The sequence below is a fragment of the Girardinichthys multiradiatus genome, chromosome 2 (assembly GCF_021462225.1).
Source record: "Girardinichthys multiradiatus isolate DD_20200921_A chromosome 2, DD_fGirMul_XY1, whole genome shotgun sequence".
Classification (NCBI taxonomy): domain Eukaryota; kingdom Metazoa; phylum Chordata; class Actinopteri; order Cyprinodontiformes; family Goodeidae; genus Girardinichthys; species Girardinichthys multiradiatus.
In genome coordinates, this window is record NC_061795.1 from 41,274,962 (window position 1) to 41,382,037 (window position 107,076).

The 107,076-nt window shown below is 39.4% G+C and overlaps 2 protein-coding genes across 2 annotated transcripts; both read right to left on the reverse strand.

Moving 5' to 3' along the window:
• Positions 1–16,683: 16,683 nt before the first annotated feature.
• Positions 16,684–22,441, reverse strand: rassf10a (Ras association domain family member 10a). The gene has a single exon (XM_047347388.1). The coding sequence runs from the start codon at positions 21,800–21,802 to the stop codon at positions 20,357–20,359; it is 1,446 nt and encodes a 481-aa protein (XP_047203344.1). The 5' UTR covers positions 21,803–22,441; the 3' UTR covers positions 16,684–20,356.
• Positions 22,442–28,141: 5,700 nt separating this feature from the next.
• tead1a (TEA domain family member 1a) lies at positions 28,142–95,434 on the reverse strand. Its single transcript, XM_047390389.1, has 12 exons — positions 93,875–95,434; positions 68,230–68,639; positions 57,209–57,273; positions 55,043–55,105; positions 52,806–52,937; positions 52,565–52,614; positions 50,535–50,596; positions 48,609–48,736; positions 45,628–45,801; positions 36,254–36,394; positions 34,183–34,335; positions 28,142–33,388 (listed from the first exon to the last, which is right to left on the reverse strand). Exons 2-12 carry the CDS (start codon positions 68,432–68,434, stop codon positions 33,275–33,277), a joined length of 1,287 nt encoding a protein of 428 aa, XP_047246345.1. The 5' UTR covers positions 68,435–68,639; positions 93,875–95,434; the 3' UTR covers positions 28,142–33,274.
• Between the last annotated feature and the right edge of the window lie 11,642 nt (positions 95,435–107,076).

Below are 107,076 nucleotides of genomic sequence, written 5' to 3' on the forward strand. Positions count from 1 at the left end.
CTTAAAGCCAGAAGCTGAAGAAGGTACTAAGCCAGTAATACAAGATATGTTGAAGTCAGGAATATTAAGAGAAGCACCTGACGCTACATGCAAGACATATCACACTGACATCACTATTATTATCACAGCCAAACATAACTCTAAAAAGATGTGCCCTTTAAATCCAAGTACTCTAATACCTACTGCAGAAGATGGAAAACCACATTCTTATAAAGCAAAAGTTGAAGAAGACACCAAACCCAGACAAGACATTTCTCAAACCCTTATACCAGATTCATGTGTTGTGTTTGTAGATGGCTCATCATCTAAAGATGAATATGGAAAGAATAGAGTTGGTTATGCAGTAACAACCATCGATAGGATAATATAAGCTAAATCTCTACCCAATACATGCTCAGCCCAAACAGCAGAATTATATGCTGTAGTAAGAGCATGTGAATTACATGAGGGACAAATACTATATACACAGACAGCCAATACGTTTTCGGATCAGTACATCACCATGCTAAGATTTGGCAAAATAGAGGTTTTAAAACATCATCAGGGACAGAACTAACTCATTTCAACCTATTAAAGAGAAAATGTCAGATCTGCTATTTATAGACACAGACGTGCTGAAAGACGCCCAACAGTCAGCAACCAAGACAGAAATAAAGGCCTGGCTAAAGAGAGGAGCACAGAAAAAAGATGACATCTATCAGATAGAAGATAAACCAATCCTCCCAAAAAAGTTATACAACACAGCGGCTACAGTGACACATTGGGAAGATCCACGTGTCAAGGGGGGAATATGTCACATCTGGTAAAGCATTAATGCTACACTATAAATATTTCTGACTATGCAAATCATTTTTGCAGATCATGCATAATTTGTTGCAAACACGGGGGAAGAAATATTGCCTAGTTGTAATAGATGAACCTAGTTACACATTTCTTCCCCACATATGGTATCCCACAGATTATAAGGTCAGATAACGGAACTCATTTTGTAAATAAATTAATAGAACTAAGTTCTAATGCATTAGGGTTTCAGTTAAAGATTAAGGAAAACAATGGAAGAAACAGGGAGGCCATGGCCCGAATGCCTATCCCTGGTTAATTATGGATGAGAATAACTCCAAATCAAACTGGTCTTACTCCATTTGCCACCTACTGTACATCATTGTATGGCTCCACCCACTATATTCTGAGCCTGAGATCACGTGACACCAAGTTGCTGATGTGAATTTGTATTCTCAAAGAAATAGTACATGGCAGACCGTTTTCTCTGCCCTCTGACATGAATGAAATAGAGAAAGCACAACAGGAACCTTCATTAGCTGAGTGGATGAATAAAATGTTGCAGACAAAAGAAGAACAAATGTCCAGTGGTCTGCCGATAATCTCTGCTCCTATCCCACAGAATGAGGCCTGGAGACCTGGTCCTGATTAAGACACTCCACCGGAAGGATTGGAGCACTCCTTGGTGGAAAGGGCCGTTTCAAATACTCCTGACAACGCCCACAGCTCTGAAAATAGCAGAGAGGCCTTCCTGGATCCATAAAAGCCACTGTAAGCCAGTTTTGCCATTACAGGAGCCAGATCAACCGACGGGGTAGCAGAGGAAGTCCGGGTTCAAAGATGGCCCAGCGTCTCAAACCGGTGAAGAAAACAGCTGATCTGCGCCCAATTATAAAATGGCTCTCTGTAACATGTGGACAGGACTGATAAGCCTGAGCTTAATTCTGGTAGCAGGACTCTTTCTCTATCTAAAGCAGGATCCACAGGAGGTGATACCGAACCAGAAGAGATGGACATCAGACGGGACCCATCTCAGAACACTGACGGAAGAACATGACGCACATCCATTCCTACAGAATTTCTGGTATTGTTCATGGTGGCATATGCAACACTGAACTAGGTAGAAATGCACGAAAATGAAGGGGACGATTATGATGACATGTTGTAAATAAATCACATCAAAAGCCTGAGTGTACTCATACATTGTATTTCATAAAATGACCTTACAGCAGAAAATCGGAAGAAGTTGTTGCTTAAGTGAAATGAGAAAAAGTACAATGATGACATAAACAGGGCAGATTTTTTAATTCTTTTATTTTTATGATTTCAAGTATTATTCTTTTATTTTTATGATTTCAAGTTTTATTCTTTTATTTTTATGATTTCAAGTATTATTCTTTTATTTTTATGATTTCAAGTATTATTCTTTTATTTTTATGATTTCAAGTATCATTCTTTTATTTTTATGATTTCAAGTATCATTATTTTATTTTTATGATTTCAAGTATCATTTTATTTTTATGATTTCAAGTATTAATCAACATTTAACTTTTAATGGTCGCCGAGGGCGGCGGGGCCGTATGAGTATTTCCCACAAAATATAATCTGTTTACCGTCCGTGGGTTTTCGCTCATACAAAGTATTTTTCTTACTCGTTTTTATATTAAATGTTTTTACTTGTGATAAAAGGAGGGACTGTTGGATGGGTGCAAAAACTTGTTATCACTCATGTAAAAACCTTGGGTTGCAAGGCACCTGCACTATGCCTTCCTCCCTGTGTGTGTGAGATCATTGTTATCTCTGTGTGAACCAGCCTCCTTTCTGTCTCACACACATACACCCTGTCTGAACTGTCTGTTGAACTGTGCATATAAATAAAGAGATAGGGTGTCGAAAACTTTGTAGTTTCACTGCAAAGTGGGCTACCCTTGTCACAAGTAACTCTGACTGTATCGTTCTTACCTCTGAGTTGACTAAATAATACCTAACATTATCTAAAATCTGAGAAAACATGAAACAGTAGTGAACCTTCCAGGGAGTGGCCGGCCTACCAAAAAAACACCACATTCTATAGAAGAACATAGTGGTGGTAGTGTGATGGTATGGGGTTGCTTTGTTGCTTGGTCTGGATAACAATACACTGAATAAAATCATATATTCTGCTCTTAACCAAAAAATCTTAAAGGAGAAAGTCCAGCCATTAGTTTGTGACATCAAGCTGAAGTGCACTTGGGTAATGCGGCAGGACAAAGTTTCAAAGCACTAAACAGACTTTTCATGTTTGAAAACTCACCAATGTACCTGAATTAAAACAATTCTGCAAAGAAAAATGGGCTAATATTCGTCCACAGCAATGTAAAAGTCTCATTGCCAGATATCACAAACACTTCATTGTGGTTGTTGCTTTCAAGAGTGCCACAACAACTTATAAGGTTTAAGAGGTCATTAATTGTTTAGTTTTTTTGCTGGATGGATGCAAAATAACAAAAAGAAAAACAAAAAAATATATATGTTATTTTGTGCATTGCTAAACAACATACAGTATATTGATGAATCATCAAACAAAGTGAGCTGGCTTCTTTGTTTATGACTGGAAGAGCTGGTTTCTTAAAAAGGTGGTGCTCTTTTCAGAAGCACTAATGAAACATGAAACTGAATAAAATGCAAAGTGTTTAGGACTGTCCTAAACAGGCATTTGTCCCATCATCAGAAAATTAAAATACGTCGACAGCATGGACTAAATTTAGCAAGTCTGTACCAGTTCTTATTTAACAAGTGTAGAACTAACTAGAAAAACGAATGAGCAAATAAAGTAGACGCAGCTAGATTGAGCTGAACTTCATGGACAATAACATCCAGCACATTGTGGGAAGCTTAGTAAATTTGAAGGAAAATTCAGTAATCCTAATATATTTTGCTACACTTACCCCTGTAGCAAAGGTTTTGAAGATTTCTGAGCAGCAGTCCAGCAACTGCACAAGATTTAACATCTTATAATCAAAAATGAGGTTGTTCACGAAAAACATACACCTGAACATCTGAAAGCTACTTAAATTAAATTAGTAAAGAATAATCTTTTGATTTTATCCTGAGTCTACCTATAAAACCTGCCAGTTCCACTAATACAAGTTGACTTGCTCATTACCACTGCATAGTGTTCTTCACAACAAATTAATGTTTGCCTCATCAGTTTGTGCATTAATGGAATCTGACATCAGCTGAACAGCCCAGAGTCTACAAGCTGTTGGTCTCTCATTATTTATGATCACAGTCGCTCACTCACTTGTCAGAGGTTGGTTTTATTGTAGATGTGGATTTAGATGCATTGAGTTCTGGTGTTAGAAGATGTCTAAATAAATAATATTGCTGACAAGCGCTATAAATCACAAGCTTAGTGGTTTTGTTACTCAGGGGTCAGTGCTCTGTGTAAGCTTCCAGGAAAGGTTAATTAGGGGGTGGGGGGGCAGTCTATTGTGCCTGAGTCGCTGCTCTGTTCTCAGCCAGGAAGCACTGAACTCTACAAAAGCTAAATCATTTTTTTTCTGCTTTTTTTGTACAATTTGAAAAAGTTACCATTGTCCAGTAATGGTTTGGTTTATATCCCAAACTAAACATTAAATGTTTGAGAAACAAAATTTGATTTCTTTAAATTCCTTATTCCTCTAATAAGAAAGAAATAAATAGTATAAAACCTTTTTAAGCAAGTTCAGTATAGTTATTAGTTTTCTCCCAGATGTCTAGAAATTGCCTCATAGTGCAGATGTTCAGGCTGAGAACACATTTAATCAACATTTGATGTTGAAAGTGAACCAGTTCATACCACAAGAAATGGAATGGTACATGAGAGCCATTCTTCTCATCACTGTGCACATTTCATGCTTCCAAGCCATGCTTTCAAAATATTCCAGTGGTTTTAGAATGTCTCATGCACACAGAGAAAAAGTTTTTCTCCTAAGTGAGCAAAGATCACAAGAGTCCCAGGACTCCATCCTCGAGCCACTTTTATCCAGTATATATATTCTCCCTCTGGGTCAAATTATGGAGTACTACAACAAATTTTACCATACCTATGCTGATGGTGCACGACTTTATGCAGTTAAGTCCAAGTCTATTCATACCCCTGACAGATTTAGATATACATATATTATCATTCAACCAAAATGGTTATTTCTGATGGAATAAAAGACGGGCATCTCTCAAAGGAAACGATAATGAATTTATGTAAAAGGAATATGAATTTGAAAAAAATCAGATTTATTGATGTTTTAATAGAAAATGGCATGCCAAACTATCTATACCACTGTAATTAAAGGGAAAATCTTTATTGACATTATAGTTGCTGATTAGTGTTTAGCATGTTTACCCTGGTGCTTTAACAATTTATCTTTTTCGATGACCTCAAAGTCTCTAAGATTGAACATTATCCTTCCCGTAACCCTAATCTTCATTAATACTAGTGTAAAATAAATATATTGGCGGTCTTCCAGTGGTATTAATAGTTTTAGGTTTAACTCTTAAGAATTAATGATATCATAAGTATATTTCTAATTCAATTAAATTTTTATCAAATTGGAAATACTTTAAATACCTGTACGTATAACTAAGTGTTTTAATAATTAAAAAATACATAAAAGTGGAATGAATTCATAAACATTGTGTTCATTATAGAAGCAAAAATAATCAAATTTATTTTATTTAAGAATTTTTGTGGTAATGTGTCAGAATATGTCGTGAATTTATTTAATTAATTATTTATTTCTGCAGTAGGCAGAGCTCATATGGCTCTTGACAAAGTGACTGGTTTGCTAATCAGTTGCCAAGCAGATTAACCAATCAGATGTAAGGGTGTATTTAAGGAGCCATAGCATCTGAATAATTTAAGGATTGGATCTAGAATATTGACATTTTAATTAACAGTTGCATAATTTACACATTATTATATTTATTTATTATATTTATTAGTATTTTTTATTTAGTTATTGTATTTATTGGCTGCCTTGTGGGGCATTGGTTAGCACTTTGGCCTTGCTGCAACTCTTTCTGCAGGAGTTTGCATGTTCTCCCTGTGTGCAATTTTCTTTCTGTTAATCAGTTTATCATTTGTGTATTAATTAGAAAAAGTGTTTTATGTCTGTGTAGTTATTTTATAGGTTGATGGTCCTCACTGAAACCTAACAAATGTCCAAGTTGATGACTGAGCGGAGAAGTGAACAATGGACATATCACTCATCACAGAAACTGATTGCTACCAGCATAACTGCAGCAACACTAAATATTGGAAAGGTCAAACACATAATTTCAGAATATCAAACTTTACCATCTGCCTGATGCAGCCAACATAAATTATGTTAAAGAGCTTTATTCAGGATTTAATTTGAACAGGGATAAGCTGCTGACAAGGTGTTTTAAATAACCAGCAACAAAATTTAAGCTGCGTCTGTCAGCAGCTGTGTGACCGATGGTGTCCCTGACACACACACAAACACATCCTGACAGGCTAAATGAACACAAGTCTCATTGGTTTGTAAATTTCCCCAATTTCGTTTTCTAGATTTATGCTCCTGCGTCCAAACTGCAGGTTGAAATATCAGACAGCATTTAGATTAAATTTCCCTCTTTCCCAAACCTCCCATAGGATTTGTTGTAACATGACATTACTTTGATTTAGAAGATAGACAGACCTCAGTGTTGCCCTATGCTAGATCACAAACACTAAACACACACACTCTCCTGTCTGTCTGCAAGCTGTCATTGGGGATTAACTAAATCTCACGTGCACATACACACACACACCGTTCAGAACACTATCCTCTTTTGTCCAGGCTGGACAGCTGTTTGCGTATTCATGTCATCAGCCCAGGGGAAACTCATTTATTTAGTTTGCTCTGCAGTTGTAAACCTGTGTTTGTTGTGTTGTGCTTCTCTATGTTGCAGTTTTTCATGAGATTTTTGTTTCACTTGACATAACAATGTTGCATCACAGCTCCCTAGCTTTCATAATCATTTGCACATACCATGCTGACCAACAAAACAGGTCTGACTACAACTACATGGAATTAATATAGGCATGAAATATTGAAGGAAATGCAGAATTTGCACAGTGAAGTAAATCCAAAATCACAAAGACAAGAGTTCACATTCAGCTGTTTCATCTGATTGTAAACATCCCCATTTTTGTAAAAGCAGCTAAATTGGTACTTGCCAAACAGTAAGAGTAACAGGTTGGAGTTTAAAACCACGTAGCAATGTAGACAGAGTTGTGTTAGTGATGCACTCCCTCTATAGATCGTTCTTGTGGTTCTAGTTATTGAATACAGGGCGATTTGATTTGAAGCAACATTCAGCGTTTTAAATGGGAACTGCAGTGAATATTGTGTGCTTCAAGCGAGGGTATAAAAGTCAAAGGAATATACAATTCATCCCAAATATTTTTTATCGGGTTGAGGTAAGGACTCAGTCAAGGGCCAGTCAAGTTCTTCCACACCAAACTTACTAATCCATGTCTTTATGGACCTTGCTTTGTGCTATGTTGTACAGTCATGTTGGAACAGGAAGGGCCCATTCCCAAGCTGTTTCCAAAACTTCTGAAGCATACAATTGTCCAAAATATCTCGGGATGCTCAAGGATTAAGAGTGTCTTTCACTGGAATTTAAGGGCAGAGTCCAAATCCTGAAAAACAGCCCTACACTGAAATACAGGTCCTTCTCAACCGACCTGACAGCAGTCTGGGGAATGCGGCACCTGTAGCCCATTTCCTGCACACGCCTGTGCACGGTGGCTCTGGATGTTTCTACTCCAGACTCAGTCCACTGCTTCCGCAGGTCCCCCAAGGTCTGGAATTGGCCCTTCTCCACAATCTTCCTCAGGGTCCGGTCACCTCTTCTCGTTGTGCAGCGTTTTCTGCCACACATTTTCCTTCCCACAGACTTCCCACTGAGGTGCCTTGATACAGCACTCTGGGAACAGCCTATTTGTTCAGAAATTTATTTCTGTGTCTTACCCTCTTGCTTGAGGGTGTCAATAGTGGCCTTCTGGACAGCAGTCAGGTCGGCAGTCTTACCCATGATTGGGGTTTTGAGTGATGAACCAGGCTGGGAGTTTTAAAGGCCTCAGGAATCTTTTGCAGGTGTTTAGAGTTAACTCGTTGATTCAGATGATTAGGTTCATAGCTCGTTTAGAGACCCTTTTAATGATATGCTAATTCTGTGAGATAGGAAGTTTGGGTTTTCATGAGCTGTATGCCACAATCATCCGTATTAAGACAAGAAAAGACCTGAAATATTTCAGTTAGTGTGCAATGAATCTAAAATATATGAATGTTAAATTTTCATCATGACATTATGGAAAATATTGAACTTTATCACAATATGCTAATATTTTGAGAAGGACTTGTACTCTCTGCATCATTCTTTGTACTTGACACAATGCAGTCATACAAGCACCATTTCTCCATGCAACTGCCAAACCCAGACCCGTCAATCAGATTCCCAGGTAGAGAGGGAGGCGTGACTTGTGATTCTAGAGAATACATCTTCACTCCTCAAGAGTCCAGCTGCGCCATGCTTTATACCATAGCATCTAATGCTTTGCATTGCACATGGGGAGGGAAGGCTTGGATGCAGCTGCTCAGCCATGGAAACCCTTTCTATGAATCAGTTCTTGGGCTTATCTGGAGATCATAAGAAGTGTGGAGGTCTGTAACCTTTAAATCAGCAGAAAGTTGATTACCTCTGAGCTTTCCCTGCTCTTTGATTTTACCACTTCATGGCTGAGTTATTGTCACTCTTAATAGTTTCCATTGTGTTATAATGGTATGACTGATTGTGAAATAGAAGTGAGGGAATTTAATGACTGTATTTATTGCACTGGTGCCATCTTATGATGGTACCACGCTGGAATTCACTGAGCTCCCAAGAGCAACCCATGCGTTCAGAAATGTTTGCAGAAGCAGTCTGCATGTCCAGCTGCCTGTGGCCATGGAATTGATTAGAACACCTAAATCCAATGATTTGGTTTAGGGAATATGTTTTACAATATAATGTGTGCATAATGTCCATGTGATCATAGACTGTAGGGTGAGACTGAACCAATGTACGCACAATGATCCTGACTTCCAAGCAGCTTGTGTTTACGAGTCTGATTATATAAACCGTGGTGTTATATGCTGTGAGCAGCTGCCGCTAACTGGCCTCACACCACCCAGCACTGTTTCTGCCAAACAAAACACCAGGGGGTCCAACACTCAACTTTTACATACACACACACACACTCACACACGCAAACATAATCATCAAACAAGGTTGCATAATCTGTCGGTATCGCTCTTTCTTCATCTTTGCCTCTTTTAATTTTGTTCACACACACGGAAAGGATTGCTTCCAGTCTAAATGTCAACTTACATCATTTCCAGTGTTTTGACTGAAATGAATGGTCTCACAGTGTGTGTGGCAAGCATGGCACCAAGAGGTTAGAAACACAATAGCGTGTTTAGAGTCTGGGTAGGGAAAAGGAGTCTGTGCAGACAGGAACACAGTTTGTGTTTAGCCATGGTGTAAAATAACATTGAACTATGGGAGGTGACTTATTCTGTAGTAGAACAGAAACACAGTTCTTCCCATTAATAATTTATACATGTTAAGCTATTTTACATTTAGCCACATTAAAACCACACATTTCAGTGTATTGTAGCCGCAGACAGGTCAGGGATGAAGTTCTGGAGAAGTTTAAAGTGGAGTGAGGTTATTCCAGGTTTTTAACATCTCACACTGTTCATCTGAATCATCTGAAAATGGATAAAGTGTACAGGATAACTAAAACCTTGCAAGACATGACCACCTAAACTGACAGTCGGGAAAAGGAGTGTTAAACAGAAAAGCAACCAAGAGGTCTATGTTAACTGGAGGAGCTACAGCGATCCATGGCTAAGGTGGAGGAATCTGTCTGCAGGGTGGACCATGTGGTGCTTTCCACAAATCTGGCCTGTATAAAAGATTGGCAAGAAGTAGCCATGGTTGAAAGGATAGTCATAAAAAATCCTATTTGCAGTTTACCACAAACTACATGAGCTGTGTTTTGGCCACAGCAAGTATGTGGAAGAAGATACGCTGCTCAGATGAGACCAACACTGAGCATTTTGGCTTGTATGCAAAGTCCCATCTGAGGCTCTCTGCACATCACCATGAGTACAACATGCTGTGAGGATGCTTTTTGTTAACAAGGATAACGAAGCTAGCTTTAGTTTATGGGAAGATGGCTGGAGCCACGTTTGAGGAAATAATGGAGGAAAACCTGTTAGAAGATGCAAGTGACCTAAGACTGGAGTGGTGGGTCACCTTCCAACTGGACATCAACCCTAAACATAAAGCCAGAGCTACAGCGAAACAAGTTAGACCAAAAAATGTCCATGTGTCAGAATGGCCCAGTCAAAGTCCAAACCTAAATCCAAGTGAGAGTCTGTGGCAAGAGTCCAATCTAGCTCGTGCTATTTTGCAAAGACAAATGGGCAACAGTTTTAGTGTCTATTTGTGCAAAGCTTAAAGAGACAAGCCCCAAACAACCTGGAGCTGTGATTGCAACAAAAGTAGCTTCTTCAAAGTATTGATCTTTATTTAGGAACATGGAAAACACGGTTCATTTTACTTCCATTTCTGAAATATGCTCTACTTTATGTTGATTTTTCACCTAAAATCCCAATACATTGCTATGAAGTTGTGGTTATGTGATAAAATGTGGAAAGGGTCAATGGGCATAAATACTTTTGCAAGTCACTTTGAGTGGAGAGGAGCTCTGCAGAGAGATCATGAAGTGAAGAAGAATGATCTCATATCAAATGAACCTGATGATGTAACTGAACCAGGATCTGTCACAGAAGAAACAGGAGAAAGTAACTGTCAGCTCCCTGCTTGGATCGCTGAACGTTTTTCAGTCTCAGAGAGATTAACACATCAGTAGAAATGATTAATATGAGAGAGTGTGAACCTGGAAAGATTTGATAAATGCAGTTGGAAAAAAATCAAAAAATATCAGATGACAGCACGTGTACAGAGTGACACATTTACACGAGACGGATCGGCGGGATGTCAGTTGACTGAGCTCTGAGATTGTCGCTTTAGGGGAAGGTGTTGCCAGCATTTTTTCTTTTTTTTTTTTTTTGCTCTGACATCTTTATCATAAGACTCAAATATTCAGTATGCTGTTTCAGGAGGTTTATAAAATCTTCCCCTTTTGAGTTGAGAAGACCTAATGTGTTCAGTCTGTACATTTTTTGTTTTGTTAAATGTTGAATTGTTCCCCCTTCAAATATACAGTTTCAGGAATATCTCCACTAATCATGGTAATTCCCAGGTTCTGTTAGGTAAACAAATATACCTGCTTTATCTCTTTTAGTCGACAATTGACATTTGACCTTCTTCCATCAGTCAGTTCTCTGGGTTTCCTTTTATCAAAAGTTGACATTTCAGTCACACTTTTGCTAAAAGACATTTCAGCCCCTTTGAAGATTACTGCAGTGTTTGCAGTTCATCCACTGTGAATGCTTTAAAATCTGAGCTCCTTTCAGTGCTTAAACTGTAAATAAGTGTCTAGTTACACTGACTTCAACATAGCTCAGAGTTTATGCTGGAAGCCAAATCATCCTGCAGAGCTTTAATTTAGCTGTCATTTCAACATCTTTCAGCTGCCCTTCAGCACTTAAAGGGATATCTCAGAGTTTTTAATATATGCTTCTGGGAAGCAGCCAGTAGATGTTGGCCACCCAGAAACAGCTAGTCAAACTGGGGTCAACACTAAAGCAGATCTTTACCACCTTAAAAAAACTCCAGTCTCAAATTGGAGTTATGAGAACTGTTGTACAGGCTGGCTACTTAGTTTAGTAGTTCTGGAATTAAATTTTATTTCCAGGTCTGGATATGATAGGAGTTTGAAAAAAAAAAGGTCAAAGAAAGTTCAAATCTACATTTTATTGATTTTTCAATGCTCTGCGTTTATCTTTTGGTTACTGTGTCAGTGATTTATAAACTAAATTACGGAAACCCAAGATTAAAGTTAGACGATGTATGAAATCTGACTCAGTCAAAAATTCCACAGTATTTTTAGAAATTCTGAGCTATAGGTTGAATTCCTGCTTAGCATAAACCATTTTCTCAATATCTCTGAAGCCAGTTTGTGTTGCAGGTACATATCGGCCTTTTTTCTTTAGAAACAAGCTCTGTAAATAATTCGATACATGTCTGACGATGTTCAGAACAGAAGGGAGTGGTGTAATTATCAACACATTTCTGGGCTGACTTGTCGGTGTGGCTTTCATCATGAACAAATGTTATTTGAGTATATAAATACTTTGAAATTGATCTTATAACTGAACATAAATATTAGAATTTAGGTATAGTTATAAAAACAGTATTCAAGTTTTTTTTAATTCTCAGATTTTAGCAAATGACCTCAATCAGCAGTTATCCCAGTTGTGTTTTAAATGTTCAGGCTTGTATTTTGAAAAGCAAATATCATAGATGTGATTGGAGCACTGCTTTAATGTTTCAGAGCAGCGGCTATCAGACTTTTTATACCAAGTAGTACAATAGCAAATCGACGTACCACCACACCAAAAGTTATTTTACAAACAGTATTATGCAATATAATATACAAGGGAAAACAGTTTGTTTTTGTACTGAATGATTAGTTGAAGGAGCAATTTATTCATGTGTTCCATTTTTATACAGGAAATTATATTTTCAAGTTTTAATTGGGAAACATTTACAGAAATGTTCCTTGAAGTCAGAATTTCTTAGTAAGAAAGTTGGAGGCGTCTTGCCAACCTGTGCCTCAAAGTCCAATGTGGCTGCCTTCAATATAAAACTTCCCATGCTATAAACAGTTTTCGTCACTTCTGATGGTAACTATCATTCAGTGCTATACAACCTTCGTCACTGAACATGTTCATACACTGTTTGAAATTGCAGAATGTTGAGTAATACATTATTAGCTTGTATTTCCAATATTAGCCTAGACACTGAAGAACTCCCTTACCAGATCCAAGCTCTGACTTCAAAGACAACCAACCAAACAGCCATCGCATAAAACCTGGTTCACTTTTATCCGCTTAATTTTTTACACACTGTTCTCATAATTTTCTTCACTTCAATTTTCTTTTGAAAAATATCAGGTGAAGCAAGTATCAGTGTGCTTGAGCAATTCCTCTTTTTGGCTGTTGCTGCTCTGTAGCACTACATCACATTTAGTTAATTCCCCCTTACCTTGCAATAATTGTGCCAATATTTCTTGTCAATAGTACTGCAGGCAGCCCACCTGATCAGCCTGTACCCCATTTTGAGAACCTCTGTTTTTTAGAGTAGAGCTTCACAATATATTGAATTGCAATCCCTATCGCACTATCGATGGTGATTGCAGATGTTTCATGGCCATGCATGAAACATCTGCAAACAAGCAAACAGAGCCCTTAATGTCCATATTTAATGTATATTTTTAGTGACTCAGATGCTTATATTGGGACCTAGTCATGAAAAAAAGAAAAGAGTTAGGAAAATGCTATTGCACTATTCATCAGTAATATCATAATAACATGTTTTTCTTGTATTGTGCAGTCCTGTTTTAGAGTATCAACAATGAAAGTTGGTTTTGAAACATGATGTATTTTAAAAGGCTCTGAGTTAGTTCACCCCTTTGCCGTTTTGTACTGACACATTGCATTTTGATCTATACCTAATTTCATTAATCTCACGTGGCTACCATTTTGCCATTTACTATATTGCACACATACCTATTCTAGCATATATTTCTCTGTCTTTCGGTCAGTCATTTTGAGTGATAAAGATACATATTCTTAAAGTAAAATTATATAATTCTCTAACTTGCAAGATATTGGTCATTTCACCCCTTTACCATGTCTTACTTTTGCAGTTTTGGTCTTTTCACACCTAACGTTTACAAATACAAAAAGGAGCCGCCTGCCACAGGACATTTTTTTTACTTGCTTACTTTTTGCCTTTGGAGAGGTTTTATACATGCTTTGACAACTAATGATGCACAGTAGTTTTTATTTAAGCTATTTCCAGTCTACTGTAAGGAAATATGATTATGTAACTCCAATCAATGTTGTCTATCAGCAGGAGGCTGGTCAGAGTTACTTTGGCTTGATTAGAAGTAATATTACATTGTATACTGTAAGTTTACTGGCCCAAATGGAGATCATCGCCACAATCAGTGGGTAATAGGATGTTAAATAACCACTTTACAAAATAACACATCAAATTAAAATATATATTAGATTTAATCATTTTTATCTCCATAATTCATCATAAGCTTTAACTACTACGAGAATAAACGGAAGCGGAATATATAAAGGTCACAAAGGGATAAACTGACCCAGAGCCCATGCTTGATAACATAAAGAGCAAACCAGCTAAGTGTATTGCAGCCACTAACTGTATTTAGGCATGGTAAAGACAACTTGCCAAAGCTCAAACTTAGAATCAGAATGAGGAAGAAAGAGGCTTTAAGTGACTTTGAACATGGTATAGTTGTCCTAATTCGTCTCTGAAATATCCATGAGAAGGTTGCGAACTAACCAATGTTCGCTGTGAAACATCCTTTGGCAAGTGCATTGATATTACCGGATTTGACGTCACATGATTACAACATGACAAACATGCGCCATTGCATGAATGCAACAGAAGCAGTGTCAGAAGTACACAAAACTGGTTCTTTTTAAATGCCAAAAAAGTTCTATGAGTATAATATCATTGCTTGACAGCTTGTTTGATATTTCTACAGCACTAGTGGCCTTTATTTATTTATTTTTTTACAGTGGGCAAACAGGAAAGGGGGTAGAGAGAGGGGGAGACATTCAGCAAATGTCACCGGATCCAGGACTCGAACCCGCGACAGCCGCTTCAAGGACTGTAGCCTCCTGGACATTTTAGCATTAGGCAAAAATAGGCTGTACTAGCAGTTTCACTCTTTGCCACTGGTGTTTATGTCTTACCTGCTCTCTCACAAATATAACTGTACTTTGCTGCATCGGTGGCCAGTGCTTTCTCCTTTTTATCCTCTCCCTGTCTGCTCCTCTTTCCTCTTTGGCTGTCTCTCCATCATTTTACAAGCTATGGGGTCGGGCACGTAACCTGGTGTGTGTGTGTCTCTGCACTGCTGTGACAGCCTCAGAAAAAGAAAGGAGGGGACGTCTGGGAGCTTCAGTGAGCTTCAGTGAGTCAGAACCACACAATTTGAATGGTATGTTTGTTTAATAAATCAAGCACTATACGAACTGAGCCTTTGGTCTTCGTTGAACCAGGAAATGTGATACAATAATCACAACTTTGCTGCTTGAGCTGTTGAAAGCATGGCAATCTTAGCACAGAAGTTATAACTATAATGCACAGTTTCCACACTGTTTACCGATTTTATGTTTAGGGAGAGTACGTATTTCTATGTATCATAACATCAGCAATTTTCTCAGCTTTAATTTTAGCCGTATTTTATAAAAGTGGGATAAGAAATAAGGGTGCTATGACATGTTTGAGACTGATGCATGATCATCCCACATCAGAATAGCATGGTTTTGTTGACATGACGCGATGCATAGCAATGGCGCCTGCGTTCGCATGTCACTATGTATAGCGGCCAACAGGCAATGTCTATTCCAGTAATATATGTCAATGGGCAAGTACTTTATTCACTTTTCTCAGGTAAAAAAAACAAATATAACTGCAAAAGTATGAAATGGGGAATGGATGTAATGACCAGCACATTTTGTACAACTGCATCAACTAGCAAAAACTTGCTCTTTTCAACTCTGTTGAGCCACTGGATGGATGAAGAAAACCTAACACCAAAGCCTCAAGTTGGACAACTGGAGTTAAGTAACATACTTCTTCTAAAGTGTAAGAACTGACCCCTGAGGAACAGATGAAGGGGATGAGTTACTAAACTGTAACTTGAGCTGTACAGTTCAGTTCTGTACTTTCACGTCTCTATTTCAACCTCTCATAATTAATGCAGGAAGCAGCAATTAAACACAAGCATCCATGACAAGCAAGACGGCATAGTAGGAAAGGGACTGCACCATTGTACAAACATGCCAGAGAAACGCACATTTAAACGTCACGCCCTGCATCATTTGCATGAGGTACGCAAATAATCTTTCCATTAAAAAATACATACAAGCAAACCCTTCAAACAATGAGGTGAAACACTGAGCTGCTCGTTCACACAAACTTTCACAGACATGTTAGTCACAGGGTTTCTACTTAGCCGGCAAAAAAATGGAATTTGATTTCACTGTTTTTCAGGTCTGGATAAAGATGGAGAAAGCTAATAAGAGGATGGAAAAATATTTGTATTCTGAGACTCTATTCTCTGTCCCATTATCTAAGTTATTTCCTCACATATTTGTGTCCTTGATTATTTCCTAGTGTCCTTCCTTGCCTCTTATCATCTTCATATATTTTTCTCCTTCTATCATTTCTTACCTCGTTTTGTCTCCTTTCTTGTTTCATCTTCTTGTTTCCTTCCTCCGTTTGATTGTGTTCTTTGTTTCATCCTTCCTTATATCCTTCCTTCATTGTGTCATCCTTCCTTACTTTGTTGTGTCCATCTTTTCCTGACCTCTGTCCTTCCAATTCTTATCTTGCTCCTTCCCTTGTGCCCTTGCTTTATTTCTTCACTTGTGTCCTTCCTCCCTTACTCCTTCAGTGTGTCCTCCTTCCTTTTTGCATCCTTGTAGCCTTCCTTCCTTTATATTTGCCATAAATGTACAGTGAACTTCAGTATATTATATTTGAAGTTGAATGCAAAAGGCTGGAAAGTTTATTCTAGAAAAGGGAAGAATTTTTACATGAAAAATGTGTAGGATACTTGCAGTTAGATTATATAAAACAAGACACAAATCCAGATGTTGCTGTTTATTTCAACTCTATAACGGCTGAGTGGTGATATGCTTCTTCCACAGTGGACGTGTTTGCTTTTTTTTTGCTTCAGAGTTGCTAATCTAGGTGCCACACATCTGGAAAAAGTAGTCTGAGTGCCAGAATGTGAGAGGCCTAAAGGGTCCCTGATCAAGTCCCATAAATCAGCTACACATGGGTCATTTTGGTAACTCCACAGGAACAGTATCGTTTTTTATACAGGTGCCACAAAGATAATATTGTTCACATTTACAATTTGACAGCCAGACATGTAAGCTTGATAGTACAACATCCCAACAACATAGTTGTTAGAGAGTATTTCTTTTTTCTTGAAAGAAGACCTTAAAGTGATGAATCACTTCTGCTGCGATGCTTGTTGTCTGCGCAGGTCTCAGAGGAGCCAGCTTGGCCAGAAAGCGCTCTGCGGCAACTATTTTCAGGGTAAAAAAAAAAAAAAGTGAACCGAAGCTGAAAATAGTTCTCCTTAATGTCACAGCGTTCAGACACGCAGCAACTGCAGGATTACTAAATGGGTCTGTTCCAAAAGCATCTAGAAGTCCAGTTTTCTTACAGGTGTTTGTACCCGCAGAAGGACTTGCATGTGTAGCAGAGTTTAATCACATGAGTCTGCACTAAATTAATGCAAAATGTTAGTATAAATATGTTTACGACACAGTGGATAACGAGTGTGGAGACCTGCTGTCTCACTATGCACTACACAACATTTCTATGACAAAGAAGACATAATTCTTTGATCTGAACCTTAATATAAAAACAAGGTTTTTCCTTCTTGGCCCACATTGATTATAGTTGAGTAAGAAGCTTCACATGGAAACAAAGCCCTTTAGAGCAGCCAAATTGATGTTATAACAATAATCCAAACACAGATTTATAGGAGCACTGCACTAGTTTTATTCAGTGTTCAGCTTCCCTGTCAGGAGAACTAATGCCAGTCTGGAACAAAAAATTCACGTATGATGTTTCCTGACTCCATTAGATCAGCCTGATGATGTCATCGGACTGGGTCTAATGTTCATCCTACAGGGCGTGACGGGGGGGATTTAAAAGCTTAGGCAGAGGAGCTTCTGATCGAAGATCATATCTAACAGAATCATGGAAAATGTGGGATCCACATTTTATGGATCTTAATGGGGCCTAAATGTGAGATTTGTGCTTCAATTGCTCCCAATTCGTTTCTTTTTAAACCTTTTCCATTGCAAGTCATTGGGAGTTAGTGGTAGTCTACAACAAAACAGCTTCACTAAACTTATAAGGTTGACTGTATTATCTTTCACAATTAAATTAAAAAATGACCAACTACATTATTGATTTATTGCAGGGAATCAACCAAGAGATGAAATAATTGTTCACTATAATGATGGGAGAAATACCACAAAAAAAGAGACTGTGATAAAATTATTCTGTAATAATATTAATAAAATGCAATGGAAGCGATTTATTAAGATTGTTATTTTTTGTTGCTTTTGCTTTTTTCCTCTATTGATCATCAGTAAATGCTCAAGTTATGTTTCAGAATATGATCAAACCCATGTTATTTTCCTTTTATTTTACATTCAGGTTTTCTTTTAATCTCTGACCTGTTGGTTCTGACCAATTTAGATTTTTTTATAAGGAGAAACAAAAACATGCTTTAGGTTCTTTGATTGAAGGTAGTAGTTTTTAATTCAAAGGAAAATACTCAAAAGAAGTGTATCAAAGTACATGTTGTTAGTTGATGCTTTAATTGGCCGATTAGTTTTGGATGCATATAATGAATAGGCAAAAGAATCTGATTTGTTAGTATAATTGACCTGCCAATCACCGATCAGAGCTGGCTAAGGAAAAGGTTTCCAATTCCAAACTCTGGACGATTGATTGGTGCTTCCTTACTTTTTAATAATGAGTCATTTTTATTTCTAGAGCAATATTTATATTTGTGAGGTGACAGTATTTAATATATAGATTTAGAACTAAACATATAGTGTTGAATTTTTCAAACTTTTTACCATCCTTTATAACATCATTAAAATACATAAATAAAATATTGTGATAAAATTTTAAATACATATCACCCCATGTCTAGTTTATGTTTTCATTTATTTTACCATTTGGGGAATTACATTTAGTTTAATGTTTCCTGTAGAACCGTATTAAAAATAAAGAAAAGCAAAGAGAGATGTGGCTTTATTAGCCTGAAATTATTAAGTTAAAGAAATTTATAGAACACGCTGTAATTTTGCTTTGCTTTTTTAAGGGTCAAAGGTTCATTCAGATACTATGTTGAAAAAATATTTAATTTGTAGACAGTTAACCAGTAATAAGGGCACCATTTAAAACAAATATATATATAATTTGTTATTAGACATTGGCTGGTAGGAAAGTGGTAAGAAGGCTGGTTTTGAAACCATAGGTTTTAAAAAGCTATGGTTTCAAAACCTCTAAACTAGTTTAAAGTCCTTTTAATTAGAGGCCAGAGAAAGTGCCAGAGTGACTTCTCTGGCTGGCTGCATGAAGCATAAAGTAGTGCCGTTCTTCCCCTCCCACCACCAATGGTTGCACAATACCAGTCATCTGGCTGAAAAAAGACTCTTGGCTTTTTCGATGCTAACAGGAAAATCAAAATTTGTTTTTTGTTTTTTTGGGGGTTTTTTGCTAGTATTTCTGGTCATAAAAAAAACTAAGTGTCATGGTGGGTAAACTAATGCCTTAATGTGTTTTGAAAGAGTCTGTTGGCTATGGGTTCGCTAGCCACGCATCATTTTTTCATATTCCCAGTGTTACTCTATGAGAGCAGGGTATAATCTGTGCACTAAAACTACTTAGCAGGTGTTTATTTGGTTGTTTTTTTGTTTAGTTTTACACTAATCTCTACGCGATACAGTCAAAATAGTAGAACTGTGGTAATCAAAATACTTTATTTTGAAAGCAGTAGGAATAACTTTGCCTGTCTGTTTTAAATAAAAGAATTTAGATAATCTGAAAATCTTATACTTGCCCATGCCTGTCTGCAACTAAGAGGAAATAGAAAGAAAACAGAAAGACTTTTGCCAATTCAACACTTCTACTTAGAAGGAAATGTAAACATCAGTGTTTTTATTCTAATTTGTAAAGGTTACACGTCTTACATGTCTATTTTTCCGAACTGTTGACCACTCTATGATTACTATTTCAAAATTGCAGGGAATGATTCCACTTTTTGCATTCGTTTTTGTCACGTTCATAGCTGACATGCCTATACATCCATTTAAACAACTGTCAGCCCGGTGTTTTTGCCGCTTAAACAAGTTGACCAAGATGAGCTGTGAAACTGTGATCAGGTTGGTCTCAGCACTTGTTCCAGGACAATGGATCATAAGTTGCTTGTTATAACACTCCTGCAGGCTACTACTTCTAATTAATGATGCTCTTTTGACTCCCCTGGTGGAGGTCAGAAATCAGCTCATGGAGCAGCATATCTTACCAAGGCTCTACTGCACATGCTGTCCTGTCTAAGCTTATTGTGCCATGACTATATATAGATTATTGCTGTAGAATTGCAGTGTCACACAGAGGTGCATTTCATATTTCAGGAAGCCAACACCGATTTATCTCTCTGCCCCTGAGTTTGTGACATGAAGTTGCATAAAAGCCAAAGATGCTCTGACACAAACCCAGTCTACACCAGTGATTCACACACAGGAGGGTTGTCAGAGTCCTGGCTGTGCATGGAGCTCAGACCTGTGTCTGAGTCCTCATCGTTGATGCTGCTGGCTTTTGACAGACCTCTAGCCTGCTCTACCCAGCCACTGCTCTGTTCCTCTGACCCCGGGTCAGCCTCCACACTGCTTGCAGCCAGCTCTTTCTTTCCATCATCAGTCAGTTCTTTGTTCGCCTGCTTCAGCTCCATGGTTTCAACTTTGGCAAGCAGGTCCAACAGTTCACTCTCTTTGGTTTCCCAGAGTGCCAGACTCAGGTCCAAGTCCCCTCTGATGGAGTCTAGGTCCGTCTTGAGTCTCAAGCCTATGTACAGACTAGTGTCCAGCTGGGTTTTTATCCTCTCCTCCTCCAGCAGAAGCTCGTTTTCTGACAGGCTCTCCACATCTGGCTCCACAGCTGGAGCCGCGGCCTCACAGAGGCTCGTCTCCTCCGCGGTGCTGTCGGTGTCCTGCGCCGCCTCGGCTGCTCCCTCCTCCCGCCGCCGCCTCATCCAGCGCCGGTTGAGCTCCTCCTGGATCTCCCCGGTGATGCTCTCCACCAGCGCCTCGCGCTCCGTCACCTCCTCCTGCAGGCGCACCACCTCCTCGCAGCGGCGCGCGTACTCCTCGAACTGCGCCAGCGCCTCAGCCGCACAGCGGACGTCCTGGAACTCCGCTTTGCGCTTCCCGTCCACAGAAGAAACCGGGGTCTCCCCAGAGGAATCCACCATGTATGTATCCTGCACATAGTTCACCCCGTGTCTCTTAATGCGGTCAAAGTGCACTTTGGCTTCGTATCGCTCGATCTCCCGATCCAGTTCCTTGATTCTCTGGATTTGCTGCCGGATGGTGTGATCCTGCGATATCACCAGGTGGACCAGCGTCTCCATCTTCTCCACTGAACATTTACCCTTAGGCAATGTCTGTTCTTTCTTTCTGTTCATTTTATCCAGCTTCCTGAAGGCCTTCCGGACGATCCGCCTTTGCTTCTCCTGGGACATGTTGGCTGCAGCGGCCGCGGCGACCCAGCAGCTCTTGGCGGTGCCCTTAAGCAGCCCGCCCGGGACGCCGCTCTCCCGGCTCTGGACGACCCGCGCCTCGGCACTGCGGGGCCCGTTGTTGGGCAGCGAAGCTTCGCTCTTCACCAGGACGAACCGGACGTTCTCCTGCTCGTCTCCCCATGCGCTCCAGAGCCGCAGGATCTTGGTCTTGTTGGGCAAAGTTCTCTCGAAGCCTCTCCACTTCTCCACCACGCAGTAGGACTGCGGGGAGCCGGACAGCATCGCGGCTGCAGCGCCCTGCTGCAGGTTCTGGTCCTCTAGCAGAACCCTCACAACGTCGGCACAGGTGGTTCGCTTCGTCAGTCCGGAGATCAGCTTCTCCTCTCGGCAGACCCATACCGAGATTTTCCCCTCCTCCGGCTCCATCTCCAAAAAAAAAAAGTTTCTAGTGAATTCCTGCTGCCACTTAAAAGTAAAACAGAAGTTGTTGTTTATATAGGTCCGATCATTCAGGAAACCCCGATGCTTCTCAAAAAATTATTAAAACCTCTCAGTAATATAACATCCTGGGCCGGTCCTTCATCGGTCTGGCCGCAGGCGGCATGCCAGATCCTCATTCCTCTCCCCCGGGCAGATTGTTGTTGCTCCGGAGAGGAGAGGAGGAGAACAGGGTCCTTGCGTCGGGACAAGAAACTCTGATGTGCGGGACAGAAACAGAAACAGGAGGCTGCTGGAGCTACTGGGACACGCCTCCCCTCCCCTCCTCCCTCCCTGCCCACTGATCATCCCACACTGAGAAACCTGCACTCAGATTATCACAGGTGGCGTTTGTTCCAGTTTGCTTCAGGCTCATCATATAGTTTCCTGAAATTTAAAATGTGTGTTTGTTTTTTGCCCTTTTAATGCGCGTTAATGCATTGAACACATAAAAATAAGTTACTCAACTGTATGACAACTGGTCGGAATAAATTTAACTAAAGAGATTAGAAATGTATCAAAAATATTACTTCCTTCAATTACTCAATTAAAACGTGAATGTTGTACATAGAAATGTTCCGCACAAAATCTTTTTATTTCAAGCGTTTTGTTAACTCCGATGATTATTGCTTACAGCTCATGGTAAAATTTCCGTTTCTAAATTTAATATAACATAAGACTATAAATTCATTTTTAAAACAGACGTGTTATGGCAACATAACTATTGGAATAACTACTAACTTGATGGTTGCCCAGCAGACAGTCAACAAGAAGCCTCCACAAGTAAGGTAAGCCATGAAACATCACTGCAAAAAACCCTGGCTGCCCACAGACTGCTAAATGCAGGCATTTCAATAGAAAGTTTAGTGGAAAGAAAAACTTTGTTGGAAAAATGTGCACAAGCAATATGGATAACCACAGCCTTGAAGGGATTGTGATGCAAAGTCATATTGAAAATTTTGGGGAGACTCACAAGGCTTGGACTACTGCTGGAGTCATAGCCTCAAGAGTCAGCACACAGATGTATCCAGGACATGGGCTGCAACGGTCACATTCCTTGTGTTAAGCCATTCATGGATTAAATACAATGCCAGAATCATCTTATCTGGGCTAAGGAGGAAAAGGAAGGGGCTGTTTTTCAGTCCTCTTTAAGTAAATTTCACATATCCTGAATCAAGGTCACATAATCTGGAGAGGGAGTGAAAAGATACAGAATCCAGAATCTTTGCATTGAGGTCTAGTGTGAAGTTTCCACTGTTAGTGATGATTTGTGGAGCCATGTCATCTGCTGATGATGGTCTACTTTGTTCTCCCAAATCCAAAGTCAGTGCCACCGTCTCCCAGGATGTTCTAGAGCTCTTCATGCTTCTCTCTGAAGGCACGCTTAATGGAGATGCTGATTTTCTTTTCCAGCAGGACTTGGCACCTGCCTACACTGCCAAAAGTACTATATCCTGCTTTAATGACCATGCTTTCATTGTGCCTGATTGGTCAGCAACTGGCTTGCCCTAAAACTGTAGAGAATGTTTACAGTATTGTCAAGATGTTGATGGGAGACAACCGACCCAACATTAAAGACAAACTGAAGGTCACTTTTAAAGCAACATTGGCCTCAAGAGAGCTGCAGGCTGTGCAGTTCCATGCCGCGCCACACTGAATGTAAGTATTGAGTGCTCATTCTGTACAGTGCATGGTTGATTATTAAACAGGTTAGAATGTCGTTATATTTAGGGCTTTTTTTTTTTTTACCTTTTTTGGCAAAATTTATATTGACACTTTAAAAACAATTTTAATTTGGGTTAGTTTGTTCTCACAAGCAGATTTATTAATATTTTTTTATTAATTTTGCCTGTAATGGAAGATTTGGGGTGGTTTTCTTAGTTTTGTAAAGAGAGCTTTGGTAGTATTAGTTGTTCTAAATTAATCTAACCTGATCCTTCTGGGTTAGAAGCAACAAAGAAACATGGGATTGATAGTTAAACCTTCACTCTGTAGCACACATTGTTACATAGTTTCATCTTTATAATCTCATCTCTGAACGTTTATCAGCTCAGCTGAACCAACGACAAAGCAGAAGGAAATCCATCTTTTACTCCCCGCAGAGTTCTCACATAATATCTGGAACTTTAATCTGCTGTTTAAGAGCAGAATATGTTCTGTGTTAAGTGAGCTGACTCTGGGGTCTGTGTGCATTTTATCTCCAACACACAGCATCAATGTTTGTGTTCAGCAACCTCTGCTCAGGCTGGTTTTGTTGGTAAATGAAGTGCTTAGAAAACCACCTGGGAATGTGAACACACATGGAGAGACATGAGGACACATCCACACATCAGGCACAAGCAGACAGTATTATCCAGAGAAGTGTGTGTGTAGCAGGCATGCATTACAAACAGTAGGTTTGGATTAAGAGGATTGTTGTTGCAGCGTCTGGGATGTGTGAGAGAGAGAGAGCAAGCACAGAACGTTTTTCCTGGGTTTGATCTCATTTCCTGTGAGGTCACACTGTGTCTGACCTGTGCATCTATTATTAGCTGTCAATTCTGGAGCCTGTAATGTCAACAAAATAAACGAGACCACGAAAGCAGATTTCCTGTAGAGTACAATGAGGCTGCTAAAGCTTAGTTTGTTGAAAATGTCTTAAAGGTTTTTTTAGTCCTTTGTTGTTTTGTTATAAATGCTTCACTAAAATGTACAAAAGCTATAAAAACTAATGCAAAAACATGCACTTAGTAAGATTTTATCCTTGTCAGATATTTGCTTGGATAAAATTATATTGTCATTGTGTTAAAAATGAAGCTGTTAAAGACATTCTGCAAGAAACCTTTAATTCCCACCTTTATTTCTTAGAGTACAGCGCACTCTGCTGTAAAAATAGGGCATTGCATGGATAAAGGAACAATCTGTTATCCATCCATTGCTTCCACTTATCTGATATTAGGTTGCAGTGGTAACAGGTTCAGGATGGAAATCCCTCTCCCCAGTGGCACTCTCTAGGTCATTATGGAGAGGGGGGTCTTTTTGGTCATGGTTCTTTTGGATTTAAAGCTCTCCCATGAAAGAGATTTTTGCCCAGTCTCTTTCTTATTGTTGAATTAAAAACACCAATTTTAACTGGGACAGGCAGGACCTGCAGTGCTTTAGGTGTGGTTCTGGGTACTTTTGTGATGTTGATGAGTTCTGGGAAGCTTCCCTACTGTTCCATGTTTTCACTGTTTGATAACTACCAGCAACTTTCTTGAATTTCTTAAGATTGGATCACAACGTGTTTCTTTTTGAGATTGCTTATCCTACTTTATGTTGTCATTAAGGTTCTGTTTAGGTGGTTTATTGCTGCTACATGCCTGGTAGTAATTTGGCCTGGATGTGATTAGTGAAACAGAACAACAATGTGGTTAATTATAGGTCTTTTATGGTTTTACAATGGTAATAATTTATTTTTCACATGGAGGCCAGGTTGCTTTTTTCTGATAACGTTTTCCACTTTTTTTACAAACTGCATTTTTATTCAGTCTAGTATAACATTAGATGATCTGAAGCATTTATGAATGACAAAAAAGAAAAAAACAAAAGAAATGTGTGAGGGGGCACATACTTTGTCATTACAACAGCAAAGCAAATGCACAAAAAATAAGTATAATTGTTTTTAGTTGTTTTTTCATTTTTGAGTGTAGAGCTTCATTGACTCCATGAGCTGTAATTCCTAATCAAATGTCCTGTGATTGACAGGGATGGATGGATGGACAGACGGACGGACAGCTGGAGGTGTTTACAGAACAAATCCTTCCGTGTAATCAGACCAAGACAAAGCATATGAGGGTATGTTCAGAATTGTACGAAATTCTGTGGTTTGCTTCTGGTCCTGTAATACATATCAGGTTTGGTTTTGTTGCAGGCTTAGTTGGTTTAAAACAGAATTGAGAATTGACTGAAGTATTGCATTATTGTGAAGTTAATGGATGAGGATGTATGGTTTTTGAAGTTTTTTACAAAATAATTAATGTGTTGATTGCATATACAATCAGCCTTTACTACAACAAAAGCCTACTGTCATCAGATGCCAGCTGATTAGTGAAAGGGTGCCCCTGTGTGTAATTTAATCTCAGTATAAATGCAACTGTTCCGTGAAGGTTTCTGGGTTTGTTAGAGAAGATTAGTGACAACTAATCCAAATCTGAATCTATGGCAAGACTGGTTTACAAAAGGTCTATATCCATTCTGACAGAGCTTGAGGGATTTTTGCAAAGAAGAATCAGCAATAATTTCAGTCACGTGAAAAAGTTCAAGGGGTATGAATATAAAAATAAAGGAATGTACAAAAACCAAAGTCTTTCTATTATTTTAAACGGTTATGCCTCCGTCCAGGTTCAGGCCATGAACACGTTTGTATTTTATATTTTCTAAGGTGATTGTTTTAGACTGTGAGTCTGGTTTCTTCAGGACCATCAGATTTAAGGTTTCATGGACCCAGATGTGTGTGGACACTTTGGTTCCTGTGGTTTAGTCAAACAAATTTAAAGCTGCAAAAATGCAAACAGTTGATGACATTTAAATGTTTTTCCTAAACCGTCAATATATATAAAGGATACATCTTGAAGTTTTCTTTTTTACAAAACTTTTTGCAAGTGATTTAATGTCAATAGCTTATTTTAGAATTATATATTTACATTTTTGTTGTGTGTTTATTCAGAGACCAAATAAAGATGAAGCCAGGTAAACAGGATTGGAATTCCCCACAAAATCCATGGCTTTTAAATGCACCCTGAAGCATGTCTGGTTTGTGGAGACAATGTCTAACTGTTGAATTTTTAACAAAACAACAGATCATTGAGGAACATTGATGCATGACTATTCTTTATTTTTCCTGGTTATTATACTTAAAATTCCTTTAGCCATCTTCAGAGTCTGAAGAGCAAGACAGTTCAGTTAAAGATGCAGTGTATCTCTATAGCAACTTTTTAATAAAACACTTAAATTTCTAAATTTCATTGCCAAAGTAGAACAGGTGTGAAGAAATGTGGTGCAGTGAAATATTGACCTCTATAATTCCGTCCAAGATTAAATTCAAAACACAATTCTTAGTCAAGGCAGTAAATATAGTCATTGCAAGAAGAAAATACACCATCTTTCAATTCTTGGGTTCGATGTTTCAGAATGAAGTACAAAAAATGATCTGGGGAAACGTTGTCTGAATCTGGCTTTACGCATACAGAAACATACATTGGATTATACTCAGCTTAAATTGTGTTCTACAGCTAAATTAAGTTTGCTTGTTAGAGCAAACAGGTTTTTCTTAACATTATGGCAAAGAGGGTTGACATCATCAATGACCTTAGAGAAGAAACTGTTGCTGCTAATTAATCTGGGAAGGGTTATAAGGCCTTTTTCAAACTATTTGAGGTCCATCATTCTGCACTGAGGAAGATTATGTACAAGTGGAAAATATTTGACAGCTGCCAGTTTTCCTAGGAATGGACGTCTCATCAAATTCATCCCAATATCAGTCTGTGCAGTGCTCATAGAAAAGACGTAAATCCCCAAGGCCTCATCTGAAACTGCTGGCATCAGTTAGCAGGATAAATGCTGATGATCTGGGATTGTTTGGCCATCATTAAGTCCACTATTAACTCCACTGTATACCAAAGTATTCTCGAGTCAAATGAGAGACCCTCTGTCAGGCAGCTGGCGCTTGGCACAAACTTGGTCATCTGCAAAACAATGATGAGCAGCTAATCTGCAACAGATTCGTTTTAAAGGGAACAAGGAGTTGTAAAGCCTCAGTCAAAGTCTTAAAGCTCAGTCTGAAATGTCGTGGTGCGATCTCTGCAAATATCAATGAACCAAAGCAACATTAGAAAGAAGAATGGGTTAGTTTAATTATGGGATGTACTTAGTTTTTCATTCCTAGCTTTTCCATATTGACTTCAACTTAAAGAATTAACTAGTGTTGAATCTGATTTGCGTTTTTTCACCTTCAGGTTGGACTTAAATAATTGCAGAATCCGGTAAATACCGGGGTATTTTTTTTTTGTCCTAATATGTAAAACCCAAGAATGAAAAGAAGGTGTACTTTCTTTCTAACAAGACTTTACCAGACATTTGTCCCATTGATGTTGCTAATAGTTAATATCACTGCAGAGCTCATTGGGCTTCATCTTTTCGAACAGATGTGCCATTTCCTCAGACAGTAAAGTTAGCTGAGTTCAGAGAACATTTTTCATTTGAGAAAGTAGTAAAAATTAATGAACATAAATCTGAGGAAGCAATGAGTGAATAAAACAAACTCACAGCTTAGAACTGACAATTTATTTAAACTGAATAGCATATGCATACAAAGTCTCTACAAAGCTAGAAAATATCTAACATACTTTTAGCCATATGAGGGGGATAAAAGTTACAAAGCAAAGATCAGACCCTGTGCAATACCAATACACACATATTACTAGTTTCTGGCTTTTTTTCTAAATGTTCTCTCTTCTTCACAAAATAGGATAAACATCAGAATATCAAAGATATACACAACATCTGTAATAAAGGTTATTGTCACTTTCATACAAAGCACCTTCTGGAAATCCTCAGTGAACAGGCAGACGTGCTGCGCGTGCACCGGAGCGAAAAGTTTCAAGGCCATTTTGGAGCTGATTTTTACAGACAGGACCTCTGTGCCAAACGTGGTTCAGGATAGGAGATAAATGCCTCACTTACAGACACAAGACAACATTAAGCACACGGACAACCATGACTGAGAAACTCCACTCCACTGAAACCTTCAGGCATGGAGTATACACACTGAGTCAGCCTTTAGTGCCATTATGATGAGTAGATATTTAACAATGAACAATGACTGCTAACAGACATTTTTAATAAGTCACAGTTTAGAGAGGCCTATTTCCTGCAGTTCCTACACGATCTGCCAGCTGAGATGTTAGGATGTGTCCAGATTCATTATTTTGGGATAAGGGGCTTCTAAGCCTTGTTCGGCTCCCATGACATCACTAGTCTGCTGTGCTTTGTGCCACATCATGACTGCCTTTGGTAAGCAGGTGGTAGACGATGTCCAAATAGCATCAGCGGCTTCGAGGCCACCTGCTAGGTTAACACTCATATGTTGCATGTTGATACCGGAATAGAAACTCTTTTAGGCTGTCTGCAAACAAATTACTGCAGCGTGGGACAAAACTCAGTGAGGGTCGAAACCTCAGAGGTCTAAAGGTTAACAGAGATGAATTCGAAATCCAGAAAGGTCAGACTGGCTGTAGATCAGATGTCATCACCAAGAATTATTTAAGCTCTGAGGCCTCTGCTCCACAGTCCTGCATCTTCTGGACACCTCTAACCATCGCAGCTGGAAGCAACCACTAGAGTCCTTCAACGCTTTCTAACCACTTGTTTTTTTGTTTTTTTTTTAAATCATACAGATTTAAACGTTTCTAAACATTTAGACTCACCTGGGCCTCATTATTTTACATTGCATCTATTGTCATCTTCAGATTTTGGTAGTTCAGTGTAGACTTGGTGGAAAACTTTTCCAACTGGTAAAAAAAAAAAAAAAAAACTGGCACAGTTGCTACAAATCTGTGAGGAATTTCTAACACTTGTGAACGACTGAAGCGGCCTCTGCTTAAACTATCCAGATACCTCAGGAATTTTTACTGCTTTCATGACTAACTCATGGTATTGGGTGAATGTCTTTTCCTAATAACTAATATGCACCAACAGTAGCAGTTGGAGCCGGTTCCTACAGTTTAAGCGATAAATAATTTATTAAATGTATAAAAAGTCCTTTTGAGTCATTCACACACTACTGCCCTGCAGGAAGTGTGTGAATGAAAATTCAGTTAAATTATAATGAAAGAGTGTTATAAGTGCACAGTAAATGTTAACAGCTAAAACATTCCTGCACTTACATTCATAACTTTCTTTATTCAAAGCAGTGTGGATGGAAAAACTTTTACTTGCTTTATATTAGAACTCCATCTTTTACCCTTATGGACACAGTTTGACATGGGTCACCAAGGGTTTAGGCATTTATCTACCAAATGTAAAAGAATTTGATTTAACAAGTTCATTCATTTAAAAAAAGTTAATACAATTTCTAATATGTTAGAAATAGGCCTGTAAAAATGAATTTTGGTACTCTGAGCAGCTTCTTCCTATTAATAGGACTTGATTCACTCTGTTGCCATTGAATGTTGGGTTTATTCTATTTATCTTTATTATGCAAGATCTTCATGGTTCCATTTGAACTGCTCTAAGATCCAAACTAAACCTCTGCTTGCAATAAAGAACCCAGTAATACATTTTCTTTCTGAAACACGGAGTGGTTGTTGTTGTAGTTTAGTGTTTATGCCGAACTAAGAAGCCTTAGAGACTTTAAACCTTCAAAAGTGACCTGAACTGATTAGGCATGGGCTGGTTTCCATTATAAAAGTACACCAACGTTTTAAAACTGCTAAAATTACCCTTCAAACTGTTCTTAGGGTTCAGATCTTTCATGAGATGCCAGAGGAAGAGCGGAAGTAACCAGGGGTTTTTCTAGCTGCGTGGAGCATAAAGTTGAGCATTGCTGCCAAATAACCAGTTTTTGTCATTAACAAGGCATTTTCTAACTGTAATATGACGTTTATCCTGTACAGATAAACTAAAAGACAAACGGATCTCAAGAAAAAATAAGAGAAAACTGAAATAAACTGGTTGTTAAAGTGTGCTTCAGTGAACTGCCTTTGGATTTAGTTTGAGCATTCGGTCTGTTTTACTCCTCCCCGACCTTCAGTTATGTTGAATCTGAATAAGCATAAACAAAGTTCAGATGTCACTTTGGGATTTTCTGAAATTTCTGTCCTTCAGCTAAAGCTATAGTTTGTGGAGATGTGACAAATTATCAAAATGATCTCATTGTACAAAGGTATCAGTCAGGAGAAGGTTGGAAAAATATCCACATTAGATATGTACTATCGCAAAGTGAAAACAGTCATTTGCAATTCAATGAAACAGCAACATAACAAGCCAGAAACAATTACCCACATTCTCCATATGTTTGTATTACAGAGTAGGATTGCAGGGCAGAAGCTTTTTAGTCCAAAGAAAACATCCAGACCCAGTTTGAATTTCCCTAGGCCTTGTAGGAGAATGATTTAACCAAACCTGAGCCTGAACATCACAAAAATAACATATTTATCATAGTGAAACATGGGGTTGGCAGGATAATGATCTGGGATTGCTTTTCTTCAGTTTGCCCAAAACCCTCAGCTAGATGAAGATGGGCTTAATTTGCCAGCATCATAGTGAGTGCAATCATACATCTAAATCAACAAAGGACTTACTTCATGAGAAGGCATTGAATGTTTTAGAAATGCTTAGCTGAGAAATAAATTGGAACTTTGCAAGGTGGAGTGGGCAGATATTTCCAAGTCAACATGTGGGACACTGAGTCCTACCAAAGAAGACTGAATGCTGTAACTGAATCAAAAGTGTTTGAACACGGTATTAGTTTAAGGGTGTGCAAACTTATGGAGCAAGGTTATTGGAGCTTTATATTTACTTTCTAACAGATAAGTTCATTTTTTATTTGAATTGTACAGGATAATTGTTACATTATCTGTGGAAAATGTCTTTGAATTATTTCTCATAATATTGATTTTTATGTCCCTAAAACCTGGTATTTTAGCAGGGATGTGTACACTTTTGAGAGTATATTATTATTACATCAGCCCATGCCTCCAACTGAATAGACAGCCCTGAAGTAGAGGTTCATGTTAAAATTGGTCTTCCGTTTAACTATTGTTCTTCAAAAAAGTTGTAGGTTGAATGAGGCACCAGATTACATTAAGTTTTCAAGCTTTTCTTACAGAGTCACATGAGAAGCACAAAAACACAAGCAAACACCGCCATTAAATACCAAAAGAATAAGAATAAGAATATATCCCACTGGTATCTTTGTGAAATTAAACAGATCTTTCAAGGAGGATCCAGTGCTGACTGTCATTTAAAAAAAATACATTAAATATCAGACTGTAGATAACTGGCTAAAAGACAACAGAAAACTGAGCCTACAGTTTATTTATGTCTACAGAGCTTCCTCTAAAACATGGAACCAGAACAGAAACATCTACTGCCGTCTCCAGCTAAAGGCACTTCACGCTGCTGAGCATGACGCAGACGAGCCATCAGACGACACCTGCTACAGTACACTCTATCAACATCATCATCAGCGCTTTTTGGTTTTGGATTCACGAGGGAGGGAAAAGATCGAAGGGAAATCGGTGATCCATAATCCTGAAGCAAGGGGTTCTAAGGCTTCGAGTCAGGGCGGTCGGTTGTAACATGGGTGGAGAAGTATCTCAGGTTTAGGCAGACATTTAAGGCTCTACTTTGCTGGTACAAACACTGAAATAAGGAACATGTTTTAGAATGAGAGTTAAACAATAGCTTGTCTAACAGCTGGACACTATGAATGATGTAGTTTCAAAAACAATCACAGTGCTTTTCCAAGGAATCCGAACAGTTTGTTTAAAATGATGATCTCAGTGCCTTGGATCATTTTAGGATCATTTGTCTCAGTCTTTACTAGAAATCCACCATTTCTGCCCTGGATTCAGTAAGACCTGGACTAAAATCTAAAGGGCTGGATTAAAAGTCACCTGCTGCACAAAAAGGTACCTGAATTTCTTGTTTCCCCTCCATTATGTTTTTAGAAATTAGATAGTAATTAGGAGAATTGAAATATAATCTACATGCTACAATCCATAAACAAGATACCAAAGTTTAAAATGTGTGTTTGTGTTAAGGGAAAACATACAAAAAGTAAAAACTTCATTCTTTTTCTTTGGGTCAAACCTCTTCATTTGTGCAAGAACACAACTGGCACAACCTGCAGAGTCTATCTGTACACATCCAGAGCTATATTCTACTATACCATAATGCAGTAGTGTCCTTTTCTCCAACAGGTTATTGATGATACACAGGGTCTGACCTTCGGTATGTCTTGGCTGATAATGCTTTTTTCTCCACCATGGAATGAAAACGGTTTCTCCTTTTCCCTGGCATGTTTTTCCCCAAAACATTGTAACACGAATCCCACTTTTATTCCCATGATTGCAGCTGTAAAATTCAGATGTGCTAAGAAAGCTTAATTAGTGGGATGGATGACGACTGCTCCTCATGTTGGGGAGTTCTTGGGAAAAACCATCCATGTTGATTCTCACAGGGCTTTATGGCTACATTGTCACTGCTTTTGTTGATGGCTAGTTTCTAAAGTGGCAGTGAAAATGCAGCCATATTTATCCTTTACTGATTTTTTTTTTTTTTTTGGTGGACTGAAATTTTGGTAGTTTTTAAGGGATCTATTTCTCTCCCTCTGACGTCACCATGAATAATCACCAAGCAAAGGCCATAGATGTGCAATTGTTAACGAGAAGGAGTGTCTTATTCCTTGACGAGGCGATAGATGTGGTGCTGTGCTCCGTGGTCGTTGTTCGACACTTCGAACACACAAGCCATACACAGCAAGGTCTCCTGAGTGTCTCTGTTGCTCACGACCTAGAAGCCAAAACAGATGCCAAAGTTAAAATGTTTTTAAAAATGCATTTACTGTATCTGCACATAACATACAATTCCACTATAAGTTTATTTTTGATCATCATGGGGTTAAATATCAAAATATTGGGCTTATAGATTTTTTTGAATCATTCTTTACCAAATGGTCGGACAGGGGTGCCAAAGTCTAGTCCATGATAGCTAATTTCCTGCAACTTTTAGATGAATGGCTCCTTACCAGCCTCTGCAGAGATTAATAACCTGCTGTTGGGGGAATTAAGCCATTTGATTCAGGTGTCTTAGAACAGGGAGGCATCTAAAAGTTGCAGGACAGTAGCTCTGAAGGACTGGGCCTGGTCATCCTAGCGTCTATTTTAAATCGGCTCTACCAGTTCTGCCATGAAGCTTGTTCATGGCTACAAAACGTCTGCAGTTGAGGTGCAACTTTATTAATGGTACATTTATCTAATGTAATTGGGGATGTAAATATTTTTAGCCTGTGTATATAGTTTTGAACCAATTTGGATTAAAGAGGTTGTATGCGGTATAATAATTCAGCCCTGGAAAAATAATTATTCATATTAATCAATAAAAGCCCAGAATTAATATGATATTCATGCTTCAGCTTCTGAGTGGAATTGGGTATGTAAATAAACTTTATATATAGGCAAAAAACATTTACTTATTGAAATATATTAAAATATTAATAAAATGATACACATATCTAAAAAGCTAAATTAGATGCACTTAATGTATTTTGTTTTTCCCTCACTTAAAGAAGAAAAGTGTTTAATCACCAGCAGTATAGTGAAGTTTTCCAGCACGCTGTTCATCATGTATTTCTCAGGCAAATGTTTCAGCTTGTGGATGAAGTTGATCATGTATTCACACATGGGAGAACGACTGATTCTGTAGACGAACCGCCCGTTTTCAAACCTTGCATACTCCGTCTATTAGACACCAGAGAGGGAACAGTGTTAGGGTTACTCCTCTTCATTCATTTTACCTGCCAGATCCACTTGTGCTCTTCTGAATGGTGCACATCAGCCCCAGATAATTAGTGACAAGTCATTTCAACACTTGTATTTCTCGAAAGTTCCTACCTTAAACAAAACAGTTTGAGCTATTAAAAGAAAACTTTGTCATAAAAGGCTTTTGCATATTTTTATATAAATACTGCATACAAACGATAGTGATAGTAGGCAAAACAAAAAAACAAAAAAAATATATATATATATACAGTACAGACCAAAAGTTTGGACACACCTTCTCATTCCAAGAGCTGTCTTTATTTTCATGACTATGAATATTGTAGCTTCGCTCTGAAGGCATCAAAACTATGAATTAACACGTGGAATTATATACTGAACAAAAAAGTGTGAAACAACTGAAAATATGTCTTATATTCTAGGTTCTTCAAAGTAGCCACCTTTTGCTTTGATTACTGCTCCGCGCACTCTTGGTATTCTGTTGATGAGCTTCAAGAGGTAGTCACCTGAAAGGGTTTTCACTTCACAGGTGTGCCCTGTCAGGTTTAATAAGTGGGATTTCAAGCCTTATAAATGGGGTTGGGACTATCAGTTGTGTTGTGCAGGAGGTGGATACAGTACACAGCTGATAGTCCTACTGAATAGACTGACCTCAGAATAGACTGAGAAACTGGCTCACATGAGGACCGCCCCAGGAAAGGAAGACCAAGAGTCACCCCTGCTGCGGACGATAAGTTCATCCGAGTCACCAGCCTCAGAAATCGCAGGTTAACAGCAGCTCAGATTAGAGAACAGGTCAATGCCACACAGAGTTCTAGCAGCAGACACATCTCTAGAACAACTGTTAAGAGGAGACTGTGTGAATCAGGCCTTCATGGTAAAATAGCTGCTAGGAAACCACTGCTGAGGACAGGCAACAAGCAGAAGAGACTTGTTTGGGATAAAGAACACAAGGAATGGACATTAGACCAGTGGAAATCTGTGTTTTGGTCTGATGAGTCCAAGTTTGAGATCTTTGGTTCCAACCACCGTGTCTTTGTGCGGCGCAGAAGAGGTGAACGGATGGACTCTACAAGCCTGGTTCCCACCGTGAAGCATGGAGGAGGAGGTGTGATGGTGTGGAGGTGCTTTGCTGGTGACACTGTTGGGGATTTATTCAAAATTGAAGGCCTACTGAATCAGCATGGCTACCACAGCATCTTGCAGCGGCATGCTATTTCATCCAGTTTGCGATTAGTTGGACCATCATTTATTTTTCAACAGGACAATGACCCCAAACACACCTCCAGGATGTGTAAGGGTTATTTGACCAAGAAGGAGAGTGATGGGGTGCTGCGCCAGATGACCTGGCCTCCACAGTCACCGGACCTGAACCCAATCGAGATGGTTTGGGGTGAGCTGGACCGCAGAGTGAAGGCAAAAGGGTCAACAAGTGCTAAGCATCTCTGGGAACTCCTTCAAGACTGTTGGAAAACCATTTCAGGTTACTACCTCTTGAAGCTCATCAACAGAATGCCAAGAGTGTGTGGAGCAGTAATCAAAGCAAAAGGTGGCTACTTTGAAGAACCTAGAATATAAGACATATTTTCAGTTGTTTCACACTTTTTTGTTCAGTATATAATTCCACATGTGTTAATTCATAGTTTTGATGCCTTCAGTGTGAAGCTACAATATTCATAGTCATGAAAATAAAGAAAACTCTTTGAATGAGAAGGTGTGTCCAAACCTTTGGTCTGTACTACTGTGGTCCTATCCTTGCCATAAATTTTGTTGACTCATGAGTATGACTACAACAATCTACTAAACCACAAGAATTAAATCTAAAGAGTACACGTTTGGAAAAAGAAACTATTATAAAAGAAATCATAGTCCTACTCACCTCCACCTTCTCCACCACCTGCTTGCCAAAAGAGCAGACCTTGGTGGAGCAGGTGATGGTCATGTTCTCCGAGCTCTCGTACTGGCTGGTCACGCCGTAGAAGGCTGCAGAGTCGTCCTGTACGCTGTAATTCAGATCCGCCTGGAGACAAAAACAAGCCAAAAAAATGTTAAAACCTTAAGATGTTGCAGCAATCCAATTAGTAAAAACTCCCAGAAGATGGTGAAATGCGACATTGGCCCTGGTGCATTTCTACAAATAAGGCAACAGTGCCCTCTGCTGGTAAAATAAGTCACTACATTTTCTTTATACTGAACCTGCTAGGAGCTCACTGTGCACCTCATGATATTCATGAGAAAATTTAAATCTGACAACAGTTATAAAAGTTACCATTAAACGAATTAGTATTGATTTTAGTTATTTTTTCTACCACTTGGAAATCAGGAGGACATTTCAAGTTTAGAAAATTATGTCATAGTTCATCTTTAGTTTGACAGTGAAACTTATGTTTACAATAAACCCCTTAAATCTAAAGTGATTTTAAATAACTACTTTCTTAACTAATTTATTTTGTTTTATTTTATGAGAAATAAATTTTTAAACCAGCTGTTCCACTTAAATGTAGATTTTAGTTCTATTTTATTTTCTGTGATCTGTATTGTCACTGGCAGGGAGTTACATTTAAGAAGGCATTTGTCTCCCGTATTTAATCCAGTCGGTATGTTAACCAATTACAAGGTAGCAAAGTTAAACTTTACCTCAGTGCCAAGTATTAGCTTGATTTTTCTTATAACCCCAACCCAGTAGGACTGTAAAGGCAAACAGGTTCTGAATCAGTGCTAGTGATCAACCAGACTTGTGACTGTTATCCTACCAAAACAAAGAATCTCAAAGTTCTCCCATGAAATTTCCCCTCTGAGGAGAACTGAAGGGGTTTAACTAGGTTTGTTCAGTCAGTCTAGTATTTGCTTTCTTCCCCATTTGACCATGATGTGGGTGGAATGTTGCTTAAGGAATTGCAAACCTAAACAGCTTCTTGAAACCAGTTTTCAATGGATGCTCTTCTACATGTTTCAGTGGAAAGACCTCTGTCCGATTCCACAGTAATGCTAATAAATGCTTGTGAAAGTGATGGCCCAGCTGCAGGTATCTGTGGAGATCGTGTTGTGAGAAGCTGTTTAGGTTTGAGTGGAAATTAGACTTTCCACTTGAGTGGAAATTAGACCTCTCATTTAATTGTGCTGACCTAAAGTCTGTGCTGTGTTTATGTTTATTATATTATAAAGGAAAGCATTTACTTCAACAGAGAAATGCAACGTCATCTGGACGCATAAAATGCATGCATGACTAAATATCAGTACAGCTAAACAGAAAATACAAAGTGACAATCGTAATTAGGGGTTTCTACAAGACTTTTTAGGAGCATTATATTTAAATGTAAGACCTACATGAATAACATAAAATAACTCTGTTTATCACTTAAAAACTTTGATAGTTTTGTCAAGAGTCCATTGTTTTTTGTTTTTTCAGCTCAGAACTGCAACGTTTTCACTTAAGTCGCCAAAGGTCAAATGTCTTTTTTAAACTTATCCTTGTTAAATATACCTCTCCCATGATAGCAGAGCAGTTACTGGAGTAGGATAACATTTCCGTTTCAGTTTGCTAACTAAACAATAACCCGAGTTTCAGGAGCTTCTTTTACAGGTTTGGGAGAACTGGCCAAATGTTAAGCAATTAATACCTTCCAACAGGACTGTTTTCTGCCCTGAATTACAGGCCTTGTAGTTCAGTCACAACATTATAAAAACACTAATTTGTGATTTCAAAACTACAACATTTGGAAAAAATTAATGCCACTAGCATACAGGTCCTTCTCAAAATATTAGCATATTGTGATAAAGTTCATTATTTTCCATAATGTCATGATGAAAATTTAACATTCATATATATTTTAGATTCATTGCACACTAACTGAAATATTTCAGGTCTTTTATTGTCTTAATACGGATGATTTTGGCATACAGCTCATGAAAACCCAAAATTCCTATCTCACAAAATTAGCATATTTCATCCGACCAATAAAAGAAAAGTGTTTTTAATACAAAAAACGTCAACCTTCAAATAATCATGTACAGTTATGCACTCAATACTTGGTCGGGAATCCTTTTGCAGAAATGACTGCTTCAATGCGGCGTGGCATGGAGGCAATCAGCCTGTGGCACTGCTGAGGTCTTATGGAGGCCCAGGATGCTTCGATAGCGGCCTTTAGCTCATCCAGAGTGTTGGGTCTTGAGTCTCTCAACGTTCTCTTCACAATATCCCACAGATTCTCTATGGGGTTCAGGTCAGGAGAGTTGGCAGGCCAATTGAGCACAGTGATACCATGGTCAGTAAACCATTTACCAGTGGTTTTGGCACTGTGAGCAGGTGCCAGGTCGTGCTGAAAAATGAAATCTTCATCTCCATAAAGCTTTTCAGCAGATGGAAGCATGAAGTGCTCCAAAATCTCCTGATAGCTAGCTGCATTGACCCTGCCCTTGATAAAACACAGTGGACCAACACCAGCAGCTGACACGGCACCCCAGACCATCACTGACTGTGGGTACTTGACACTGGACTTCTGGCATTTTGGCATTTCCTTCTCCCCAGTCTTCCTCCAGACTCTGGCACCTTGATTTCCGAATGACATGCAGAATTTGTTTTCATCCGAAAAAAGTACTTTGGACCACTGAGCAACAGTCCAGTGCTGCTTCTCTGTAGCCCAGGTCAGGCGCTTCTGCCGCTGTTTCTGGTTCAAAAGTGGCTTGACCTGGGGAATGCGGCACCTGTAGCCCATTTCCTGCACACGCCTGTGCACGGTGGCTCTGGATGTTTCTACTCCACACTCAGTCCACTGCTTCCGCAGGTCCCCCAAGGTCTGGAATCAGCCCTTCTCCACAATCTTCCTCAGGGTCCGGTCACCTCTTCTCGTTGTGCAGCGTTTTCTGCCACACCTTTTCCTTCCCACTGAGGTGCCTTGATACAGCACTCTGGGAACAGCCTATTCGTTCAGAAATTTCTTTCTGTGTCTTACCATCTTGCTTGAGGGTGTCAATAGTGGCCTTCTGGACAGCAGTCAGGTCGGCAGTCTTACCCATGATTGGGGTTTTGAGTGATGAACCAGGCTGGGAGTTTTAAAGGCCTCAGGAATCTTTTGCAGGTGTTTAGAGTTAACTCGTTGATTCAGATGATTAGGTTCATAGCTCGTTTAGAGACCCTTTTAGACCCTTTTGGTCGGATGAAATATGCTAATTTTGTGAGATAGGAATTTTGGGTTTTCATGAGCTGTATGCCAAAATCATCCGTATTAAGACAATAAAAGACCTGAAATATTTCAGTTAGTGTGCAATGAATCTAAAATATATGAATGTTAAATTTTAATCATGACATTATGGAAAATAATGAACTTTATCACAATATGCTAATATTTTGAGAAGGACCTGTATATGTCAAAAAAGACTCAAGTAGAAGATAAAGCCCTGTAAATTTAAGACACAAGAAAAATATTTTAAAGCCCTAAAATTGAGATGATGAAATTGAACACAGCAGAAACCAAGTTAATTTGTTTTTTGGTCATACAAGTGCTGGTACAAATGTTGGAATTAAAGCGATATTTTGCCATAGTTCTGTCTCTGAAACAGGAAAATGTTTAATCAGAATAGGGAGAACATGCTGTACCTGGATTACAGGTCAGGATTACAGGTCAGGAGATGCGTTAAGGATTTGTCCCTTTTTGTAATGAGTTCTCTAAGGAGCACGGAGCGTCTCCGAACTGTGAGCAAACACACAAATGCACAAGCACCATATGCTACACCATGTGCAGCAGTCATCCACACACACACATACACTCACTAAGATCAAACTGAGCTCTGTTAAAGCAGCAGATTATCAGAAACATGCTCTATTGTGGTAGATCTGAGAGCTTTTTAATTAAATTCAGAGAGGAGGCTCTCGACATAATGCACAAACTCGCTCTTTGTTTTTGTGCTCCGAGTATATCTCATCAGTTATCTGATCTTATTGCACACTGAGCCCACTTCACTACTCTGTGGATTTCTGTCCTTCCATCTATGATTTCTGCTGACTAACAGCTTTGCCATCCATGTTCTAATAAACCCCGCCCCTCAACAGGGATTCTCCAGTCATAGTTTACCAACAGTAACCAGTAATATGGAAACTGCTCGCTTTGAATTTGTCTCTGATGAGTAAATTATTAATCAGTTTCTAGTGCCTGTTGCTTAGTTTTTGCCAACTTGCTAGACAAAATTAAGGGAAGAAATGAATTGAAAACCTTTATTGCCCCTTTAAGTTAACACCACCTGTCAACAGTAAATAACATTTTGCAAAATAAACAGGGCTGCAGGGTGCACCCATCATCCTCATGAAAATTATGTTCTCCCAATCTAGTAATCTGAGCTCCAAAAATTCAGTTTTCAGTTTAATTGTGTGCACAAACCAAATGCCTGGTAAGATTTGGACTGATCCTCTGCTGTTGTATTTCCTTACCTTGCAGACAAAACAATACAAAAAACTATTGCTTAGTAAGAATCACTGGTTCTGCTCAAATGTTTGTTGCTATGAATTTTGACGTTTTGTTAATATCAACACCATTGCCACCTACTGAGTAGGAGTGGAGATTTCAAATTTTCTTTTATGATTTCTCTTTGCGATTTGGATATTTGGAGACTTTGCGGCCTAATTCACACACCTCCCACTACATTAAGAGACATATGTGATGCTTTCACTTTTCTTGCATCTCTAATCAGCCATTCTCTGATTATTTTTTGTACATTTTCACAAAGAAAAAAAACAAAAAACAAATAAGGTCAAAGAGCTGGTCTGAATGGGCTATCCTTTAAATCCAACATGTCATTTTTCTCCACTTCATGTTCACAAGTCATTTTCTGAAATCTCTAAATGGCATTAATATTTTCAAATCAGATTCATGCCAGAAAATCTGCTTAAAAACACAAAATTGCTCTAAGTTATGATTTTAAATCTATATCCTTAAGACTCATTTAACATCAACATTTAACATCCATGTTTTTCAGAACATTCAGTTCAACATGTGAAAAAGCTGTTTACCAACTATTTACCAAATTACAAATGTACATATAAAGTTATGTTCAAAGCACATGAATAAAATGAGATTAACACCTGTTGATGTTTCTGAATGTAATAAACAGGAAGTGGTTTTGTTACCCGTGTCTCTGTAATGATTTTAGGTTTAAAAGTGAGAGAATATGTTTTTGTTAGGAAACAACCCAAAGTCATTTAAAATGGTTCAGTTTGAGAGATGTCCATGTGGCCATTTCTATAAAGCAAAAATAAATGTTTTTAACAACCATTAAGTGCCTGATATCTGTAAACATCCCTGGTTAAAAATTAAATGCACTCAGGTTAAGATAATTTCTGCTGGGCACTGTGGCTCCGACTGTAAATCATCATCTGCTACCATTAAAAGCTGCCTTTAAGTCTTTTTATTGACACATACTGTCCAGAGAAACCATATAGATTATGTGCAGCTTTACTACTGTTGCTATACAATTGCATACACTATGGCCAATACACCCAAGTCAAATGAATGGCTCCTTACTAGGCCTCTGCAGAGGAAATTCAGCTGTTTGATTCAGGTGTGTTGGAGAAGGGACACATGTGAAAGTTGCAGGATAGTAGCGCTCGAGGGCTGGACTCGGGCACTCCTGCATCATGGTAACTTGAAGAAGGGAAAACTAATCATTTACTCGAATGATCCATGCTCACCGGCTTACTCTCATGCTTGATTACACGAGAAAAACATTGTTCATGAGATTTGAGTCCCAGACCTTGAGTTGGAGTAGTCTTAAGACTTTGAAGCGCAAGACTAAGTTAAGTCTAAAATCTTTGTTTTTGTACCTAAGTCCAAGTTGCAAACTCAACAGTCTATGAATGCCAGGCTTATTTCAGTGTTTGTTGAAACAAACAGAACATCTAATTAAAACAAGCAGAAATGAATTCTGTTAAAAATATACCCCGATTAGTCTAGTTAGGACCTAGGGCACTAAGATGATTTGATTTACTCTTTGTTCATTCAACTTCCTCTTCTATACCGCTTATTCCATAGTGGGTCATGGGGGGCTGGTGCCTATCTCCAGCAGTCTACGGGTGAGAGGCAGGGCACACCCTGGACAGGTCGCCAATCCATTGCAGGTTGGATTGGCGTTGGATTGATTTAATGTTATTTTTTAAAATTAAACATGTCTATAGATAAGATCTATATAGAGTAAAAGCAGAACATCCATCATGTGATTAAAATGATGCTCCAATAAACAACATTACAGTGGGAATACCATTAGCTCCATCCTATAGACTGTATGTGAAAGATTTATGTCATCAGTGTCTTAAAGTGCAATACGACTGATTCTCCCAAGGGGCTAGCTGCAATACATTCCCATTCTCTTTCAGGAAATGCTAAATCCATAAATGTTTCCCATGAGCTGCTATTGTTTCATTAGCTGAACTCACTCCTTATAATTGATGTGCTGGTGGCTAGCAGCTTTAAACCAAGGGGTGACCTCATGGTGGCTGCATAGCCTTTCTCACACCCCAGTCTATTTTCTTCGCTCATAAGATAACATAATAATCCCATTAATGAGCTGACCAATCATTTGGATCCATGTCAACTAATGTGATCATTAGCTGGTGCAGATGCCATTGCTGCATTAGATTTTGTCTTGGAAGTCAGAGCTGGGAATGGCGTCACACCGAAGTTCAGATAATTCTAGTTGCAAGCTGGAAAACAATTGAATTTGCTAGCCCTTGTGGTGCTAACTACTATTATCAATACAAGCCCATAATTATGTAATTCTGTCTATTTCATGCGTTAAAACACAAAAGGAACATGTTCACATTTACTGTGTGCCATGGGTTTAAAAGGATCCAAAACTGTCAAAAATTTGTGCTAATAATTGTTTTATTTCTGCAGGAGTCATATTGGATGCTAAAAGTCAAAGGTGTCTCAAGGAGCCCCAATAAACCAGTGAGAATTCTGACTTCTGCAGGTGTTCTTGTTTGCAACTGGGATCTGGAAAAATCCACCTTCCAAGTACAAAATCAACACACCATATGTGTCTGACTTGAACATTTACTTAAAATAGAAAAATGAGCACACAAATTTGTAAAGTTTGCTAGCTTGCAGCTGCTGATAACCTCCAATAGACAGAACTCTCCCAGCTAGCTAAGCACTTACAAGGTAGAGCAATTATGTTAAGTACTGAAAGGGGAGATATATCTTCAGCATTAAAGATCTCTGCATTAGTTATGTTTTAAAAACACTTTTCTAAGATTTTGGACAAAACAGATTTACTCAGGATCCTACACTACATCACTAGGGCTACAATGGCTGTAACACTGTTGTTCTGTGAGATCTATCAAGCTTAGTGAAGTTGCAGCTGAGTGTTTAAACCATCAGTGACACTAATGCCATTGATCTGGGATTGATGTTACACCCAACTTTAAAATGTTCCAGTCGCAAGTTGGAAAACCAGTAGAATTGGCTAATTGTTGTGGTCAGTAGCCAAGCTAACTACTGTGACAGGCAAAAAAGCAATGTACACTGACCAGCCACTTCACTTGGCATATCTGTTGGATTGTTTGTTAGCATTAGTAGCAAATCAGCCACACGGTAGTAACTCAATGCATGTAGGCATCTGAACGTGGTGCAGATAACTTGCTGAAGTTCAAACTGAGCATCAGAATGGTAGCAGAATCTCAAATAACAACTTGGTGCAACAATGGTACACAGAATACCATCTCCAAATTAACAATATGTCAAACTACAGTGGGGGTCCTCCTGTCAGTTCAGAACAGGAAAGCGATGCTATAATTCACACCGGCTCTCCAGAAAAACATCGCCTAATCCGATGAGTTTTGATTTCAGCTGCAACATGCTGAGAGTATGGTCACAATAGGGCTCAAGCAAGATGAAAGCATGGATCCAACCTGCCTTCTATCTACAGTTCAGGCTGTTGATGCTGGTATTCTCTTACCACACATTGGGTTTAGTTTAAATACCACAGCCTAGATGAGTTTTGTTGCTGAAATTGTGCATAAAATGTATCACCACAGTGGGTGCCTCTTCTGATGGCTACTTCCAGCAGGATAATTGCATCATGTCACAAATTACATGCAAACCTGTAACAACACTTTAAATACCAAAGCTTGTACAGATACAGTTGTCAGAATGGCAAATAAACCCATTCACTTATTTACCTATAAATATACCATTTTGGATTTTAAGGTCAGGGTTGATGGCATTTCTAATTTTTCAAGGTGGACATCCAACTTCACAGGTATTTCAGTAAATTTTACCCAGCTTGGAACCCAAAAAATATGACTTATGAGTAGAAATTAAGGCACTGACCCTGTCCCTTATTGTACACTGTCCTGCATGTTCTACATAATTCCCTGTTCCAGTACATTAGGTCCAAAGAGATGAACTACTTTATTTGCTTATCAAGTTATGCAGGGGTCACTTAATGTTCCATCAGCTTAAATCAGTTTAGTCTAGATATATGCCCACTCAGAATGACACATTGTTAAAAAGACCACAACTCAATGCAATCAGCTGTCCACTGCTGCCACACTTCACTACAATGTAAAACACGTTGATCTTTTCTAGTCTAGGCATAATGTGCTTTTATGCATTGAACGCAATCTTGCCTCAAGGTCCTGGGACTTAATTTCTTTTAAGTGGAATGATATAGTTTTAGTCAACCTAACGTTGAACTTCTACTTATTTATACAATATCATACAAAGTAAAAATATGCAATGTATGTGCTAATATGTGGCTTTATGCTCGCTAGCGACGTATACAAGAATTAAAGTCTGTCAGTTCTTTTACTTGCCAAACTTGGTTTGCGGATGGTAAACCGATGTGTCACAGCTGTTGTAAAATACTTATTTTGAGGGCAAAATTCTTGAAAGTTTTATGATTTGGCCTGGAGTGTTTTGGAAAAAGAACGTCAATGTGAGACACACACTTTAAACACACACAAAGGTAAAGGCAGAGCAACCTCTGAGTCAGGAGGTGAGCAGGTGTTCAAACAAAGCAACTGAGCTTTCATCAACCCACCACCTCTATTTCCCAGGTGGGAAGACAAAACACACACACACACAAACACCTGGAAGTGCAGACAAAACCACAACCCTGCATGGAAAAGTACAGAGTACTTACTGAGGTCATTCACATTTGGGCAATTTTAAAAAGCTATTCTCAGTAAAGAAATATTTTTAAGATTTAAGAACAAACTAAAAACAAATAAGATCAGACAAGCTAATTAGCACATTTCCTTACCCAGAACTTGATCAGGTAGAATGCATTCTGCGGCCCCTTACTGAAAAGCTCCTTGAGGCCTCCCTTCTTCTCGGGGAACTTGTCATAGATTTGCCTGATGTCCACACACTCCAGCAGTGGGTCACTGTAGCTCGGGCTGCTCTGGCTGATGTGCACAAACAGGTGCTTGTTGTACTGCAAAAACGATAAAGATAAAGAGTGACTTTAACATTCTCACATCCATTATTTCTCTAAAATTTCTCTATAACCTGGATCTAACTCACATCAGGATGTATACCAAAAATGTTGCATTAATTATAGAATGTTTTGAGGTTCTAAGTCAAGGTTCAGCAACCTTTGCAACCCTAAAAGCCATTTTTACCTTCGGTCCCGCTAAGTAAAATTTGTTTGGAGCCACCAAAGCAACATGACTCTTCAGAACAAAATAGCTTGTTTTTATGATACCTATTATAGGGAATTTAATTAAATATTTTAGATCAACAAATAGCAATTCTATTTTTGTTTTTAAATTCAATATGTTTTCCTCAGTAGGACATACATTTTTTATACAAAATGAAGTCAAAAAAGCACGTAGTTTTCAACCTTTTGACAAAAAACTACTTGAAAAATAATAAATATATTGCATGAAAATGCCTAGGAAAAATTGCTCAAGTTAACATTTTCAGCATAATTGCCTTTACATTTTAAAAAAGGCCACAATGGAGGGTCTAAAGAGCCACAGGTTGCAGACCCCTGTTCTAAGTAATACACATGTGGGTGACAATAAAGATTTTAAAAAAAGTCTGCTAATGTTGATCTTGTTAGCATAAAACTAGAAAACCCGAAATCAGTATCTATATACAAAACATATTTTCTTCAAACAAACTACAATTCACAATCCATATCATTAAATGCTCAGTCAATACTTTTCTCATAAATCAATATATTGGTGTCAGGTAAATTTACTCCTCTTTGGTTGGTTCTAAAATAATTCCAATAATAAAGACAGTGTTAAGCCGCAAAGATGTAAAAGTTGGTCCAACCAAGTTTTAAGCATCCTCCCCTTTCTCCAACTGTTACCCCACCAGCCAGATGATGATTAGGATTTGCATTTGAAAGAAAGGCACCAGTTAAGGCACCTTGGAAATGACACCGCACCCAAGTTGAGCGCTTTCTGGTTATGAGCTGAAAGAGGGATACTAATATCTACAGCATAAACCTATAATGTGGTTCTTTCCATTTTATGTGTTTCAACATCGAAGGAATATATTCACAAACCAAGGTTGTACAGTGTGGTGTGTGACACTGGTTTAATGACCGACTGACAGAATTTCTAATAAACAGTTCATACCTAAAACCTTCAAAACATATTACATACTGAGCAGTCATTAGTCAAAATTCTGACTTTAGGTTGCATTCCTGTTTTACTTCTGAATTAAAACTCGGACAATCTGACATTTTGAGTCCAAAACCATCCATCAATCCATCCATAGCGTAAATCCACTTATCAGTGTAGGGTCGCGTGGGGGCTGGTGCCTATCTCCAGCGATCATTGGGTTAGAAGTGTGGTACACCTTGGACGGGTCCATCACAGGACAACACAGAGAGTAAAGCATGCACATACTCAATTATACCTAAGGGTGATTTAGAGAGACTAATTAGATTTACAACCAGGTTTTCGGAATGTAGGAAGAGGCCGGAGTACCCAGAGAGAACCCATGCATGCAAAGGGAGAAAAGGCAAACTCCTTGCAAAAAGACCCCAGGCCGAGATTAGAACCCAGGATGTCCTTGCTGCAAGCTAACAATGCTAACAACTGTGACACTGTGCAGCAAAATCAAAGTGGCAAAGACTTGGATCCCAAATATGACTGGTTGTTGCTAATATACCAGTTAAAGAAAGAAGATTAAAAAGGACATAATGGCAAAAAAATGTTCATGCATTTCTGGTTACTGTCTTTATCTCAGTTACAGCTAATATGCAACTGTTTTATGATACGCTTTGATTACTAAAAGTCGTCTCAAGACTTCCAAATTATAGATCGATACTGATCCCCAATAAGCTCCCCTCCCCAAATATGAAGCCATTAACTAAACTCCAAGTCCTAAACACATTCCTAAGCTGTGTTCCTGTGCATGTTTCGCAGCTTCAGCAAGTTGCAACCAAACATTTTCCAAATCAGTATAGGACATACATTTTGAGTACGAGTAAAATTTAGAAATAGGAATGTTCCGGTTACCATTTTCACAAAGTTATAATTTTCAATGCCGGAAAAATATTACATGCTGGAGCAACTGGAGCTCTGTTGGGTTGCATGAGCATTGTGTAACACAGTGTTGCCCCTCCTCTGGATGTTGCTGTGCACTGCATTCTTATTAATAGGCACACCGTTTTAAAACCTCAACTGACAAGCTACCAGAACTGAATTCTACTGTGTTTTTGTGTTAGAATAATTATTCTGATTCTGATCATCAATTATATGTTTTGTAAAAGCTGAAGATATTACAACTGAACTTGACTTAAAAATGAGATATTTAAACTAAATAATAATCTGTGTTTATTTGTCAAACTAACAGACATCAGTTAGATCATCAGTTGTTGTTTAATTGTGACGTGGTCTGCCTTTACGGTCGCTTCTAGCTCCATTTATTTACAGTAGAATAAATCATGCTGGGAAGGTGACGCCGCTGCACAATAGAATCCATTTCAAAGCCATTGTAGAACATTTTATGTACTGTCCAAACAGAAAGCAACAAGATGAATGCCAGCTGTCTGTGAGCCCAAGGTAGAAAAATGACAATGAGTCCCCAATGTGGCGAGATGACAGATAGGCTGAGCAGACGGAGAGATAGAGCTTTACAAAGGTTATTCATACAAGGAGACACACAAAGGGCTTTAATGCTGTTCTCTGCTGTAGGGTTATCTGTCATCTCTGTTTATAGGACAATAGGGAGTGCTTATTGTAGACTCCTGTCTGTGTGTGTGTGTGTGTGTGTACTTACTGCCTCCTGATCCCTCTGTGACTCTAAGAAAGATGAAAACTCCACCAGTCGTAGTTTGGTGGTGCCGATGGATCGCCCTTGCCATGCTGGCTCTCTGTGTGTTTGGGCTGCAGCAGCAGGCTCGTAGGCTGAGCAACAAACCAAAAAAACACAGTTTCAAACCCAATTCAACACTGTCATAACACACTGCCTTGCAACACATGGATTATGTTTGGCTGAAGCTGTTCAAATCATGTGGATAAAAATTGGCTTAGGGTGTGTCTTTCTCATAAAAAGTACTCCTCAGTCTGAGCTGCTGCATTTACCTGATTTTTTTTACTGGATGGAGACAATGATAATTCAATCACAAAGATATTTTGCAATCTAATTTGTGCACTCCTTGTTTTCTTCCCCATATAGAAACCCCGTCCTCCCAGTGATGCTATGTTTAGCCATGTCTCTTTCCTGGACAACGTTTCTGTCATCTTATGCCATCAAATCTGCGTTTTCCTTGTTTTGCTTTCCCATAAAAAGTATTGTGGGCCCAATAGACTTCATCTCGACCGCCAGCAGTTGGCTGTTCATACAGAACCTGTTTCTGATTCAGCAGGATGCTTCTTCCTGTTCACTTGTTCGCCACTGTGACCACACACTTGCTTAGGATGAAGGATTGCTGCAAAGTCAATGACTCGATGCAACCAGCTGGGCTTCCTTAAGGGCAACACAGATGCTGGTCATTTCAACCTTCATCCATTTCTTCCAGTTTCAGTCGGTTCATATTGTTCAAATGACCAACAGTTTAAAGCGATTTTCTGTATCATACCCGCTGATACAAATGGGGATCAGTACCAAAGTAAATCGGAATAGAGTGTAATAAAAACATTTAACATATTTTACACATAAATTAGGTTATAAGTGAGTTATAACTTTTTTTCCACATTTGTATAACCATTTATCACTATTATTCATGAAAAACTTAAAGATGATGAAAAAGGAGCTGATATGCCATGGTTTGAGGACATGGGTAAGAAATGGTATGTTTAAAAGTATGATGGAAGTCTGAGGGGAAGAAATTGCAATGTATAGGTATGGACTGGGTGTACAAATTGGCAAAATAGGGATGATGTGCATCAAAAAATACGGCCTTATTATTTTCTAATAAACAACACATCAACAGAGTCTGTTCGGCTGCTGACGCTTCAAGGCTCACCACCCGGTGATCTGTTTTAAACCTGTTTTGGTCAAAAAAGTTCATGTTTCTGATAAACTATCCATGGGTGAAGTCCAGTAATCTGACTTGTATTTTATGAGATAAGAACTTTGAAACGCATTTACAGTCATTATAGATCAGATAAAAATCACTCATGTAAATGAATTTTAATAAGTAGATACTGTTTTTGATTCCCAACTCATATTGGGTATTAGAAAGATTTCCACAACCATTATACCTAAATGTTGTCATTAGGTGTTTATATGTGATCTTGCTACCATGGCTGTTCAGGAAACACTGAGGCCACCAGTTGGTTGCTTGTCTTGTCGGTGAAGCTCAAATAAATTTGAAACAAACTGTTGCCTTTAGACATGTCTTTAGAATTTAAATGATGATGAATTTTAAGGCAGAAAGACCAAATAACGGTTTTAATTTGGAAATTTGGACTTAGTGGTTCAGGCGGTAATATCATGTTGAAATTCAAATCAAATTTATTACTTTAAAATCAGTTTTCTAAGAATTAGGTAAACGTAATGGTCATAAAGTATGAGAAAAGTCAGTTTGACATGGTTTCTCTCTTTTTGACCTCTTTGCGAGACAAAGAAGGCAGTGCTGGGGACCCATGTGCCTTGGCAGTCAAAGACCACCCCGTGGTGAAGAAACATCTTAAATGGCAGGAGAGAGAACCGACAGTCTGTTTTAGAGAAAGAAGATAATTGTCCCATGGTCCCTCTCACCTGCGATTGTGGTGGCCCCTGTTGTCTGCACAGGGTAGGCCTGCTGGGAGAACGGCTTGATGCTGAGAGAGAGACAGAAACACACAAGAAAGCATTATACACACCAGAAAAATAGGAGACACAGTAGGGAACAGCCTCATTGCACTCACATTATACAAAAAAAGATTTCTGTTCTCCGTCTTGTATGAACAGAAGCAGGAGCATAGAGGTCAAAAGCAGCTCCGAGTTCAATAACAGCTGCACAACCCCATTTATAACCATTATCATCAGATCCAATAGTACAACCAGCAGTAAAATACACAGTTATGTGAACAGACATAAATGTATGAGAAGGAAACAGCAGGAGGCAGGCTTTAAAATTTCCACCTAATTGTAAACTCAACAGGTGGTCTTCATGTGGGCATTGACAAGGTAATCAGTGTTTGCCAATATAAAGGCAGACAGATTCCACGCATCAGTCATGTGAGTTAATCAAGTTAATCATTTCTGAATCATAAGCTGGGATAATGATGCTGTACAATCTGATTATAGATTCAAATGCATAATAAATTAAAGGAGTCTTTTGATGTTATTTCATTTCCAAATAAAACACTCTGTAGCTTTATAAAGCAAAAATCAGACTAACTTAAATTTGCCTCAATAAAAAAAATAATGCAAGCTAGTTTTTATGGATGAAAAAAAAAAATAGAAACCCTTCATTATCATTTTACCTCCTAATCTGAGAAGACGAAAATATGTAAAGAGGCAAAACAAGCTTTATAGACTAAATTAATTATTAATCAGTCTAAAAAACAGCAGGAATATTTTTTTATTTGTTATGACAGTTAAGACAACAAGTATTTATACCTCTGGTAAATTTAGATTTATAGTAATATTTTCATTCTACAAAAAATGCTTTAAAAATTAACAATCCGGAGTGGCCCAGCCAGAAAGACCTGCAGTTAATCCCCAAAGATAAATCATCAAAAATACCAGTGGAAACATGCAAAAAGTTGGTTAGCAATTATTACAAGGGTTGGGTTGTTCTAATGCATTGATTTTTATGAGAAGGGTCTAAATTACTTTTAACATGCTATTTTTCAAAATCTAAATAAAAACAGATAGCCATGATTTTTTTCTAAATTGGTACTCCTTTTACATTGTTTCATTAGAACTGCTTATCAAACTTCCTATCAGAAACAAACAATTTCTAAATCTGCAAGGGGTATGAGTAGTTTTGGTCCAACTGTAAATTAATGCAAACCAAAAATCTTTTTGCTTTTTGGAGCCTGAGTATTGAAATACGTTGAGATCATTTAACAAAGCATGAACGTGAAAGGAAGCTGTTAAAAGTAGTTCATGGTAGCTAGGAGACTGAACATGTACCATGTTGTTTTGTTAAGCTGAAACACAGAATCAACCACTATGTATTCCCCACATTGGTTGTCACCTCCGAAAAATATTTCTCCAAGGGCCAAGTACCCGAATTAGGATTTTGATAAGAAGGTGCTACAAATGTGTTTGCCAGTGAATATAATGCTTTTTTTTTCTGTGTTTTAACCTTTTTAATGAAACAAGCAGTCAAAAGTTGTTAAATGTATCTAGTATATGGGGAAACATTAACATACATACAGAAAGGGGAGCAAGAGCAGTCTAAAAAGGTTTGTACTCCATTTTACTTGTTTGTTAAGAAGGCAAAACCTGTTGATGAAGAAAATTAAGTATAGGATCGATATGATCCAGATAAATAAGATTAATGGAATGTTTGTTTTGGTTTGTATGTAGGTTTTACTGTTTCATTCCTTGATGATTAAACTTATCTGTTCAAATCATATCTGTTTTGTTTATTAAGAAATTAAACCTACAAGGCCTTGGACTGTTGAAGTGAAAACTTGTGATTGTATACATGCATTGGTATCTGTATTATTCTAAGAGCACAGCAATGTATGAATGGTACATATGTAAATCTACAATGAAAATAATGTTTAAAAAAAACAACTTAATTTAACACGTTAAGTTAGATAAGAAGGAGTAATTTGAATGTGACTCACTCTTCCGTGGTGGAGCTGGACTGCCCTCCTGGAATCATCCCCTGCCACAGCTGAAAATAAATGCACGTATAAATACACCACACTGAAAATGCAAACTACTAATGCAAAGCAATGTACTTGTTCTTCTGTGCAACCAGTACCTCTAACTACAGACAAACTGCTTTATTGTTTTTCCCGTCCCCATCCATGTATTTATTTGCTGGGGATTAATGCAACGTGTGCAACTGGGCCTGTGTTTTACCTGTGCGTTGCCAGGGAAGCTGGCCCGCACAATTCCAGGCAGCAGCTTGCTGTGTATGGCGGTGGCTGAAACGATCTGAGCGGAGGACATGGACGAGATGCTTTGCAGCGCTTTCTCCTTGGCATTCTGGTCCTGCACACGAACACGGACATTAACACAATCGTCATTGTGAGCATGCATAACACTCTGTACAAACTATGGCACCATATGTTATAAGAAGCTGGAAAATAAATATATTGTGTAAAAAAAGAAGCTAGAATTCTACAAAAATGTTACAGGATTCACAAATTGTTCAGTGAGGCTTGGTCTGCTTTATGCAACACAATATATCAGCTGTTTGAGCAAACTGTAACGCAATGTAGATTAGAAATATTTGACTTTAGGGTAAAAGCAGCATGGAGCACAGAACGGCTGAATGAAACAGAATTAGAGGCACTGTGATAGCTGGAGAATCACTAATTGGCAGCTTCACTCAAGTTAATTGGCACAGAGAGAAATATCCCCTCTTGGGAGAGATAATAACATTACAGAAGGTACTGAGATGGGAATCATGCTGGATTTTCATGTTAAATACCAAGATCCAGATGTCTGTTTTTTTATTAATATGTAAGTTTAAAAGCAAAAAACAAATGATAGCTTAGGATTAAACCCTCAATTTTTCAATTTTCACTCACCTGGTTATTTTAAGGGAGTAAAAGCAATACTTTTACTAAAGTGAAGAATGAAACAACAAAGATGATTTAAACTCATCAGTTTCCTTAACTGGAAAACATTTCTTAGGAATTGAACTTTATTAATTTATTTGATAAATCTTTATGAATTGTATTATACCTGGACTGAATTGTACAGCTTATAAGTGGAGTTTAATTTGGACTTGTTGTTACCCATTTTATTGTAAACAATGAAGGTCAGTTGCGAAAGGTTTTACATAACTGGTCACATTAAACAGGATCTGGTTCGTATCAATATGGAACGCCAATGTGCTTCATTGGCCAATCTGGCTTTGTGAAATAAAAGGTGACTTTTCAAAAAGTGATATTTTGAAATAAAAAAATAAAAACTGCTGGAATTGTTTAAAAACAGCCTCAACAACAATTTAGATTATTAGGTAAAAACTATATATGAAAATTATTTTATATTAAAAAGCTGATTTTTTAAAAGGAAAATGAAATATATTTCATAATATTGAGCTGAGAATTTAATATGCATTAAATTATTTCACAATTTCATTGTCACATTATATGTTTATCCATTATTTATTGATGTAGATACTTACATAATGTTTCAATTAGTTATGTATTTTTGACCACTTTGGGGTTCCATATATCAAACTATTAAATTGTTTAAATTAAAATTCAAGTGTACATAAACAACTAATTTCACCATGTATAGATTTTGTTTATCATTTGTATTTTTATATAACGGGAGTAGGAAAAGGTAAAGAAAATCAATTTTAAAATGTATTTTAGTGTGCTGGCATTTTTAGACCAAAATAACTAATCAGTTTCACACTAACAATTTTTGGGAATTTCAAAGACCACATGTCCCGTTAAAGGTGGATACATGTTTTAAAATGCTTTATTATGGTCTCGTTTTTACATCGCCCAAAACTGGCATTTTAACAGGGGTGTGTAGACCTTTGAGATCCAATGTATATCAAGTCAAAAAACATTTACTCTCGCCTATAATAAGCCCTCCGTCATTTTATGACAGCAAACATCAGCTCAGAGTTCCGGCTAGTCTTCTCGGAAAACAAGCTCTCCTTTGTTGCTTTAAATAAAGTTAATTACAGCCAACAAGGAGAAAGAAAGGACGAGACAAGCAGGGTGAGAGATTAATAGACTGAGAGGTGGAGACAGTAAGAAGAAGGGTGGAAAGAGAAAGGGAAGAATTGAATGATTGCAAGGAAAGAGAAGAATGGCAGGAAGAGGAGGAGGAAAAAATCCAAACAGGGTAATTAGACACCTAGGATACTGGAGTTACTGTGACAAGCATCCTTCCAGTCACAGTAAGGGACAAGCACTGAATTTAGATTGTTCTTGTTTATTAGGGGTAAAAACTATCTGGGTTTAAACCCGTTCATCCACTGTAGCCATCAGCTCTATATCTTTACTTATCAGCTGTTTTTCTTCCAAACAAATAAGGATTGTAAAACATCACTTCCTGTGCACTAAAAGGCTTTAACAAGAAATGAATCATCAAACCACAAAAGTTAATCTGACAGATTCCCACCATACCTTTAGTTTGGACTGAAACTCCCTGGATTTTCTTCTAGCCAAGACCTGGATATGACTGGATACCTGGAAAGGAGAGAAGGAGAGGAGTGAAGACGAGGAAGGGAGGGTGCAAAAAAGAGGAGGAAAGACCAAACAGAGAGTTGCCATGGTTATGAAAGGATTGTTGCCATACTGGAAGTACACACACACACACGCACACACACAATGCACTCCCCTGAGAAGAGTGAATAGACCCATCTATGCACATCGTTGGAGGACAGAAAGACACCTGACAACAGACAACAGAGGCCAAGATCCAGACTTTACTGCCACGTTAGGTCCTGCCCAAAAATCTACCGCCAAACTGGGTTTTATGTGAACAGCACTGCCACTGATGTGAAGGAATAACTAAACAAAATTAATTTGTTTTTTTTTAATCAAAATGTTTCTTTAGCACCTGTAAACTCAGGTAACTATCAGTTATCTATAAGGAATGAGCACGGAACTAGGTACCACAAACCAGGGATGTCTGTGTCTGATCCCGATCCAAAGTACTGCTTCGGCCCTCGTGGTCCTGACCATGGGATTTTTAAGTGGTCTGTGTGAGGAGTTCCTGACTAAACTCAGCTCAAAATACCTGTTGTTAAGTTCATATCTGTGATAATGTCAGCCGCACCCCAGTCACGATTTATGATGTTTATTTGTTATATCATGGCCTGTTTTCATGTCTACAACTTGCAAAGCTGAACTCAATAAAGCATAATAAAGCTCAGCACTTTATTTTGTTGATCAAACGATTCTTGGGTTTCCACAACCTTATTGGAGCTTTACTACAAGACAAATTATCAGTAAGTCACATTAAAACAGAGAGTAAACATGCTAACTTTAGCCTAGCAGTTCGCAAACTGCTCTTCATGAAAACATCACCAGCCAGAGGAACAGCTGAGTTAGGTTAATTTTTAGAAACAAAGAGGCTCTGGATTACTCTTTAGTCAAGAAAAATGGAGACTGTTCTGAACATGGTAAATGGTAAATGGCTTGCACTTGTATATCAATTCATCAAGTCGGAGGATTCCAAAGAGCTTTACAATCCGGCATCCACCCATTCATTTACACACTGACAGTGGTAGGCTGCAGACGAAAGTTAGACTGCCATAGAATCCGCGTCACTGGGCCCTTTGACTACCATCAGCAGGCGAGGCGGTTGAAGAGCCTTGGCCAAGGACACAACGACCAAGACGGATGGAGCAGGGGTTCAAACCGGCAACCCACCAGTTACAAGACAAACGCCTACCATTTTCGCCCCATTGGTGAGTGGGTTAAATGGGACACAACCCCTAATGTAAGCCATGCAATGATGTTTTACTGTACTTAAAAGCTGCTGGGTTATTCAAACATTTGCATGACATTTTAATGAAGTATCAGAAAGGAACTCTATCAGCAAACGCATATTCTCAAATGAGTTGGATTGTATCAGGGGATAAAAATATCCTGACTAGAACATCATAACTACAAACACTTCTGCTTTGGAAAAAAGCATAAATGAAGATAAACCATGCGATGGACTGGCGACCTGTCCAAGGTGTACCCCTCCTTCCGCCCTTAGACTGCTGGAGATAGGCTCCAGCTTCCCTGCGACCCACTATGGAAGAAGCGGTAGAAAATCACCCACTGACTGACTGAAGATAAAGCATACCGACAAAGTGACACAACAATACATTTATTCTTACCTCTGGCAGATTTAGGTTTGAAGTAATCTTTTAATCTTATTCTGTCTGGAAGTAATATGAAGGTTTGGATTGGCCCAACCAGAGTCTCAAGTGGAATCAAATATCACTGTGCAGCTTCAACATAGTGATCTACAGAAAGCTAATACTTAAAAATAAAAGATAGCGACTGCCAAATTCTGAACTGGAGTTCACATTAATTAAACTGAGTTGAAATCACAGCGGTTACAGTTACAGTTATTTATTTATTATTTAACCTGACATGGCAGGGCTATAAAGTGAAGAAATATGAAGCACAGCTTTATATTTTCTGTCATTTTCACTCTTTCTTCAACCATAGAGCTTTTTATGCATTTCTTTTTGTGTTCAGTGTCATTATTACAGAGTGTACCTACTCTACAATATCCTGTCACACCTTTTGCAGACAGTGATTTGATTAAGCACACACTCCCATGGTTACCTGTTTTCTTGTCCGCGTCTTGCCTGTTCGGAGTTTGATGTATCTGGCTATCAGCTCGTTTCGACCTGGAGGAAAAGGGAGACAGAAAACATACTACTGAAACCTTAACACACAGAAACACACACACACACACTTGATCTGTTGCTTATTCTCAAAAACAATCACCAGCAGAAATCATATGACCCTGATGAACAACTTACTGGCCGATTAAGAGCTGTTGACCCACTGATCCTGTGATGTGCACTTTCACATGGAAACACTATAATCACCGATACTGTTGAGCTCTCTACACAACTCACTACACGTACACAAATCACACACGCAATGGCCCTGAATACACATGACCCAACAATGCAGGCATTCATGCGGACCGGCCGTCCCCTGATTAAAGGAACCAGCAGGCCAGCTGTACTTGTGCTTACGTATGCGCACATATGTTCACGCACCCATGCAGATACACACATACTTACAATGCTGAATAATTTGGCCCATTCACAATAAAGCACAGCAAAGTCAGCATGACCTGGCTAGTGTAGATTAGTGAGAAAGAAAGGGGGCACAGAGAGGAAAAATGTACCTTAAATCTAGAAACCTACAGGCCAAGAGGCATGTTTGTGTGCTAGAACATGTTAACAAATGTCACAGGAGTCTCCACAGCCGGAAGCACAACTTTAGAGTGATTCAAAATTTAAGTTAGAGTTTATTTATGAAAGGAGGTAGATTTACTGATGCTGCAAGTGCTAACAAGCTCATTTGGAGCCGTTTGGTTCAGTTTGGGTCCTCTTTTGGCCTGTTTTCTGTTGCAGCCGAGTGGAAAACCAAAGTCAGGCCAGCTGGCCAACTGATGGTCAAGATCTGCACAAAGCCAAACCTCTACACACTACCCAAATGGCTCACAACAATAACCCTAACTAGCAAGCAGATGGTGTTTGTACATTTGCATGCATGTGTCTGTGAGTGTGTGTGTTTTCTGACCAGTCCCACTGTCACTGAGATAGAGAGCTTAGACTGATAAAATCTACAGCTCCCCATGCAGGTGTTTTCCTTCTAGCAGTCAAAAGATTGAGTGACGACAGCATGCCCGCAAACATCAATGTACATACATGCATGTGCACCAGCACACACACACACACACACACACGCACACAGGGCCCTGGCTGTGGAGGCTGACATCTGACTCCAGAGGGGCCAGCTGGTCTTTCTAGGAGGCTTAACGGTGAATTATCATCCTTCACTAACCCTGCGGCACACATCCCTCGCTCTCACCCTCCCTCTCCAGCACACAAACACACACATGCACAAACTTCCCTCCCTCCTTCGCTCTTTTCTTCCATCCATCCATCCGTCCGTTCGTTCTCTCTTGTCGCTGTTCTCTTTCCCCCCCACTTTTCTGCTCCCCCTTGTAGTGAATGGACTTCCCTTCTGCTGCCTCTCGCTTCCTCCCTCTCTACAGTGAAAGACTTGAAGGCCAAAGTCACATGGTCATTAACCGTGACGAACAGAAGCAACCTCCTGCTCTCCCTCCCCCCTGCCTATGGGCCGAGGCCACTCAGCATGAAAGCGAACATTCATGCAGACTGCACATTTGTAACGCAGAAAAATTGTGTTTTAATGTTTAATTGTGGATCGTTTAATTTGAGACTTTAGAACACGCGGCTAAAAAAATATGAAACAAGAACCACAAAAATCTTGAATCCTTTTTTTTTTTGTGAAATTAAATCCTTTACAGCTGCTGTATAGCTGAAGTTCTATATTGCAGTCTCTAAAACAGCATAAACTTTGGAAAAAGTTCCGCTAATTTGCATTCTGAGCATGCGGAAATCTGAGAGAATGGGTAATTAATTCAGGAAAATCTCTAGCTTCCTTTGTTACATGTAGTCAGAAATGGATCTTCCCTCTTCCCGTCTTTAGAGAAAAGCCACAGTACTGCTGATTTCCTCGTTCAGTTTGCAGAGTGATTAAGAGCTTCAGCCGCTTTATGGAATAGCTTGAAAACCCTTTTTAGAATAAGGTCAAATCCGTGCTGACCATACTTGCCAACAAAGCTACAGTTGAGTGTGTTGAGTACCCTGAGGTGGCCCTAAGGGCCACAGGGGCCAACCTCTGGCTCAGAGCCTAAATTTATCACCGCCAAGGAGGAGTTACTGCTTGTTGCAACATGTACGGGGACATTTAAAGTATTTAAAGTACTAAGCTCTTACAGCATGTGTCATTTGTTTGAGGTTTTGTCTTTCAATACACATTTGCAGAAATCATAACTGATCTGATTAGAAGTTAATATTTGATTTATTACAATATGCCAGTTCCTGTAAAGACTCACAAATCCCTGTGAATGATTTGTTGCCAGGTGATGTAACCTGCACAGTGCAACAGGTGGTGAGGTGATATCAGCGGTGTTTACTGGAGCTTTTCTGAAGAGGTCCACTTTTTTAAATGAATTTTTGAACCACAAAAATAATGGCCAACTTCTGCACGTTGAAAATAACAAATAATTAAACAAGGCAGCATGGTAGCTGTTAACAGCAATTATTAAGATATAATTTTAAAGTAAACTTGAAAAAATGTAATATTAACACATTGCTTCACCTTCTGCAAGAACATAATCCAACTGTTCTCAACTTCATCTTTGCTAAACCAGTTATCAGTAGCGGTCTAATAAGATCTTGTAAGATCGAGATCACCTCGATGTTTCTCGGCTAGAGGAAGTTTCGCCACGAGTTGCTGTTAGCATGACTTTGTCAGACTAAATTAGGATCACCTCTTCTATTCCATGTTGTTTGTGTGGTATAACTTTGTGCCCCCGGTAAAAAAAATTGATGGCAGACAAGACAAGAACATTTTGTAAGCACTAAAAGAAAATATTGGCTTAAACTGCAAGTGGCTGGTTAACAACGCTAGCATCCCCGTAGCATCTTTCTATGCTGGTCGAACTTAAACTGAAAAAATGTCACTGCTTACAGACTACACTACTTATGGTTTGTTAAAACTTTATATTTATCAAAAACAAAAGGAGGACACTTCCATTGTGTTTTTTGTTTGTTTGTTTTACCAGGAGGACACGACGCTGAAGTTAACATCCAATAAAGCTGTTTAAAAGCATCCTCTAGCCATTAAATGCGCTTTAAATTAATAGCTAATGGCCAAATTGGTTCCACATTTGGACATCTGTATTTCAGATTCTAAAATACTTATTAGATATGCTTTTTAAAGTATCACTAAGTATTACTTTGGGCTTCCTTCAGTGGTACTTGGAGGAAATGTTAGTATTTATTATTTCCAAAGGTGAATACAAATCGACAAAGTATGACGAAACACTGAACAAGAAAAAAAGAGCTGGTGGCTACTTGTACTATGTCCATTTACAACCAAAATCTGAACTTGGATCTGTGAATGGTATCAAACCCAGCTCAATGGTGTTCCAGTTCAAAGAGCGGTCGGATTTGCTAACTGAATATGCTTAGAGATCAGGCTAACTACTGTCAGTAAAACAGGCTAATGGTTTATTTTGAATGACATATTTTATGACATTAAAGGCTGCTTTAAAAATGTAAAGCTGCTTTGAAACCACAGTAGGCAAGCCACAAGCAGCCTGATTTTTTTGCAGGCCAGCTACCGGAGCAATGGTCTGACTAACCAGCTAAAATCAACTTAATACTCACAGGTTACTTTATAATGAGCAGACAAATTAATTCTAAAATATCCTGCACAATTATTTGAAAACTAGTAATAAATTAAGTGTGTGTTTATTTTAAATTTTTGCTTCATGTATCATAAACAAATCAATAATAAATATGCTAATAAAAAAGGGAATGCTAATAAATTAAGTCCATTTAATATACTCGTACTCGTCCTCTTCCGCTTCATCCAGGACCGGGTCGCGGGGGCAGCAGACTCAGTAGAAACACCCAGATGTCCCTCTCTCCAGACACGTCCTCCAGCTCCTCTGGGGGGAGCCCATGGCGTTCCCAGGCCAGCCGAGAGACATAGTCCCTCCAGCGTGTCCTGGGCCATCCCCTGGGCCTCTTCCCGGTGGGACATGCCTGCAACATCTCACGAGGGAGGCGTCCAGGAGGCATCCGGTATAGATGCCCGAGCCACCTTAAGTGCCTCCTCTCGATGTGGAGGAGCAGCGGCTCTACTTCGAGCTCCTCCCGGATGGTCGAGCTCCTCACTCTATCCTAAGGGAGTGCCCCGCCACCCTACGAAGGAAGCTCATTTCAGCCGCTTTTATCCGGGATCTCGTTCTTTCGGTCATGACCCTAAGTTAATGGCCATTGGTGAGGGTAGGAACATAGACCGACCGGTAAATCAAGAGCTTCGCTTTTCGGTTCAGCTCTCTCTTCAACACAATGGACCAGCACGGGGTCCCCATTACTGCGGCAGCCACACCGATCCCTTTGTCGATCTCCCACTCCATTCTTCCCTCGCTCGTGAAAAAGACCCCTATCCACTTGAGGCCGGAGCTCCCTTCCAACCTGAAGAGGACAAGCCACCCTTTAGAGGACAAGCCACCCTTTTCTGGTCGAGTACCATGGCCTCGGACTTGGAGGAGCTGATCTTCATCCCAGCCGCTTCACACTCGGCTGTGAACTGCCACAGTGCATGCTGTAGGTCTTGGCTAGAGGGCCAGCAGGACCACGTCATCTGCAAAAAGAAAGACAAAATCCAATGGTCCCCAAACCAGAACCCCTCCGTCCCTTGGCTGCGCCTAGAAATCCTGGCCATTAAAGTTATGAACAGTACCAGTGACAAACGGCAGCCCTGCAGGAGTCCAACATGCACAGGGACTGGATGGCCCCTAATAAAGGGCCCCCAATTCCATACTCCTGGAGCACCCCCCATAGGGCACTACGAGAGCCACAGTCAAATGCCTTCTCCAGGTCCACAAAACATATGTGGACCAGTTGGGCAAACTCCCATGAACCCTCGAGTACAACTGTAGAGGGTGTAGAGCTGGTCCAGTGTTCTACGGCCATGACAAAAACCACACTGCTCCTCCTGAAGCTGAGGTTCGACTATTGGCCGAGCTTTGCTCTCCAATATCCTGGCATAGGGCTTACCAAGGAGGCTGAGGAGTGTGATCCCTGTATAGTTGGAACACACCCTCGGTCACCCTTCTCGTGAAGGGGGACCACCACCCTGGTCTGCCAGTCCAGAGGCACTGTCCCTGACCTCCACGCAATGTTGAAGAGGCGTGTCAACCATGACAGCCCAGAGTAGAACAACAGAGTCCCACAAGTCCCACAGAGACTTGAGGTACTCAAGGCGGATCTCATCCACCCCAGAAGTCCTGCCACAGTGGAGCTTTTTAACCACCTTGGTGACTTCAGCCTGGGTGGTGAAAGAGTCCAACCCCGAGTCCCCAGCCTCTGCTTCCACCAGGGAATGTGTGACGACAGGATTGAGGAGATCCTCAAAGAACTCCTTCCACCACCCGAAAATTAAAATTTTTTATACATTATCCATTTATTATCCATTTAATAAATTCAATACTATTTGACAACACTGATCAAAAATGTGTCATTGAGGAAATATTTTTGTGTAACTACATCAAGCTAATCTTCCATCACTGTCATTTTGTATCTGTCTTTACAACAACTATTTTGGGTAAGACGTTGACTAGCTATTTCAATTTTGTCCAGGAGATCTGTATATGACATGTCTATGGGGGACAAAGACACTGGACCTCCACAGTGCATTTACAATACTGCAAGATTTTCTGTACATTTTCCTTCTTTTCAATTCAAATTCATTTCTATATGGCACATGAAGCACATTTTTTAGACAAACCATAAGCCTCTTTAAGAAAAAACATTGGAAGCACCTTTTTGGCATCTCCATGTGTTTTATGAAAGGACAGATGCAGCGAGGGGGGTAGGAAAAACAAACAAAAAAAATTTAAACAAGGGCTTCATGTTCTTGTGAGTCCAATAAAAAGCCTGGATGAATAAGAATGTACCTACTATATTCTGTATCCCTCAGAATTTGACCAAACTCCAAGCAGCTTCTTGAGGCTGGTCTGCACAGATTTTCTAGGTAACGATTAAAGCCCCCTCTGTCTCACATACTTCACATCCCTTCTTGCCATTTATGCTTTTCCTGTGCCGCCTCTGAATACAGACACTGTCTAACTCGATTAGGTCACCTGGCTAAGACATGTCAACAACCTGAACACAGAGTCAACAAGGTAAACAAACAGGGTTGAACATGCCACCCGGGCAGGAAATGGAGATGGACTAATTGATCTGTGACTGATCAATAACACAAAGGGGCTGGAGCAGGAGTTCCAGTATCAGTGAGACCTGTGCATGTCAGCCATTTAGCTCCGTTGATGATTCCTGACAGGGTTATATTTCAGTGTCTATAATAATCTGAGCAGGGTCCGTTGTTCCTGGACCCCTATGAGAAAGAAATAAAAGTTACATTATGCTGCCACACGGCTGTTTTTAGGCTCTAGCAACCATAAAGCAACATTTTTGATGCATTAACAGGCATGCTAAATTTACTTTTGTTATTTTTAGGAAATTAGCGGGAGGAAGTTGCATGAAACCAAATATTTTTACATAATACAAATGATGCTTAAGGATTATTTTCTTCTTCTTGAGCATCTTCCAGTGGTTTGCAAAGGTATTCATATTCATAAAACTTCTTCATATTTATTTTATTTATTTAAGTTTTTATGTTCTAGACCAACACAAAGTAGTGCAGAAGGGAAAGAAAATTATACAATGTTTTCAAAAAAAGTATCTAATAAAAATATGAAATAGGTGTCATGCATTTGTATTCAGTCCCTTAGAGGCCATGTAAAATCACCCTTTACCGCATTTACAGCTGCAATTCTTGTGATTAATCTCTACAAGCTTTGTACATCTAGAGACTGAAATTAATGCAAATTCCTAACTAGAAAATAGCTTAGGATCAATCTGATTGGATGGAGAGTGTCCGATAACAGTCTTACCACAATCTCTCAATTCTGTTTAGGTCTGAACTTTGACTGGGCCATTCCAAAACATGCTTTGGACCATTACAAATGGTTTCCAATGGTTTCCCAATGGTTCAGGGTCACAGTCCTGCAAGAAGGTGAACCTCTGTTCCAGTCTCAAGTGTTTTGTTGCCTCTGACACATTTGCTTCCAGGATTGTCTTGTATTTAACCCCATCCATCTTTCCTTTAATGCTGACCAGCTTCCCTGCCCCTGCTGGAAAAAAAAATCCAAAGCATGATGCTGCTACCACCATGTTTTAATGTAGGGACAATGTGTTTAAGGTAATGTCCAATGTTATACATTTTCATGTATGCCAAAGATGAATTCTAGTATCATCTGACCAGAGCACCTTCTTTCAACAATGGCCTTCCTCTAGCCAGTTTTCCATAAATGGGATAAAACAAACATGGTGCCATCAGGAGTGAAGCAATAATGTGGGAAACAGTTGCTGGAGATTCTAAATGCTAGTCAAAATTGTTAATGATGGATAACTAGAGATGCATTGGGTCAACTATGGCTCAGTGAGAGGGGTAGATGTCCGGTTTAAATATTGTTGGTTAGGCTAAGTCGAAAGGTTGTAGTGTCCAATTGTCCGGGCAGAGCACATACAGGTCCTTCTCAAAATATTAGCATATTGTGATAAAGTTCAATATTTTCCATAATGTAATGATGAAAATTTAACATTCATATATTTTAGATTCATTGCACACTAACCGAAATATTTCAGGTCTTTTATTGTCTTAATACGGATGATTGTGGCATACAGCTCATGAAAACCCAAAATTCCTATCTCACAGAATTAGCATATTTCATCCGACCAATAAAAGAAAAGTGTTTTTAATACAAAAAAACGTCAACCTTCAAATAATCATGTACAGTTATGCATTCAATACTTGGTCGGGAATCCTTTGGCAAAAATGACTGCTTCAATGCGGCGTGGCATGGAGGCAATCAGCCTGTGGCACTGCTGAGGTCTTATGGAGGCCCAGGATGCTTCGATAGCGGCCTTTAGCTCATCCAGAGTGTTGGGTCTTGAGTCTCTCTACGTTCTCTTCACAATATCCCACAGATTCTCTATGGGGTTCAGGTCAGGAGAGTTGGCAGGCCAATTGAGCACAGTGATACCATGGTCAGTAAACCATTTACCAGTGGGTTTGGCACTGTGAGCAGGTGCCAGGTCGTGCTGAAAAATGAAATCTTCATCTCCATAAAGCTTTTCAGAAGATGGAAGCATGAAGTGCTCCAAAATCTCCTGATAGCTAGCTGCATTGACCCTGCCCTTGATAAAACACAGTGGACCAACACCAGCAGCTGACACGGCACCCCAGACCATCACTGACTGTGGATACTTGACACTGGACTTCTGGCATTTTGGCATTTCCTTCTCCCCAGTCTTCCTCCAGACTCTGGCACCTTGATTTCCGAATGACATGCAGAATTTGCTTTCATCCGAAAAAAGTACTTTGCACTTTGGTCCAGTGCTGCTTCTCTGTAGCCCAGGTCAGGCGCTTCTGCTGCTGTTTCTGGTTCAAAAGTGGCTTGACCTGGGGAATGCGGCACCTGTAGCCCATTTCCTGCACACGCCTGTGCACGGTGGCTCTGGATGTTTCTACTCCAGACTCAGTCCACTGCTTCCGCAGGTCCCCCAAGGTCTGGAATCGGCCCTTCTCCACAATCTTCCTCAAGGTCCGGTCACCTCTTCTTGTTGTGCAGCGTTTTCTGCTACACGTTTTCCTTCCCACAGACTTCCCACTGAGGTGCCTTGATACAGCACTCTGGGAACAGCCTATTCGTTCAGAAATTTCTTTCTGTGTCTTACCCTCTTGCTTGAGGGTGTCAATAGTGGCCTTCTGAACAGCAGTCAGGTCGGCAGTCTTACCCATGATTGGGGTTTTGAGTGATGAACCAGGCTGGGAGTTTTAAAGGCCTCAGGAATCTTTTGCAGGTGTTTAGAGTTAACTCGTTGATTCAGATGATTAGGTTCATAGCTCGTTTAGAGACCCTTTTAATGATATGCTAATTTTGTGAGATAGGAATTTTGGGTTTCATGAGCTGTATGCCAAAATCATCCGTATTAAGACAATAAAAGACCTGAAATATTTCAGTTAGTGTGCAAAGAATCTAAAATATATGAATGTTACATTTTCATCATTACATTATGGAAAATAATGAACTTTATCACAATATGCTAATATTTTGAGAAGGACCTGTAGATGTCACAGTGGCCCAATGTTGGAACCATTACCTATAGGAATCCAGCTGCCTTCCGGAATCAGGTCTTGATGTTCTGACATAGCCCACAAACGTCACATTTTTATGAATCGCCTTGAGATCTTCTCAAGAATAGCCAGGTAACTCCAGGTCCTTCCACAATCTAGCATGTGCAGACTCAGCTTGGAGGTAAAGCGCTGACCCTGGGCAGATCTGCTGGATCTTGAGGGTCAGTTGCCACATCATAAGACGTTGTTGCAGGGTAGGACATAGCAGATTTAAGATTCCATACAGGACCGAATCCGACCTTGCATCCAGGCCTAAGAGAGAACCCACTTGGCATTGGACTGTTAATGTGCTTATAGTGCCAACATTGTTATTCATTTGAGATTTTCTTCATTGCAATATTGTCACATTCAGTTTTATTTCATTTTCACCAATTGATTAGGGTGCTTGGCTTTTTTTTGGTGTATTTAATTTATTGATATTTGCAAACAATTGCTAATAGGGGTCATTGAATTCAATGGAACTTTAACAATGTTCCAAAGAATTCCTTAAAAAGCTGTTCCTTGTTAAGTGATCGCCAAAGTTCGATTTTACAGCAGTAAAATACAGCAGCTTCTATGAACCCACCATTAAGCCCTGATCTCAGTCTCATAGAAAATGTATGGACAGAGCTGAAAAGGTGTGTGCAAGCAAGGCAGCTCAGTAGCATCAATTCTGTCAAGTGGAATGGGTCAGAATTCAAGCAAACCGTTTTGAGAAGCTTGTGAAAGGAGCCCCAAAACGTTTGACCCAAGTCATGCAGTCTAAAGTCGCTGACAAATACTAAGAATAAATGTGTAAGATTTTGAATTTGAAGAAAGTAATAAAAATGTTCCAGTTGGCATCTTTGGTAACCTGAACTAACCCAAAACATCAAATGTTTAATGTGATTTAATGCTGTGAGAAAAAAACACGAGTGTTTTCATACAGTGTAAATATCTGGATTCATCTTTATATGGCCTATAAAGTCCTTCTCAGGTTAAAAAAATAGATGGAAGTTGATATAAATGCTTCATCTTTTATCTTTCTTTTTATCTAATATGATGTTTGATGCAGCAAAGATACTCTAGGAGATGCACTGGACTACACAGGAGCAGAATCAGACCTCTTCACTGTGGCTATGAAAATAAGTTGTGTAATGTCTGAAACCCATCAAAATCCAGCATTTATAGAGTATGAATCTAGATCAAATATAGATACACAAACTCAGTAATAAAAAAAAAATAGTAAAAAAGAAAACCAGTAAAAGAGAGTCGAAGGGGGGACGCAGCTGGTGGCAGCCAGAGGACCATCTGTTCATCAGTCTATTAGTTCAAACACACAAATACTCTCCCACTTCTGTCACACTCTTGTACTAACACACACACACACACACACACACACCAGCTACAGCATGCCACCATTTCCTCGCTTTTACAGCTTATGTTTCATTCCCCTTTCTCTGACACTTGATGCACAGTGAGACAATCTTCCATCTCCACAGTCTACGTCATTTTTCTCACCGTCTCACACCAGAAAATTTAACAAGCCGGCCAATCGCTGCCCATTGTCTAAGGATGTAATTTCTTTCAGTAGTAATGTATTACATATGGCTTTTATAAATATAGATAAAAAGAGGAACCCAAGCACTAAAACTAGAAGGTTATCGCCCTGAGAGATCTGAAACACCAACATTTAAAGCATCAAACCTTTTCTAAAATACACAGAGACATTTATTTTAAAAAAATTGAATTATTAAAATGGCTTGTGCCGGAACATCAGACCAGCTTAAGCTACTCACCGTACATCTTCCCTTCATCTGACAGTATAATCTTCCTCCTCCCACAGGGCGGATATATGGCCAGGGCCTCTTGGAAGCTCTGCTCGATGTCTGGGCTCCAGACCCCCTCGGGGTCCCCATCCATAGTCTTGTCTCCTCCTGAATCACTGAGTCTGTCCATGTCCTCCCCTGGACTCTCACTGCCACTCCAGCTACTGCGCTCCATCCTGGCAGCTAACTGTGCTTAGCTGATGGTGGTGTTTAGATTTTTTTTTTTTTTAATGGCGAAAACTAACTTGTAAAAGTGAAACGTAAAAAGCCAATATCGAGGCTTTTTATTGTCTCAGTACAGATATCTTTAAATGGCAGCCAGGAATGAACAAAAAGGTCAGCCAGTCGATGCAGAACACCAGCATCAGAAGGACCAAAACCTACGAAAGAAAGATGACAAATATGTTAGTTGCTGTGCAAATTTATCATGTATTAGCTGTTATATAAAACTTACAGTAATCCAATAAAGTTATTATTTGCAGCAGACATAAAATGTATGGCTTTAATGTAAAAGTTCCTTGGCCGTATTTATTTTTAATTGTTTTACTCATTTTTATGTTTTTAACCAAAAGCTGAAGTTTTGAGGGGATAAGACCCTGAATCCCCGGGGTACTGTAACTACTTGACCAACATCCTCCCTCCAGCTGCTCACTTCTGCTCTGGAAACAGCTGGATTTCACTTTCAGCTTTTGCAGTTTGCTTTTTTAATATCAAGAACAGATTTCTGGGCAATTGTGCGAGACACACAACAGAACACTTTTACTGCTCTTTCTTGCCCAGTTTCTAGCCACTCATTTAAAAAAAAGTTAATGTGTTATAATTTTGTCCATTTAGCCATTAATTTAAATGCAGCTTTCAGAGTAACATGTCATAAGCCTGAATCCCAGCTGCTAAAACACAAACTATTGCTTCTTTTCATGAAGGAAATTGGCTATTTTGTTAAATCGCTGTGGTACATCGTAACCACATAAGTGGAGCGAGCGACTGAGGGGCAGACAAGCAGAGAACGACTACGCACAGCTACTGGCAGATTTAGGAGAGGGGATAAAAAACAGAGAAAAAGAAACTAAACGGGCTTGCCAGCTGCCCACAATTCTTCTATAATCCCCCACGGTAAACAGCAGGGTTGGCGCGCCAACCACCGCACAAACATATGCACACCGACACATAGAAACACACACAATTACAGTGCCAGCCCCTCGGGCGAACACATGTCACTTTGTCTGGCCTTCTACTGTTCACACTTCCCATGCAGAGTCCCTCACCACAGCCCGAACAAGCCTGCAAGTGTGAAGTAAGTGTGTGTATGTGTGTGCGCATTGGTCTGGCTAATTTTTACACAATTACACTTGACAGAGTGCATGGTTGCAAGTGAAACACGCGAAACAGCAGGCAACAGTTTGGGCTCTAAATCATTTGTACACAAGATCTTGTGCAAGGCAGGTGTTTTTTTTCCAAACACCTGAGGGAAAACACTGCGAGTCTGCAAGAAAACATCTGCTGGCGAAGACTCAGAGGCATGAGTAATGAAGGAAATCTGCCGGTTTACCAGAATCAGCCCTCTGGACCTCTCTCCATGCTTATTCTGTTCAAGCCCATTTCCGTTTCCTCTCTAGCTTCACACAGTCTCTGCCCCTCTGCAGCGGTTTTCCATTCAAACAAGGATTCATTCATCCAGCAGGACATATGTCTGTGCAACAGCCACATTTCCTTCCTAAAGTGTTTAAAAGCATCTCTGAAAACTAGACTTTTTGGTGTTAAAAATCAAGACATTCTCCTCACAGGATGCAAAAGTTATCTTTTTAAGGAGCATCCAACGTTTTAGGAGGAATTTTGGCATCTGTATCTAAATGTGACAGAAAAAAATGAAAAAATCTGCTGCATGAAAGATTTAAGGCTGGTGGGAGAGCCTAGCCTCAGTTCACAATATACTTTACTTTTTTATTTTGCAAAGTGCATTTTAAAGCCTACTGTCGAGAGATTCCGACAACGATTCCAGTTTTCAATTTAGGTTAAAACTTATTTTCTTTTCTTTTGAAAAGTGTCCTTTGTGAGGAATCACTTTGACTCTGAGCTGTATGACATTTTGTTTCAGTTCAGTTTATGTATGTTTCCTAGATTCCTTATCTCATTTTAATGCATTTTACAAGACAAAACATTGGATATCCAATGATATGGAATCAAATTTGGTCCAATTTGAATACCTATCAATCCAGTTTAAATCAGTACAAATGCATCATCACTTTCAGATATACAAACTGATGGACAACATAGTTCAACATATCTGTAAGCCTTCTAATAGATTCTTAAACATAAATGCGTTAAAAACAGAAATGAATAAATAATTACTAAAACTGCACCAAGTTAAAACTTCCCAGCAACCTTTGCTGCAGACAATCAGGCAGAGCATTTAATAGAAAAGTCTAAGTCTAGTCACTAATGACTGAAATTATCATTCTTACATTGGATGTGATATGGACTCTAGTGTGGATATAACACTGCATTTCTGTATGTTATAAACCTATTATTATCCTGGGGACTAAATTGAATTATTATCTTTTTTAGTATGTTCAATTTTACATCTTAAAAAAAAGGAGTAAAAAAAAAAATCTGTATCAAACAGGAGGTGCTTTAATTTTTAAAAACGAAAAGTGTCCATGCATTGATGCAAGCATCGCAGTGACAAAAAAAAGACTTCAGGTGTCAGATGTCAGATTTTAGAACCAAGCTAATTTTGTTCTGAACTGACCCAAAGCTATTTAAATCAAAGTTCAAATTCAGAGATATCCATGGTCATTATTTTGAGGCGATAACTAACTGGAACAGGTTTTTTGTCCAGCATTAACACCTCCTGGCTAAGAAAGCAAACACACCCTTCAATAGGAGAACATGTGCATATCTGTAAACCCTACCATCTGTGGCTCACTGATTGTAAATGATGCTCGATGTAGATGTAAAAAAAAAATGGCTGAACTTGAGGCTGATGTTAACTCCTATTACTATTAACATATACTATCAAGAAACATTACAGAGAACTCATGCATATTATACCCATTTCAAAACTTTGGCTGAAGTGGCGCTTGTAATTCCAGTCTCTAGTGTGACGGCAGAGCACAGATTCAGCCTCCGGAACGACATCAAAACAGCCACGAGAAGTCATCTGTCTGAGGCAAAAGTCCAAAACCTCATGACAGTAGCCTCTACAGCAATCCCACTCCAGACATTTTATTATGCACAAGCGGGTGCGCAGTTCAGATCCATGTGGGCCAGGAAGTTGTGAGACTGTGATCAGTTCATATTTTAAGTGCAGTCATTTAATATAATTATTTATATGTAGTTACTGGGACCACAGTCAGTGTTTTTTGTCACTGCGGAGAAAAAGTTAAATGTATTCATCTGGATGATGTGGATTCTCTGTTCAGCTTGTTTTGACTGAATATTAATTAAAATGAATGAAAATTATTTTATTAATTGTTTAATTATTATCACTTTAACAAACAAAGTGACAGGTAAGTAAGGTGATTATTAGCCATCCCACTAAAAGTACCTTAAGCAATGACTATGAATGTCCAATTTTGTGTTATGACAACTTTGTAAAGCTCTGGCAGCCTGCTGCTGATTAACCGCCAACCTGATCATGCTTCACACCAGTCCCCACCACAATCCTTTACAGAAAAGTGCAGAAATTAATGGTTGCAAATCGACTGCTCTGCTGTGTGTACTTGTCTGATTCTGTGTTATGCTCACTGAACACTTTAAAAATATGTATTTTATAGTATTTTGGAACCAAGTGGAAAAACTATTTGTGACGGAGGGCCAAACAAGAGCACTGCAAGAAAATACTGCTATACGCTGAGACTGGCTAATGGTACATATGTTAGCATTTTCATTTTGACCAGCCATCCATTGTCTTCCCCTTATCAGTGATCAGGTTGCAGAGGCAACAGGTCCCAGATGGGAACCCCAGACATCTTACTCCCCTGCGACATTCTGCAGCACATTCTAGGGAATCACAAGACGTCCCCAGGCCAGAAAGATTATACGGTCTGTCCAGTGAGTTCTAGGTCTTCCCCCGGGTCTCCCCCTAGTGTGACGTTGCTCGAAATGTCCAAATAGAGGTGCCAAGTAGGCATTCCGTTCTGATGCAAATACAGAGCAAAGGAGCAGGAGGGGCTTTTATTTAATGCTACATATTTTGCCAAAAAGTAAACATAACAGTTTTAAGTCACTACACCCAGATTTTTGCTCTAACATATAGACATCAGTCATGTGAACTTGCTAACAAGGTCCTACACACCATTTTGAATATTTTGTTAAATGCTTAAAATCACTTCTTAAATGGTATTTACAGTCAACAATAAAAAAAAAAATGATTAGGGGACATGGTTCAGACTAAAACTCATGAGGACAAAATCAGGATTTTAGATGTCCTCAATGTCCCACCCAAATCAAGCTGCTAACTTTATCTTTGGAGTGCAGAAGACTTTCAGAGCTTTGCCAAGGAAAACGTTGTCCATGTCAGCCATAAATGACGCAATGAAAGCTGTGGGAGTGAACTAAAACCATAAAGTGTGGGCCAGACAGCTAAACAATGAGATTCAGATTCAGTGAAAACGTTAAGGTCTGTCCCTAAAAGTATTCCTTGTTCAGTTTTCACCCTCAAACAGCGTTGGTGTGACCAGCAGCTGTGAACATCAGGGCAAAACATGGTTGAAGCAACTCTAGTTCAAAACGTTTCTCCTTTCACACATTGTTTGTGCCTGATGCAAACAAAAACTGACCACACTGTTATTTTTATCCCATTTATGTGTGCAAGAAACCAACAAAGGTCAGCCAGTATTTTCAGATAATTTCTAAACAAAATTATACATGTTGGTTTATTACAGCAGTTCCAAATGAGAGAATTTAGTTTAACTTTTACAGCAAAATACAGAAACAACTTTACACAGACAGCTCTAGTTTTAGGGATGCCTGGTACAAACCAAATTACAAACTAATTCATGATTTTTATAGCTTGGCTTCAATTTATACTATGCCAAAAAGTTATCTTACAATTCTACACATTTTTTTTTATCTTGCCAAGATCTTGAATCAATGGTAGCAGAGTTGGACAGCCAATTATTCTACAACACATTCGCAAATATTTAAGGCCTCTTGTATAAAAAGGATTTGAGCTTTAGCCTGAGAATTAGCTCTGGGCTTGTTTTTTGTAGTGAAAACATCTCAAAAGAAATGTATTGAATTCAAAAGTAAAAGTGTTAGCATGAAATGTTAGCATTTGAATTGCTGTTTCAGATGTTTGAAAATTATAAGAGCCCATCCAACATTCTCTAAACTGACAACACTACTGTTGGTAAGATACTGCTTTCTCTTAACTACTGCATGTCTCCACCTTCAGAATCAGAATCAGAAAAGCTTTATTGCCAAGTACGTTTTTGGACATACAAGGAATTTGTTTTGGCGTAGTTGGTGCAATAGAGTACAAAACAGTATAAACATATCTACAATATAATATAAATATATGTGCACAGTTTTAAGTGAGTGAGAGTAAATATAGAGCAGTATTGGGTGCGAGAGCAGTACAACAGTGCAGGTGATCATTGTGCAAGTATGGCAGTGCAAGTAAACAAAACTTTCTGCTAAAATAAACAATCTCAGAAGAGATATGAGTGAAAGTGGGAATTAGTGGCAGATGGACACTGGAGAAAGACATTTGTCATAAGAATTCAATGAGACTACATGGCAAGTCCCCTGCTCCCCAGCTACCCCTCCCCTCTGTCACAAAGGCCGACCCCAGCCTCTTCAGCCAGAACAGCAGGCTTCATGGAGTCAGTGCCAGCCCTCAGAACCACACACAGAGGGCATCCAGCCACAATCCCACAGCTGCCTTCAACTCTCATGTACCCTCCTGTGCTTTGGCTTTTTTCCCCCCCACGTTCTCCCTTAGCATTCATCGGCCTCCTTCAGGAGCTACATGTCCTCATGTTTAAACTGACATAGTCCCTTCATCTTCCACTCTATTCCAAGCATTTTTTATTAAGATCCTCATTTCAAACAATGATCTAATTCACTGTGTTATGCCACATTTTAATGCTGTTGGGAATTATTCAGAAACTGGGTTGATATGTGATTTCAAATTTTTTTTAAGCATTTTAATGTACATCAAGGACTATATGGCACAGCGTTCATTTTTTACGAGTGAAAATGTGACCGAAGTTTAAGTATATCTGAACAGTCTCAGGGATGCCTCATTTATCTTGCCATGTTAAGATGCTCCAGTGCAGACTTTCACAAGGTGAGATCTGTCAAACACACTTCATGTTATTCAAAAGGTCTGAATGTATTTAGGTTTATGATGTTCAGCCTGAACTGATGTACTGCGTGTCCCTGAACACCCTACTGGAGGACATTTGCAGAATTCTGTGTGGAGTGCAACTTTTTAGGATGGTAGTTTTGTGGAGCAATTTGAATTTCTATTTTGGACCATTATCATTTTATACCAACCTACTTCTGTTTCGAACTCAAACTAACTATCTTGTACAGGTCCTTCTCAAAAAATTAGCATATTGTGATAAAGTTAATTATTTTCTATAATGTCATGATGAAAATTTAACATTCATATATTTTAGATTCATTGCACACTAACTGAAATATTTCAGGTCTTTTATTGTCTTAATATGGATGATTTTGGCATACAGCTCATGAAAACCCAAAATTCCTATCTCACAAAATTAGCATATTTCATCCGACCAATAAAATAAAAGTGTTTTTAATACAAAAAAACGTCAACCTTCAAATAATCATGTACAGTTATGCACTCAATACTTGGTCGGGAATCCTTTTGCAGAAATGACTGCTTCAATGCGGCGTGGCATGGAGGCAATCAGCCTGTGGCACTGAGGTCTTATGGAGGCCCAGGATGCTTCGATAGCGGCCTTTAGCTCATCCAGAGTGTTGGGTCTTGAGTCTCTCAACGTTCTCTTCACAATATCCCACAGATTCTCTATGGGGTTCAGGTCAGGGGAGTTGGCAGGCCAATTGAGCACAGTGATACCATGGTCAGTAAACCATTTACCAGTGGTGTTGGCACTGTGAGCAGGTGCCAGGTCGTGCTGAAAAATGAAATCTCCATCTCCATAAAGCTTTTCAGCAGATGGAAGCATGAAGTGCTCCAAAATCTCCTGATAGCTAGCTGCATTGACCCTGCCCTTGATAAAACACAGTGGACCAACACCAGCAGCCGACACGGCACCCCAGACCATCACTGACTGTGGGTACTTGACACTGGACTTCTGGCATTTTGGCATTTCCTTCTCCCCAGTCTTCCTCCAGACTCTGGCACCTTGATTTCCGAATGACATGCAGAATTTGCTTTCATCCAAAAAAAGTACTTTGGACCACTGAGCAACAGTCCAGTGCTGCTTCTCTGTAGCCCAGGACTGGGGAATGCGGCACCTGTAGCCCATTTCCTGCACACGCCTGTGCACGGTGGCTCTGGATGTTTCTACTCCAGACTCAGTCCACTGCTTCCGCAGGTCCCCCAAGGTCTGGAATCGGCCCTTCTCCACAATCTTCCTCAGGGTCCGGTCACCTCTTCTCATTGTGCAGCGTTTTCTGCCACACTTTTTCCTTCCCACAGACTTCCCACTGAGGTGCCTTGATACAGCACTCTGGGAACAGCCTATTCGTTCAGAAATTTCTTTCTGTGTCTTACCCTCTTGCTTGAGGGTGTCAATAGTGGCCTTCTGGACAGCAGTCAGGTCGGCAGTCTTACCCATGATTGGGGTTTTGAGTGATGAACCAGGCTGGGAGTTTTAAAGGCCTCAGGAATCTTTTGCAGGTGTTTAGAGTTAACTCGTTGATTCAGATGATGAGGTACATAGCTCGTTTAGAGAGCCTTTTAATGATATGCTAATTTTGTGAGATAGGAATTTTGGGTTTTCATGAGCTGTATGCCAAAATCATCCATATTAAGACAATGAAAGACCTGAAATATTTCAGTTAGTGTGCAATGAATCTAAAATATATGAATGTTAAATTTTCATCATGACATTATGGAAAATAATTAACTTTATCACAATATGCTAATTTTTTGAGAAGGACCTATACTTATATACCTAAACTTTGCAAAACATGTTATTTCTCCTGGTGGTTAGTTGATAAATTGCACCAAAACTACTCAAAACTCAGTCATAATTTAATCAGATATTATAATTCTGAAATGTTATTTTGCATTTCCTGTAATTCTAAGTGCTCTTTAAAACATTTGTTAGTTATGATTTGACAGACTGACCTTTGATGAGATCAAAATACCTAAGAGCAACCTCCCGCTGGTAGACATTTTCCTTACAGTTGCCTGTGAGGAGACTACCGAAAAATAAGTATTTTCTTCTGTCTATTTCTGTGTCCTGTCCTAAGACCCAAGGTACAATTCGGTGGGCCTGGTAACCTTGCAGTGTCAGGTTAAGTTTGCTCTACAAAACAACAAAATGGAGATATTCCTCCTGTTGCATTGTTGGCTTCACATGTTGACTCAGATTCACGTATGAAAGAGGAAAGGCCACAACGATTATAAAGAGAAAAAGATGGTAAGTGGAGTTGGGAAAAACTCAATTATCACAACAGCAAAGACAAACAAAACAAAACCAACAAAGGAAGGAAGAAAGAACAGTTTTGAAAAAATAGGTTAAAAAAGGAAATAAAATGCCAGCACAGTGAACTAAAAGTTCATGAACAAAATATGAATTGTTTCTTTGTTCATATATGTATGTGTGTTTGTGTGTGTGTGTGTGTGTGTGTGAGTGTGTGTGTGTGTGTGTGCCTACACTTCTATATGAAACTGAGAAAGGACCATCAAAACCAACAAATAAGTCATTTTGGGACATTTGCTCACTTTTTTCATTGTGTTTTTGTGTTAGGGATTAGGTCTGGGACTAAGGTCTGAATGGACCTTAGGTTAGGTGTAGGGTGAGGTATGTTCTGCTAATGGTGAGGTTTCTGAGATTCATCATGATGAGAAACTAAATGTTTGCAAACTACAAACACTGAGTAATGGCTGGATTGCCGTTTGAACTATTTTGCAATTACTGGTTTAAAGAAAGCATTAATAGTAACCAATAAATTTGAAAACATGAGTAAAAGCAATTATTGTGTGCTCTTTAGCTGTGAATCGGCACTACTTCTTGTCATGAGATAAAGGGTAAGTGTTGCTGATAAAACACCTGTTTCTACAGTTTTTTCATGATTACATGTAGCACTTTACAAAGATCCCATTATAAAATGGAAAAAAAACCTTTTTAACTGTTTTTGATTTAAACATACAATCACCTTGTTGGCTTGCTGTGCATTAACACACACACACTGATGCAGCATCAAGCTGCCTCTGTTTGCTCTGTGTGAACTACAGAAGAGAAACAAGAATGCCACAGTTGCCACTATAAGGAGCAACCAAAAGTTTAAAAATGGCTATATTTTCCACTGCACAATGAACCAAGCCTGCATGAAGACAGCAAACTCACGGCTAACATTACCATCTAAGAAAACCTTGTGATCATAACCTGGGATGTGAAAAGCAGTTACATCAACACAATAGATTTTAGATTTTTACATTATTTAGACAAGATACCCTCACTGCAGTTCACCTCCTAAACAAAAGTTGCTGCTACAGGAAAAATTACATTGCAGCATTGGCAATAAAAGCAGTCAGAAAGCACATTATTTACACACAAAGATAATGGCACATTTTGACTTTTTTAAACTAAACTTTGCCATAATTTCATCTAATAGATTTAGTCCAGCTATCGCTAGAAACAGATCTGCTTACAGATTCGCCCCCGCTTTTTAAAACACTCAAATTGTGCAACACCCAACAAAATGAGGAGAAGCTCAAATAGTCATAACGACTCAAAAGCAAGTTGTATGTTTGCTTAAAGACAATGCAAGTCCTGCCAATTGGCCATATTTTAAGGTGTCATTTTATGAGAACAGCTGCCCTAAATTAAGCTATAGCGACCATCTCTACTGATCTCAAATGGAACTGAGAAATTTAACAGACTAAACAGAATATTTTCTCTATGATATAATATAATAAATGTTAATTTGTTTTCACAGCACTAAAAAGGGCAATCCTGCAAAAGCAAAGAACTGCTTACATGCAATATTTCGTATGCTGTAATATTTCCAGCTCCATGCATTAAACTCTGCTTCCCAATAATAATATCAATTGGAGGGACTTGCATTGCTTTAAACTCAAACTTGATGTAAATTTTAATAACTAAAAGGTGAAGGATAGAGGTGGAGACACCATGATGATGGAAAAGGAAAATAAGCATGAGGAAAGTGTGGGTCAACAGTTTTCCATATCAACATCTCAATAATAAATAACAGTTTTCAGAATACTGCAGAACATTAACTCTGACCGTTTAAACTTCCTAATTAAAGCAAGATGATAAACCAGAAACAGTGATAGAGCGCTACTAAATAAATACACTCAGCAGCAGCAGCAGCACACATTTAGGATTTCTAATGTAGGGTGTGTATAATATTGTATATTTAATTTTATGTTTTCAAGTACAAAATGTACTTGAATTTTTAAGTAGTCCTTTTGCACCTTTAATTTCCTCTTGCTTCCGACACTGATGATGAACAGTATCCCAAATGATTTTCTATTATCTGATTATCATCAAATATCAGTTGATATTACACCCATAGAGGACACCAGTCAACATCAAAACTTAGTGCAACTTGTATCACTGTCCATCACATCCATTACAGTCAATGCCTTCCTGCACAGGGGTCACAGGGCCAACAACACGAGTTCTGCTGAGGACACGTGTCCTTGCCTGCCTTAACATGTGCAATGAACACACCGCCGTCAGTAGTTTTCAACCAGCTTCACTCCTCTGTGCGGTACCCACTTATGATCCACTCACACATGACAGCACATGGTGGGAAATGTGTGCAGGGCATTGATGCAAACAGAGGTCAAAAAGCAGGAAACAACAAATGCCTTTTCAGAAAGCTACACAAACTGTGGACAGGAGCAACTTTACTCAAAGTGGCTGCAACTGGCTGAAATGTTTCAAGGACATTTTCAAGTTATCATCCCTCAAATATTTAACAGTGTTTCCAGCAGGTTGTGAAGCTGGAAAGCCGTTTTTCAATACATAACCTGCTGAAACCAGATATATACAGGGGTTGGACAATGAAACTGAAACACCTGTCACTTTAGTGTGGGAGGTTTCATGGCTAAATTGACCCAGCCTGGTAGCCAGTCTTCATTGATTGCACATTGCACCAGTAAGAGCAGAGTGTGAAGGTTCAATTAGCAGGGTAAGAGCACAGTTTTGCTCAAAATATTGAAATGCACACAACATTATGGGTGACATACCAGAGTTCAAAAGAGGACAAATTGTTGGTGCACGTCTTGCTGGCGCATCTGTGACCAAGACAGCAAGTCTTTGTGATGTATCAAGAGCCACGGTATCCAGGGTAATGTCAGCATACCACCAAGAAGGACAAAACACATCCAACAGGATTAACTGTGGACGTAAGAGGAAGCTGTCTGAAAGGGATGTTCGGGTGCTAACCCAGATTGTATAAAAAAAACATAAAACCACGGCTGCCCAAATCACGGCAGAATTAAATGTGCACCTCAACTCTCCTGTTTCCACCAGAACTGTCCATCGGGTACTCCACAGGGTCAATATACACGGCCAGGCTGCTATAGCCAAACCTTTGGTCACTCATGCCAATGCCAAACATCTGTTTCAATGGTGCAAGAAGCGCAAATCTTGTGCTGTGGACAATGTGAAACATGTATTGTTCTCTGATGAGTCCACCTTTACTGTTTTCCCCACATCCGGGAGAGTTACGGTGTGGAGAAGCCCCAAAGAAGCGTACCACCCAGACTGTTGCATGCCCAGAGTGAAGCATGGGGGTGGATCAGTGATGGTTTGGGCTGCCATATCATGGCATTCCCTTGGCCCAATACTTGTGCTAGATGGGCGCGTCACTGCCAAGGACTACCGAACCATTCTTGAGGACCATGTGCATTCAATGGTTGAAACATTGTATCCTGAAGGCGGTGCCGTGTATCAGGATGACAATGCACCAATACACACAGCAAGACTGGTGAAAGATTGATTTGATGAACATGAAAGTGAAGTTGAACATCTCCCATGGCCTGCACAGTCACCAGATCTAAATATTATTGAGCCACTTTGGGGTGTTTTGGAAGAGCGAGTCAGGAAACGTTTTCCTCCACCAGTATCACGTAATGACCTGGCCACTATCCTGCAAGAAGAATGGCTTAAAATCCATCTGACCACTGTGCAGGACTTGTATATGTCATTCCCAAGACGAAATTACGCTGTATTGGCTGGAAAACGAGGCCCTACACCATACTAATAAATTATTGTGGTCTAAAACCAGGTGTTTTAGTTTCATTGTCCAACCCCTGTATATATGCTGCATTAACACACTCACTGTCTTACATTAGATCAGACTAGACTTTTTTTTTAGGTCAGTGAGGATTAGCAAACTTATTTCTATTTGCTGAATGCCAAAATAACAAGACAGAGGTTTATAAAGAATTTTAAAATGTTTTACATGCATTTCCTTAGTATTTGGTAGAGATTTGGGTCAAATGTCTTTGGGTATCCTTCCACAAGTTTCTCACAATAGTTTGCCAAAATTCTGGCCCATTCCTCCTGACAGAACTGGTGTAACTGAGTCAGGATTGTAGGCAACCTTGCCCACACACACCTGTTCAGCTCTGCACACAACATTTCAATAGGACTGAGATCAGTAGTTTGTGATGGCAATTCCAAGATGTGCGATTCTTTAAGCCACTTTTTGATTAATGTAACGGTATGTTTAGGGTCATTCTCTATTTGGAACACCCATTTGCCCCTTTAACATTCCAGTTGATCGATCGATCAATCAATCAACCAGCCTTTATTTATAGAGCACTTTACACACCTAAGAGACCAAGGCGCTGTACAGATCCAAAAATAAAAATAAAACAAAAACACATGAATAACCAAAAGACACAAACACCAACAATACCACAAATAACCAAGAAGGAAAGAACAACTAAATACAATAAAAACAGTAAGTAAGAAAACAGAAAAGACTAATAATTAAAATAAACAGCCTGATATTTCTACTCAACTGGAATTAAAAACCAAGTAAAAAAAAAGTGTTTTTAAAAGGGACTTAAAATCATTTAAGGTATTAGCCATCCCTACAATAAGGGGAGGATTGTTCCAGAGTTTGGGAGCAACAACAGAAAGGTTTCTGTCTCCTCAGATCACAAGACAAGTCCTAGGAACATCTAAAAGCAACAGTTCTGATCTCAAACTTCTCCTGGGAACATACTTGTGCCAAAACTCTGTTAGGTAAGGAGGTGCCTGCGTGTTTAAACACTTAAAAGCCAAATTTTAAATCAATCCTAAAACGCACAGGTAACCAGTGCCCACATAATAGTTAATGTCTGTGACCTGTTTTGTGAAGTGCACCAGTCCCTCCCACAGAAACACCTACATGACATACTTTGCAGCATGGATGGTATCTTGAGGCTTGCAAGCTTCCTATTTTTTTCCCCAACTTCAACAATGGTCTGACCAAAGGCGTTTGGTCTTTGTCCACGTGTGCATTTACTAACTGCTTTCGGTGCAATGGCTTCTTCCTCGTTGAGTGCCATTCCTGCCCATGTTGGCGCAGACCTCATTTCCCTTTGGATAATAACTCTTCTTACAAGCCAGCATCTTCACAAGGTTTTACAACATATTCATCTCTGGGACACAGAATCTGCCACCCCCTTCCTGAACAGTATGATGATTGGATGTTTCCATGGTGTTTATAATTGCATATAATGGTTTAAAAAATTTGGGACCTTCAGGCATATGGAAATTCTACCCATTGATGAACCAGACTTTAAAAGATCAGGAACATATTGATTTATCTTTAAAATATTTATATTTTATACTAGATATCAGGAAGAGCATTGTGGACATCCACAATGCTCTCTCTTCCTTATAACTTGTCTGATTTCAATGGATTTTCCACATACAAGGAAGCAAGGTGTTGGCTTAAAATACATCCCCAAATGTCTTTTATAAAAGGCATAACATCATCATTTCATCTTTTCCCAAATTGTTTAGAGGCATAGTAATATTAGTGCATGAAACCTCTGTACCTTTAATGCAGTAGTAAAAATCTAACTCAAACATTCTCTCACATTTTCCTGGCAAATTAAAATCCTAACGGACCTTAAACAGGAAAAGTCTCATTTATTGCCGAACAGTAAAAAAAAAAAAAAAAGAGAAAGTGGATGTAAATATTTGGTGCAAACTGTATCTGGACAAACATTGCAAATGTATAAGTTCTCTGCGTCTAAACTTTGATGTAACATCATCCAAGTTCTTCATCTCTGAACACTCGTGATGTTACTCCAGCATTGATGCACATCTCTGCATTCATATTCCATCATCAGATGTACCCAGTTTCACTGAATTCATCTCGAATAAATTCATCTTAAACAATGCAGAGAGAAAAATAAGTATTTTAGAGTCTTTGGTTGATTAGTTCAAACCTTTGTGCATAAAAAAAACACAAAAGACAAAATATTCAATGGGACACATGAGAAAGCTTTGCAAAAAAGTAACCAGTAAAGCCTCTTTTTATTCTTTTTCAGTGCTAATACGTACTTGAGAAAGACGGAGAGAGTTGCTTTATGAGGGTTGAAGAGGCTGTAATTCACAGCATGCGCCTCTCATTATTTTACCATCTCTTCTCAGAGGCATTACCATTTATGCACAGACTTAGTAATTGGTCACAGATTGCACACTGATACAGTGAAGTGCTTATTTCCTCGTGGAAATGTGATGGTAAAAGGTTTTAGCCGGCAGCTTCTCCATCATTCTTCTCCTGACAGTTTGGATTTTTTTGCCGAGTCAGGCTGAGCCATTATCCAGTCTCCTACTGGTGGACTGGGATGCTTGTTGTCACATGTCCACCATCACACACACACACACACACACACACACACACACACACGATGAAATCCTACAAGAGTTGGGGGGGAAATAAACGAAGCCTGGGGAGGTTGCAGCAATACCAACACCATTTAATAAGTGTGAACACGGGAGCAATGTGCCACGGCTGAACACACGTGTGGTGCATGTGCTTGCTTCTATGGATAAGTCTTATCCAACACCTTGTAAAGCAGCATTGTGTGGCTACACCAGCTTGAAAAGAGTACAGTGACCTCCATTTCCCCCATCTCTCACCACAATTACATCCTCTTCAGCTAGCGCAGGCTCCGCTCGCTTCTACTCTGCTCAAAACACACAAACACGCGTGCAAAGTGAATTAGCCCCCTGAACTGTGTTTTCCATCTGCGGTCCATTAAAACTTGGGTGTTGCTTAATTTAGACAGGCACAGGTTAGGAGGCAGGGAGTGCTGCTACTTGTCCATCCTGTAAACATGGAGGAGAGTGGGAGGGTGTTCAACAGCGATGCATAATTTTAATTATTATTAGTAGTAGTATTCTGTCCCCACACCAACATAACCGTTTCTTAACCAACAGACAACGAAGCAGTTTACCGATCCAGAATCAGTCAACAAGTGACCAAAATCTGTCAGCTTTCCCTCAAACTGCTCTGACTGGGGATTGACAGGTCAAAAACTGAAAAGTCTGATTTATTTCCTGTTCATTAATGCATCAAAACTTTAGACTCCCATTTTTTTTCTGTCTGCAAACGCATCAACAAACAGTGTTCTTTAATTCACTTTGTTCTGAGATTAGTAAAAAAAAAAATAAATCAGATAAAGGTTAAAGACAGACCCTTTGATGCACAAACAAGGATAATTTCATAATATATTTTTTTTGCAGGGCTGAAAAATTATATCTCTTTCAAGGAATCTGTAAATTTTTTATGGTCAATTTTGAAATAAATACGTTTTTGTTTATGTTCCTGAGAAAGAAAATCTGTGTGGTCAAGTGTTTCAGTTAAAAGCCAGATTGGTGCAATTCTACATTTTGGGTGCACTTCTGTTGAAACAGCAAATAAACAGACAGTAGAATAAATCGAAATACTAAAAGAGGCGTTTCACGAATTTACAAGTTTCTGTCATGGTGTTCTTGTGATTAAAAGTCCTTTTGTCAATGAAAAAAATGGACAAAGTGTTAGAGTGACTGGAGTTTTCTCTAACTGTGTAGAATGGAGTAATGTGCTGCTGCCCCTCCCCCACCTGTTACTGCCATTCTACTGTGTCACAAAAGGATACATCACATTTGGCTGTTTGGAAATATTTCCAGGCATTAAAAAAACAGACAGTCACCCATCATTCAGTCTACAGTTGGCTAGCTAAGAGGTGTGTCAGTTAAGCAGCTGAATGCAGGCTGGCTACCAGAGCAGAGGATTTAACCAGCTAATATCAACTTGTTATCCTTGTGTTACTCCGTAAAGGGCAAAAGAGGACAAAAAGTCTAATATTCAGTGCAATAAGAACTTGAACACTAAAACTAAATTTAGTTGATGTTTATTAAATATTTTGCTCTGTGTCTCAGAATCAAACTAAAGGCTAAATGTTTCAAACAAACTAAAAGTCAATCTGTTAGATTATTTTAGAAATAAACAGTGAATTTCATACCGGCTCATTATGTTTGCTTGTTTAACAACAGATTTCCTCCACAGTATATAGTTTTCTGCAGGCTGCAATGCAAATAATAATTTGAGTTACTATAAATAAAAAGAAAACTTTATTTTTTATTTTATCACCACGTCACTGAAAATGCTGGGTCCAACATGTAATATTCTCAGGGGATTTATATATGCAGAAACAAGTCATCTGAGCAAATATAAAAACAAACTGTATATTCTTTCATTTCTAAATGCACATTTGCAATTTTGAAATGGTGGAAGTTTTTTTCTTTTGCTCCATCGCAGTTGAAGCACAACAGTGATTTATGCAATGAAGCTGGGAGACTGAATAAAGCCGCAAAGACTTGATGGTTATTCACTGCTTTTGAAGGTTTTTTGTTTGTTTTTCTGTGTATTTGATTTCCTGGAACAATTGACATAGTTGAACATAAAATTTTAATTGTTTCTGTAATACATCATAGATTAAAAAACAGCAATTTTGTTAATATTATTTGATTTAGCCACCTCAAAAATAAATTATTTAATTAATAACTAGATGTTGTTTTCAGGACTTCCCTCATAAGGATGATGTTTGGACAACAATAACAATTATTATTGAATAATTCTTGATTATTTAAATAAAACTAAAAGCTGTGTTAACCTGAACTGCTCCAAATGAACTGATTTAACCTAGTTGTGTTAATTGCAAGTTGGAAATATTTCTAGAAAGTCAATAAAGTAGCAACTTGAGCTTGATCCTAACCTTATTCTGATTAAGTTTACAGATCTCAATCGTCCTTCAAATAGAAAAGAAAAGATTTCTTGAAGATATTTGAACAAATTTTCAGTGTTTTATAATCAACTCCTATAACTCAGGAAGAATCCTCATTACTAATTTCAGGGACTGAAATATTTTCTGTCGAAAACTATCAAATGCATCAACTAACAGGGGAACGGGGCTTTTACTACATTCTTAGACAACAGATTTAGCCTCTGACTCATTTTTTTGCATTCTTAAGCAGCAGCAAGGTCGGTTTTTCATTTGTTCAGCTAAGAATTGGTTTGTTGCATCATCCTTCATCATCTATGTTTCAGTTTTCTGTGTGTTAAAGCCCTTCTCAGGATTATTACAGTCCATTTTCTCTGCTTTCCAAACACATTTTTTCCCTCAGTCACGCAATGACTTTTAATTTAAAAATAAAGAGGAAAATGTTTCAGCTGGTAGGATCAATGTTCTCTATTGCAATCCTGAGGGAAACAAATTATTGCCAACTTATTTTTTCACTTATCCCGAGATTTAGAGGACCATCGGGATTTGTCCTGAAGAGTCCAAAAAATATTATATCTAATAACAGATTTAAGAATTGAATTTTAAAAAAAGAACTTGAAAACTACCAAAAGAAAGAGAAAAATGTCAATCTAAGAGCAATGTTTTAATAAACTGGACATAATAATTAATATGTTCAATTGAGAATCCTTAATCTTTTGGATAAAAATTTAACAAATAACAGTGTAATAGTCAGTGAATGGTGAGAGTTTCGGTTGACATTTTGGAGTTTTAGCCCAGAATTTGCGTTGCATAAACTTTAAACACACAAACCCCAACAACAGCAGCTGCTGTATTTTATCATAAACAACCATTTAACTGTATTGTGTTTGTGCTCCTAAATAAAAAAATAAAAAAATCTGCAGAGCTTCAGTTTAGAAATTGACGATAAGCTTATTGCTTTAGCTCCATCAGCAAGACTGGAAAAAGACATTCAATTGCTAAGAGCTCCTTTTTATTTATGAAGAACAATTAACCATGTTCCTTTAGCTTTTAAAACTTAAACAGTCCTGCTGACTCTAATGGAAGATCAGATTTCTTTTTTTGGTTCATTTCCTGTTTCAATCATCAGCTGCTAATGGCATCTATGAGCCGGACTGCAAGGAAACGATTCGAGGAAAACTCCAGGAAAAGACAAAGATGCCAAAATGTCCAGCTTGCAACAAGTTAACCAACAGAGAGTAATCAGTGCCCGCATGCACAACAGCAGAGGCGGTGAGCGGCGACAGCAGGGAACCCTTCCTCTGCTGTGAGAGTACTGGAGAACCAAGTGAAACCGTTGTTCCTCTCGGCACCGTGTTTATCATGTCAATTCCTCCGACCGGGAAAGTACACAAGAATTAGTCTGAATCAAGACTTCCTGTTCGCTTCCTGCTGTGGTCAGGAAACACCAGGGTTGATTCGGGCTTCCTATGGAGTTAGGTGGTGGGGTGGGGGTGTGATTCATCTACTTAACTGAAAGGCAAAAAGGATGGGATCTTATTCCATCTTGATCTTTTCCTTTATTTTTTATTGTAAAAAAACAGGATTAAACTAACTGAGTAGATGTTTATTGTAATTTTTCACATCTCCTTAGACACAAAAATGAAGAACATACATGAACATCTGGCAGCAAATATAATTAATCGGAGCTATGGTTTATAGTGACCGATGCACTGGGTTTACTCTTTTTCTAACCCTCTTTTTAAAAGCATTGTTTTAAAATGTGCCGTTGTTCATCTTATGCAAGTTTGTTTGTCCAGAACAGACAGGTTAGGTTGCCATTTCTTTGTACCTATGTCATAACTTTTTAAGATCAATGCACATCTACCTACTTGAAGGACATGTTCTCATGTCTTTCCTATATTTGAAGACAGACCTAGAGAAATGGGCCTTCTTCATATCAAGTGTTACTGGCCCCTGTTATTTTGTTGAAAAACATTTTTCCGAATGCTGGAACCCTCCCTAACCACTCAATAATGCATTTAAATAAAGATGATTTTTTCCTATTTTGTTAGAGTGACAATATGCTGCTAAAAGATTTAAGAAGGAGTTGATCCTGTTACAGTCTTCCTATCAAAGCGATATTAAAGTCTAAAGGTGTTTTTTGTTTTAGTAAAAGGTGAAAATTAATTAGAATTATTAGAAGCTGTGTATACGAATCAGAATATTTCTGTTTCCAATTTGTAGTGAGCGAGAGCTGCATCATCACATTGTCAGTGTGTGAATTATTAATATTGGAAATTACTGTTTGGAATGCAGTATTTGCTGGTTGTCATTTTCAATAGTCATAAATGCACACTTTGCACGTCAATACGATATTCAGTCTATTGAATGGAGTCTCACTGCAGTAGAACCTCATACAAACGATCAAATGCTAAAGACCACAGCGATTGTTGGAGGTAATATATCACAATCCAATGTCTTAAAACCAAGCCAGTCCACTCCTAACTATGTATTTACAAAAGTAAAAAGTGAAGTGGCTGTTTGTGGAGAACAAGCTGCTTTTCTCAGAAATTACAGCTCAAATGAAGGTTTTCAGACTAAACATACAGTAAAATACACGAATTTGGACATATTTACCCATGGTTTTTCAAATTGATTTAGCTACAGTAAGATAATAGTTTTAGTTGTCAGTATTGTAGGTTGCATTGTACTGTTAATATGCAATGACTGCTGTCACCAGCAGCTGACAAAAGCCATATTATGCTTACTATGAAATGTATACAGTATGTGGAATAAGTGAATTAATCAAAGGATTCCTCAAAATTGGAGGAATTTGATGGACTGTTGTGGATATCAGGAAATTTCTTCCCACAATGCTGTTTTTAAAACAATTTTCTGTGTTATTTTCCTTCTTCTCATCATGGACTTAGTTGACATTTTTGTGTCTCTTGTATGAAAAGGTTTGGCTACACACAACTGACCTCTTTAGGGACCTGTTGGACCCTCGTGATCCAGTTCAAACGACCAAATTTGCGACCCACAGGCCTCACAGAGAGTGAAACATTGAATTACATGTTCCCGATACCCTGAAGCTCTTTCAACCTTGGCTCGCACTGGATAAAACACACTAGAGATGATAAATCTCCAGAAACTAAGAAAAGTGAAAAGATTAGAAAACTGCCTAATATGTTCAAAAAGATAGTTTGTTTATTTAACTTTTTTTGACACAGATCCTATATCATTAAGCTGATCAGTCATAAATGTAAAACAACAGAACAACAGAAAACATTTATCCCTACTGTTGCTATATACAGTAATAGTAACTTAAAAAAATTATTATATGATCTAATTGATTTTGATTTTGACTCTAAATGTTATTTGAATTGTGATACAAAGAGAGAATAAGAAACTACTAAATTCAGTAGAAATTTACAGTGCTTCTCTCAGTAAACATACACTTTGCCGTTATTTTCTGTATAAAGCAGCAAAGAACTTTATATTTGCTGGTTAAGTAGTCAAGCTATTTTTTTTCAGGGAAAAGTGCAGGAGCCAGCTGACCAGCAGTGTGCAGTGGGTGGGGGAGGGAAACACTGCATCAATCTATGCTCTAAAGAGTGGGAGAAAGTTACACCAGGAGATCTTCTGGCATTTGATTGAAAGGTATTTTAACTGCAGGAATGGAAGAACAGAATCTTGTTTAAGGTTGGCTTTTGTAACTTTTTAATACTGGGGTGTACAGCGACCTGCCCAGTAGCCCTAAAAATAGATTAAACACATGTTACAATTAGTGGTAGTTTTCAAGCGCAAATGGTGCAGAATGTTATGCCTTTATGTAGCTTTGTTCACTATAGAGTAGAGCTGTCAATACAACAAGCTAATATTTGGTAGTTAATTGTCTAGGCACGCTGCTGTTGTAGCTACTCACAGTCACTCAGCCTGCCGGCTGTAGCCTTAAAACAGCACCCCTAAATAAGAGTGTGGGGTGGGGCCTCCTTTAGTTTGTATGTTGGACATATCTAAACAGCAGAACTTGCCTTAAAAACATGTTGGAGCCTTCTTGCAGCCAGCTGGCAGTCTGCAGCAACAGGTGGGGGAGGTGCCATGCTCACTCATACACCCAGAGAAAACTTTTAACACTCCGGCACTTTCTGTGGCATTTCATTAAAAAGACTTTAAATTGACGGGAGAACAGATTTAAACCCAAACTCTTTAAAATATTTGTACACCTTGCAGATCAGGCTTTACTATGTTCATAATAATTCCTGCTCTGCATTATTATGAACATGAAAGTGAGGAGGGCGTCCTGCTGGTCAGACAAGCCAGCACGGGATCTACTGGCTTCCTGCAGCCAGAAAACAGCAACCCCACATGCCTCCCCCGACCGCCCAATCTCTGCACACTCCCACACCCCACCCCAGAGGATGCCCATTGTTCCCCGAGTCCTCTAAACAAAGCATGCCCCCCCTACTTCAACCTCCCATACCCCACATAACTGCTTTGCCCCTCAACACAAAAACACTCTGCATTGTTGCTCTAATAAACCGGCTCCACTCCCTAAATTTCATTACACTGGAGCTCAGACTCTCGCCCCATCTTAACACCCTGCTTTTAGTTTTTAATACGCCTGAATAAATTTATGCTGGTGTCTTCCGCGCGGGGGGGTTGAAATCTGAGAACAATTTGTTGGCAGAGAGAAATGTAAGGATAAAAAAGGGAAATCCCTAATTGGCTGCAGACTGGATTTAGTGTATCACCTGTTGATTCATCCAACTGACAAGAGGTACTGGCGCTTAGTAAAATGAAAAGATCATCAGATTTAAAGCAACGTACGGTGTCACAAAACCTTAATTCTTAGCAGGAGCATTTCCCCTCCTAATCCCAGCCCGTAAAAAATCTGTGTGCCGGATTTTGTGCTAAAAATGAGACGACAGATGAGACAACAAGGAGGAGGAGGAGGAGGAGGAAGAAGGCTGCGAGCTGCCCGTCACTCCAAACTCCACCATATTGCAGCAGCATTGGTGGAGGAGATGAACACACACATAAACGTGAGCGGCTTGTGACTAAAGCACACAGAGAACATATGGTGCGTCCTCGGCCAGTGACGCCTGTTGCTGCTGCAGCAACAATAGGGGCCTGGATGGCAGGAGGAAAACACACAAGTGTACACACACCACACACACACAAATGGTTGTTAGTCAGTCGGTCTGCGTTGCTCGGACCCAGAACAAACGCACAGATTTGCATTTTGCACCTCCCTCCGTTTCTCTCTCCTCAACACACACACACACTTCCTCGATCTCTACAGGTGCACGGAGCTCTCAAAACAGATGTCAACGAACTCGAGAGGAGAGGGAGAGGCACTGAGGGGGCAGAGAGAGACGGGGGGAGGAGAATGGAGACTGTTTGCCCAGAGCGACTGACAAAGCAGGCTTAAACACAATGACAGACACACAAATGCCCTCTGCTTTCTCTGTTACACTTTCAGGATATTCAGAGCTTCATTTTTAGACAAATGAAATAAATTAAAACAAAAACTGTGAGTCTGAATGTTTAATAAGTCCAAAACTTATTGAACCGATTTAACAGAAACATTCTGATAAGTTTTACTTAAGTTTTACTTTTTTCTGTTTGATTAAAACTAATACCTCCAACAACCCAGAGGACATTTTTTCTCTATTCTGATTTTGACTGGGAAAGTAACCAGTCAAAATCAGAACAGGCAGCCCTGAGCTCAAAGAAAACTGGAATTTGTTTTTGGCCAGAAAAACCCAAATCTCTCGGGATAATTTGAGATTTTTTTTTTATTTTTTTATAGGAATACAGCTTTAATTCATCCTGAAACTAAAATACTGCAGTTTATAACCTGATAATTTGAGTATTTTTAGGAAAGAATTGAGAATTTAAATTAAAACATTATTTTGTATCCCCTGTCTCAGCTTCCACCTGTTCAATAAAACACAGTAAACTCTCATTCCCACATCACAACATCAAAAACCAGCTAGATGCACCAATCAGGCTTTTCCGGGCCGGTTCATATTTCTGGTTTATGTTGAGTTCACTCCTGCCGATTCTAATTAGTTTTCCCAAAGATTACAAAACAGGAAACAAAAATTGGCTCAACTCAAAGCGTACCTTGGATCGTATCTGGGTAAAACAAATAATAAAAAAATAAATGGCCTTATACTGAAAGACCTTTAATCAGTAATTTGCTGTATTTAGTACCAGCTCTCATTCCCATAAATCTGAAACATTTACTTTTAAACTCTTGTGCTGTGAGGGAATAGTATCCCAAAGCATGATAATACCATCACCATGCTACACCTCAGGTACCACATTTAGAAACAGCTCACTTAATGAAAACAGAATATGTTGCAGGTTCTTTGATAGAGGAATTGAAACAATCAAAAAGATTATCGCCATGTATAAATCAAATCACATGTTCCTAACCTTTTTGCAATTTTTATTCTACTCAAAAGAAATGTATCAAAGTACATGTTGGAGAATGCTTTTAACTGACCAAAAATGCCAGAAGTTCTTAACTTTGATCCATTTTAATTAATATGGTTAAGTGATTTTCAGTGTTTCACCAGGGTCTCCCTGATCAACATAGTAGCTGATCATAGAAAAATTGGCCAATTCTGATCACTGGAGAATGTTTGTGTGCATCCATAGCCAAACTGTGTAGTTCCTTTACTCACTGTTGGGTTGCAAACTACCATCTGTCAACAGATTACTTTGTTTCCTCATTTCTATTTTATAGAAAAGGGGAAAAAAATTGGAACTGATCAAAATCGGCAGGTAAGACCTTAAAGAAGGCTGGCCAAGAAAAGCTTAATCGGCGCATCTCCTCATTGTTTGTGTTGCAAATCACGATCGGTCAAACTCAAAACTGGTGAATGGATCTTAAAGAGTTCTGGAAATCAGTGCCAGAAAGCTTGATCGGTCCATCTCTTGATAATTTGAGACATTTTATTACAAAACTAATTTATTGATTTCTGCAGCTGAAATATTGCAGTTTAATAAGTCTGTTAAATCTGTCAGAATTTCAAGAAAAGTGACAAAATCAGCTGATTAAATTAAATCTTTTTGCTTTATCCCACACTAATATTTCAATCAGCATACACCTCATCATTACCACCAGAGCTAACACTCCTCCACACACCACAATCACATCAAAGAAAACGAGCACCGACCCTTCTTTTCTCACTTTTAATCCTGTTGTTATCCCACATTCACCTCCCAAAACATCTGACAAACGGCTTACTGTTCCAGAAGACGTGCATCTGCCCCGTTTCATCCTTAAGGGCTGTAATTTTCCTCCAAAAATTACATTGTGGTTTTGGCCTGCACTGCCAGAGATCTCAGGCTATAAAAGGGCCAGGAGCAGCCCTGTAATCAATATTCAAAACATTTGAGTAAAGGGGGTTTAAAGGATATTCTCAGAAAAGTCTCCACAGACACTGATGATGACAGAGTGGAAGAGAAGACACAAATATGGATCATCAACATGTTATACAGCTCAGAGAGAAGCTGTGTCAACATGAACAGATGGAATAAAAAATGTGTTTGAACTCTAATAAACTGAGGTTCTTTTTTTTTTTTTGGCCTATCTGGGTATAAAAGCCTGTATGTTGGTGTTTTCATGAAGCAGACGATGTGCTGTGTCCACTGGGTAAACACTGGCTGTTATCAGCCTGTGGCCTGTTTCCCTGACTGGGGCCTGCCTGCCTGCCTGGCTGGCTGTGTAGGGAGAGAGAAAACCCCGCCGATGCAACAAGTCCCCCATTCACTCCCAGCTTTGTTAAGCTGCCTCCCAGCTCTGCGAGCGGAAAGCTTCTCCCTCCAACACGCTGCTCCATTAACGGACACCTGCAGGCTCAGATCTACCATGTGTAATGTACCAGAGGAGGAAGAGGGACAAGAAAGTGACAAAAGAGCGAGATTTCTGGGTCTTTGGTGTCGAGAAGGGAAATGGGAAATAATAAAACTGGAGTGGAAGCGACAGTCGCTGTGAAGCTCAACGCGGTTTAGGAACAATCAGTTTTAAGACTTGTTTTACATCCACATGTGGAAATGTTTCTGTCCATTTGGCCCGAACTGCTCTATTTTTTTTTTTTTTTTTTTAAGAAACAAGCGAATCGTCCGGGGGATTTGAGACGCGCAGGCTGAAGAGGAGGGGGTGGTGGAGGGGGGGACTCCTCCTCGGGAACTTACCTCGAACCAAACGCCGCTTTTCTCCTTTAATTCCCACACTTTCCCGACGGATCGGAGCCGCCGCAGAACCGGGAAGCCCTCGGCCCACTCCGGACTCCGCTCTCGGCCTCGCTTTGATGAAAGATCGGGGCGCGCTGAGTGCGTAAAATGCGCAGCGTCTCTCCAAGGATGCGAAATATGCGCGGAATGGGAGCAGGAATGAAATGAACGCAGCGGACTGAGTTGAACGGGGCGGGGTGAGAGGGACTGGCGTCACCCTGGATGAAACGGAGTGAGTGAGCGATGGGAGGATGGGTGGAAAAAAAGGAAAGAGACGGAGGGAGGGAGCAGACTGTAAGGGCTGCGTTTAACAACAAAAGAAGAGTGCAGCGCCTAAACTCCGTTCAGCTGAGGAGGAGGAGGAAGAGGAGAGGGTCAGATAAAAACACAGTCTGTTCTGCTCGGCTGACGACCTAATAGATAAGATGAAGCTCAAAGAACGCTGCTGACAGCAGCTTTGGACGAGTCAATTTGGAAACTTTTACAAGCAGTTTACACAATAAAAGCACTACAAATAAGATATGTTTATTTATACTAATAGACTAAATGCTTTAGAAAGATTGAACTTCATACAGGAAAAACAACTCTTAGAGCCAATGTTTCAACCACTTCTAATTTATTCATACTTTGTCCCTGAAGCTCGACGAGACCTTTTCTGTTATCTGTAATCTGTTAAAGTGGTCTTGATCAACAGATCTATAGCTTTCAGAAATTTCTTTTAAAGCATTGTCTTTCAACAGTGACCCTTACTTTCCTGAACAAAAGGGCTGATTTCAGAGGAAGGTTTTATTTTGTTCGTTAAACACCATAAAAAAAACATTATACTGCCACCACCGTACTACACTGAAAGTATTAGCATAAAGAGTTAAATTAGAAACTACTAAATAAAATGACCACTAATGAAACATAAAGCACTGTTGTTCAGTTCTTCAGCCTTTCCGGAGGTTTTTCATAAAGCTTTCTTTGGGCTTTGGCTACTTTTTCTCCTATTTTCAGTCCCTAGTTTATTCATTATCCCCCCAAAACTGACAGATTTGATCTTGATCAGTACTTCCTATGTATAACCAACCCTTATTTGCATAAATTGGAAAAAATGATTTTTGAATGTCCATGCTGTGGGAAAAGGAATCATCCCAGAGCATGATACTGCCACCATACAGGAATACAATTTTCCTTTGTAGTACTAACCCATCTTCAGTAAAAGGTCCTAATTGTTTGTTAAACCAGTGAAGTCCATAACTCACCTCTAAATCATTAAGACTTCTCATTGATTCCTTTTTAAATTTCCATGCAGTGGGGAAAAAAGGCACCCTACAGTATGATACTGTCACCACTATGCTACTGGTTGTTTTGTCAGAGGTAAAGAGTTTGACTTTTTACATCTTGGACAAAACCTCAGATTCAGTTGTCTCTAACCAGAGTATTTCATAAGTTGTTTTCATTGTTTTCATTTTTTTTCTAAACACATTTTTTGTAACTGAATGCAATGTATAAAAAATAAAGTGAATAACTGGAGGAAAAAAGAAGATGTGTCTGGCCTAGAAAGCTATCTCTAACAGCCAGTGTTTGAAAGTCATGGCTTTAAGACTTTTAGGTAGGAAAAAAACAAGCAAGACCCAACCCAGGACCTGAGAGGTTCACCATCCACCAGTTGATCTTTTATTGTAAGTCTCAGTTAATAGTTTCTGCCTGTTGAAAATGTGTTATCTTTCCCTGTTTTCCTAAATTGATCTAATGAAAGGGGGACAAAGAGTAAGAATTATGTCAGTTAACAGACAAACCTAAAAACATCCCTCTGAAAACGGCCAGGTGAAATACCAGACTGAAATTAAGCCAAAATATAACCCAGCCAAAGACCTATAGAAAGCCTAAAGAACATCTGATTAAGACCAGTTTTAATCATAACACAGTCTGGCCGATCGGTAGGAAAACTTTAAGAAACAATGGGATGACTAATGATATTCGCACAGTCCTGCAGGCTAAGCTCAAAGAGCTAAGTTAAATGTTGATTTCTTTCACTTCTAGTCCAAAACTAGCAAATAAAAACAATGAAACAATGTTGATATTCCTTCAAGTTGGGGTGTTGATATTGCAGACAGAATGAGTGTAGGGTCTACATGAACTGGTCTGTTCAGAGGAGTCAAACTTTAAATTAACAAACAGTGAGATTAAACTAACTGTGTCTGCTCCCCCACACCCCACAGACCGCCCTGAAGGCACCCCCCACCCAACACTGGTCTGATGGGGAAGTTGGGTCTTTGTGTCCCTCTCCCTCCCTCAGATCTTTGAATGCAGCAGGCAGCCGCCTCTGCCTCATAAAGGAGTTGTTGTTTACTAACTAAGCTCTGCCTATCTCAGGTTTCATCCCCTCTGGCTGTTCTGGGCTGTCATCTCCTCAGAGGGAGGGGCTTTGACATAAAACCAACACAGATATGCCGGTTGCATCCCCGGGAACACCTACTGCAACCTGACACGCCTGCAGAGCCGGGCTGGATAGCCAGGAAGAAGGCATTCCACATAGCAGCGTGTCAGTGTGTTTGTGTGCGTAAGACGAAATTCTTCCAGATGAATGCAAACAGCTGATTCACATGTGGGCTGTGCGGTTCTTGGCGGAGGGACGTGAGTCTCAATCTCAGACTCGGAGCAATGTAAACATGGAGCCTGCCAATAAAACATTCAGCTCGGTGACCTTAAGGTCAACAGTCTGACCTCAACTCTGACCTCACCTGGTTTCCTGATGTTTTATTAACGCCAGGGATGCCAGGAATCTGACACCATCTTCCTGATTGATCCTTGCACACAGAAGCAAACAAAAAAATCCCTCTGACTTTTCCTATTTTGGAATTCTGTCATTCTGAGGTTCAACCATCCATGGATGGTTTGTGTGTTCTGATCAGAGCTTCATTTTGTGGAGAGTAACCAGTTTTAAAATTAATCTTTTAATCATAGTATATAAGTTTAAATATTTCTTTGTTTTCATTTGAAATGGCAGGTTGAGAATATTTCAAAATATCTGCGGGAGCCACCTTGTGGTTGGGTGTACAGTGGTGGTTCAAGCCCCCAACTTCTACTGCCCCACACACAACCAAACTCACACCATCTCCTCTGACAAAACCCATTCCACAAAAAAAGCTTTTTATGTAACTTATGCCAAACATTAAGGAGTAAAAACATCTAACTTGGTACTGGTTGATCTGGATTTAGTTGAAAGCAATTATTTACCACCTTTTAACAATTTGGCCATGCCCAGGTATGATGGAATGACTTCGTAAGCTTCTGATAGGTAAATTCACAACATTTTAGATTAATGGAGGCACGGCTTTAGATGTATTTCCAGGCACCACCTCAAACAGACTGCTTCTTCATTTGACATCACTGGAAATAGAAAAAAAACAGCCAGGATTGTAAGAAGACAACTGTGAACCTCCGCAAGTCCGGAGGTTCAAACTTCATCCTAGTCACCCATGGCTGGGTGGTGCAGTCTGAAGAAGTAGAACATCATTGTGGGTTAAAGCAGTTTTTTGGAGGTAGCTGGTCACATAAAGAAGGATTTTACTCGCATGTCAAATCCAGAGCACACCTCATCGCTTCCTAACAGGAAACCCGTTGTTTTTGTTTCTGTTTCTGGCATTGGAAAACTCATTTGAAACACTAAAATGTTCCAGTAGTTTTACTTCTCTATAAAAGCACCCCTGAGACTAACTTTGTTTAACAGTATTAACCCCAAGAGCAAAGTAGACGTTCACTTTGGTTTGCCCCTATTAGAGCATGTTTTTGAAGGTCTTGACAATATTTTTTTTTGATCACCATTGGTCATTTCTCACCTGACTTTTGGGCATGAAAAGGAGCTGTCAGCCAATGGATGTTTTATACTGACTATGTATAAATTTATACCCACCTTGGAGACTTTTACAACCCACAATATAAAGTCATTTTCTATTATCAGAATCTACTGTGAGGATATGGGCTTATGCGACTCCAAACAGTTAAATCGTTTTTTTTATTTTTATTAATATCCATTTAATAAATATTCATCTCTAAAATTAATAAAAATAACGACCTACAAAGACGAATAAGCTTATACACAGGGGTTAAGTACACAGGTAAGAGACAATAGTACATTGAGGTGAAAGGTTAATATGTGAGAACAACAAGGGGGTATGAAATGGCAAAGAACCACAGAAGTGTGATAATACTGAAAGAGTTAGTTTAACTACCACTTAAATCTAGGAAAAAGTTACTAGAAGTTATATATTACTACAAGTTAAACAGCGTTCAGGGCAGGAAAAAACAATGATAAACGTCATGAGAAAAAGAATCAGCTTGGGTCTCAAAGAGTTGGACAATAAAAAGAAAACAGGGCGCATGATGAAAACAATGAAAAAGACTGGAAATGAGAGGAGATAAAACAGAGCAGCAAACAAGCTCTTCAAAATAAAGCACGCTAGAGCTAAAGAGGCACATAAAGCAGCAAAACACAGGTGAGAATAGTGAGATAAGAATAAGAAACTCTGTTCCAGGCTTAAACATGATCATCTGTAGCTGACTCTATGTAACCCAAACATGGGCAAAATACGTATCTGTAAATGTAAATGTTCTGATCACATTTACAGCTGGTCAAATCTCCCACTGAGCAAAAAACATGCAGACAAGCAGAAAAGTCCAGGCGTTTGTCATTATTCCTACTGCCTTAGTCATTCGATCCAACACTATACACTGACTACATTCCCACACATACCCAACAGAAAACAGATTTAACCAGAACATTTGGTCATCTAAAGTCAGATGGATAAACAGTACATTTTTCTCAAAGATCTTTCCAAACACGAAAGAAATCAAACACTCTATGTTTCACGCAAAAACACTGATGCCAGCAGAATAAAATTACGGTATCAGTTTTATGCATCTGCTTTTATTTGCTTTTGATGTGTAGAAATTTGCACCAACAAGGTATTAAACTCGCCTTTATTAGTATGAAATCTCAATGTTTTTCAACCTGTCAGTGATGTATTTGGGCCAGTTTAGAAGAAAATGACAAATATTAAGTCTTCTTTCACTCAGGATCATCTGCCTACATCTCCCCATGTCCCCGACATCTTTCTGACACAGCAATCCTCTGTATTTCCTCCTTTTCTACCTGCCTGGCAGCGTCATTTTCAGCATCGTTTGTTTAATATATCCATCATCCCCAGTCGGCACATGTGCAAACTATCTCAGTCTTGTCTGTCCAAATTTATCTCTGAAGTGTTCAACCTATGTTGTCACTCTCAATCAGTATCTGAACCTCTTTATCTCCACCTCCTGTGTTTGTGTCACTATCTTCAAATCATAGCAGATCTTACCACCATCCTGAAATCTTTATTCCAGTTCTGCAGCAGTATTTTACAGATCACCCCAGAAACCCATTCCCTTCCTCTCCACCCTGCCTGCACTCTCTTCTTCACCTCTGTTTTTCACTGTTGGATTGGATAGGAGGCGAAAGGTACTTAAACCCATTCACTTTCAATACCTCTACTCCTTGCAGCTGCATTGTTCAATATCTTTCCCTGTCATTCTCACAAAAGGATTCTGTCTTCTTCTATTGACTTTCACACATCTTCTTAGAAGAGCACACCTCTACATCTCCAGGCTTCTACATTGCACAAAGGGGCTGGAATTACAAAGAAGTAGTTCCTAATACCAAATCAACAGCTGGATATTACAATCTGTTGTGTAGAGGACCCAAATGCAGGCATGAAGCAGGCAAGGTCAAAGTGGATGTTTAATGATTATCTTAAAAAGCAGACTTACTCACCTGGTTTTCATGTTACGAATCACACCTCCTCTGTATTTAAGCTCCCTAATTTTTGTTGTTCAGAGCTGCATTCTTCTATTGTTCTTGCTTTGATTCTTTGATCTTGTTCTCCTCTTGTTTTCTTCATTAAATCATCTCACCCACATGCACCTTACCCTCATTTCGATGTTAGGGCCCATCAAAACCTCCAAGTCTGACAGTTTGTTTTTCTAAACTAATATGTTTTCCCAAATTCTCTCTTTATTTTTACATCAGGCTCTGTTGAAGGAAACTGGTAGATTGGTCCTCATTTCATTTGGGGTTTTCGTGGAGACTAGACCCAGGTACAAGTGAATATGTTTGTATTTTAAGAACACAAGAGTGCCAGTTACACAAGCAGAAAAACCAATTAAAAAGGAAAAAGAAACAAATTCAAACCTTGACACTTTGCTGTTCCCACAGGATGCCACTGTGAATGGATAATTCATCAGAAATAAAGGTAATACTTGAGGGCAAAAATTAATTAAGCTTTCGACTGATGGAGTTTGTACACTTGAATGAGGCAAGTTTGAAGTGTAAAGCTCCTGAAGCATGGCAGCATTCAGCTTTATTATGACACGTTTAGCCTTGAGCTACATGACTGGAACTCAGCCGCCTACTTTCACATGTCGGTAATTGTAATCTTTAGTTTCTGTAAGTTTCATTTAACCCTCAGTGGAGTGTGCCTGCATGTATGTGCGTACCTTCAGTTTTACGTTAAGAACTGGGTGAATACACCCACAGCATATACAAGGCCAGAATGTACCTTATACTTACATAAAGTTATCCAAACACTGATTGTTCAATCGTGTATCCCTTAAATTTCCTTTAAATGCTTCCTGCATCACCCTTGAAGCTGCCTGCTTATTCGGAGTTGCAGGATATTATGCGTGCAATGATGCAACTTTCTCCATTTCAGAAAATTCTGTTATTGCCTACTTTTTTTTTTTTTTACCACGTGTCCTGTCTTGGCATTTCAGGCAAACTATCGAGAAGCTTGATGCCTATAGGTGCCGGGGCAGTTTGGTTCTAAAAAAAAGATATCTCAAGATGGTATCGTATTGCATGATTGACTGTGATAAATCAAAACTGCATCTGGTGCCAACGTAGACAGGCCACATGGAATAAAAATCTGTTTGCATGGTCCTCAACTATTTGGATTATCTTTATAGGTGTGTGTGTGTAGAAATAGTTTTGTTTGTGCAGAGTGTGTATATGTGCAAATATTTGTCACCTGGAGGTGCAGAGTTGTTAGAATGGCAAGAAAGGTAGAAAGCCTTCAACATTCAGGGCCCAGGAGCAGCAAAGGGCAGGTAAAGCCTCAGCTCCTGAAGGCCACAGCAGCCCCGGGCAGACAGATACCCAGTGTCATGTCAGAGTGGTCATACGCCCGTCACAGATGTAGGTTGTCGGTGAAGCATAGGAGCAGCAGCCCCCATTTTTGTGATAGAACAGCTAAAAGCAATGGATAATTTTGAAGTAGCAGGAAAAACACAGCAGTCATAGACCAAATACAGGTCCTTCTCAAAATATTAGCATATTGTGATAAAGTTCATTATTTTCCACAATGTCATGATGAAAATTTAACATTCATATATTTTAGATTCATTGCACACTAACTGAAATATTTCAGGTCTTTTATTGTCTTAATACGGATGATTTTGGCATACAGCTCATGAAAACCCAAAATTACTATCTCACAAAATTAGCATATTTCATCCGACCAATAAAAGAAAAGTGTTTTTAATACAAAAAACGTCAATCTTCAAATAATCATGTACAGTTATGCACTCAATACTTGGTCGGGAATCCTTTTGCAGAAATGACTGCTTCAAAGCAGCGTGGCATGGAGGCAATCAGCCTGTGGCACTGCTGAGGTCTTATGGAGGCCCAGGATGCTTCGATAGCGGCCTTTAGCTCATCCAGAGTGTTGGGTCTTGAGTCTCTCAACGTTCTCTTCACAATATCCCACAGATTCTCTATGGGGTTCAGGTCAAGAGAGTTGGCAGGCCAATTGAGCACAGTGATACCATGGTCAGTAAACCATTTACCAGTGGTTTTGGCACTGTGAGCAGGTGCCAGGTCGTGCTGAAAAATGAAATCTTCATCTCCATAAAGCTTTTCAGCAGATGGAAGCATGAAGTGCTCCAAAATCTCCTGATAGCTAGCTGCATTGACCCTGCCCTTGATAAAACACAGTGGACCAACACCAGCAGCTGACACGGCACCCCAGACCATCACTGACTGTGGGTACTTGACACTGGACTTCAGGCATTTTGGCATTTCCTTCTCCCCAGTCTTCCTCCAGACTCTGGCACCTTGATTTCCGAATGACATGCAGAATTTGCTTTCATCCGAAAAAAGTACTTTGGACCACTGAGCAACAGTCCAGTGCTGCTTCTCTGTAGCCCAGGCCAGGTGCTTCTGCCGCTGTTTCTGGTTCAAAAGTGGCTTGACCTGGGGAATGTGGCACCTGTAGCCCATTTCACGCCTGTGCACGGTGGCTATGGATGTTTCTACTCCAGACTCAGTCCACTGCTTCCGCAGGTCCCCCAAGGTCTGGAATCGGCCCTTCTCCACAATCTTCCTCAGGGTCCGGTCACCTCTTCTCGTTGTGCAGCGTTTTCTGCCACACTTTTTCCTTCCCACAGACTTCCCACTGAGGTGCCTTGATACAGCACTCTGGGAACAGCCTATTCGTTCAGAAATTTTTTTCTTGAGGGTGTCAATAGTGGCCTTCTGGACAGCAGTCAGGTCGGCAGTCTTACCCATGATTGGGGTTTTGAGTGATGAACCAGGCTGGGAGTTTTAAAGGCCTCAGGAATCTTTTGCAGGTGTTTAGAGTTAACTCGTTGATTCAAATGATTAGGTTCATAGCTCGTTTAGAGACCCTTTTAATGATATGCTAATTTTGTGAGATAGGAATTTTGGGTTTTCATGAGCTGTTTGCCAAAATCATCTGTATTAAGACAATAAAAGACCTGAAATATTTCAGTTAGTGTGCAATGAATCTAAAATATATGAATGTTAAATTTTCATCATGACATTATGGAAAATAATGAACTTTATCACAATATGCTAATATTTTGAGAAGGACCTGTACAGACAACATACCCTGCGGTTACAACTATTGCCCATGCAGCTAAAATACTGATTTATTCTGTTTATTCTACCGTGGAAAGTTTTGAGCTCAGATTCTTTCCAAAGAACACTAAGAGGACTTTGCCTTTTAATAATAAACCTGACTTATTGTCACATTTTCTTACTTAAACAGATGTAGTGAAAAAGATGGTGTGGAATGCAGTGTGCCAGTGGAAATACAAGAGTTCAGGTACATCAAGCCTCTAAACCATTTGGGTTTTTGGAAATCTTTGGCTTTATTCAAACAGGCAGCAGAACAGTCTCCTTTTGAATTTTTGACATTTATCTACACTGACAGACAAGAAGACACGAAAGATAGCAGTAACAGGGCTGAGGGGAGGAGACCCAGTTTCTATGATCGGCATTGATCCAGCTGCTCGGAGAGGATGATAGGAAAAATGAACTACTCAAAAGAGCTTCTGAGCACCTTTACTGCTCTGGAGCCTCAACTGTAAGAAATGCTGATCTAATCAGTTTTACCTTTGTGCCATTATGTACATGATAAGCAGTCAGGGACAGCATTTGAGACAGGAACCAGAAAGGAAGGTACAAAGGGCTTTAACTGATGGAGAAATGTTCCAAAAATGAATGCCTGAGTGCTGATAAAATAATCTGTCCTAAATGTGCTTCAATTTGGTGAAATGTTGTTTTCCCCCAGAAATGGGAGGTGTGATTACTGTAAAAGGTGATATTTGCAGACTAGTGAATATGTTTGAGTTAAAGAAAGGTTTCTGATTTTTCCTGAATGAAAATGAAACCAGTCAAAGGGGCTGATAAAGCCAAGCTAACAGCTGTTTAAATGAGGAATTATTAACAAACATTTTCTTGTTTTTCATATGAAATTTAAGGCTTATACCAACCTACACACATTGTAAAGGAATGCGTACCCCCTTTAACTTTTCCACATTTTGTAACATTGCGATAGACTGACACAATGTAGTGCATAATGGTAAAGTTGAAGGGAACAATACATGGTTCTCATTTTTTCAATCGATAAAATCCAAAAGTGTTGTGGGCATACTTATTTAGCCACCTGATTTAGTGTTTGTAGATCTAGGTTTTGCTGCATTTACAGCTAGAAGTACTTTGGGCCATGTCTCTACCAGCTTTATACATTTAGAGCCTGAAGATTTTGCCTACTCTCTTTTTTCAGATTAACTCATCCATTTAGTCGGAGTGGATGAAGAGCATCTGAGAACATCAGTTTTCTAGTCATGCCAAGTCTTACTGAATCAGAGTTAGAATCGGGTAATTATAACACATAAATACTCTTGGTTTGAACCATTCTACTTTACCTCTGGCTTCATCTTAAGGGTCATTGTCCTACTGACAGGTTTTTTTTAAAGTCTGGGGGTGGTGTGTTTAGGGTGGTAGTTTTTGGTCACACATATCGGTTTTGCATGAAGTTTGATTTTGGTCTCATCTGACCATAGCACCTTTATCAAAACATGTCATTCTATAAACATCTCACAGAGAACCTTCTTCCACATTTTGGTGTCTCCCCTACATGACTTTAGACTGCAAAGGTGACCTCTCTTGGGTTTCTTTCAGCAATTCAACAATGTTGCCTCTCTTCCACAAAGACTAGATTTGTGGATTGCATGACTAACATTTGTCCTGTTCGTAGATTCTTCAACCAGAGTTGTGGATCTCCACAGCTCATCCAAAGTTCCTTGGCTGCTTCTCTAAAAATCGTTCTCCTTGATCTGCCTGTTGATGGTCATATATTGGTAGGTTTATAGTTGTACCATGCGCTTTCCATTTTCAGATGAAGAAATAAACAGTGCTCTTTGAGATGTTTAAAGCTTGGGATTTCAGTGTAAACCGCCTAAATTATTTATGCATGCCACACCTTTTAGATTTTTAGATGTAAAACATTTTCAAAACCATCTATGCTTTAACTTACACTTCACAATTGCGCACTACTATGTGTTGGTCCACCACATAAAATCCCTTTAGTTCATTTGCAAAGCAAACTGAGATTTTTCTCTTTAGCTGTAAATGGGAATACAGTTCTACAAACATACTGATGTTGTACAGAGGAAGAAGTCATAACCTGTGATTTAGATCAGAAATATGGTGGGAAATCAGGGAACATGGGTGTAGTATTTTATCTTGTACATTGCCATGAAAATGTAATAACCCCTCATAGTTTTTTTTTATTTTTTGCCTTTTTTGTCACACTTTAAATGTTTCAGATCACCAAGCATGTTTTTACATCATATATTTGAATCCAAGGATAACTAGTAAACTAGTAAATATAAAAACAAATTTTGAAAAATAATTATTGAATTTATAATAATTTATGTGAAAAAACAACTTTCTTGGAAATAACTAATCACTAATCACAAGCCTGCTTACTGTCAAACATACAGAATGCTTTAACACGTTGTACAGAATTAAGAAATAACTTTAACAGAACCTGTCTGACAACATGAAGTAAGCGAAAATATCTCAATAAGCAGCACTTTAGGTCTCGATCTGAAGAAAGACTTGGTGACTCCAGTGAACCAGAGTTGGAGCCATTATCCACATCCACAAATAGAGAAAAAATAATTGCCAGTGGTGAATCTACCTAACAGGCCTTATTATCAGTAAAGTCATTGTTCCCTTCTTGGCGTCCCTGTCGGGGGTGCTGGATAGTGCCTCTCCTGGGGACTCCATTATTCTGCTGGGGGACTTCAACGCCCACGTAGGAAACGACAGTGACACCTGGAGAGGTGTGATTGGGAGGAATGGCCTCCCCGATCTGAATCCAAGCGGTGTTTTGTTATTGGACTTCTGTGCTAGTCACGGATTGTCCATAATGAACACCATGTTCAAACATAAGGGTGTCCATCAGTGCACTTGGCACCAGGATACCCTAGGCAGGAGGTCAATGATCGACTTTGTTGTCGTATCATCAGACCTTCGGCCGCATGTTTTGGACACTCGGGTGAAGAGAGGGGCTGAGCTGTCCACTGATCACCACCTTGTGGTGAGTTGGATCCGCTGGGGGAGGAGAAAGCCGGACAGACTTGGCAGGCCCAAGCGCATAGTGAGGGTCTGCTGGGAACGTCTGGCAGAGCCCTTGGCCAGGGATGTATTCAACTCTCACCTACGGGAGAGCTTTGACCAGATTCCGAGGGATGTTGGAGACATAGAGTCCGAATGGACCATGTTCTCCACATCTATTGTCGATACTGCTGCCCGTAGCTGCGGCCGTAAGGTCTGCGGTGCCTGTCGCGGCGGCAATCCCCGAACCCGGTGGTGGACATCGGCAGTAAGGGACGCTGTCAAGCTGAAGAAGGAGTCCTATCGGCTGTGGTTGGCTTGTGGGACTCCTGATGCGGCTGACGGATACCGTGGGGCCAAGCGTGCCGCGGCCCGGGCGGTGGCAGAGGCAAAAACTCGGACCTGGGAGGAGTTTGGTGAGGCCACTACCGGTTGGCCCCGAAGCGATTCTGGCAAACCGTCCGGCGCCTCAGGAGGGGGAAGCAGTGCTTCGCCAACACTGTTTACAGTGGGGGTGGGGAGCTGCTGACCTCGACTCGGGACATTATCGGCCGGTGGAAGGAGTACTTCGAGGATCTCCTCAATCCTGCCATCACGCATTCCCTGGTGGAAAAAGAGGCTGGGGACTCGGGGTTGGACTCTTTCATCACCCAGGCTGAAGTCACCGAGGTGGTTAAAAAGCTCCGCGGTGGCAAGGCTTCGGGGTTGGATGAGATCCGCCCTGAGTACCTCAAGTCTTTGGATGTTGTGGGGCTGTCATGGTTGACACGCCTCTTCAACATTGCGTGGCGGACGGGGACAGTGCCTTTGGATTGGCAGACTGGGGTGGTGGTCCCCCTTCATAAGAAGGGTGACCGGAGGGTGTGCTCCAACTACAGGGGGATCACACTCCTCAGCCTCCCTGGTAAGGCCTACGCCAGGGTATTGGAGAGGAGAGTCCGACCGATAGTCGAACCCCGGCTTCAGGAGGAGCAGTGTGGTTTTCGTCCCGGCCGTGGGATACTGGACCAGCTCTATACCCTCTACAGGGTACTCGAGGGTTCATGGGAGTTTACCCAACCGGTCCACATGTGTTTTGTGGACCTGGGGAAAGCATTTGACTGTGTCCTTCGTGATGCCCTGAAGGGGGTGCTCCAGGAGTATGGAATCGGCGGCTCTTTACTAGGGGCCATCCGGTCTCTGTACAAGCGGAGCAGGAGTTTGGTCCGCATTGCCG

Coding starts and splice junctions, on each gene's coding strand:
- tead1a (XM_047390389.1), bottom strand. CDS start 68,434: ATGGAGCGCAGTAGCTGGAGTGGCAGTGAGAGTCCAGGGGAGGACATG. Junction 52,938..55,042: donor AGTTTCAGTCCAAACTAAAG/GTATGGTGGGAA, acceptor GTTCGTGTGCAG/GACCAGAATGCCAAGGAGAA. Junction 48,737..50,534: donor AGGGGCCACCACAATCGCAG/GTGAGAGGGACC, acceptor TTTGTTGCTCAG/CCTACGAGCCTGCTGCTGCA.
- rassf10a (XM_047347388.1), bottom strand. CDS start 21,802: ATGGAGCCGGAGGAGGGGAAAATCTCGGTATGGGTCTGCCGAGAGGAG.